This window comes from Monodelphis domestica, chromosome 1 (assembly GCF_027887165.1).
Source record: "Monodelphis domestica isolate mMonDom1 chromosome 1, mMonDom1.pri, whole genome shotgun sequence".
In the NCBI taxonomy this organism is placed as follows: domain Eukaryota; kingdom Metazoa; phylum Chordata; class Mammalia; order Didelphimorphia; family Didelphidae; genus Monodelphis; species Monodelphis domestica.
In genome coordinates this window covers 204,906,012-205,027,907 of record NC_077227.1, presented here as the reverse complement: position 1 = coordinate 205,027,907, position 121,896 = coordinate 204,906,012, and the positions used below count along the sequence as shown (strand labels likewise).

Sequence of the window (121,896 nt, the reverse complement as noted above, 5' to 3'; positions counted from 1 at the left end):
CATGGCATTCTTTTCTTCATTGCATATTTTTGTCTGTTCTTCTAGTAGGTCAATTGTGGTTTTTAATTTGCTTATTTCCTCATTTGATATTTGTGTCTCTTTTTCCATTTGACCATTTTTGCTTTTTAGGCTGTTTTTTCTTTTTAAATTACTTTCATTTATTTTCCCCATTTTATCTCCATTTTTCTTCTAACTGCCTTATTTAACTTTTGAACTCCCTTTTTTTTTTTAGTTCTTCCAGAGCTTGTGACCAATTTCTTTTTTTTGTTGTTGTTGTTGAAAGTTTGCATGTGTTTGCCTATTTCTCATTGCTCCTGTTGCTTCTGTTTTTGTTCTTTTTCTCCATAGAAATTTTTGAGGGTCAAGAGTTTTTTTTTTTTTTTTACTGCTGTTTGTTCATTTTCTCACTTGAGGACTAGAGATCTGCAAGTTGCTGGCCATTCCTATTAGCTTTTGGTTCCAAGGGTTTTGCCCTGGAGATATCTTCCCCTCTGCTGCTTCAGAGGCCCAAGCGGGCCCAGTGCTATGGAGCTCTGAACCTCACTTCCAGGACCTGGGATTTCCAGGTGCTCTTTTGTTGGTGTAGCCTGTATCCCAGGATCCCAAGGTTGCCCAAGTCCTAGTTTTGTGTCTGGTACAATAAGTGGTGGGGGGTGGTCAGCCTGCACTTTTCTTTGTGTAGTTTTGTGTCCAGTTGGTTCCCTCTTATATTGTGGAAATCCACTCTCTCTACCTACCTTTCATGATGTGTTCAGTGGGAGAGCTTCTTTGCCCATCCTCCTTTTACTCCTTTCCTTTTGAGGTACCTTTTAAAGATTGGTTTGGAAGGATATTCAGAGAAGTTTGAGGATTTTGCTGCTACTATGCCACCAGCTTGGCTCTGCCTCCCACAATAAACATTTTTAAACATCACAAATGTCAGGATTTGTTTTTCAAGATTATGTAGTTATGATTAGGGAGTTTGCTTTTCACTTTTTAAAAAATGCTTAATTTGAGAGGGGTAGTGGGAGGATCAGGTTAATTTAAAGACCTTATTATTTGGGAGTAGCTGGGTGATTCATTGGGTTGAGAGCCAGGGATAGAGACCCTAAGTTCAAATCTGGCCTCAGACACTTCCCAGCTGTGTGACTCTGGGCAAATCACTTGACCCCCATCACCTAGCCCCTACCACTCTTCTGCCTTGGGACTAATATATGGTATTGATTTTAAGACAAAAGGTAAGGGTTTAAAAAAACCTTATTATTTGAAAAATAAAGATAATAAACCATTTTTTAAAAAAGTATTATGTCTCGTGCAAATAGAGGCATTTGGAAGATCTCACTATAAATAGGGAGAATGCCTTTTCTTTGGACTTTTGGGAAGGAATGTTCCCTAATGCTGGCAGACCTCTTGGTGTTCACATTTTCTTAGTTTACAATATTAAACACAATAAAATTCTGATATGACATTAGAATTTGGGTATTTCACAGAAGTTCATTGTTTTGGGTTTTCACCTGAAGAAATAGGACTTTAATGGAATTTAAATGGAGTTGGGTCAGTTTAACTTGGAAAAGGTAAAAGGCATTGTTGCTTAGTCATTTCAATTGACTCTTTATACCCATTTAGGGTTTTCTTGGTAAAGATACTGGAGTAGTTTGTCATTTCCTTCTCTACCTCATTTTATGGATGTGTTAAGGTAACAGGATTGAATAACTTACCCAGGGTCCCTCAGCTGCTAAGTGTCTGAGGCCAGATTTGATCTCATGAAGTGAATCTTCCCGTCTCCAGGCCTGGCACTCTATTTACTACATCACCTAGCTGCCCCCCAAAGCTTTACTAGTTGCCTTCCAATCGACTAGTACCTGTCAATTCTGTCAATATGAATGGTTATAATGAAAATGATGAATAATTTCCCATTTCCCCAAAGGCCTGTCAACATGGAAATCTAGAAATCCCCAGTTTAACCCCAGGTTTTGACCTTGTCACAGGAGAGTTTTCCCCATGAGGGAAGGTCCCACTTCACCAGACAATAGGCATCCACTTCAGGTGGGAGGTAGACCCCATCAAGTAGCTCTTTTGTCTCCAGAAGCCTTTCCCAGTATATCACACCCTCCTTTTGAGGATTGAACTGGGGACCTTCGGCATGTGAGACTGATGAACTACCTACTGTGCCAAAGCTGAAGTGGGACCTTCCCTCAGGAGGAAACTCTCCTGTGACAAGGTCAAAACCTGGGGTTTCTACCCTCAAACTAAATAAACTGGAGATTTCTAGATTTCCATATTGACAGGCCCAAGGAAGAAAGAATTAGATGACAGTGAGAGATTTTAGTTAAATATAAATCACAGAATCAGTTCAACTAGTATTCAATTAGCATTTAATTAGCATCCATTCTGTGCCAAGCACTGTTCTAAGCACTGGAGATACTAGGAAAGACAGAAGACAGTCCCTGAGTTCACCAATGGAGAAACAAGATATATACAGGATAGACTGGAGATAATCAACAGAGGGATGACATTAAGGATTAAAGGGCATCTGGAAAGGCTTCTTGCAGAAGATGGAACTTCAGCTGTGACTTGCAGAAAACTAGGAAACTGAAAGCAGAGATGAGTAGGGAGAGAATTCTAGACATAACGGACAGTCAGTGAAAAGCCCTAGCAAAATAGTATAGTGGAAAGGACATTTTATTGGGAAATGATAAATTTGGAGTCTAGTCCTCCTCTTGTCATTTAATAGTTATCTGATTTGGGGCAAGAGTCTCTCCTGGCCTTAGTTACTTCATCTATAAAATGGGAATAATAATACTATTCACCTGCTTGAAGGCTGAGGACTGGACCATATGATCTTACAAAAAGAAAATTTTGGACCAGAAAACCCATTGAATATAGAGAGTGACTACACACTTGTGTGCAACTTGTGTTCATCAAGAATTGGCTGTGTATATGTAAATATATGTGCACACATATTTTTATATATAGATACACATATTTTACACAAAATATGTGTGTATATAATGTAATAAAGTAGGAATATATAGACTATATTTAAACTATGTATAGCTATTAGTTAAAATGTGTTGTATATTATATATATATAACATGTGTATTTAATATATATAAAATATGTGTACAATCATTACTTAAAATATATGTGTGTGTGTGTGTGTGTGTAGTCGTTAGTATATATGAGGAATTTTGGAAGTAGGTCCTGGAAAGGAGAAGTTAACTGATTTGTGCTATCCCTGAGATTGTGAAACTCAAGAGAGCCTACATACCTGGAGTGGTTTGTAACCTGCTACGCAAAAAAAAAAAAATGCTTTCAGACGCTGACTCGTCCGGAAGCAAATGCCATCAGGCCAGAAGAGAGAGTGACCTGGCAAAGCGCTCAGTCCCACAGCCACTCCCAAAGCGGGATGCCCCGCTCCCTCATTAATAATTCATTAGGAAGCTCCTCTCCATAGGCTGATGATTTGGAAGACACCCAACCAGGAAGGACCCCACAGGGAACCTCCTGAATAGTGAAGGTGAATAGTGACGTAGTTCAGGATGATTGGACCGGGCCTTGGGGGGCGGGACCCGAATTTGGGGCGGTGGCAGTGCGCTGGCGCCCCGTGGCTCATTCGCTCTTCCCGCAGGCCGGTTCAGTGTTACGCTGCTCTTTGCGGCGGAGTTGGGGTCCAGAGCGTAGCCGGGGCGGGGCTGAGATTGAGTCGGGCGGACAGCTGCAGGATGTTCAGCTGGATGGGGCGGCAAGCAGGCGGACGGGATCGGCCCGGCGGGGCGGATGCGGTGCAGACGGTGACGGGCGGCCTGCGCTCGCTCTACCTGCGCAAGGTGCTGCCACTGGAGGAGGCATACCGCTTCCACGAATTCCACTCACCGGCTCTGGAAGACGCTGACTTCGACAACAAGCCCATGGTGCTGCTGGTGGGCCAGTACAGCACGGGCAAGACCACCTTCATCCGGTAACTGACCTCTGCCCCACCGTGCTCCCACCCCAACCCCCTCCAGTCTCTTCGCCTCTTGACATCCGTGTGTCTCCAAAGGACCGCCCTCTCCCCCCCATCCCCTCCACGCTGCGTGTCCTGCTAATTCCTGAAATTAGTATTACTGATCATTTCTCGGGTCCTGCCTTAGCCCCACCTTCTTGAGGATCTCTCTCCCTCATCCTCTACTGTTTTCTCCTTTTCTAGGAGTTTCTTAATCTTTTTTTGGGTATGTCTGAATCCCTTCGGCAGGCTAGTGGAACCTATAGAACCTTTCGGAGAATAATTCATTAAATAAAATGCAGATTACAAAAGGAGTTCAATTATGTTGAAGTACTATTACTTATCTGTCTCTATCTACACATAAACAGTTTCATGGACCTTACTTAAACCCCCTGCCCTATCTGAACTGTTTTCCCGTACTGTCTATCTACACTCAGGACTTCCTCTTTTCCCCTTTCCCTTACATGCTCTCGGTCAATTAGTATTCCCTGCCCAGAACCGGTTACAAGTTTAATGCCAGCATCCTCCACCGGAGCACTTCTATCTTATGGTGCAGCTGGGAATCATCCCCAAGTCCCATCACCTGTTTGCTGCTCACCAGGCCAGCAAAAAATGCCCTGGTAGCTGCTGTCTTCTGTTCCTAGCCTGTCATTAGCCCTATTCCCAGGACCCTTTATGTTGGGTTGGCAGAAAGGTTGCCTCTAGCTGGCCATACTGTCCTGAAAGAGTCCAATAGAAGGGATGGGCCAGCACAGAAATAGTTCCATGATTCAGTGGGAAAGAGAGGAAGGACTTAAGGTATTAGGGTTAGTTGGTATGTTAATATAAAAGAGGGAGGAGGAAGGACAGTGGGCTAGAGGTTCTTGACCAATATGGATTTAGGACTGGAAGGAACTTCAGAGATGATATAATCTAATCCCCTTATTTTACAGAGGGAGAAACTGAGGTCTAGAGGCTAAACTACTTATCCAAATAGTAGTTGGGCCGAATTTGATCCCAGGTCTTCTGACTTGTATTACTGACAACTCATATTACCCCTACCACCACATTCTGTAATAACAGCAATTTAGCTCCCTTAAGTTCATCTCCTCTTTACAACTACAATGAATAATAATAACAATAGTTCACATTTCACATAGAGCTTTAAGGCCTACAAAATGTTGTATGTACATTATCCCATTTAAGAATCTTCACAAGTTGTGACTTGTCTATGGTCACAGCTAGTATGGGTCAGAAGTAGATCTGAGGCTCAAACTCTATGCCGAACTCTATTCACTAAGCCACACTCCCTTTCAAGATATATACAAGACATGTTATTATTTCCATTTTATGGTTGTGGAAACTGAGTCCTGGAGAGGAAAATGATTTATCTAAGGTCATCTAGCTAGTTAAGAGTCAGAGGTGGGATTCAAATCCAGGACTTCTAAACCACAAGTCTAGGGCTCTGTCCAGTCACTGTTTCCACTCACTTATTATTTCAGGAAAGATTTGGAGATTAGTACAAGTTAATAAGAGTAGTCATGCCAGCTTTGCTCCCTGTTGTGTTAAATGGCAATACTACTAGTTTCCATTTCCCTACATGGGAAGTTTCCTCTTCATCCTTGACAACTGAAAACATTGATAATGCTTACACTGTTATTAAAAACAAGCAATTACTTAGGCCCTATGATTCAAATCAATAACTTCCTCTAAAGAAACATGAGCTCTTTCCAACTTTTCATATGAAGTCATTTCCCCTAAAATCGTGTTTGATTTTGGAGGCAATTATTTTATTGTAAAAAAATGCCTCAGAAAAACTTCGTTCTGTTGAAAAAGATTTGTTCTTTTACTCCCTCAGGCTTTGTCTTGAAACAGTTACTGAACACTTATACTCTGGCCCCAGTTTTTCTGAAAGCATAAATGAAACCACTTCAAAAATGATACAAACTCTCCAGGGGTTTGAGAAAGTTGTATCCATATTTGGCTACATGTCATCTCTATTAGATGATGACCTCTTTTTCTCTGCCCCAGTAGCCTAAATAGTTCCTCCAGATGCAATAAGGTGTCATTGTTACTATAGCACATTTGTGTCCCAAATGCAAGAATGTGTATTTATATGTTTCAGGATAGTCATATGCATTCTTATTGTTCAGTCATGTTCAACTCTTCATGACCCCATTTGGGATTTTCTTGGCAAAGATACTGGAATGGTTTGCCTTTTCCTTTTCTGACTCATTTTACAGATGGGGAAATTGAGACCAGTAGGGATAAGTGACTTGCCCAGGGTCACACAACTAGTAAGTGTCTGACGTCAGATTTTAAGGCATGAAGAGAGTCTTCCTGACTACAGGCACAGATTATGTACTGTGCCACCTAGCTACTGCTCCCAGAGACATACATACATAAACACAATATTTTTTATTTTTTTTGGCTGGACCAGTGTAGTGTAGGAGGTGGGGCAGTGAGGGGTGGACAGTAGCTACCAATGCAAGTCAGCACCTTTATAGGCTTATAGACTAAAAGGTTAGTTGACTTGTCCAGGGTGATACAGCCAGGGTCAGACAAGATTTGAATCCACGTCTTCTTGACATGAAGGCTAGTGTCTCTCCATCTATAAACAGGGGTAAGTATACTTGAGCTACCTACCTCACAGGGTTGTTGTAATGAAAGTGCTTCCTAAATCACAGCTATGTTCATGTATTTATGCCTGTGGCATAAACAAGATGTGTTAATGAAATTAGAATTCAAAATGTGTATTCTGAGAAACACACTGATAAACTAAAGGGAGTCCAGAGGAGATCAACCAAGTTGGTGAAAGTCCTGAAGATCAGCATGTCATGCATGCTTTGAGGCAGCCTTTGAGTTGGAATCCTGTCTCAGGCATTTACTAGCTGTGTGTTCTGGACAAATCATTTAACCTCTCTTGTCTCAGTTTCATCATCTCTAAAATGGGGATAGTAATAGTGTCAACCTTCCACAGGTGGTGTGAGGATAAAACTAGAAAATCTTTGTAAAGTGTTATGCAAACCTTAGCGTGTTATACAAATAAGATATCATTATTATTATTAGTTACAGAAATCAGTTGAAAGAACTAGGGATATTTAGCCTGGAGAGAGCAAGATTGTACAGAAGGCAGGGAAGGGAAAGCAGAGGGGAGCTCAGCTGGGGAAACGTGGTAGTTATCTTTAACTATTTGAAGAACTGCTATGTGGGAAGAGGGCTCAGCCCTGTTCTGCTTGGCCTCAGCGGATAGGACTAAAAGCATTGTGTAGAAGTTGCAGAGAAACTGATTTTTGCTCCATGTAAGGAAAAACTTTCCAACAACTGGCACTCTCCCAAAATAAAATGGGCTTCTTCCAGAGGTAACCAGGGCCTCCTCATTAGAGGTCTTCAAGTTGGATAATCCCCTGAAGGGGGCGCTAGAGAAGTGATTTTTGTTCAGCTACAAGTTGAATTTGATGGCCCCTGATGATCCTTTCAACTCTGAAATCCTCTAGAAAGATTATTTCTGGATAGTAACTTTGTCTCATTGAGCTTTGTAGGAGGACATGAATGAGCAGTGTAAATGATTTGGGTTTTTTTGGCAGTGGTTGGAGGGGGTATTTTTATTATTTACTTATTTTTAAACCCTTACCTTCCATCTTAGAATCAATACTGCGTATTGGTTCTAAGACAAAAGGGCTCAAAGGCAATGGGGGTTAAGTGACTTATCCAAGGTCACACAGCTGGGAAGTGTCTAAGGCCAGATTTGAACCCAGGACTTCCTGTCTCTGGGTCTGACTCTCAATCCACTGAGTCACCCAGCTGTGGATGGGGGGGGGTGTTTTAAAATAAAATTTTAAAATTACATATTCTATCCTCTACCGGATATCTCAGCCTGAAAGGTTGCAAATAGATTTTATTTTTGAGAACTTAATTATGCTGATCTTTTAAATTCACAAGTAATAAAACCATGTAAGTGACAGGCCCAGAGGTGGGTGATGAGAATTTCATGACATCTACAGATAAAAAGCACAATGTAAGTACACAGTATTATAATTATAGTACCCCAGATATTACATCTGTCACGTTCAGAGGAGCTGGTGTTGCTATACCAGTTCTCTTTTGTCATTATGACTTGTATTCTCCTTAATCATTTATTAAACACTAACTTTTGAAGCTTTACAAGCTTGCAACTGACACACTGAATTAATTCTTAGCTACAATCCAAGGAAGAATAAGAAATGAACTTTAAAAGCCCTAAAAAGTGATGAATAAATTTCAGCAAAATGCAGTTGGTTTTTAGCTTTCTAAAACGTTGATGTGTTATCATTTTTGGAGATCCCCTTCCTACTTTTGTCTTTGTCATTTGGAGGGGAAGAACTTTCATTAACAGAATTTATCAAAGAAATATATTTATTAAAAAGAAATGAATTCAGAGGGCAGCTGGGTAGCTCAGTGGATGGAGAGCGAGGCCTATAGATGGGAGGTCCTGGGTTCAAATCTGGCCTCACACACTTCTTACTTGTGTGATCCTGGGGAAGTCACTTAACCCTTACCACTCTTGTGCCTTGGAACCAATACACAGTATTGATTCTAAGACAGAAGGTAAGGGTTATGTTTAAAAAAAGAAGAATAAGAAGTGAATTCAGAGAAGACACCTGAGAGGTGAATGGAAATGATGATTAATTATAATGATTACAAAAATTTTTAAGGTTTCCAAAGTATTTTGTATGTTTGATCTTATTTGACCCCGGGACTGAAGTCAATAACTACAATACCTTTTGGTGTGACTTTGGATAATTCAAGGTAGTCAGTGAAACTGTTTATGACAATGAGGGGCTACCAAAGAAAAATTAAGATAGAATAATCACTCATTTGAAGTTTACAGAAGTATAAATATTTTTCTTCCAGTTTATTTCTACCATCATCTTTCTGCTAATTATCTATCCTAGTTTTAGTTTGTTTCATATACATTTGTTTGCATTTGTATGTTTTTGTCTCCCCCTCTTAAATTGTAAGCTCGTTGAGGGTGGCTGGGGCTCTTTTTTACCTCTTTTTTAAAAACTCTTTTTGTGTCCCCAGAGCTTAGTGTAATGCCTGGCACATAGTAGGTGCTTAATAAATGTTTGCTAATTAATTGGGATTGTGAAGTTGCCACCCACTTTGTACAAGAATGGCAAATATTGAACTAAGTCTCCTGACTCCCAATCCTATCTTCTTTCCATTAGAATCTAAGACAGTCTATGTGTTAATATCTTATTAGGTAAGAGTGTTTGCCATTATTTTACTGGGCAGGTGATATAGTGGTTATAGAGTGCTGAGCCTGGAGTCAGGAAGACTGGAGTCCAAATTTGGCCTCACATACCTACCAGATGGGCAAATCACTTAACCTCTGTCTTCCTCAGTTTCCTTAACTGTGAAATCAGATGCTAATAGGAGCACCTACTTTTCAGAGTAGTTGTAAGGATCGAATGAGATAATTTTTTTAAAGTGCTTAGCTCACTGCCGGGTACATAGTAGGTACTCAATAAAGGCTTGTTTCCAACCCCTTCCCTAAACAACTTTGTTATTAGGCAAGATAAGCCTAAGCAGTTGGAGCAGTAAATAGGAACAAGATAGCTCAGAAGTCGGGGCAGCAAACAGCATGGAGGAAAAGTTGTGTTAGGATAGGGAAGCTCTGAGTTTGGTTTGAAAATAGAAAGGAATTAGACGGAAAGGAGGCTTTGGAGAAAAGGCAAAATGAATGAGAGCTCATTAGGGTCTGAAGTGTGATCACTGTATTCAGAATCAGGAGATTGGGTTTTCATTCTCATTTGGTCATTCAACTACATAACCATGGCATTTCACCTATCCTCTCTGGGCCTTAGTTTCCTCATCTGTAAAATGAAGAGGTTAGACTTAAAATCTCAGCTCTTTAAGCAACTCTCTAAGACTGAAGTTATAAAGGGAAATCTTTTATTAGTATAAGGCATTTCCTCACTTGGGAATTCCCTACACCAAAGAAATCCCAAGTCTGGACACTATCCCAGTTTTACAGATGGGAAAAATGAAGTTTTACTATCAGAGTCACAAGACAAAAGAAGAAAATGAGAAATGTTGGAGGGTCTGTGGGAAATCAAAGATTCTACTGCACTTTTTTTTTTTAAACCCTCTCTTAGTATCAATTCTAACACAGAAGAACAGCAAGGGTTAGCAATGGGAATTAGTGACTTGCCCAGGGTCACACAGCTAGGAAGTATCTGAGGCCCCTTCTGGTGCACTCTTGGTGGAACTGTGAATTGATTTCTTCTGGAAAGCAATTTGTAACTATGTCCAGAAAGTTACCAAATGGTACATACCCTTTGACCAAGCTATTCCACTACTACTAGGCCTGTACCCTAAAGAAATCAAAGAAAGAATAAGAGGATCTACAGGTACAAAAATTATGTGACTCTTTTAGTGGTAGCCCCAAACTAGAAACCGAGAGGCTGCCCTATTGTGGAATGGCATATGAGAATAATGGATATTATGATGCCACGAGGAATGATGGAATAGACTGTTTAGGAGGAAACTAGGAAGCCTGTTACAGAAGGAAATGAGCAGGACTGAGAGAACAATTTATATGATGACAACAATATTATAAAGAAAAACAACTCTGAAAAGCTTTAGAACTCTGAGCAATGCAATGATAAGCAGTGACCAAAAAATGAAGATGAAACATGCCACGTATCTCCTGCCAGAAGTGAGGAACTTTTAATGCACAAAGAAGCACGTCTTTTCAGACTGGTGTTTTCTGACCACTTGTCCAAAGTACTTTCCTTTTCTGGAGATTTTTTTCTTTTTCTTTTTTTCTTTAAAGGATTCTTAAATGTTTTGCTTTGCTATAAATAGTAATGAAAGATATCAAATGTAGAAAGCAAGTAGCATGGACTTTTACTTATCCCAGAAAATGTATAAATTCTTCTCAGAAAGGGATAGACTTGGGGGGCAGCTAGGTGGCTCAATACTGGAAATGGGAGGTCTCGGATTCAGACACTTCCTGACTGTGTGATCCTGGGCAAGTCATTTAACCCCAATTGCCTAGCCTGTATGACTCTTCTGCCTTAGAATGGACCTTTAGTATTGATTTTATGACAGAAGGTAAGGGTTTAAAAAGGAGGAGGGGATGGACTTTAACGTTCCTTCCTTAGTTTTGTCTGATAGATACTGCTAACAGTGTTATAGCAACATTTTGTATCAGGTTCCCCATTTGCACAACTGCAGAATAGGACCCATGCATGTGTGTGTGTGTGTGTGCGTGAGTGAGTGAGAGAGAGAGAGTGTGTGTGTGTATGTGTGTGCGTGTGATATTTCATTTTTTTTCTGGAGTTTTAAACAGGAATTGACCTCAAGGTTTATTCAAGCTGGCATTATTTGTGGCAATATCTCACCTGACTTAACTAAAAGGAAAAAGAAAAAATGTATAGCTCAAGCTTCTCAGGGCAACACAAAAACTATTTAAGTGCCAATGACTGACATGACTGCTCTTTTCATTGATTTAAGGAAGACCGCAATTTTCCAAGTGGGTGTGGTAAATTAAACTGAGATTATTTTCATTACCTCTGACCATATTTAAAGGGAAATAGACTTGTTGACAAATGGCATGGTTTTTCCAATAAAGCAAAGTAAAAAGAAGCCTTTCTAGAATGAAAGAACCATAGTTCCAGAACAGGAAAGAAACTTTTCATGTCTTTTTTTTTAGTTTAGAATGATCCTAAGAAGGTAGCAGAGTAGATAGAGAGCCAGGCTTGAAGTTAGGAGAACCTGGGTTCAAATCTAGCCTTATATACTTCCTGGCTATGTGACCCTGGGCAAGTCACTAAACCCCAATTGTCTAGTACTTCTGCTCTTTTGTCTTAGAATTAATACTAGGACAGAAGGTAAGGATTTTTAAAAAAAGTTATTCCTCATCTAGTATCTCTAGATTGTGGTCACTTAGGTTAGGCTTGTAATTCTACAAGCTTGGCACACTGAACTGGAAACTAGGAACCTATTTCTCTGTTCTTAACTTAGAAGCCAAGTTCTTTTGTGCTGATAGCTGGACTTCAGGTCATTGCTAGAAGTGACAGCTGCCTCTGAGAATGCAGGAGAACTACAGTTCATCTAGAAATCAAGAAGGAGCAGAAACTTCCATTCCACAGCTTATTTATTAAGTAGATTGGTGTGTTTGCAGATCATTAAAGTAAGTTACTCAACTTTTCTCCAACCATGGGTTTCTTCAAACCTTTGCTGGGGCAGACCAAGTCATAGAGACCCCTTGTAGGCCTCTGAGACAGAAAAAAACAATTTGTCTTTTCTCTATAGCTAAGTGGTTGGCAAGTCTTTGTACTTCTTGTTTTAGAAAGTCCTTTAGTTTTTGTGAGTTAAGATTATTTGCTTGTTTCTCTGAGAGGCTAGGCTGATTTATAAGACAAAAATATCAGCAAACAAAACCCTTGTAAAGTTGTTAAAGATAGCTTTCTGCTACTCTGAAAAGGGTGTGTTTTCTGAGATCTCTTTACTGGACTATAACAAGGTAAATGAAAAAGGCAGCCTGGCTGTAGTGGATGGCAGTCTGGCCTTGGAATCAGGAGCCTGGAGTTTGAATTCCCACCAAGAGAGACACTTCCTAGATGTATAATCACCAGCAAGTTGACCCCTCTGAACCAAGTGATCACTACTCCTTGTCTAGAAGGACATAAGCTTGCATTAGATATTTCAAAGGGTTAATGTAAGGAAAGCAATTCTGGACTTTAAAGGGCCACATGTGAGTTTTTATTAACATTAAGATGAAAGTATTTGCTACTATGTAAAACTGAAAAATGAAGGATAGGCAGTAACTTCAAAAGTTAACTAGTGGGAGAGAAATAAAGGTGAGTGGTTAAAGGGGAAATAAAAAAAGGCTTAAATTACTCATGATGAGTAGGATAGGAGATGAGCTTGAAACCCAAGTATCCCATGAATTCCTCCTGAATGGCAGTCAGGAGAGCCTCTTGTGTTGAATCATTGGTGATTCGAAGAGCTACAACAGCTTTACAACCCCACTAGCTTCATACCCATTGTTACCACTTTGGTCAGGTATGTGGAGGCCATGCAAGATGTCTGGAGATGCCAGCAGAGTTGGCCATTGAAATTCTTTTATGAAGAGTTGTATGAAAATATTAAATAGATCCTCAAATGAGAACATTTGTTGTCTGCCCAAATGTTCAAAGAAGAAGGAGAGCATTCTGTGTTAAAGACACACTCTCCTACCAACATTTGGTGGCCCTAAGTGGGGCAGATAACCGTTAGAGTTGGGGCCACGGTCCAGCGCTATTTGAAGGGGCCACGGTCCAGCGCTATTTGAAGGCAGTCACGCACAGACAGGAAGACTTTTTCAAGGCCAAGACACTTTTTGGTTCCCTAAATTGTTTTGGGACTGTTGTCTGACTTTTTAAGCAATTGCTGTATGCAAAAACCAAGTTATTTGATCAGCAAATGTCTCCCCTTCTTTGTCCCTCCCCCAGCGTGATTTAGGAAATCTTGATTGTTCAGCTGATGTTTTTCCACTCTATCAAGTTCATTCCAGTAATATTCTCAGTACCAGCAAAAGCTTGCCATTATAGTCATTTTAAACTGTATTAAACACACATCCCAAAACCCTCACTACCTGGCCCAGGGTTCTAGCATTTCGGTTCTTCTCAATTCTAGTGAGACTTGCAAAGTTTGGAATTGGTGTAGATTAAACTTATTTGCGTGTCCAGATTTAGTGTAGGATTTCAAACTTTAGGACTGCAATGACTTTTAAAAAACAGTTTGATTTTATACCTTTTGATTTGTTTGGGTTTTTTTATACCACAGACATGTCCCATTACCCTTCCCATCCTGAGGAGCCATCCGTTGACATAAAGAAAATACAGTGAAGTAAGACCAGGTGACTCAGAGTTTATGAAATGACTTTTCTTTAATAGGATTAATATGTCACTTTAACATCTCATGATCACATAACTCTTACTGGCTCCCTGTGTTTGTTTTTTAAACCCTCATCTTCTGCCTTAGAACTGATACTAAAGAACAGGTAAGAGTTAGGCACTTAGGATAATGTGACTTGCCCAGGATCACACAACTAGAAAGTATCTGAGACCAAATTTGAACTCAGGACCTCTTGTCTCCAGACCTGGCTCTCTATCCACTTAGCCACCTATGCTGCCCGTGTGAATTACTTTAAAACAATAAATCTATTCAATAAAGAAGATCCAGAACTTACAGAATCTTAGCTGTACCTGTTAACTTTATGTACCCAAAAGTTGTAATGCCTATTTTTAAAGTTCTGTAATTCTTATCTTTCACTCTCCTGTACTAACACCCTCCCCATTCCCCAATTAATCCAAATTAGTGAAATTTTTTAAAATTTAAATTAAGTTAGTGATTCAGAAGACTATTTGATAATTCAGTGGAGCCCCTAGCCTGGTTAAGAACATTCCATTTATGCCTGGCTCTCTCAGCTAGGAATTCATAGACTTTCAGACACGGAAGGGGCTTCAGAAGTCATCTAGTCCAACCTGAACAAGAATTCCTCCCTCCCCCACCCTATCCAACAAACAGGGCACACTTGGCTGATGTCCATCCAACTTCCTCCATGGTGGCGGGTCAAGTTTATCTGGTCTTACTTGGGTTAGATATGAAAGCATTTCTAACTTCAGCGATTATCTGACATGAGAATGGGTGACTGAGTGAAGTTGTGTAATTTCCTTCCTTGGAAATCTTTTAATAAAATCAGCACTCTTCTCCCTGGCATGATGAAAGCACAAACCCAGTGTAAATCTGCCTGGAGCTTGTTGGGGAGTCCTTTTAGCTGTATCTGACTCTTTGTGACCCCATTTGGGGTTTTTGGGGGCAGAGATCCTAGAGTGGTTTGGCTTTCCTTCTCCAGCTCATTTTACAGATGAGGAAACTGAGACAAGCAGGGTGAAGTAACTTGCCTAGGGTCACACAGCTATTAAGTGAGGTCAGTTTTGAACTCAGGAGGAATAGTCTTCCTGACTTCAGGCTCCACATTCCACCCACTGTGCTGCTCAGTTGCCTGTACTGCATGACTTTCTAAGATCATTTCTTTTCTTTTTTTAAATTAAAGAAAGTTTTTAAATTTAATTTTGTTTTTTTAAGATCCTTTCTAAATAACCAGGTGATCCTGGCTCACTCTCCTCTGAGTCACAGTCCTGTCCTCTTCCAGATGTGCCTAGATATATGGAGAGTCTCTCAGCCTTTAGACTGAACTGTAACTGGGGCTTTGTGGAGGCCACTTTATCCCACAGGCAATACATTCCAAGATGTTTTCACTTTTTCCTTCCCATCTGGATTGCTATGTTTATTTGAGGGAAGTGGGAAATAAAGTGGGTCAGAAAAGAAGAGGGGGTAAAGCCAGTCTTCAAAGTTTTTCTTTCCTACTTCACCCTGAAGCCTGCCTGTTTGTATATGTGTGTGTATAACTATGGATATCCATATCCACACAGAAGGGGCAAATAGGTAGCCATGGTGTATAGAGTGCTAGGCCTGGAGTCAGGAAAAGGCATCTTCCTGAGTTCAAGTCTGACCTTAGTCACTAGCTATATGAACTTGGGAAAGTCACTTACCCCTGCTTGCCTCAGTTTCCTTATCTGTAAACAGAGCTGGAGAAGGAAATAGCAAACCACTCTAGGTTCTCTGCCAAGAAAACATGAAATGGGGTCAGGAAGAGTCAGGTATGAATGAAACAACTGAACAGCACCAGCATTCCTATATGCAGGGTATGTCCCCAAAGTCTTAGTGCAGTTGTAAGTAGCTAAAGCACTAAGACTTTTGGAACACAGTGTACTCGGGGGGGGGGGGGGGGAAGATCACAGGAATGAGTACATCTTTTTTTTTTCTTGATCCTTTTTAGTTTTACATTCTATTAATTTCCAAATATATCCATTCTTGCCTCTTTTCCCCCTCCCCAGTGAAATTTTCCTTGTAAGAAAGATTTTAAAAAAGGAAAAAAATGAATTCAGCAAAATAATCCAACATGTCAGTGGCAAATGATAATCAGTCTGTGCAATAGTCCACAAGAATGATGTAATGGTGGGATAGAGGGGTCCTTCCCAATACTAGGAACAGGAAGCCAGCTGCTGGAGGGGCTGGTTAAAGTGTAGCACTTCCTCTTTCTCCTCAGAGCTTAATGGAGTCTGGACCTGACCCAGAGTGAGTCAAACCCCTCCCAACTTTCTTCTATATGACTTTAAAATCTTCCCTCCTATTACAAACTTCAGAGACAGTCTTGGTACTATTTGGCTAATTTATTTCTATAGCAAAGAGATAAAAAGGGAAAAAGGTAGGACAGAGGGATTGGGTAGACCCTATCCCTATATTTTCTATATCTGTATTTGATGGGAGATCAAAATGTCCTTTCAAGAATGAAATGATGGTATAAGATGATCTTCAGAACAAAGCAGTAACACTTCTTCAGCACAAGCCAGGTAGGAAAAGTATATGGAAACCTAACTGTGCTCCCTAGCTCTGGAGAGAGTCTCTGGTGAGAGTCAGAAGAGAAGTAAGAGTGCCCAGACCTCCTTCTGGCCAACAGTTTTCTCCTTTTTAATGTTCTTTGGAATTCCATGGAGTTCTCTTCCCCTGCTGGCTCATGACTGTTCCGTCTGCTTCTCTTGGGTTCATTTTCATTACCTTTCATATTTTCTCTGCTTTTTGACCATTTCTCTGGACTACAATGAGTAGGCCTTAGCATGCTAGCCATTCAGTGATCAGGGCACAAGAATGGATTACAGAGACCAAATGTATTTGCTGTAGCAAAACAATTTCCCCCTCAAGTTTCACCCTTTTCTTCTTTTCTCTCAGTTGACCAAGGCCCTTCCTATGTTTCTTATTCTCTCACTGTATTGCCTTTCACCATTCTCAGTAGGAACCTAGCAGGCTTACTTTTTGGCCAAAAGTTGGGTTTTCTTGGCAAAGAATTGGAGTGGTTTGCCATTTCCTTGTCCAGATCATTTGACAGATGAGGAAACCAAGGCAAATAAGACTAAATGACTTGCCCAGGGTCACACAATCCATGTTATGTCTGAGGCAGGACTTGAATCTATTTCTTCTTGACTCTGAGGTCGACTTTCTGTCCTTTATATGCTGCTACCTCTCTGACAACTGTAAAGCAGTATGTTAATGTGAGTTATTATTCTTGTATATAGTGGTCTGTGACATCTGGTCTGAACCTTTCCCCAATCCTTCCTGCTTAATTTTTGATGGAAATGTCCTTTGCTGCTACCACTGCCTCCTGGGATACTACAGCAAATTAAGACATATTTAAGTGGGGCAGAGAATGAACAAGATTAGGAAACCTTGCTGTAATTCATTGTCAGTGAAAAGAAAACAGTACATCTCCCAGAGTGAATTCCACTTTGTGTTCATGCCAGATGTGCTGATAGAAATGCCTGCTAACATGGCACATTATTCCTAGAAAAGGACCTGCTCTCAGAAGCAATTCTACCAAGAAGTTTGACCATTCTTTCCCAGATGCTGGAATATAAGCTTTAAAATTTTGATTCTTCAATAGAAAGATAGTGAATATTAAACATTTTTCTTTTTTGGAAAATTGTTTCTGGATTTTCTTCTTTGTAGCATGGTCAGAATTGTAAGTAGGATGGGGTGAATCGGTTCTTCCCCAAGAGCATCAACACTGATGGTGCACTTCCTTAGTTCTCCAGTGATTCTACCACAGGGTCCTCCCCTATAACTATTCCCACTGCCTTTTAGCCATCTCCCTCCTTCCATTCTCCTTCTCTCCACACCCCCCCCCCAGGATACCTGGTCCACCTAACCACGGCAGACTACCCCCTCTGCCTGCCCCATTTCTCAAAATGAATTTGCTTCATGTACTGGAATCCCACATGCTAGGATGCTGTTTGGCTCTTGCTTTGTGCCCACATTCATCATTTTTCTTCCTTTTCCTTTTCTTAATTAGGTACTTACTGGAACAAGATTTTCCGGGTATGAGGATTGGTCCAGAGCCCACAACAGATTCTTTTATTGCTGTGATGTATGGAGAAACTGAGGGCAGCACCCCTGGAAATGCTTTAGTTGTGGATCCCAAAAAACCATTTCGAAAACTTAGTCGCTTTGGAAATGCATTCCTGAACCGGTAAGAAACACTTCATCTTTTGTCTTGTTATGTTTGTCTTAAGGAAGAGTCTTTTCTTCTGAATCACAGCCAACTACGTGTAAAATGCTAGTTAGGCTTTTTCAGAAGAGCAAAGGATATTGGATTTGAGAAACCAGGATTAACATTAACAGATGTTCATATAATAAATAAATGAACTTTTAGTTGACTTCACATTTAATATGAGCCCACAATTAGAACCAGCTACCACCCCCTCCCGGCAAAACAAAACTAAATACTCTGATGAAATATTAGGCTCCATTAATAAGAGAATTACTAGAAGTGCAGTGTCCATATGCCAGAAGCTAATATTGCTGTGATGTTCTATATTGGTCAGACCACATTTGGAATATCATATTCTATTATGGCAGTTACCTTTTTAAAAAAACAGTGATGTGTGTGAGAAAGTTAGAAATTTATATTGCAAATACTTGGAGCCACTTAGAATGTTTAACCTGGCCAAGAGAGATCCTAAACAGGAATATGACAGTGGTCTTTGGTCTTAAATACTTGAAGAACTGACTGTTACATGGACAAGGGATTAGATTTAGATCAGGTGGCTACAGAGAATGGAATTTCTCTGTGGAAGTTAGCACAAGGCAGACTTAAGCTCACTATAAGAAAAAAGTTTCTAATTAGAGCTATACTAATAGGAGAATGTGCCATTTTGCTGACAAATGAGCCCTTAGTCACTTATAGTGCTGTCCATTCTCAGAAGGGTGCTGGAGAATGCATCCTCACATTGGGTAGGAGGTTGTACTTCATCTAAAGGTTTGTGAGATCTCGATTATCTCTGGGTTGATTTATTCATTACCTGGCTTTTTGCCACATTACTTCCTTCTCTCTTATATGCCTTCCTCCTCCAATTCATAGCTCTTTTAAACCACTTTTGTTTAAAATATAAAATAATTTCAAAACACAAAAAAGAAATTTTGCTACTCACTCACAACCTTTGGGATAGATGTAAGGAATTATTGGCTAAAAAGAGTTTTGGATTTTCTGAGGATTTAATATATTTGTGTTACTAGCTGTGCTAAATTAAACCATAAGGAAGCCACAAACTCAGAAATAATAAATTATGTCACATTATAGAAAATGACCTGCAGAACATTGTGTTCAGTAAAAAAAAAAAAATCAGTCTGGTGAAGGTTGAGCTTTGGAAGTTGGAGGCCTTGGATAAGTAAGTGTTCATAAATTAAATTAGCAGTAGCCATGGGGCAAATGCTTTGGGCAATAGGCATTCCCTCCTCCCTTCCACATCTCTAGAGTTTTATGGGTCATTCATTATATCCCCAGGACTGGGAGGTAGTCAGAAGTTCCTCTCCCAGATGATTGCCAGTACCTATTTCATTCCAGAGGCAAAGGCTGTCTACTATGGTGATGATGGTCTGAAAGTGACCTGATTTCATTGCCTTATCTATATCCCCCATCTTCTTCCAGAATTCATCATAATACAGTGGGATTTCATATTGAATGAATGAATGAAAAAGCATTTAGAAAGCACTTACTTTGTGCCAAGCACTGTGCTAAGTGATGGAAATACAAACAGAAAAATCAATATAGTCTACTCTCTTGGGGCTCATGCTCTGGGGGAGACAACACTTTATTTAAGTTCAGCTACAGAGCAGATGGCAAGGCCCAAAGTTCTTTAGATTGTATCATGAGGTTAAATGGCAATGCTGGGAATCTGATGGTCACAGAGGAAGGGCAGATGGCAAGGCATGGTAATTCTCTCTCTTCTAGGAAGGAATACAATTGGTAACTCATTCTTATCCAGGAGGGCAGCTAGGTGGCACAATGGGTAAAGCACTAGGCTTTGAATCAGTAAGACTCATAGCCATGAGTTCAAATTCAGTCTCAGACATTTAGTAACTGTGTGACCCAGGGCAAGTCGCTTAATTCTCTAGTACCTTTCTGAAAACTCCAGTTGGGGTCATGATGAGTGAGAAATGACTGAAAATGAGTGAATAAAAACAGTAGCAAATCTCATCCACGCTATATATTAATTGTACATTGACCTAATAGGGTACTGATTATATTAGAACTGGATATTGATTTTGCATTTTCTTGTTGGTCAACTTTCAATTTTAATCCAGAAGTCATTTCTTTCTTTCTTTTTTTTTTAATCCTTACCTTCTGTTTTAGAATCAATACTAAGTTCCAAAGCAGAAAAGTGGAAAGTCCTAGGCAATTACATTTAAGTAACTTGCCCAGGGTCACATATCTAGGAAGTATCTGAGGCCACATTTGAACCTAGGACCTCCTGTCTCCAAGATGGTGGTGGCTATGTCAGAGGAGAGAAGGGGGATGTCGTGAAGGCAAGCCCTTGGCAACAGATTGGATATGGAGGGTGGAGGAAGAGTGAAGAATCAAAGTTATGAAGCTGGGTCACCAGGAAACTGGTGGTGTCCTTGACAGTAACATGGAAGTTTGGAAGGTGGGGAACATTTTGGAGAAAGAGAATGAATTTGGTTTTAGATCCATTGTCTAAATATCTCAAGGATAATTCAAATGATCCAATAAGCTATTAGAAAAGGTAGACCTCCAGGTTCAGTCCAGAGGTTAGAACTGGATAAGTAGATATGAGAATCATCTGTAAAGAGATGATAATTAATTCATGACATTTGATGATATTACTGAATTAAACAATATGGAGGGATCAGAGAAAAATGACCCAGAGTCCTGTATGGGACCTATGGTTTATGGTTATGATCTGGATCTAGCAAAGGTAGGAGAGGATGGGGTCCTATAAACCTAAAGAAAAGAGAATATCCAGGAAGAAAGGGTGATCAGCAATGTTAAAAGCTTCAGAGAAGTCAAGGATGAGAACTGGGAGGAAATAAAAAAGGCCATTAGATCTGGCCATTAAGAGATGGTTAATAACATTTCAGAGAATAGTTTCAGTTGGATGATGAGGTCAGAAGCCAGACTTTAAAGAGTAAGAACTGGAGGCAGCTAGGTGGCTTAGTGGACTGGAGAACAGAGGTTTGGGGTTCAAATCTAGCCTCAGACTAGCTGTGAGGCCCTGGAAAAAACACTTGATCCCCATTGTCTAGCCCTTACCATTCTTCTGGCAAACAAAACACAATATTGATTCTAAGAAAGAAAGAGTTTATTTTTTTAAAAAATAGTTGAGAGTGAGAAGAAAGGAAGTGGAGGCATCTATTCTAGATGACCTCAAGGGATTTAGTCATAAAAGGGAAAGAAGGAAATAAACATTTATTAAAATCCTACTATGTGCCAGGTACTGGGCTAAGTGCTTTAAAAATATTATCTCATTTGATCCTCACAACCACCCTGGGAATTTCTTTTATTTTTCTCCATTTTACAATATTGAGAAAACTGAGGCAGACAGGTTAAATTACTTATCTAGGATCATACATCTAGTGTCTAAGGAGGCCAGATTTGAACTTGAGTTTCCTGACTCCAGGCCCATTATACTGCACCTCTTGCTGCCCTAGACAGATATGAAATGAGATAATAGGTGATGGGCATGATAGATCAAGTGAAGACTTTTTAAAAATTATTTTATTTTTTTTTACATATCAATACAATCTTAATAATTATTTTCTGACATTTTGCCATCCATGTTCATTCCCTTCCTCCCACTCCTATCTTTCCCCCCTCTTCAAGATGGTAGGTAATATGATATGTTGTAAAAGAAGACACATGACTTACAGTAGAGAAAAATTTATGGAGGAAATAAAGTGAAGAATGATAGGCTTGAATCTGCATTCAGATTCCCTCAGTTCCTTCTATAGCAGTGGATGGCCTTTTTGATCATGAGTCCCTTGGAGTTGTCCTGGATCCTTGCATTGCAGATAATAGTTAAGACCTTCCTAGTTGATCATCATACTTTTTTTTGCCATTACTGTGTACAGTGTTCTTCTGGGTCTGCTCACTTCACTTGGCATCACTTCATGTAAGTCTTTACAAGTTTTTTTGTGATTATCCTGCTTGTCATTTCTTGTGGCACAGTACAACCCCTTGAGTGAAGATTTTTAAAAAAGATATTTTATCTTACTAATTACATGTAATAACAATTTTCCACATAGGTTTTCTGAAGTTATATGATCCAAATTGTCCCCCTTCCTTCCTTCCTTCCTTCCTTCTTTCCCTCCTCCTTCCCAGAGATGATAAGCAATTTGATCTGTAGTATACTGTAAAAGATATTTCCATATTGTTCATTGTTGTGAGAAAATACTCATAGAAACCCCCCCCCAAAAAAAACCCAAATAAACTGAAGTGTACAATTGTATGCTTTGATCTGCATTTGACTCTTTTTTTTTTTTAAACCCTTACCTTCCGTCTTGCAGTCAATACTGCATATTGGCTCCAAGGCAGAAGAGTGGTAAGGGCTAGGTAATGGGCTAGGCAAGTGACTTGTCCAGGGTCACACAGCTGTGAAGTGTTTGAGGCCAGATTTGAACCTAGGACCTCCCATCTCTAGGCCTGGCTCTCAATCCACTGAGCTACCCAGCTGCCCCCCCACCCACCCACCCACCCCCATCTGACTCTTAACAGTTCTTTTCTCTCTCTTCTTTTTGGAGGTAGAGAACATTCTTTATCATAAGTTCCTCAGAATTGTCCTCAATCATTATATAGCTGAGAAGAGCTAAGTCTATTACAGTTGATTCTCTCACAGCATTGCTGTTAATTGTGTATGATGTTCTGGTTCTGCTTATTTCACTCTGCATCAAGTGAAGATTTTTAAAAACAACTTATCCACTTAAATAATACTCAGCTAATTTTATAATCACTCTTACGCATGCATTTAAAGTACAAATGCTTCAAAATATTTGTTCTTTTAAATAGGTAAGTAGTTCTTCTGCAGTCTTGCTGCTACAATTAATTTGCCTAACAAATTATTTTTAATTGATAAAGTAAAAGTAAATGAGCCAACTTTCTAACAGCTTCCAGGCTAAGGTCAAATTAATTAGATCTTTCTTACCATATTTGTTACTTGGTTAGCTTTCTTTTGCAGGACTAAGAGGGAGGGAGGGAGGGAATTGTTTATGGTGAAGCTTTTTGGTTTGTTGCATTCATTTTCCTAGAAATGATTTGCTTGAAAATTAGTTTCTATTTCCTAAAAACACACTAATGCCATTTGAGTTGGTGAAGGAAAATGGGTAGGGCCGTATTTGGCAGTTTCAGTTCAGAATTTAAAATTTGTAAATATAGTGGAGAGATAGAAGGAACTTTAGAATACATCTAGTCCAACTCCACCCCTTTTTACATAAGGAGGAAATGAAAAGTATCACTGTATAAAAGGGGAAGTTAAGCATTCTTGTAACAAACCATTCCAGCTAATAGTTTTCCATTTCCTAAGACTTTTACAGTGTCAGAACTCTTCACAATAACCAAATCCCAGCTAAGCCAGCCATAAAATCTTTATCGGTGATTTTTTTTACAGTGCTTACAGTTAATGATATCAAATAAGACAAGACAAATTTAATTTTTTCTCATCAAATTGATTTCATTTCAGATTGAACATTAGTGCAAATAACATCATGAGAAAGATGCTGTTATTTGCTGTCCACTTCACAAAGTTTTTATTGTGAAGGTCAAGTGAGATGAAGATATGAAACAATTGTGCAAACTGCTATAATTAAAATGTATAATGAGTCTGAGCAGCCAGTGGAAGAAGGAGAAAATAAAACAAAAACAGGGTCTACAGGTGGTTTTGTTATATTTGGTTGTTTTTGAGAGAGGAAAGAAAAGGGGTAGAGAAAAAAAAAACAGAAATTAAGAAAAGAGCAGGAGGAACCTCCTCATTTACATAATAAAGAAGAATGTGCTAACAGTGGGAAGGAGTGGAAGGAACGCAAATCTGATGAACCCAGTCTTATCTGAACCTGAAAAAAAGTGGGTTGAATGCACCCATAGAAATTCCTTAAACTCAAAAAGGAAATGGGCCCGGTAGAGGAGGAAGGAGCTAAAGAGGAAGGGGAGAGTCAGAGAGGGAATAGTCACAAGCAAAATGTTAGTTTCAGAGTATGGAAGAAAGTATGAGAATCAAAAATCTGGTTCAGGACTTGGTCATGAGAGGCTGATGGAAGAGAAAGATTACTGGTATTGATCAAATTCTTTCTTTTGCCTTTTTCTGTTCTTTGCAAATACCATGGTAGGGGAAAAAGATATAGAGAAGATACAATAGAGGGTAATTAACAAGCACACCAACAATCATAACTGTAAATGGCAGAAACTTATTCACAAAATGAAAATGAAAAGCAGAATCCAACAAGAATTGTTTTTAAAAAAAAAACACTTGACCCAAAGATTCATATAGTACCCAGCAAAACTGACTCTATTCTTACAAGGGAAAGTATGGTCATTCAACAAAATAGAAGAATTCCAAGAATTTGCAAAGAAAAGGCCAGACCTGAACAGAAAATTTGATGCCCAAACACAGAACTCAAGAGAATCATCAAAAGGTAATTAAAAAAGAGGGGAAAAGAAAAACAAAACAAAACAAAACAAAAACCCAACTTCTGTAAAGAGACTCTAAGTTAAAATGATATGTATCCCTATAAGAAAAGAGGTCATTGGTAACTTTTAAAAATTGCTATTATCACCTGGGCAGCTAGAAGAATTACACTTAGAGGGAACAGTGACAAACCGTATAGGATGAAATGCCAAGACACAAATATGTATATGTGTGTGTGTATATATATAAACAATCTTTAGGGGAAAATTTATATCTCTAAATATTTTCTAGGACAAGTAGGTAACACATGGGGACAGAGTGTCAGACCCAGAGTCAGGAAAATCTGAGTTCAAATTCAACCTCAGAAACTTACGAGCTCTGTGACCCTGGGAAAGCACTTACCCCTGTTTATCTCAGTTTCTTCGTCTGTAAAATGAGCTGGAAAAGGAAATGCAAAGCACTTCTGTGTATTTGCCAAATCCCCCAAAGGGTGTGGTCACAGGATCAGACATGTCTGAAAAATAACTAAAAAAATAACAAACAACTAAACAAACAAACAAAAAATGACAAAATATTTTCATCAACCAAAAAAGAGAATGAACAGATCAGTGAATTGGGTATACAGCTAAAGAAAACTAGAATAGCAACAGATTTTTAAAAACCCTATTAAACACAAAAATAAGAATTTTGAAAATTAATAAAGCCTGAGGTGATAAATATAAGTAGAACCTTTTTTAAACCAGTAAATTAAGCTGTTAGCCAATTTGATACAAAAGAAAGAAAATCAAATTTAACATAAAAAAATGAAAAAGAATTTGTAGCAAATATAGAGGAAATAAAGGAAATAATGAGAAAGTGTTTTGCCCAATCATATACCAACAAAATTAATAGCCTAAATAAAATGGATTTATAGTTATACAAATATTAAATGCATAGACTAATAGAATGAAGTATTTAAATAACCCAAACTCAGAAAAAGAAATTGAACAAGTCATGAGGCAATTCCCAAAGGGGAGGAGAAAAAAATAAAGCTCAGGACCAGATGGCCTTAAAAGTGGATTCTCTCAGGCATTCAGAGTACAATTCCAATTGTCATGAATTGTTTGCAAAAATAGAAAAACATGAGAACCTACAAAATTCCTATTAAACAAATATGTACAGATATGTAAATGAAGCATAAAGTAGAGAAGTATTATATTCTATATAATATATAGCAGAAGTATTATATATTATACACAATTATATATTGTGATTTATATCTAGAATGGATAGATTTATATCTAGAATGCAAGGTTGGTTTTATATTGGGAAAAATAAAAGCATGATAGATTTTGCTAACAATAACCAATGCAGGAAAGGCTTTTGACAAAATACAATACTCATTTATATTTAAAACATTAAAAAGCTTGCTAATAAATGGGCCATTTGTTAATGTGGAAAATAGTATATCTAAAACCAAGGACTCAAGTTATTTTTAGTGTAGAAATGCTTGAGGTTTTCCCTGAAAGATCAAGAGCAGAGCAAGAAAGTTCACTTTTACCATTGTTATTTGATATATTTCTAGAAATGCTAGCTATAGCAATAAGATATAAAAGAAAAAGAAATTGAGAGAATGAATAAAGGCAAAGAATAAACAAGAATTATCACTTTTTTGTAGATGACATAATGGTTTACTAAGAGAATGACACTTAGTCAAAAATTAATTGAAACAATAACTTCAGTAAAGTAACAGGCTATAAAAGAAACCCACAAAAATCATGATTTCACAAGATTAATGATGAAGCATTCTTCCTGCCCCTTGGCAGAGAGGCAATGACCTAGAGACCTAGAGTGGTGGTATCGAACTCAAATAGAAATGGAGTTTTCTAATCTGTACAAAAGGGGCCCTGAAAGCCATATAGACTTAGCTTTTAAATGAAATATCTATTATACTTATTTTATTAAATATTTCCCAGTTGCATTTTAATTGGTTCAATAGCACTGGGAAGTGTTGGGGGTGGCATGAGGTCTGTGGAAAGTATATTTGATGCCTCTAGTCCATTAGAGGTTCAGAGAATTTTCATATACAACCAATGTATGATTTGTTTTGCTTAACAGTTTTTATTTGTTACAAGGGAGTGCTTTACAGAGGGCAGGAGGACAGAGTTATGGATAAAGGTAATGAAAGTAAATGCAAAGTATAATGAGAGAAAAAAAGAGGGTCAATGAAAGATTTTAAAAATATTTAAAATTCCACTAAAAAGATTTTTTAAAAATTTAAAAAGAAATTTCAGAAAAGAACAAACAGGCTACAATATTGGATCTGTGATGTGTGTATATATGTGTTTGAGAGAAAGAAAATAGAAATTCATATTGTCTTTTTTATAAGCCTCTTTTTCTCTTTGTGTAAGGAAATTTTTACTCCTTGATACATAGCAAATTCATAAAAATAAATTTTGGAATAAATATAAATCAGATTTAGTTTGACAGACATTTGTTAAATACTTCTTATATCCAAGACATATGATAAAATATTATTTACAGTGGTGTTTCAAGAGGAATCATAGCTTATGATAGGGTACTGGATTTTGAGTTGGGAAGGCTTGAGTCCAAATTCTACCACTGACATTAGGTGTCATGTCTTGGATAAGTCATATAAAGTCCTTGAGAAATTGAACTAGTTGCCTTTTATGTTTATATATCCAGCATCTAACACATAGTAGATGCTTAATAAATGCTTGCTAATTTATTGGTATTTATATTCTTTTATTTTTTTAAATCATTTATTTCACTTACGTGTAGAAACAATTTTTGAGAATTGTTTTCTGCCATTTTAGGATTCAGATTTTCTCCCTCTCTCCTTTCCATCCCCTCCCTGAGGTGGTAAACAATTTGATATAGTGCTTTCATGCACTACATATTTCCTTATTGTTATGTCATGATAGGAGACATATCATACATACAATAAAAAACTCAAAGAAAATAAAGTGGAAGATGGCATGCTTTGATCTGTAATCAGACTCAACAGTTCCTTCTTTGGCTATGGGTAGCATTTTCCATCATGAGTCCTTTGTGGGTTATCTTGGAAAGTCGCTTTTTTGATAATGGTTTGTCCTTCACAGTTGAATATCATATTATAGTTCTGTTCCTATATATATTGTTCTCCTGGTTCTGTTCTCTTTTTGCATCAGTTCATAGAAGTCTTTCCAGATTTTTCTGAACTCATCCTGTTTCTAATGGCATGATAGTATTCCATTACATACCTTATACCACTTCTTGTTCATTCATTCCTCAAGTGATGGCCAACCTTTCTCAATTTCCAATTCTTTGCCACTACAAAAACATATTTTGGTACAGGTAGGTCCTCTTCTCTTATCTCTGATTTCTTTAAGCTACATACCCATCAGTGTTATTGCTGGGTTAAAGGGATTACATAGTTTTAGGGCCCTTTGAGTGTGGGGTGTGGTTCCATATTGCTCTCCAGTATGATTGTATCAGTTCACAATTCCACCAACAGTGTATTCATTTTCCAATTTTCTCATGTCCTCTCCAGTATTTATCATTTTCCTTTTTGGTCATATTAACCAATCTGATAAGTATAAGGTAGTATTTCAGAGTTGGTTTAATTTGCATTTTTCTAATTGAGTGATTTAAAAAATATGATTATAGATAGTTTTATATATTCTTTTAGCAAGATCATTATCAAAGAACATAAACAAAGCTGCATTCTCTCAGAGGTAAATTTGTGTACCTAACTATAGCATCTATGTGGGGAACATGTTTTAGTCAGGTCAAAAACACAATAAAACCTCCTCTTTAGACTTTTCTGGTATCTCAAAGAAAATGCTGTACACAAGTAGGACAGTGTGCATTGAGAGAAATTAACCAAGTAACTAGAATACTATTTTAGTCACAATATTCCCTCATCTTCTCAACTTTCCTTTGTTAATAAATGGTCATTACTGTTGCTTCTCACTTCAGGCAACAGGCAGTCATCCCAAGGGACAGATTATTACCTCTCCCATATCGTCATTACTGTAGCTTGGGTATTATCCCAGGAGAAATCTATGAGATTGCTCACAGATAAGAATGGTTCTTAATTAGTCTTGAAAGAAAGTGCCAAGTATTCAGCAAACAATAGCAAAATTACATACACACATATACACACAATGTTCTTCAGACCTACTTCCAAAGGAAACAGGGCAGATCTTTACCATGCATTCTGAGAAAGAAGCACAGGGTTTGGTGGAATTCTGTACTTCATCAACAAAGGAAATTTAATAGCTTCAGAAAAGAATCATGATAATCATTGAAACCTCACCATAACATCCTGTACGTGCTTTATTATAGAACTCACATAAGGCAAGTCTGTCTTGGATTCCATCCATGGGCATTACATATAGAAATCTGAAAGGATTTCATTAGAAGATGCTTTGCTCTAGTTCCACAGCCTGGATGATGAGGACAGTTAGTGAGATCTGACATTTAGTCAATATGTAACTTTAAGGCATGGTAACATGATAGCTTTTTTCTTTTGTGGTTTTATCTTCATTACATTATTGAACATTTTCTGTCCCTTGCTTCTTACTCTCCTCATCTTCTGTTGACTGCGATAATTTAGGACTTTATCACTTATTTTTAAGATATATAGACATATTTTTTTTGAGATGGGAAAAGACAATTTAACAGGATATATTTTTCTCTCAAGTTTCATTCCCCAGTTGTGAACTCTTTGAACCTCCACATCTGTAGAAATTTTTATAAAGCACTAAGTGACATACTAAGCACCATATTTTCCTACATTATTCTTTTATTTCCATTTTTAGGGTTGTGTTTCTGAAGTAAATTTAAAATATAAAAAATAATTTAAGACAAAACTGACAGTAACAATTAAAATAGTTTAATAATACATAGAAAAAGTTTTAGCGTTTGGTGTTGGCCTACTTGTAGTAAGGCCAGTTTAAAACAAAAAATAGACATCAAATAATTTATTTTTTAAAGGCACAGAATAAATGTTTATTCATTTAAAATATATATCCCTATAAATTACACATACTTGATTATATATTCTTTTCTTCAGTTGTATCTTACACTGAATTTTTATTTTATTTTTTCTCAATTACATGTAAAACATTTTTTATTTTTTAAAATATTTTCCCAAATACAATTTTCAACACGTTTTCTGAAATTATCTAAAACCATCAACAAGTCACATCTCTAATTTAGAAACCTTCCCAATAAGATGTGGAATGAAACACACATGCCCATTATCAATACTATTATTTAATATTATATTAGAAAAGCTAGTTTTAGCAATAAGAAAAGAAAAAGAAATTGAAGGAATTAAAGTAGGCAATAAGGAAAATTAACTATTACTCTTTGCAGATCATATAATAGAGTACTTAGAGAATTTTCTCTTGTCTGGAATGATCTCCCTAGGGCTAGATACTAGGTATGAAAAAGTTTAAGACTTGATATCTGACAGCCCAGCAATTCTTTCTTTCTTTTTTTTAACCCTTCTCTTTCATCTTAGAATCAGAAAGAAATACAATATCCATTATATGTATAAAGTCATATAATACATATTTCCATATTAGCCATGATGTGAAAATAAAAAGCAAGAAACATAAAATGGAAAAAAGTATGCTTAAATCTGTCCTCAGAGTGTATCAGAGCTTTCTCTGGAGGTGGATAGCATTTTTCAACATGAGTCCTTTGAAATTGTCTTGGGTCATTACATAGATAAAAGTAGCTGAGTCTTTAATATTTGATTAAACTATGTGCAATGATCTCCTAGCTCTGCTCACTTTACTTTGCATCAGTTCATATAAATCTTCCAAGATTTTCCTGAAACCAACCTGTGCATCCTTTCTTATGGTACAATAGTATTCTATCAAAAGCATATACCACAACTTGTTCAACCATTCTTCAGTTGATAAGCATTCTTTCAATTCCCAATTCTTTACTACCAAAAAAGAACTGCTATAAATATGTGTTTTACATATAAGACCGTTAACCTTTTCTTTCATCTCTTTAAGGGACAGACTTTATTGCTTGGTCAAAGAGTATGCACAGTTTTATAGACCTCTGGGTATAGTTCCAAATTGATCTCCAGAATGGTTGGAACAGTTCACTACTAGAATAGTGCGTTAATGTCCCTATTTTTCTGCATCTCCTCCAGTATTTATCATTCTCCTTTTCTGTCACAATAGCCAATATGATAGGTATGCAGTGGTATCTTAGAGTTGTCTTATCTTGCAATTTCTTATCCATTAGTGATTTAGAGCATTTTTTTCATAACTTTGATTTCTTCTTCTGTAAATTGCCTGTTTATATCATCTGACCATTTATGAGTTGGGGAATGGCTCTTATTTTTATAATTTTGGCTCAGTTTCATATATATTCAAGAAATAAGACCTTAAACTTATTGTAAATTTGTTCCCTCTAGTTTCCTGCTTTCAGCTGTACTGATTTTGTTTGTGTGGAAACATCTTTTATGTAATCATAATTATCCATTTTACTCCCCATAATCCTCTTCATTTCCTTTGGTCATAAACTATTACTTTATCTTCATGTCTGACAAGTTAAAATTTCCATGCTCCACTAATTTGCTTTTGATATTACCCTTTACGTCTAAATCATGTACCCCTTTTGACCTTATTTTGGTATCTGGTGTGTCTTCCAAATAGCTTTCCAATTTTCTCAGTAGTTTTTGTCAAATACTGATTTCTTGCCCCCAGAGCTTGGACCTTTGGGTTTATTGAACACTAGATTTTTATGATCATTTAATACTATGTATTGTGTACCTAATCTATTCCATTAATCCATTGTTCTATTTCTTAACTAGTATCTGATTGCTTTGATGAATTACCAATTTTTAATATAATTTGAAATCTGGTATTGCTAGCTCACCTTCCTTAACATTTTCCCTCTTGATTCCTTTGATATTCTTGATGTTTTGTTCTTCCAGATGAGTTTATTATTTTTACTGGCATATAATTGGTCAAACAAATTCCCAAATTAACCAATGTTTTTTTTTCTACTTTCCCCCTCATGTCAGTTCCTAGATATATTTATTAGTTTAATTAATTTAATTTTTTTTAATTTTCAATTTTATTAATTTCTTCTTCAGTTTTCAGGATTTCGTTTTGGTGTTTAATTGGGGATTTTTAATTTGTTCTTTGTCTTTTGTGTGACTGATTCATTGATCTGCTCTTTCTTTTATTGATGTATGCATTTAGAGATATATATTTTTCTCTAAGAGCATCTCTAAGATGCTCTAGCTACATCCCACAAATTTTGATATGTCATCTCATTTTTGTCACTATCTTTAATGAAATCATTGATCATTTTGATGATTTGTTCTCCAAAGCACTCATTCTTCAGGATTGGTTTACTTAGTTTCCAATTCATTTTTAGTCTATGCTTCCAAGGCACATCATTGCATGTAAATTTTATTGTATCATGGTCTAAGTGTACATTTAATATTTCTGCTTTTCTGGATGTGTTTCTGAGATTCTTAATGTCCAGTTTATGATCAGTTTTTGTGAAGATGTTGGAGAGTGATTTTCAATAGGAAATTATTTAGTCAATCTTTTTGTTGAAACAATAATGTTTGACTAAAGCCATTGTCTGATGTGGGAATAAAACTGGTTGGGGCCTTCTAATTTGAAACAAAAGGATAAGGTTAGGCATACATATATAGAAAGAAATCTTTATCACATAGCCACTATGATACTCACCATGGTTCTTCAAGATAGGATTGTCTAACTTGGCATATCCCAGTGTTCTACAAAGCTAAAATTTTTTTATTATCCCCTCTAAAATGTTAAATGTGAAATCACACACACACATATGAGTTCCCATTATATGCAATCATTTTTCAGTATGAAAATAAGCTATTTTGTCTCTATTTTATGACAATAGTTCCTCAACTGACTTTTATCCTAGGGGTATAACTCTACACTCAGACACTCTAAATAATTTTTGAGTTCTGATGATCATATTTCAAGCCCAACTGTGTTCTGTGGCCAAAATATTTTGGGAAATATAGATTGAATTGTTTAAATTATCTAAGTTCTGTCAGTGTACACAATGACTACCATAGTGTAAAGGAAAACACAAACTCTGATTAATTGTAATGACTAATCTTGATTAGAGGAACAGATGATGAAACACATTTCCTTCCTCTTGCTGGAAAGGTAAGAGGTACAAATGTTTATATATATATATATATATATATATATATATATATATATATATATATCGGTCTTTGTATTGTTTGACTTTACTGAATTGTTTTTTCTTGTTACAAATGTAGCTCAGGCATGGCATGACATGTGTCATCTGAACTCCCTAACCTGGACTCTCACACACCCAACATAAACTAATGTTGGCATGTCAGAGGTTCCCAGGGAGGGATATGCTATGCTGATTTTGCTTAGTTCTCAAGATCCTGATGTGGGTGTGTATGACTTTCTACTACTTGCCACTTTAGCTCCTGAGCCCCCATTGGTATGTTCTCCATTTATATATAGTCACAATGATGTCATTGGTTCTTAGACGTGAAATATGAAGTGATAAGTTAAAAGCCGTAAGAATTATAGCAATTACTCAATAGAAGGCAAATATAGGAATAATCTTAACACTCAATGGAAAGCAAAAGCAAGACTATCACATCTTATTCATAAGCCAGAGTCACACACCCTTCCACCAGTACATCTGTAGTGTTTTGGGTAAGAGGAAGTATATTTATATATATATATCTATCACTGAAATCCATGAGTAGGGAAACCCATGTGCTGAATGAAACTCATAACTCTAGACTGTAATGATGTCTTTAGGGAACAACCTGCGCCTATGTCACCCATAAAACCACTTCACTTCTGGTCCACAAAGATCTACTACTGAGCAAAGCCATCCCTCATCTATTCTCTGGTTGTTAAAACAGTGTGAAACTCTTTTAGCACATAGCCTCCTGTAGCAGGTTCCTGCAGAAGTGTTGTGTTCTTTTAGTAAAATATGTTAGTATTACACTATTTTGGTGAAATGCAGTTTCCTTAATCCTGGAATCCAGCTAATTCAGCTCTGTTTATTATGAATTATGAAGTTTTTCCCTTTCTCAAACTAGAGGGGTAATATGGGCATCATGAGCATCCCTGAGAAGTTTTTCCCTTTCTGGCAGTACATGGCGTTAAAGGGCAAAAACCAACCAGCTCTTCTCTTTTCTTCCCACTAGCTTCTAACAGCTCTATTGCTTTCTAATTCAGTAGCTCCTTGTATCCTCCGCAAAGTCTGCCTACTGGGCTGTGCTCACTTCTAGTAGAATTCTGTATTCTGCAATCAAGTTTCTCTCCTTCCCTCCTGTGTCTCCAGCTTGTTATGATTCTTCTTACTTTCAGCTTCTCATCTTGTATCTGCTGTATCTTCATGTGGTCATCACTTCTAACGTCTCAAATCAGGTCATACTTGTGCTTAGTGACTTGTCTGTGAAATATAACCTCCTCCCATAGTCCCCCAACAGCTCTATTCTTCAAAAACTCTGAAAACAGTTGTATACAAAGAAACTCATTGCCCACAATTCCCTGTAACTGTCCCGCCTCAATCAGTGTTCCTAACCTCTGAGCTGTTTTCAAATAAATCCTTTCTGTGCATTTAGTGAAAAGGCTGCTTTCTTTTTTACATGAGTTTTATTTTACTTTTAAAATAAATTATATATTTTTATATTTATTTTATTTAAATATTTATGTAACTTAAATTTTACTCTGAAAATAAATTAATAAGCGTTTCTTTTCTCTCCTCCTAGTCCTCCATTCACTGAAAAAAAGAAAGTAAAACAAAAACCTTGTAACAAATATATAACAAATATGCATAGTTAAGCAAAACAAAATTCTTTCTTGTCTATGTCCAAAAATATATGTCATTCTGTATCTTGAATCCAATAATACAATTCATTATCAGTTTTTTGGACTCCTAGCTGGTTGTTGCACTGATCGGAGCTTTTTAAGTCTTTCAAAGTTGATTGTTTTTATAATATTGTTATTATATAATTTGTTCTCGTGGTTCTATTTACTTCACTCTTCATCAATTCATAGAAGTCTTCCCAGGTTTTTCTGAAATTGTTCCTTTCATTTCCTTTGGAGCAATTCTATTATGTCCCTGGACTCAGGAAACAAGGTCAACCAAAGAAAAGATTCAAGGATCAGCTAAAGTCAAACTTGAAGTTGGCTGGCACTACACCAAAGCACCTAGAACTCGCTGCCTCTGACAGAAGCAGCTGGCGAACCCACATTCACCATGCCGCCACCACCTTTGAAGATGAGCGACGTCGACATCTCGCCACTGCGCGTGAACGCCGACACCAGGCCACAACTGCACCTCCCGTAACAACTGGAGTCCCATGCCCCATGTGCCACAAACTGTGCGCCTCAGCCTTTGGACTCCAAAGCCACATGAGGGTACATCAATAGATAATAATGCACAAAGACAATTGTCATTCTCGGTCACCGAGAGACTACCACTATTACTACCATATACCATAATTCATCCATATATTATCCAGCTTATGGGCATTTCCATGGTTTCCAATTCTTTGCTATAACAAGGTTTTTTTAAAACATATCAGTCTTTTTCTTCTTTATTTAGTATCTTTGGAGTATAGTAGTGGGATTATGATATTGCTGAATCAAAGAGTGTATATGTACACTTTAGTAACTTTTAGGGTATAGTTACAACTTGTTTTGCATAATGACTGAAACAATTCATAGCTGTCCTGGCAAGCAATGTTTTTATTTGCATATTTTCCCACAGCTCCTCCAGCATTTGTCATTTTCTTTTTTTTAAATCATCTTTGCCAATCAGAAATCTATATGACATATAGAATCTCAGAGTTGTTTTAACTTGTTTTTCTCTAATTATTAGTGAATTTGGGGCATTTTTAAAATATGGCTTTGATAGCTTAGATTTCTTCATGATTTACCTAATCATATTCTTTGATCATTTATCAATTCTTAGAAATTTTAATCAATTCCTCAGATATTTCAGAAATGAGATTTTTATTAGAGAAACTTGTTGCAAAGATTTCTTACCATCTAACTTTCCCTTCTGATTTTAACTGATTTGGTTTTGTTTGTGGGGAAGAGTCAAATTTTATAGAGTCAAAATTGTTCATTTTTTTCTTCTGTGACTCTGTTCTTTTATATTAAACTCTTCCTCTTTATAAATCTTGTAGAAATTTCTTCCTTGCTCCTCACATTTATTATGTAAACTTTCATCTCTCAGTTATGTATATTTATTAGGATCGTGGTCTAAGGTGTGAGATGTTGGTCTAAATCTAATTTCTGCCAATCTGCTAATTTTGAAAGGTATTTTGTCAAACAGTGCATTTTTACCCCAGCACCTGGGGTTTATCAAACACTAAGCAACTAAGTTTGTTTGCTTTTACATATTGGACAAATTTATTCCACTTATTTCCCTCTTTTTTAATCAGTACCAAATCATTTGGATGACTTTTATTCTGTAGTACAGTTTGAGATCTGATACTACTAGGCAAGAGTTGGTTCTCAGAACAGTCTGTGTCTCTCCTCAAGCGCTTTTAGCTGAGGGGCTGTTTCTTTTCCAGCTGATTTTATCAGTGCTCCACACACAACTGTCCTTTCTTTTCTTTCAACAACCAGAAATGTCCACAGAACACAGGGGCAGCAGGACCTTCCACACAAAGAAGAATTCAAAATGGAGAAGGGAGGCACATGGAAAAATGATTGTGATACAAAAACAACAACAAAAAAAAGATATCAGTAAAACTGAAAAATAAAATATAGTTGTGTTAAATATGGTTAATTTGCTTTATGCTCTGTGTTTGCCCTTACTCCTCCCCTTCTGTTTTTCCTGATCATGTCCTTTGCCTGTGTAACTTGTCATGTTGCGTCACCCTGGGATTAGTTCCAGTCCTATAACTTTGTTCAGTGGGAATTAAATGTAGTCTCCAATTCTACATTTTTTAATCCCACCCAGAACCTTGCAGAAGTTCTAGAAAATTTGAGATTATTATGAATGGACACAAGCATTATGCCTCTGAAGAAAGTCATCAATGCCCCTGTGACGTTAACTCTTACAAAATAGTTTCCATTTTGTGTTACTTTTCCAGCAAGGGGGAAGCATTTTGGAGGAGGGTAGGATTCTGTTAGAGATTGACTGGATTACTCTTGATTTATTATTGACTGCCAACCTCCCATTCCCTCAGGTACATTCCAGCATTTGTTTCTCCCCCAAATCTAGGGAATAAATCACCCAAGGAATAAATAAAGTTGTGGTGGTCTGTTGTTTAGTTTTGTCTGACTCTTTGTGACCTCATTTGGAATTTTCTGGGCAAAGATACAGGAATGGTTTGCCATTTCTATCTCCAGCTCATTTGACAGATAGGAAACTGAGACAAAAAAAGGTTCAATGACTTTCCCAAGGTCACACAACTAATAAGTGTCTGAGGCCAGAGTTGAACTCATGAAGATGAGTCTTCTTGATTCTAGGCCCACCTTTATTCCTCCCCCAAATTTAAAAGAGAAATCATCTAAGCAATTAATTAAGGCGTGCTACAGTATTGTACATTTAACAAGTTGATTAAGAAAGAATTGGACAACTAGGTGGCATGGTAGAGTGCTGCTCCTAGAATCAAAAAGACTCTTGGTTTCAACCCTATTGTCAGACACAAGCTGTGTGGCCCTGGGCAAGTCACTTCATTCTATTTGCCTCAGTACCTCATCTGTCAGATGAGCTGGAGAAGGAAATGGCAAACCACTCCAGTATCTGCCAAGAAAACACCAAATGGCATCACAAAGAGTCACTGAGCAACAACAACAAATGTTTATTTTGTCTTTATTCAGTACTAATGTTTATTAAACAGACTTTTTTAAAAGTAGAAATTAGCAAATTTCTTAATTGGATTCAACTTCTTGTTTTAACTTTGTTGGTTTTCAAAACCTGTAATCTGCATTCTAGTGGAAATGGAATTAAATTTGCTTTTAAGAGATTTGTGTCATATTCTCCAAACTATCTACCACTTAACTGCTTCCTGCTTGAATTTCTCCAGCTGGAGAAATAGATATGGTCTTTCTAAGAGGCAGCATGGTGTGATGGAAAGTATACTGCATTTAGGCTCATTGTGACTTACTGCTTGTGCTGTACATGTCACATCACCTTTCCAGGCCCCAATTTCCTCACCGGTAAATTGATGCCATTGGACTAAATGATTTCTTTTCTTTTTTTCAATTAATTAATTAATTTAGAATATTTTTCCATGGTTACATGATTCATGTTCTCTCCCTCCCCTCTTCCCTCCCCCCTCCAGAGCTGACAAGCAATTCCACTGGGTTTTACAAATATCATTTGGACTAAATGCTTTCTAAAGTGTACTCTGGGTTGTAAATGGGACCTCATAATCCTTTCCTTTATAACCTCCTAGAAATGATTATAAGAAAAATGAAAGAATAGATGTAACTCTCTTTGAGATTCATATGTGAAAGCTATTTTTTGCTCACATTTGTATCTCATGTCCCAAGCCGCCTATTCATTCCTGCATAAATTACATTATGCAGTGGCTTTGCTTAGCTGTACATATCCTGGTAGTTTGAAGCAGTCGTTCCTCATCTCACATTCTGGGTATATTTACCTTCTGAGTAATGGCCACTAATTCCATTGAGTGGAAAAAAACTGAGTTTTAAGCAAGATTTTGAGAGTTCTGCCCACTGGCATATATATCAGCTATTTGAAATCCAAAGAAAAGCAAGGTCATTACAGACTCTCTGCATTTTTATACACATTGTGCTTTCTGTAGAATAAACAGGGACTGAAGCCAAAAGTTTAGGATAACCAGAAAGAGCTCTAATCAGGATTTTCCTGAGAGTGAAGTCATTTTTCTAACCCTTCCCTTTCTGTTCTAATACTCTGAGGGTGGGGAGGTCTTGTGGTTTTGTTGGTGGCAAGAACTCCCCTTCCATCTGTATACATTAGGTCATAGTTTTAGAGAGTTGCCAAGAACACGGAGAGTTTGTGACTTGCTTAGAGTCTCACAGCTAGTTTGTTAGAGGTAAGACTTGAACTCTAGTCATCCAGGGACTCAAGCCACTAGACTATACTGTCTCTCACATATTACTAATGACATCGTATTAGCAGTGTTCAATCATGTCTGCCTCTTCGTGACCACAGCATGCCAATACTTCCCATGAGGCTTTCTTGACAAAGACACTGGAGTGATTTGCTACTTTCTTTTTCAGGGGATTAAGGCAAACAGGGTTAAGTGACTTGCCCATGGTCTCAAAACTACTAAGTGCCTGAGACCGAATTTGAACTCAGGTCTCCCTGATTCCAGGTCCAGCGCTATATCCACTGAGCCATCCAGCTGCCTCTTTATATTAGCATTCCATCACTTTAATTTAAAGTTATGGTTATGTTTTGCATATGTGACCCCTTTCTGTGTATACATCTCGATCTCAAAAACTGAAATTTATCCTTTCTATGGTTCTTGCTAGAATGACAGGTCTTAGTGAGAGCAGCTAAGAGATCATGTACTTCAGCTTCTTCTCAAAAAAACCTAGCAGCCCAAATATGTACAGATGCAGAAAGTGACTTACCCAGCCTCAGAGCTAGCAAATGTTAGAGTTGGAACTCATTAATCATGAGACTGTTTAGGGTTCTCAACATAGTATGATTACCATTGAATTTTCCTCTTCACTTCTGGGAATTTTTGTCAATGCAGATTCATTTGTACTGCCATGCTGTAGTATATTTTGTTCTCTTGATTCTTCTTTCTTCACTCGCTATCACTTCATACAAGTCACCCTCTATTTCTCTGAATTGCTCATATTCATCATTTCTTGTGACTCAGTAGTATTCCATTCCATTTGTATGCCACAATTGGTCTAGCCAATCAATAGGGGCCCGTTTAATTTCCAGATTTTTGCTACCACAAAATGCTTCTTGAATATTTTGTTATATATAGAACTGTGTTTTGTCATTGATCTTCTTATTTATGGAATTCTCCATTAGTGAAGTTGACAGTTTAGTGCCTTTTATCTAATAAATCAAACTGTTTCTTAGGAAATATGGATTAATTTGTGGATTCACCAATTAGTGTGCCCATCTTCCACAGTCCCACCAATATTGACATTTTTTTAAAAATCACCTTTGGAAATTTTGTCTTACCCTTTTATTTTATAGATGTGGAAACTGTGGCCCAAAGTAACTAAGTGACTTACCTAAGGTCACACAACCAAGTAGGTGGTACCACTCAGACATTATTTTAATTCCAATGTTGATACATTTCCCCTTTAGGTTCATGTGTTCCCAGTTGCCTAACCAAGTTCTGAAGAGCATAAGCATCATTGACAGCCCTGGAATTCTATCTGGAGAGAAGCAACGTATCAGCAGAGGTGAACTGTCTTATTATTGCAATTTCTCAATTGTTCTTTACTACATTATTTATTGAGTATAATTTTTATGTATTTCTCTCTTACTTTATAAAAGGAAGACTGGGAGCAACTAGGTGGCTCAGTGGATAGAGAGCCAGACCTGGGTTCAAATTTGACCTCAGATACTTCCTAGCTGTGTGACCCTGGGAAAGTCACTTAACCCTAATTGCCTAGTCCTTAACCCTCTTCTGCCTTGGAACCAATACTTAGTATTGATTATAAGACAGAAGGTAAGGACTGTTTGGTTGGTTTTCTAAAACAAGATAATGGCAGTAGAGTATAAGCACTTCCTAAATTTTTTCTGCTGTTCAGTTTCATCCATCCATCCATATAGTCACACCCAAGTAACACCTGCAAAGTGTAGAAGGAACCTCAAGATGAAAGAACCCCAAGAAACTAACAGGGAAGGCGCAGTCTAGCAATAAGGAACAGATTCAGTGGTGTCAGTGACCTCTAGAGTTCCATTCAGTACTGCACTTACAACCAGCTCCTACTTCAAATAGACTTTATGGCCTCAAAGTATGTGGTCACTTGCTTGGTTTTTGTTCTAATTGCTTACTAGATCTAAATAGGAGACTTACAGAACCTAGTAAAAAGCAGGTTAGTGTCAGAGCAAGAAAGCTTCCTTCACTTTCTTCACAGGCAAAAATATCACTCAAGGAATTGCTACATCGCAGGGAAACAAAGGATCCACTGCATTTTTTTACTTCCGAGTTCCAAATTGTAACCTGACCAGGGCTGTGAGCTTTTCTTACTGGAGGATCTTACCAATGGAGCTCAGTGGTGTTTCTGAATTGGATTTTGCCCAGTTCTACCTATGAGATAATAAATTATATGATCCTTGGAGACCCCTGGAATTCTTTGAATGATGAAGTGCCATATAGTTCCAGGGGGAAAAAAGGCATAATTCTCAGGTCGTGAGAAGTCTAAATACAGAAATTCCCTTTTGGTAGCATCAAAGAAGCCAGAGGAAAACTTCTCAATTATGTAAAGCAGCCTATAGGAAATAATTGAGAAAAAGACCAGGATATGAGGAAGAGGAATATGGGTCAGTCCCTTCTATTTTAAGGAAATGGAATCTCCAAAAATGTATTTGCTATTTGCTTTTAAAGAAGCAGAATTGAGATGTAGCTGCCTCAGTCATAGCAACTCTCAAACGTTTTGGTCTTGGGATCCATTTGCACTCTAAAATTTTTGAGTTCCACCTAAAATCTTGGGTTTATTTATGTTGTATAGAGATATATACATTGATATTCATGTATATTATATATGACATTTAAAGTATTAGAAATTAAAACATTTTAGCTTTGTTAGGATAATAGTTTTAACCTTATGGACTCTCTGAAAGGGTCTTGGGGATGCCCAAGGTCCCTAGGAACACTTTGAGATCCACTGGCCTAAATAAAAATATAACCCACAGGTAGCATTATTGGGAATCCAGGCCAGACTGCTACTGGTCCAGTTCTGAACTCCATAACTCTACTATTAAATAGATTAATGGTTCCTTGAAAATAGGAACATATTTATGTTTTCCTTGGCAAAGTCATTTGACACTTTGATTTTTCAATGGATCTGTGTTCTTCATCAATAGGGCCACCTCTTCCATCTAACACTTGGAGGTCTTGGGCAGATCTCAATCCACATCATGCATCAGTGTGGCAGAGTTTTGTTTTTTAACTTAGAGCTCTTTGATGTATATACCACAATCCATTCATGCTTTCTCATCTTTCTCAGTTCTAATCCTTGCTCCATAAAAATCTCCAAAGAAGATCTACCCAATGGGATGGAGGTTTTCCTCTAAAGCAGGGCTCCTTATCTGAGGGTACAGGAACTTGATTTGCTTTTTATTTTTTAATATTTTTCAATATAGTTTACTGTCTTTCAATATTATTGGTTTCAATATAATTGGTTTCCATTGTAACACAATATATTTTATTTTATACATGTAAACATATTATTCTGTGGAGGAGCTTTACCAGACTGCAAAAGATTCATGATACAAAAAAAGGTTAAAAAAAAAAACCCAAAACCTGCACTAGGCAGCCCAGTGGCTAGAGCACTGGACTAGGGAGTCCTGAGTTCAGATCCAGTCTCAGACACTTATTGTGTGACTCTGGCCAATTGCTTAACCTCTGTCTGTTTCCTCATATATAAAATGAGGGTGATAATAGTGGCTATCTCCCATGATTATTGTGAGGATCAAATGAAATAATTTTATAAAGTGATTACCTGGCACATACTAGGCAATTACTTAATAAGTGGGACAAACAAATAAGTTTGTTCCCTTCCCTTTGGGGCTTTTACTATTTTGTAACTATTAGTGCAGCACTTGGACTGCCTTCCCCTCCTTCATGCTCTTTACCTAACCAGCCTCCCTCCTTTTCCAGTCATACAAGTCTTTGAGAATATCCTTCCATCACATACTATGCTGCCATCTACTACTTTTAGGAATCTTTCCATTGTCCTTATGGTTGACTTGTCTTTTTGATCCTTCAGAGATCAAAGGGTTCCCAGCTTTCCTAACACAGCTGGTAGAGTACTGGTGTTAAAAAAAAGTCTTGTTTTGGGTTAAGGATTCACTTGGGACAAATAAAGGTACTGTGCAGTCTAGCCCTAATCTTTCCTACTATTTAATTCTGGGCTCGAGCACTTGATCTTCTTGATTTGAATAAGATACTTTAGATGGTCCCATAAACAGGTTCAAAAGAGATCAAGGCAATTCTCAAATAGTTTTTTAAATAACTGAGATCTATTTTTTTCTTTAACCTTCAAAAGAGAAAAAAACAAGTCTTCAAATAGCCCAGAAGCAGTACGATATAGTAGGGACTGAGCTGGCCTTGGAGCCAGGAAGACCAGAGTTAAGTCTCCCTTCTTACACGTACTGACTCGGTGACCCTGGATGCTTCCCAACAACTCTCTACATCAACAATTTATTTCTTCTTAGTGCAGTTTTGTAACCATGGGCTCACACAGTCATTTGCATGGGACTATCCTCATTGACTGAGATTGATTCCTTGGTGCCCTGGCCAGCACGAGGGGTGGGTTGGTGAGAACTTGAGTTTCTGAGGCAATAATTTACAGAGAAAATGATGACTTGCATTGGGAAAGAGAGTTTTCTCACCTGAGAACTTCCCTTACATGAATGAATCCACAGGTCCGATCTTTATGCATATCAAATAAATTAATTATTATTCAGGTGTGCCCAACTCTTCATGACCCTGTGGACCATACTGTTCATGGAGTTTTCTTGGCAGAGAATTTACTATTTCCTTATCTGGTAGATAAAGGCAAACAGAAGTCAAGTGACTTGCCCAGGGTCACATAGCTAATAAATGTCTCAGAATAGATTTGAACTTGGGTCTTCCTGCTTCCAGAGTCAGTATTCTACCCACTGAGCCACCTCTTAAGGCAAAGAGGGTTAAGTGATTTGCCCAAGGACAGATAGCTAGTAAGTGTCTGAGACCAGACTTGAACTGAGGTCTTCCTGACTCCAGGACCAGCACTCTCTCCATTGAGCCATCCAGATAGTGATATACTATTTTTAATCCTCTCTAACAATAGTAATAACTTGAAGTTATATATCACATTCTAGGTACAGAGAGCTTTATAGATACATTATATTGTTTGAGCTTTTCAACAACTCTGTGAGATAGATAGTATAAACATTATTATTCCCATTTTATAGATAAGGAAAGTTGGACGCCATTATATTCTAATCTCACAGAACAAGGAAGAAAAGGGCATAAACAGCAGATTTAGAGATACATTATAAGCAGAGATTCTGCCCAAGGAGTGAGTGATGTTTACCAGCAGGGCTTTCTATGATGACTAAGGTAGATAATGGAATTACCTTGCTGAAAGGTCTTGAAAAACAAGATATATTCTTATCTGCTGTGGTTTAGATATGATTTTTATTACAGTCCAGAAATTATGCCCTAGGAATGTGGAGTGAATTTCCCCAAATTCACTAAGAGTCAGGTGAGAGAACTCATTCCCAGCTCCAGACAAAATGTCTGACACAGAGTAGGTGCGAAATAAATGTTTCTAGACTGACTGCCATGGCACATATATTAAAGTGAAAACAATTCAGAAGTTCAACATGACCCCTGAGCAAGGATGTCATACAAATTCATGGAGCACACTATCTATTAGTGAAGTGATCAGAACCAGGAGAACAACTTCTATATAACAACAATATCCTGAAAGCAAAGATTTAACAACTCTGATGAGTGAAATAACTGACCAGGATTCTAGAGGACTCATGATGAAACCTACTGTTTACCTCCTGGTAGAAGAGTGATGGATTCACAGCAGAGTTAAAACATACAGGGATGTACATACACAAATGTAGCTGTACGTTTATACACGTGTGTATGTACGCATGCATGTACTTAGATTTGACCAATGCAAGAATTTATTTTGCTTAATTACATCTATGTGATTTTTAAAAAATCAGTTAATAACCAGAATCCAGAGCCCTCAGTGCCAGTACATTTTCCCTTCGACTTCAAAAAGGCAATTAACTGTCTAAGACAATCAAAACAGCTATGATACAAACCATAAGAAGAACTGACAGGATAAGGGAGGTGGAAGGGGAGAGGGAAAGTACAAATGAAATCCATGCAAAATAAGCATCCCTTTCAGTTGGCATTTCAGAAATGCTGCCTTGGCTTTTCAGCTGGTCTCACTCCCACAGAACACATGGCAGTTTTTGGAGATCAGTTCTCTGAATAACCATTCTTCCTAATGTGAGCCCCTCTGTGGTTTCCGCGTTGGAAGGAAACAATGTGTTTACTTGAGTTATGAAATCAATGGACTGGAAAAGATTTTTTTCAAAACTATCGAGGCTGTACATCAACCTCCAGGAGCTATCCCAGTATAGATAATTTTGTCAGTTCTTTGCTGAGTTCTTTTTATTTTTTTATTTTTTTAGACATTATTTTTTTTTATTTGGTCAATTTCAAACATTATTCCTTGGTTACAAAAATCATTTTCTATTCCTTCCTCCCCTCTCCCCACCCCTCTCATAGCCAATGCGCAATTCTACTGGGTATTGCATGTGCCCTTGATCAGAACCTATTTCCATATTGTTGGTATTTGCACTAGGATGTTCATTTAGAGTCTACATCCCCAATCATATCCCCTCAACCCATGTCATTAAGCAGTTGTTTTTCTTCGGTGTTTTTACTCCCACAGTTTTTCCTCTGAATGTGGATAGTGTTTTTTTCTCATAGATTCCTCCAAGTTGTTCAGGAACACTGCATTGCCACTAATGGAGAAGTCCATTACATTCTATTGTACCAAAGTGTATCAGTCTCTGTGTACAATGTTCTCCTGGTTCTGCTCCTCTCACTCTGCATCAATTCCTGGAAGTTGTTCCAGTTCCCATGGAATTCTTCCACTCTATTATTCCTTTGGGCACGATAGTATTCCATCACCAACATATACCACAATTTGTTCAGCCATTCCCCAATTGAAGGGCATCCCCTCATTTTCCAATTTTTGGCCACCACAAAGAGCGCAGCTATGAATATTCTTGTACATGTCTTTTTCCTTATTATCTCTTTGGGGTACAAACCCAGCAGTGCTATGGCTGGATCAAAGGGCAGACAGTCTTTTATCGCCCTTTGGGCATAGTTCCAAATTGCCCTCCAGAATGGTTGGCATAATTCACAACTCTACCAGCAATTAATTAATGTCCCAACTTTGCCATATCCCCTCCAGCATTCATTACTTTCCTTTGCTGTCATGTTAGCCAATCTGCTAGGTGTGAGGTGATACCTCAGAGTTGTTTTGATTTGCATTGCTGAGTTCTTTTTAAACACAAATTTATCAAGCTGCCAATGGTGAGGGCATAGTATATGTTTTCAATTTTGTTTCAGTTTAGTCTACAGTATGATTTCTTTTTAGCTAAATCCAGTTTCTTGCTATCCGTAATCCCCTTGGCCAACACTAGTTTTCTCTGTTTTATTGCTTCTCTTTCTTAACTTTTTTTTAAGTAGTCAGTGGTTGTGTGTATGTATCTGCATCTTGTGGTGGTTGGTTGGCTTGGTTTTTTACATATAGATTCTTTATAATATTCTTTAAAGCAAAAAAGAAAAAAAGAGGCCCAATTTTTTTCAGTATGCTTTGAAATGCAGTTATTCCAAAGACATTTTGTAATACCCTTACTCACATCCTGAGCCTCTGCTTTATAGCATGGTGCAAATTGGTAGGGCAGATAAAGCTTTTGTGCTTTAGAAGTAAATGGCACCAGAGGTTGTAGCAATAACCCCATTACATTCCAATATTGCTTGGTGGAAGAAAGGAAAAGAATGCAGTGCCCAATTTCATCACTCTCAAATAGATTATACCAAAATATAAGCATTTTCCAGCACACACACACACACCCCTATGATACTTTGTCTTTTTCATATTAAGCTAGGAATTCAGGTCAAAATAAATTGAGACTAGCTAGAAGCTTTGAGTTCATAAGCAAAAATTTTCAGAGAAGTCATCTCTCTTTGACTTTAATTGCAGTATAAGCAAATCTCCATCCCTCTGTAATGCCAATGTCACTTCAGCAGGATTTATTCTTGGGGAGACAAAAAAAGGCAGCTGGGAGGTGTGGGGGGGGAATTTTTCCTCTCCTGTCCACCTTGCTCTTCATTACTTTTGCCTCTTCCCTTGTGACTTACTGGAATGGTAGAGATCTAAGGAGAATGGGGAATATATTTTAAATTTTTAAAAATTTTAGTTTATAATATGATTTCTTTTTAATTAAATCGTGTCTTTTGGCTAACCACGGGCCCCATGACCTATACTAATTTTCTCTTTTTTGTTGCTTTTCTTACTTACTATTTCAAGTAGCCAATGGTTGTGTGACTGCCCTAATATCTTTATTGTGGAGGGGGGTTGTCTAAGAAGTTAGTAGGCAGGCCAAGTATTTTATATTTTTGTATCTATTCATGGGCTCTGATGACTTCTTTAATAAGCATTTTCTGAGGTGGGATGAAATAAAAGCTGATTCATATGGCTCACTGAGACCTTTAGACACAGACCATCCCTAAGTTTTCTTCTGGAGTTTTCCCCTGGAGACAAAGACTCCAAGAGAAATAATGATCCTTTTGGGGGTGTGGAGGAAAAGGTAGGAAAATCAGGCTCACAGCATCACACCTGATCGGTTTAAACCCCAATTCTTCACAGAGCAGGGGCCACAGGCGACATTGGCTTCTTTCAAAGCTCAGCAGAACAACCAAATCAAAATTTTTCTAATCAATTTCTAATTTTTCCCTATTATTATTACTTTCCCATCCCATGCCAAAAATTTACATGCATTTACTTTATATTTACTTAGATGTTTTCTCCCAAATAGAATGTAAGCTTTTTTTTTTAACCCTTACCTTCCATCTTAGAATCAGTGCTATGTATTGGCTTCAAGGCAGAAAAGCAATAAGATAAGCAATGGGGGTTAAGTGACTTGCCGAGGATCAAGTGTCTGAGTCAAATTTGAACCCAGGACCTCCCGTCTCTAGACTTGGTTCTCACCCCACTGAAACACCCAGCTGCCCCCAACTTCCTCTGTTTGATATGAGAAAAACTCTAGAATAATGAGGAGAAATCCTCTCACCTTCCTGAGACTATGTGCCCAGGAAAGGTCCTTAAATCCATGAACTATTTCCTCATAGAGTATCTAAATAGACTTTAAGTTCTTGAGAGTAGAGACTCCTTTTCATCTTTTAGCACTTAATAATATATATATATATATATATATATATATATAGTTATTTATTGATTTAAGGCAATAGTGCCTAAAAAGACCAGGCATTTGAGTCCTAGTAGTTATAGGTAGGAGTCACATCCTTTCCTTAGTAGTAGTAGTAGTCTCACGGTAACCGAGGATGACAATTGTCTTTGTGTGTAAACTTCATAATAAAGTGTCTAACAATCTGGTCATCCAGGATATGCTTCTTTCTTTCATTTATTCTTTTATTAATCTTTCATTTATATTATCTTTTATATTCATTCTTATTATTCCTTCTTGGAGGTGGTCTCAAAACTGAAAAAAATCAGTCTCCCACTCCATGACAAACTTATGGGGTCAGGACGCAAAGGAACCAGAGGTGTTGAGAAAACTGTTAATCAGTGTCTTAAATTTCAAAGCTATAGATGATGGTTGAAGGCAGTGGTGTGTCAAACTCAGAAATGAAGACCACTGATCTGGATAGAAAGATATCTGTGGCTCTCTTATTGATGTAGTTTTTTTAATGTAGTGTTATCTATATCTTGTTGTATTTTTATGTATTCTCTTAAATATTTCCCAATTACATTTTAATCTGGTTCAGGTCAAAATTGGGAATGTTGTAGGACACATGTTTGAAATCTCTGGTGAAAGAGAAAACTTTGAGAAATGAAACACTCACAAATTGTGTGGTGATGAGAGATCCCCAGGCACAATATTCCAGAGGTTTTAACTTTGTGACTTACTCTTTTGTAGAAGAGGTAGATGCAGCAGTTTGTGTGCTTAGCTGTAAAAGGCTGGTGAATGGGTAGTGGAACCAAAGAGAAATATTTTTGAAGAGGATTCTACAAAATCTAGGGCATACTGACCATAAAGATTTTTGTTGGTATTAAAGAAGATACAGAGAAATGTCCTTTAAAAAACTGCTTTGAAAGGTAAGGCAAGATAGAGCCAAAGAAGTTATGGAAGATTGGCAGATTAGAAATGGGAAGATTTGCTTTTATGCCTTTTAATGGCTAGGATATAGTTGACAGAATTATTGTTCAGAAATATACTTGGAAGAACTGTGAAGCAGAGAAGGCTTTTTCAAAGCAAGAAGTACAGGCTACGGCTCAGAAAAAGGTCTTAGAAGTGGCTTAAGCAACTTGGTTCATGGTTCATGGAGGAAACTTTAAAGGTAGAGAAGACACTTTGGACATGGTGGCAGCAGAGGCAATTATGGAGACAGAGATGGTGGCTATAATGGATTCAATGGTGGCCATTAAGGAGACAGTCTTGCCTGTGGTAATAGAGATTGGTCATAGTGGTAGTAGTGGTAGACCAGGAATCAGAAACTAAGGTGGTGGTTGTAGGAGTGGATCATGGAGGAGGGATAATATGTTTGCAGCAAAGGAGCAAATTTTGGTGGTGGCAACTATGGTGGCAATGGGAATGATAATGATTTTTGAAATTATAATGGGCAGCATCAATCAGATTATGAACCCATGAAAAAAGGAAGTTTTGATGGAGTGAGCTCAGGGGTTCTTATGATGGTGGTTATGGTAACCAACATTTCTAAAAACAATTATCAGAAGAGGATTGGGCTCTTAGTAGATCAGAGTGTGGAGTTGTCAAGAAATCTGTAGGAGGGGGACACCTAGGTGCCTCAGTGAGTTAAGAGTCAGGCTTGGAGATGTGAGGTTCTGGGTTCAGATATAGCCCCAGACAGCCTAACAGTGTGACCATGGGCAAGTCACTTAACCTGAATAGTCTAGGCCTTACACTCTTCTGCCTTGGACCCAATACACAGTATTGATTCTAAATTGGAAAGTCAGGGCTTAAAAAAGAATCTCCAGATTACTTTGAGACAATTATGCATCCAAACAACATTATACAATCAAATACATTAGAGAAACTAAAAATCAGCCACAAAAGGAACAAAAATCATAATGAGAAAAGTTACTGCAGCTTAAACAAAAATCTTTCTTGTTCAGTATTGTCATAGCTAAAAGCACCCGTTGACTAATGCAATATAGTGCCAATGTGGTGTATATTTGGTAGATCTTAGATCTGTTGTTTTCCTTTTCACAACATGAACTAGATTGCTGTTAACTGGGGTAATGGTACCAGGAATTTTAAAATTCAAGAATTTTTACCTTTTCTCTCAAAATAAACAATTCATTTCCTCCTGGTAAATATAAAGTCTCTTTCCTCCTGTTCCAGGTAGAGATTGGAAACAACTAAGCAGCAGCATCTTTATAATAACTGGGGAAAGAAAACAAAGATGGTTATGTTTTCTCAGTCATCTTTCTTTTCCAGCCTAAATAACTATGTGATACAGGGAAAGGCTTAATGTTCCTATTTGATAATTTTAGTATTGCTATATTTGTTACAATATATGGCATTTTTAATGCCTCTTAACATTCTTCTTCCATGAGCCAAATCTTAGAATTAGTATCAAACAATTTGCAATGTGCCATCTTAAGTACTAATTAAAAATCTTTCTTAGGCTCTTTCTAGCCTCTGACTATTTAATTGAGTTCAGCAGTGACTATGGCTATAAGGACAAAAATAAAACAGATTCTGGAGCTTACATTTCATGGGGGAAACATGTACATAAAATATACACATAAATACAATGTAATTTCTGGGGAGCCTGTATAACTTTTATGGATACTGAAGTAGGTACAAATAAATAAAGTATATTTGTTTAAGAAATTTCCAGGAATAACCAAGGCATTGTCTTTAGGAGTTCTGTAAACCAAAAAAGACCCAGGTGATTGGTGTGGGAATATTTTAATTTGCTCCTTCATTTGGATGCCTGTGATTCTTTCTTCCCATCAGACAGCCTTCAACTCAAGAGTTTCCTTACTTTCTTTATGATTATCAGCAGGTCCTCAGGAAAAGAAGAAAAAAGTACACAACTACATTTTTTTGTTTAATTATTCATCTCTGACTTCACTGGCTATTTCAATCCCCTTTGCCATATTCCATAAATAAAAGACCATTTTTGTATTTTAATTTCTATCAAAACAAGAGGGATATGACTATCCAAATATACAACAATAGCTAAAAGTTACTGTTTACAAAGTATTTTCTACACAGCAGTTGTTAGGTAAGCAATGAATAAATGATCTGCCCCTTGTCAGAAAACTAGCCATCTGAGCCAAGATAGTAGCCCAGGTCTTCTGACTTCCACTATTCCAATCAGCCTCACCAAGAAATATTTATGATATCAGTCATTTTGTCCATTCTATAGAACTTGATTTCACTCTTATGATGAATATATTTCAATGAAAGGGGTCTGTGAATAAGATTAGGAACTCTAAGTTCTCTCAGTCTCTCTTCATCTCTGTCTCTGTCTCTGTCTCTCTGTCTCTCTCTCATCATCTCTCTCTGAAAATTTTTGAGGAAGTGGTGGATGAGTTGAATCAACTGGTGGGTCATTGGTTCAATGAGGTTATCCTACAGGTTTGTATCTCTAAATAGGAATGTGAGAGAGAATACGCCAGTATCTGATCAGCCTTATTTTCTCCTGGTTAATTTAGTTTGATAATGATTGCTGTATGCCATTAGTGTTACTTATAAAACCCTTTTCTGCCATAATGCAGAATCTCTGAGGGCTTCTTTTTTTTTTCCAATATGTCATAAGATCATAGATTTAGAGCAAGAAGAGTCCATCTAGCCCCACTTTACACAAGAAGAAAGGTCATATAGGTAGTAAGAGGAAGGAACAAAATTCAAACATGGGTCTTTAGACTCCAAGCCCAGCACTCTTTCTCTTGTACCACAGTCCTCAGTAAGTATCCCCAGCTTTCCTTAGATAACTGCCCTATGCTATCTTCTCTGTGGCTCTAATTATAATGCTAGTGTTTGCATCTTTGTTGAGGAGCTTCTGAAAAATGAAGATGGTCTCTTCAGAACCCAAGAAGACATGAGGCAGCTAGTTAGCACAGTGGATAGAGTACCCAGCCTAGAATCAGGAGGACTTGAGCTCAAATCTGGCCTCAGGCACCTCCTAACTGTGTGACCCTGGGCAAGTCACTCAACCCCCATTGCCTAGCCCTTACCATTCTTCTGCCCTAGAACCAATACACAGTGTTGATTCTAACATGGAAAGTAAGGGTTTAAAAAAAAAAGTCCCAATCTACAGTTGGGCTAAGGCCATTCAGGCTTCCATGCTAAGTCCAACCTAAAAACCCTTCCAGGAATGGAGAGCCAGCAAGTTACCTAAGGAAGGGAGAACTGGACCAGGCTGGAAAAACTCAATAGGCCAAAGCTTCCCTGCTTATCAGAACTGAGATCAGTCCTGGCTGGAGCTGCTACATTTCCAGCCTGGGTGAGATGGGGAGACCCTGTCTCAAAAAAAAAAAATAATGCGATACCACTGTGCTGCCCTCATACAGGAAATCCTGGTTTCCTTTTGTTCCGGAAAGATTGCTGACAAACAATTCATGTCGCCTCTCCAGCTGGTACCAGAGGAAATTCTAAATCACAGAAGTTGCCATTCCTGTTCTTAATGTGATCTCTTTACTTCGACTCAAAGTGACAAATATAAGCTACCTGCTGGCCATTTTAAGTATCATTTAACATTTTAAATGGGTGACTTTTCATGGCACCAGACTTTCCCTAAAATGAAAGAAGTAATAATGCCCAGCAGCTAACGCTAGACTCAGAGTCAGGAAAAGCTTGATTCAGATCTCCCCCTCTGGCTCTTGTGAATTCTGTGACCCTGGCCAGCTCCCTTAACCTCTCTGAAATGGAGGTGAGAACTCCTTGAGCATTTACCTTACAGGGGTGTCATGAGGCTCCTAGGCCATAATGTAAAACAATTTGACTTTGTCAATGTCAGTTATTTTTGTTTTTATTAACTTGAAAAAGAAACAAAACACACACCCTTACCTTTTGCCTTAGTAACAACCCTGAGACAGAAAGGCAAAGGCTGAGCAAACAGAGTTAAATGACTTCCCCCAGTTCACACAGATAGGCCAAATCTGAGGCCAAATTTTAACCCATATCTTCCATCTCTGGGCCCAGGGCTCTAATCCATTGTGCCACTTAGTTGCCCCCTCCCCTTTAAAACCCAAAACTTTAAAAAATGGGACCGTTTGAGGGGAGTGGCATAGTGGATGAAGGCTCTGACTTGGAATCAAAATTGAGTTTGAATCTTGTCTTACTTACTACCTACTTACCAGCTGGGTGATCCTGAATTTCCTCATCTGTAAAATGGGGATAAACTCCTAATAGGGTTGAGGTGAAGGTCAAATCAAATGAGGTCATATATATATACCAATGCTTTTATAAAGCTTTCTGCAAACATCGAAACACTCCACATGTCTGCTGTTGTCATGATTATGGGTGTTATGATTATTACCATTTCAGAGGAGTTTGTTATCCAATTCAGAAACCATCTATCCAGTGTCTGTTCTGGAGGGCTTTTTGCTAGTTATTGACAAAAAATGAAACAGTCCCTGACCTCAAGGAATTGTTAGCATTTTTTGCGTTCCTGCTGTGAACCCAGCACATTCTAAGATACTCAGATGCTGCTATCAGTAGGGGAAAGAGATCGATTTTTTGTCTTTATGAAGCTTCTATTCTAGAGCAGACTGGCAAACCCATCATCCAGATCAGTACAGTGAACTGAGCAATCAGCCAGATGCACTTAACACAGCAATTGTTCTTTTTTTTTTTTTTAACTAAAACCCTTACCTTCCATCTTGGAGTCAATACTGTGTATTGGCTCCAAGGCAGAAGAGTGGTAAGGGCTAGGCAATGGGGGTCAAGTGACTTGCCCAGGGTCACACAACTGGGAAGTGTCTGAGGCCACATTTGAACCCAGGACCTCCCGTCTCTAGGCCTGACTCTCAATCCACTGAGCTACCTACCCAGCTGCCCCCAGAAATGGTTCTTTTATGTCAGCCTCAGAGACTGAACTGTTCCATGTAAGTAAATCTTCCAAGTAACTGATGCTTCTCCCTCAAAGCATTAAAATGTCTTGTGTAAGGGGCAGTTGGGTAGCTCAGTGGACTGAGAGCCAGGCGTAGAGATGAGACATCCTGGGTTCAAATGTGGCCTCAGATACTTCCTAGCTTTATGACCCTCGGCAAGTCTCTTAACCCCCATTGCCTAGTCCTAACTGCTCTTCTGCCTTGGAACCAACACACAGTATTGATTCTAAGACGAAAAGTATAGGTTTAAATAAAATTTTAAAAATGTCTTGTGTGCAAAGGCAGAACTGGGGTGAGAGCCCAGGTACTTTGCTTCAGGGAATTGAATTTAAGGAGCTGCTGAAATAGGCCTTCTGCCCTCTAGAAACAACAGATTTTCACATCTAATTAATGGGATTAATTTGTGGAAATAGAAAATTTCTATTTTCTTGGACCAAAGGCTGGTCCATGCCTCCCTCTTCTTTATGATAGTCATTTTTGTTGTGAACATTGCTAAAATGCATCTCACACTTTTCTGCTTTTGTAAGCAAGGAATTCTGTCAATAATTTAACTCTTTGGAAATAACTAAGGGTTGCCATGAACCATAATGCAATTTTCTGTTTTAAGGCTTTCTGTTCTCTCTCAAGAAACAAGTCTCAACTAGGGTGGTGGCTCTGGAAATTTCTAAGATGGGATTGATTCCACCCATGAGGTAGGATGAAGAAGGGAAGTAGTGATATGGGGAAAGAGGCAATGATGATGTGTCTGTTTGAAGCATGGATGACTAAGCGAGCAGTGGTGCCATTAACAGAAATAGGAAAGTCATAAAGAAAAACAGGTTTTTGGAGAAAGATGACAATCCAGTTCAAACTTCAGGTTAACTTTGAATTGCCCTCAGGTTGTCCAGGGTGGAGACATCTAGTAAGTAGTTTGGAATGTAGATTTAGGTTATTGAAGAACAATCAGAGTGCAAGATGTAAACTTGAGAGTTCTCCTCATAGAAAGCTAATGACAGAAACTTGGGGGGAAACTCTCTCTGTCTGTCTCTGTCTCTGTCTCTCTGTCTCTGTCTCTCTGTCTCTGTCTCTGTCTCTGTCTCTGTCTCTCTCTCTCTCTCTCTCTCTGTCTCTGTCTCTCTGTCTCTCTCTCTCTCTCTCCATATACACACACAAAATAGGAAGAAGAAAAAACATTGTCAGAGAAGGTGTAGTCACAGAGGTGGGAGGACAGTAAGCCAACAGAAGCCAAGGAAAAGTGTATTAACAAAGAGATAGGCGATAATATCAGATTCTGAAAAGAGACCAAGGAAAATATGGCCTGAGAAGAAAGAGGTCATTAAGTGTAGGAGTCATTAGCTTTATAAAATAATGGTTTCAATTAAGGTTGAGGAGATAGAAATCAGAGAGATTTCAGTAGAAGTTAAGAGTGGTCATGAAGCAGTGAGTATTGACTACTGTTTCAAGAGATTTGGAAGTGTAAGGGGGATAAGAGATAGTAATTACAGTAATATAAGGGGATAGAGATGTCAAAGGAAAGTTTTTCTAAGATAAAGGGAGATTTAAGCATGTCTTAGGAAAAGGGAAAGGAACTAAAAAAAATGGGAGAGATTGAAGATGAAAAATGGAAGATGATGATTGATGGGGCATGGTTCTAGAAAAGTTTAAAGTCTCAAGGATACAGTTAGAGAAGTTAACTTTGCCAAAAAGGAAAGTTGCCTCTTCCTTTGAAACAGAATAGAATAAAGGCAGATATTTTGAAGTATTAAGGAAGAAAATGAGAACTCACTGTTGGATGATTTTAAAGATCATCCTTTTTAAAAAATTTATTTTTATTTTTAAATATTTTTCCATGTTTACATGATTCAGTCTCTTTCCCTCTCCTCTTCCCTCCTCCCTTCCCAGAGCCAACATAAAGATCATTCTATGGAGAAAAATTTCCCAAACCTTCAATAACCCACTCAAAAATATAATGACTTCACTGCCAATAGTGGGAAATTCTCCCTGTTATTTAACATCAATTTATCTTGCTGCTTTCAGCAAAGACAATCTCCTCAAAAATGTTAGTGTGCATAGATGGTAGACACTAGACTATTGAGGTGAATGTATTAAAATGAAAATGTGGGGTTCAAAACACAATGCTAGTATATCCCAAGTTCTAAAAATCCGTTACTTTCCATTTGGTAGTCTGATGATTCTGGACAACACACTTGTCAATAAACTGAGGACAAATGAGTGGAAGTGAAGAAGAAGAAATTGGGTTGAACCTGAGATAGTGTTTGAGATTGAAGACAGCCTAGAACAAAGAAAATATTAGTGGGAGGTGGGGGTTGTGATAAAAGGTTCAGAAAGACACTAAGTTGGAATTCAAGAGGCTTCAAAGGAGGGTACTTGCAACTTGAAGCTGAGGGAAAATAGTAGGAAGTGAAGTGAGTTTGGCCCACCATGATATAGTGGAAAGAAAGAAGATAATCCCTATGATGACAGACCAGATGAAGGAACTGAAATCCATAGAGGCTAAGTAACGTAAGGTCACATTTAGTAAGTTGCAAAGCCAGGATTTGAACCATGATCCTCTGATCCAATTCTAAGCCCTTTCTGGTATGAATCTAATTCCTTAGCTGCAAAAGAGTTGCTAATCTACATTAGTAAAAGGACTTTCCTTACCAGCAATTCCCTGCGTGATTAAATATTATGTGAAATGTTAAGATTTCCCTTAGGAAAGGCAAACTGTCATTTTAGGAGATGTCTGCTATTTTCCATGAATAAAAATTAAGTGCTTACCATGTGCCAGACACTGTGCTAAGCTTTGTGGATACAAAGATAGGCCAAAACATGATCTTAACTCACAAGGAGCTCAAATTCTAATGGAGGAGACAATATTCAAATAACTAAGTACATATGATACATAAAGATAAATGGAAGGCCATATCAGAAGGCTGTAGCAGTTGGTGGGAGGGTTGGGGATGAGGACAAAAAGGAGGAGAAGAGATCAAGGAAGGACTCCTTTCAGGAAGTATATATTAATAGGTATTGCAATAGATTTGAATTGAATTTTGAAGGAAGCCATAGTGGCCATTAGGCAGGGGTCCAGAAGAAGAGCATCCCAAGCATAAGGAACAGCTGGTTAAAAGATACAAAAAAAGGAGTTAGAGGGCAGCCAGGTGGCTCAGTGGATAGAATACCAAGCCTGGAGTTCCATGGCCTCAGATACTTGTGAGGTATATGACCCTGGGCAAGTCACTTAACCCATTTGCCTCAGTTTCCTCATGTGTAAAATGAGCTGGAGGAGGTAATGGCAAACCTCTCCAGTATCTTTGCCAAGAAAACCCTTAAATGGGGTCATGAAGCATCAGACACAACTAAACAACAAAAATAGCACTACTTTGTTTAGAAAAATCACTTCGGTAGATGAAAGGAGAATGGATTAGAGCGGGGAAAGACTTGACAGTGAGACCAACCAGAAGGCTATTTTAATAGTTCAGGCATGAGATGAGGATGGCGGATAAGGGTAGCTGTGTGAAAGGAGAGAGAAGGGGACTTACACAAGAGATGGGAAGGGGAAAATGTCAAGTCTTGGTGACAGATTGAATATGTGGTGTGAGTGTGAGAGAGGAATTCAGGATGATACTGAGGATTTGAGACTGGGTGACTGGGAAGATAGTGGTGTCCTTGATAATAATAGCCAAGTTTGGAAGAGGGGGGAAGATAATGAGTTCTATATTAGCTATGTCAAGTTTGATAGGATCTCCTACAGGACATCTAGTTCAAAATATCTAAGAGACAATTGGTGATGTTTGACTGAAACTCAGGAGAGATAATATCAATCTGGTAATCATCTGCAGAGAAATGATCATTGAACCTCTTGGAACTGATGAGATCAGCAAGTGAGTCAGAGGACCAGGTTTGCCATTTAACTACTTGTATGGCCTTCGGCATATATCTCCTCACCTCTGGGTCTGGATTTCTCACTCTGTAAAATAAATGAAGTGGGGCTAGCCTTCTACCTTAAAATCCATGACCCTGGGATTCCAAAGACCAAGGAGAAACCTTCTGACTGAAGGTGATTGTGAAACAGGAGAAGCAGATTGTTTTTGTTTTTGTTTTTTAATTTTATAGTATTTTATTTGATCATTTCCATGCATTATTCATTAAAGACAAAGATCATTTTCTTTTCCTCCCTCCCACCCCCCGTAGCCGACGCATGATTCCACTGGGTATCACATGTGTTCTTGATTCGAACCCATTGCCATGTTGTTAATATTTGCATTAGAGTGTTCGTTTAGAGTCTCTCCTCTGTCATGTCCCCTCAGCCACTGTGGTCAGGCAGTTGCTTTTCCTTGGTGTTTCTACTCCCTCAGTTTGTCCTCTGCTTATGGATAGTGTTTTTTCTCCTAGATCCCTGCATATTGTTCAGGGACATTATACTGCCACTAATGGAGAAGTCCATTACGTTCGATTATACCACAGTGTGTTTGTCTCTGTGTACAATGTTCTCCTGGTTAGCAGATTGGTTTTGAAAGCTGAGCCAAGTCAACTAAGTAACATAAGATCTATGATCATCTGTAGACGATTTGTAGCCTGAGATTTTCTCACATTGTATCAAAAATTTCAAACTGTCTTCAGTGGATAGAGTGAGGAAGGAGATGTGCATAGGTCCATGCCATGAATTCCAAGGTGAAGTGTTAAGAGAAATTTCTTCCCCTTTCCTTTTACCTTTTAATGTATATTTTAGGAGTATCTTTTTTTTACATCACTTTTGTTTATCATTATAACACCTCCTCCTCCCTGAAAGCTGTTGTAACAATTTTTCAAAAGAGGGGGGAAAAGACATTAGCAAAACTAACCAATATTTTAGCCAAGTTCTATGTTACATTTAGTGTTCCACACTCATAATCCCTCAGCATGGCAAAGAGCGGATTAGACCTCCTTTTCTTAATGTCATGTAGTGGAAAGATATTTCAAACCACCTAGTTTCAAAAGTCTGCTGGTTGGAAACTGCCATAAAGAGACCCATTCTATAATGCAAAACACATCATATAACCAATACCTGAGTGAAGATCCCTTCTACACAATTAGTCATGCTGCTTTTATTTGTCAAGGTCCTAGGTTTGACTCCTGCCTCTGCTACTTATGACTGATATGCCCTTGGACTAGGCATTAACTTCCATAGACCTCTGTTTCCTCATCTGTAAAATTAGATCTTAGAAATTCCTTCTAGCCTTAGGTCTGTCGTTCTAGGACTTCTGGACAAAGAGGAACAAATCCATGACCTCTGAAGGCAACTTATTCCACTTTGGAATGGATCTTCTTGTTGGAAAGTGTTTCTTTACACCTAGCCAGAATGTTTCACTTCTCTATTTTTCCTGGATTTAGTTTCATCTTTTTTCCATTACTCAATGTAAACGAAAATAGCTCTGGGTATGTGAGAGAGAGAGAGAGACAGAGAGGCAGAGGCACAGAGATAGAGACAGACAGAGGGAAAGAGAAAGGGAATCGTTGAGAAAGAGAAAACAGGTGAAAGAGAGGGGAGGAAGAGAGAGGACTGTAAATATAAATAATTTAGTTTGAGCTGTCATCCAAAATAATCTTTAAATGTGTATATCATATCTAATTACTCATACCTATATGATTTTAAGGTTTACAGTGTTTTTATATTTGCAAAATACATTTCCATGAGGCCAATATTAGTCTGCATTTTGCTGATGGAGAAATTGAGGCTCTGAGAGGTTAATAGAAGTGCCTTGAAACCAGAGATTGTTTACTTCTTTTTCTTTTCCAACCTTACCTTCTGTCTTAGAATCAATACTAAGTGTTGGTTCCAAGTCAGAGAAGCATTAAGGGGGAGGGGGGGAGGTAGTTGGATGACTCAGTGGATGGAGAGCCATGCTCATAGATGAGAAGTCCTGGGTTCAAATCTGGATTCAGATGCTTGTTAACTGTGTGATCCTGGGCAAGTCACTTAACCCCCATTGCCTAGCCCTTACCACTCTTCTGCCTTGGAGCCAATACACAGTATTTATTCTAAGACAGAAGGTAAGGGTTAAAAAAAAAAAGTAAAGAAAAGAAAAGTATTAAGGGCTAAGCAATTGGGGTTAAGTGGCTTGCTCAGGGTCACACAGTTAGGAAGTATCTAAGGCCAGATTTGAATGCAGGACTTCCCATCTCCAGGCATGGTGCTCTTTCCATTGTGATACCTAGCCACCCCCATTCTTTATTTTTGTATTTACTATAATGCTTATTGATTGTGACTCACTGTGTAAGGGCATAGGGTAGGATTCAAACCTAGATCTCCTGACTCCTGAATACAGCATGTTTTCTTAGCTACACCAAGTTGTTTAAAAGGAACAGTAGGGTGGGACGGTAAGGAAGTTAGAAATTACACAGAAAATGAGACCCCTCATTTATCTCAGTCTTAGTTTAATGTTTTTTGTTTTTTGTTTTTTTTACTTTTGGAACTCAGTGACCTGAAAACATTGTCTTTCTGCCCTTCTGAACCAACCATAAGACGACAAGATGCATTGTTGTTTTCCAGGAGTTTCAAGCAGTCATTGCTTGGCCATGTAGCACTCGGGTGGAGTCTGTAAAGTGGTTGGCAATTTGCCTTGAAAAAATTAAGAAATAATGTTTGCCAAACTGACTCCATCTGATTAATAGACAGATCACATGTAAAATTCTTGTCCATGCTTCTTAAAGTCCCTTGAGAGAGGTGGGGAATAGACATTGTTCCCATTTACATCACAGATTCTTGACTTTGGTTACTGGCCTCATGTAAAATGTAAGACCCAAAACAACTAATAATGTCTTTCAGTACAAAATTCACTGGAATTTTGTAAAAAAAATTTTAACTGGGATAACTAATATTCTCCTAAGATATGAATGATTTATTCTCCTCTCCCCAATCCCTCACACACACACATCAAACCCACTTATCCAGTTTGGCCAAGAATCTCTACATTTGGCTTTAAAAGATGTTCTTGTTGTTCAGTCATTTCAGGCTTGTACAACTTTTCATGGCTCCATTCAGTGTTTTTATTTTTGTGTTTGGTTGTTTTTTGGTGGTTTTTTTTTTTTGTGAAGACACTGGAGTAGTTTGCCATTTTCTTCTCTAGTTCATTTTTACAGTTGAGGAAAATGAGGTAAACAGGATTAAGTGACTGGCCTAGGGTTGCACAACTACTAAATTGTATTGGTTCCAAAGCAAGAGGTTATAAGGGCTAGGCAATCGGGGTTAAGTGACTTATCCAGAGTCATACAGTTAAGAAGTGTCTGAGGACAAATTTGAACCTAAGACCTCCCATCTCTAGGCCTGGCTCTCAATCCACTGAGCTACCTAGCTAGCTCATGAGGTCAGATTTAAATTCAGGCCTTCCTGACTCCAGACCCAGTGCTCTATCCACAGTGCCACCTAGCTGTCCAACTGTTAATGTATAGGATGGAGGGAAGGTATAATGTTGGGGGAGGGGGAATAAAGCATATTCAATTAATTTCAACAGCATTTGTAGGAATTTATAGAATTTGTAGAAATTGTAGCTCTGGAAGAGAACTTAGAGCTCATCAAGTCCTACTTCCTTATCTTACAGATGAAAAAACTGAGGCCCAAAACAGTCCAGTGACTTGTTTAGGGTCATACAGGTAGTAAGCAGTAGGGTGGGACGGTAAGGAAATTAGAAATTATATAGAAAATGAGCCCCCTGGTTTATTCAAAGCAGCAGACACGGGTTTTGAACCCATCCAATTCACCATTCTTTTACACCAGCTACATACTAGGTACTATGCTTGGTGCTGAGAAAGCTAAGACCAAAAAACAGATTAGTCCTTATCTTCAATATCTTACCTTCTCCTAGAGCTGTGTTGGCAAAGGCATGGCACACATGTCCTGGCATGTGGGAGGGGGCTGCTCTAATCCTCCTCTCCACAGCACTGAGGACAATGTTCACATGCCCCATTCCTCTGTCCAGCAGCCCAGTGCAAGCATTTTCCCCCTTTAATCCTCTGTCCAGCAGCCCAATGCAAGCATTTTCTCCCTTTAATGCCTGGGGTAATGGAGGGGCTCATAGGCAGCTTGAAGGTGCAATTTGAGCACATGATCTCTAAAAGGTTCGCCAACACTGTACTAGAGGAATTGTACATAGTGACACAGTCCCCTATGTGTACCCAGTATACCCAGGGAAATAAATTCAAAATCCCTGGAATGGAAATTCAGGATGAGAAACATCAACAGTGGGAAGTTAGGAAAGAATATCCCACTAGCAGAGCTTCAAGGCATAACAAAGAAAACCTGCTAATTGTTTAATAACTTCTTTATCATTGCCATTAATAAATTGTCAGTATTTTAAAGCCCTTTGAGCTGAAATGTTCTTTATGGTGACAGATAAGCACTATAAATAATCAGTGCCTATACCATTCGATTTAGTTACTTAAGGACACTAAGCCAAATTAGGTTCACTGAGAATTTGGCCTGTCAAGATAGGAGTTCAAGACCTTTTACCAGTGATTGTTCTAGAGGCATTCTAGGGCTGTGTAGTCAAAAGGACAGTGGATTTGGAATCAGGTTGAAAACTTTATTTTGAATCCTCACTCTGACATTTGCAAGTAAGGCTTTGGGTCAAGCTTCTTGACTGTGCTAAGTCTTAATTTCTTCATCTATAAAATGGGTCTGGGGGCAGCTGGGTAGCTCAGTGGATTGAAGGCCAGGCCTAGAGATGGGAGGTCCTGGGTTCCAATCTGGACTCAGATACTTCCCAGCTGTGTGACCCTGGGCAAGTCACTTAACCCTCATTGCCTAGCCCTTGCCTTACCAAATACACAGTATTGATTCCAAGACAGAAGGTAAGAGTTTAAAACTTAAAAAAAAAAAAGTTCTGATTACATTGTCATTCTACCTTGCTGAGTGGTTATAAAGAAAATGATTTATAAACCTTAAACACTATAGAAATGGTCAGGAAAGGACCTTAAAGAACTTTCTGCCCATTACTTTTTTTTTTATTTCAATAATGAGAAATGAAATAGTATTGAACCTATCTTATTATTCAAACTATCCCGTTTATCAGGCCAGGTCATATGACCAGAGGTCCTAGAGAGCCAGTCCTGAGTTTGGAAGATGGTTTAGTTTTGAAGCCTGCCTTTGGACACATTGACTTCCCCTGCCCAAGTCACTTGACCTCAAAGTGACAAATTCCCTAATATTAGAAATCTCAGAGTAACTATCTATGTGAATTCCTTACCAGGAATTGCCTATGCCAGAATCACAATGAAATTACAGGTCCAGACCAAAACCAACAGAAAAGTTAGAATGTTTTGGTGACTGAAGCATAAAGTAAAACTCTATCTAGAAAAGTAAAATATAATGATATCTGCTGCTAGTTTCATTTATATTCCCATGTCCTCTTGAAGCTGAAGGAGACTTCAAGAGGTCATTACATTCCTCTATCTGCCAGAACGTTATTTTTATAACATCCCCATGAGTTAGGGAGGGACAGGTTATGATGATAGACTTGTTTATTTTATGAGGAAATAAACGCAGAAAACAAAATTATAGTGCTTTGGATCAAATCCCAAAGAGATGACAGGATACAGAAGATAAGTACAATTTGGACACCACCTTTCCCAGGGACAGATTTTTATGCATTCCACAGGAGATACCTTCAGGCTTGGTAAAATATAGCAGGATGCTTTAAAAGCAGGAATATCGTTGTAGCCAATACTGAAATTTACCAGAGGAACAATGATTGCTATTTGAAAACTTTCGATTCATCATGTTCTTTATTAACTGACTACTTATGTGTCAAATAGAGTTCTAGGCATGGTGAAGACAGAAAAAATTTCTGCCCTCAATGAGCTTACATTCTACTGGGAGGAAACAACATGAACACAGAAAAAAGTGCAAAAAAAAAATATGTTCCAAGTAATTTTAAATTGAGGGAGTAGAGGTAAAGAAAGGAGTCCTAAGAGCTTGGGGTTCTGGGGCAGGGAGAATCAGGAAAGTTGAGCTGAGCCTCGACAGGAGCTATGAATTCGAAGAGGGAAAGAACATCACAGTCGTGTAGGACAACCTGTGTGAGAGCATGCTGAGGCCACCTGACCTTCTTTCTTTACATACAGAGTAACAAAATAAAAACTTTAGCATAAATATGAAAATATATACATCTCTGTTCCAAACTATCCCTTTCTTGAAAGTTGGTTCCAATCAGGGGTGTACTGGAGCCAGCTCTTAATTATCAAATTTCCATTGTGAGCATTTACACCTCAGAAATGCTACTGACTTCCTCTTTTACTGATAATCTAGACTTAAGAAAGTAATGGAGAAAATGTCAATATGCAGATGAAACCTAAAAGTGCATCCTATGTATATTTTTCTCTCCCAGAGAGCTGGTTAGTAAACATTTACTGGCACCCCCTTGGTTATACCCTTTCTCATTTGGCTTCCATTTGGAATCCCAGAACTAGCTAGACCTAATATCTGAGTCCTATACTTCTGTAAGGATTCAGACAAGGATCACAGGTTTGGGAAAGCCTTAAAAATCATCTAATCCAGTGATGGTGAACCTTTTAGAGACTGAGTGCCCAAACTGCAACCGTCATGCCGCATGTGAGCCCCCTGCCTTACCCCAAACAGGGGAGGAAGGAAACACTCCCATTAGGCTGCTGGGCAGAGGTGGGTCATGAGAGAAATGTCCTCAGGCGCACTTGGAGACAGGGAAGGGAGCAACCCCCTCTGGCACACATGCCTTAGGTTCACCAACATGGATCTAGTCTAACCTATACCTGAACAGCAATCACTTTTGCAATATCTTTCTTGCTACTCAATTAAGGAGATTAAATCACCAGATCTCCAAGCTCCCTTTCCAATTTCAATCTATAGTCACCCAGCCTCAGTTTAAAGATTTCCAGGTGTTGAGGATTTGCCTCTTGTGGAATATCCTATTCCCCTTTTGGATCAAGTAACAGATCCCCAGTAGAATGTAAACCCCTTGAGGGCAAGAACTATAATTTTTTTAAATCTTCATATGTCTTGGACCTCACATTGTATCTTTCATGTAGTAAGTACTGATAAATGTTTGTTGAGCTAACTAAATTGTACTATAGAAATGGAAGTTCTTTATCCTTTTGATTGTGATGCTTCTCAGCATCCCAGTTGTCTTTTTTTCTGGACATGTACCAGGTTGTCAGTGTTTTTCATAAATATCTAGTTTTTCTCCCTCATATTGAACCTAAATCTTCCTGTATCTCCTCTCTGTTGTTCCCAGTTTGTCCTTAGGGGACAGATAAATAGTACAATTCCAATTCTGCACAGGATAACCATTCTAATACTTATGTATCTCTGGGGTTTAGCACAGTGACTGGTATATTTGTGGTTTTTCAGTCATTTTTCAGTTGTGTCCAACTCTTTGTCCCTATTTGGGGTTTTCTTAGCAAAGATACTGGGGTGGTTTGCCTTCTTTATGTCCTTCTTTATGTCATTTTACAAATGAGGAAACTGAGGCAAACAGGTTTAAAGGTCTTTCCCTGGGTCACATAGCTAGTAAGTGTCAGAGGTTGGATTTGAACTCAAGAAAGTGAGTCTTCCTGACTTGAAGTCCCAGCACTATCTACTGAGCAACCTAGCTGACTGGCACAAAGTAGACACTTATATGTTTGTTTTTTATACCCTTATCTTCTAAAACAGAAGACTGGCAAGGGCTAGGCAATCAGGGTTAAGTGACTTGCCTAGGATCACATAGCTAGAAGGTATCTTGAGGTCAGATTTTAACCCAGATCCTCCCAACCCCAGGTCTGGAGCTCTAGCCACTGCACTAGCTAGTTGCTCCTTAAATGCTTATTGATTGATTGTCTTGAGAACAACTCTCATGTACCCCCTTAGATCTTTCTTCTTTAAGCTAAACAATTCCAGTTCTTTCCATTATTATCAGAAAGCATATAGCAAAATAAAGTATACTATAGAAATAGACATTCTTCTTTATCCTTATGATTGTGAGGCTTCTCGGTATCCTGGTTGTCTTTTTCTGGACACACTCCAGGTTGCCAGTGTTTTTTATAAAATGTGCCTAGAAGCAAACACAGAACTCTAGAAATGGTTTGCCCAGAATAGGGTACATTAGGATTATCACCTCCCTCATTTTGAACATCACAGTTCTATTAATAATGCCTAAGGTTACATTAGCTTCTTTAGCTGGCATGTCACACTGTTGACTCACATGAGCATGTAGTTCTCTAAAATCCTTATCTCTTTTTCAAATTCAATCCCACATTTATTAAGTACCTGCTATATACAGAGTTCATAAAGCCTAGATGTACCTTCTGCCATTTTGTATTTGTATAGTTGAGTTTTTTAACTCGAGCACAGAACTTTGTGGTTGCTCCTTTAATTTTCATCGTAGAGTTCTATCTACTATTTCTTGGACTGTTAAGAGTTGATTCTATCATTCAAGTAGAAGCTGTCTTTCCTCGACTCATGTCATCTGAAATGTTGTGATTTCTACTTTCATCCTAGTAGCATGAACAAGATCAAGGTCAGATCCCTGGGACATACCACCAGGTTGACACTGAACCATCAATTAATTGTCAGTCATCTGGTAATTCAGGTCCAATCATTCAAGAACTAAATCATAGGATCATAGCTTATAGAGCTGGAAGGTACTCTAGAAGTCATCTAGTTCAACCCCTTTATTTTATAGATGAGCAAAATGAGCCTCAGAGGCATGAAGTAATTTGCCCAAAGTTACACGGGTAGTAAGTGGCAGAACCGTAATTGGAATTCAGGTCCTCTGGAAGTGCAGCTCTCTTTACTATACCAAATTGAATACACCTAACTGTCAATACCTCCTTGGCTTGTCTGCAATAGTGCCATAAGATACTTTCTTTTCTTTTTTTTTTAAATCCTTACCTTCCATCTTAGAATTGAACTAAGTATTGGTTCCAAGGCAGAAGAGCAGTAAGAGCTAGGCAATGGGGGGTTAAATCACTTGCCCAGGTTCACATAGCTAGATTTGAACCCAGATCTTCCTGACACCAGACCTGGCTCTCTATCCACTGAGCCACCTAGCTGCCCTGAATGAGATTTTTTTTTTTTAATTTTTAAATTTTTTCAAGAACTCAGATCCCCCTCAAAGTACTTTTTTTTTTTTAACTTATTGTAGACAACACTGAAGTGACCATATTTTGAAACTTCCAGCCTTTCTCCTCCATGTCTTAAATCCCTGGCTTTTTTTAAGATTCAGCTCAGGTACCACTTTCTCCTTCCATCACAACCCCTTTACCCACCCAGCCCACCCCCTGCCCAGCTGCTCGTACCTCTGCTCTAAAATTTCCTTTTCTGTACTTGTGACTTGTCTAGCATGCACTGATGTGTAAATGTTGCCTCTCAATGAATTGTTAGCTCCTTTGGGGTAGGGACTCTTCCTGGTTTTCTTTGTATCCCAGTGCTTTGCAGAGTTCCTGGAATTTAGTAAGTGCTTAATAAATGTTGGTTGGTTGTTGAGTAATGATAATAGTAATCTCCACATACATACATACATACATATGTAAAGAACTGTGTGTATAATACATAAATATCTTTTATATCCATACTCACACATATATACACACCATATACCACACACATATATATGTATATACACATACCCCTTTACTTCTATAAATTCATCGATCTGATCCTCACAACCACTTGGCTATAAAGCTAGAAGTACTATTATTAGCTTCATTTTCTAGACAAGGAACCTGAGGCTCACCAAAGTTTAGTAACTTGCTCAGGATCATAGGACTAGCAAGCATCTGAGGCCAATACTCTCTATTATATCAGGCATGAAGATTCTGTCCATGGTAAAGGGGAGAGTGAGAAAGGAGGGAGAGAGGAATATAAGAGGGGAAGAGGAAAATCTGTTCTGCTTGATCTCAAAGGTAAATAATTTGCAATTACTAACTTTTGGATGACTGGATAGGAGACTCAGGTCTGGAGAAGGCTGACAGGTGTGGCTAGGTTCCTCAGGTAGTGCCTTGAAAAAGGGAGAATGTCTTTTTTTTTTTTAAACCCTTACCTTCCACCTTGGAATCAATCCGATACTGGTTCCAAAGCAGAAGAGTGGTAAGGGCTAGGCAATGGGGGGTCAAGTGACTTGCCCAGTGTCACACAGCTGGGAAGTGTCTGAGGCCAGATTAGAACCCAGGACCTCCCATCTCTAAGCCTGGCTCTCAATCCACTGAGCCACCCAACTGCCCCTAAGAATGTCTTTAAAGCTGTTCAGAGTAATGCTATCCGGTTTCTTGAGAGGTGACTCTTAATGGAGATGAATGCAGAGATCCCTGCATAAGAGAGTTAGTAAACCCAGACTCCCTTTAGCTGATATGGAGAATTATTGGCTATACTATTGGATATGTAGTGAAAAAAAAAAAACATTAATCCAATGGCCTAAAACTAAACTCTAGCCTCCTTTCAGGGAGGCCCACTTTTTCCTTTGCTGATTTTAAATATAAACAGATTTCAGCTCCCTTTTCAGTGCAGACGCTACTTTGATCTTGTAATAGAGATTTTAGGCAACTTCAGTGCTAACTTGTTTATCTTGCAAGCTTCAATAACAAAAGCAATTAGACACCCCTTTTCCTAAGAACTCAAACCTCTTAAAATATATCTCAGCCTTCTAATTTGAGGATTTCAGAGAACAAGCATTAGATAAAATAAAGCCTCTAAAAATGTGGAAACCCCCTGTCCTAGAGCCGTGCCTGAGCCTGGTTATCTTACAGAATCACCAGAAGGGAGCTGTCTGGCCAGTATATTCCCGAACAAGAACCCCCCCCCCCCCCCCCCACACACACACACAATATACCAAATAAGTTGTCAAGAAGTCTTTGTTGAAAGGCCTCCTATGAGAGAAACTCATTAGCTCCCTTGGCATCTTGGGGATTCTTAGTAGCTGTTCCCCCAACCAAGATGGAGAAGCTCATTGTGGATTCTCTTTATCTTTATCTCTGCCCTTAGTCTCTGAGAGCATGACAAGTTATAAAAAGGCAAATTTAGGCTTAATGTAAAGAAAATTTTGTGAATAATTAGTGCTATTGATAGCTGGCCCTGGGGAGGTGACGGTGGGGTAGGTAGTAAGTCAGACTTCATTGGAAGTCTTCAGGAAAAGACTGGATGAGCATTTGGTTGGTATGTTATATAGTAAGGATTCCATATATGTTGCTTTTCAATATGTGGTGTTCAGCTATAGGCTGTACACTATAGTTCTTCCAATTCTGTGATTCTGTGAATCATGAAGCATCTCAGAAGGAATTTTAGAGATTATTCGGGTCCCTCCCAGATGCCCAGAAAACTAAAATGGGTTACTCTAAGTAACATAGCTAACTTGAACTCACTATTCCACACCTGTCATTCAGCAGTTTCCCCAGCTTTTACCATTGTGGACCAACTCCTCCTGGCTACTCTGTCCAGCAAATCCAACTACACAGAAGTCAATTTCGATAAATAATTTACAAAGTTAAGAAGAACCCATTTGCCCATGCTGCTCTTCTCCTCTATTCTCTCTCTTTTTCTTTGTCTCCTCTCTTCTGGCTTTCTTGTGGTTTTCTGCTGTTGAGGGGTGTTTGTGTGTCTGCTTTCCCTTGCCCCTTGCCTACCCCAGAAACCTTCTTCTTTCACCTTTCTAGGCAGGAGATTATCAGCCACCTGGCCATACTTGGTGTGGAAGGGCAGCGAAACCTTGCTCAGTTCTTAAGAAATGTCTTCAATTCCCATTGACTGCCCTCCAAACATTTTTGTAAAATATTTAAAGGGATAGAGAACTAGTTATCTAGAAGTAAACAAAAGGGGAAAAAAAGCAACCTTTGCTGCCATTTTTGCTTCAGGTTCTAGATTTAAATCATATACCATATATAACTCTTTTCTCTAATCCTGGCTCCTAACAGCAGAAGATTCATGATGTTGGTCTCTAGGGAGACCAGATAAAAAAGTACATAGACCCACATAATTCTGATATAGTGTAAAATATTTATTTGAGGTTTTCCTTAAGCCCCCAAATCTCAAAAACCTCCTGATTGAGGAATAACATTGAGGTAAAAGCATCAGGACTAGTGGTCTTTAGCAGCTTCTTCTCTGCTTTACACTCCTCCCTATTTAAATCAGTCTGAGTTTTCCAAACCCTTTCCCCCTCTCTGATTCAGGGTGATTAGGGCAAAGGAGTTAATAGTTAAAATCTATTGGACACCAAATATGAAAAGTTAAAATCGATTCTGGGGCAAAACTCAGTTAACCTCACCAGAGACAAATGTCAGTCCTTGCTCTCCCTGAGGCTGCTGTTATCTTCTGCCTCTGCTATTACTATCTCTGCTAAGCTATCATTCTCCCAGCTTTCTGGCCAATCTAGGGCTCACCAAAGATAGACTTAAGCTTATTACTTAAACTAAGACTGAAGTCATTAAATCACGTGAAATATTTCTCAGAATGGAAGAGAATGGAGTGATGGTTTGGAGGGGGGCACTAAGGAGTGGTTCTGGCTCATGTGTCTATTGATCCCGAAGTCTATTGTTAAACCAGCATCCTATTTTAAACAAATGGGTTTGGAAACTTGGCGCTGGGAAGACATTTAAACAGAACTTTTCTGTTGTGCTTTGTTTTTGTAAATTAGTTTGATGAAGTCCTTTTGACAGAATAGTCCATCTTAAATTAAGCTTTGCTTCCGTAGGGTCTCCACCCTGTATTTACCTGTGCCAAGTAACAGCTGATCTAAATCCAGATCCCATTTCCCGATAGTGTCTTTCTCTCCCAGGTCCAAGATTTAAGTCTACAATATAGGAGATTATGGCAGGAAGCATGGGCTGGGTGGACGAGCCCCTTCCTTCCTGCCTCCACCCTCTGTTCCCAGAGTATTTGTGGGCTGAAATCTAAACTCCTAAGTAGAATATCCTTTCCTTCCCTGGGCCCCAGGATATGGTGTTTGTGTCTTGGTACAAAGTTTCTAAGCCTCAAAAACACAGGCGGTTGCTGTATGGAATTTACAAATAACTTAAGTGCAATAAATTAGTGACTTTTATCCTTATTTTAACCCCAAACTGATCAAAGTTTGATTTATATTCTTTGCAGAACAGAAATCCCCCCCTAATTTATTTAAAAATTGTGCAAAAGTTTCACTGACATTAAATAGTGAGCACCACAGCCTAGGTTTTTTTTTTCTTTTAATTACCACATGGATTTTTCCCACCTCTCATCCTATTTGCCACTGGACCCCCCATAAGAAAATTGCCTGGCATTGGCCCCTGGCTTAGCTCTCACTGAACCAATTTCTACAACCTCTGAGCACTAAGGGTTCATTTCCAAGCCCTTATGAAGGACGTACAGCCACTGAGGTCAGAACATAGGACACTTAGCAAAGTTTCTGCTCGTAAGATTAAGATTGCTGTGGTTGTGAAGGAAGGAGGGAACTTACTTCAAATAAATATGACTGTCCCTATTTATCCAAGTACATGAATGCATTTCTTCTTCCAGGCCTTTTGATCCATTTGTGGAGATGCACTTCTTAAAATAGGTTTAGTAAGACTTAGTTTTGTAGAACTATGTCACCTTGACAGAACCCAAGAACCCATGTGGTACTCAACAAAAATTAATTTGTTGTTATTATATTATATATATATTAATTGTATTTTAATTAATATTTTAACTAAGAAGAGGGTACAGCAACATGAACTTTGTGTTTCAAAAATGTCATTGTCAGTTCTTTGGACTACAAAACCTCTTCCCACATATAGAAAGTGTTTTTATTGTTATTTTGTTAATTAGACATGTCCAATTCTTCATGATTCTGTTGGGGGTTTTATCGGCAGAGGTATTTACAGATGACGAAACTGAGGCAAACAAGGTTTAAGTATCTTACCCAGAGTCACATAACTGTAAGTGTCTGAAGCTGGATTTCAACTTTTCCTTTCTCCAGGCCCAGCACTGTCTATTTATCATGGTACCTAGTCCCAACAATCTAGTACCAACAACAATTAGTTGTTGGTTAGTAATTTTTCAGTCACATCCAGTTTTTGAGGACTCCATTTTGGGGTTTTCTTGGCAAAGACACTGGAGTACTTTGCCATTTCCTTCTCCAGCTCATTTTATGGATGAAGAAATTGAGGCAGACATAATCAAGTGACTTGCCCAGGGTCACATAACTATTAGTGTCTGAGGCTGGATTTGAACTCATGAAGATGAGTCTTGCTGATTCCAAGATGAGTGCTCTATCCACTGCACCACCTCACTGCCTCATATAAATGTTAGCTTTTGACTTATAATTAGTCTACATTCCTTTGCATTGGCCATTCCCCATGCCTGGAATGCATTCCCTCCTTTCTTCCTCACAGACTCTTCTTCCTTAAAGATGCAGCTCAAGCATCATCTTTTGTATGGAGTCTAGGTTGCTGGGACTAGAACATATCTGGCAGTACTGATAATAGGTGCTTAATAAATAGGTATTGTTTGTGTTTATTGACTTCAATAAACTAGGGAGTGCCTAACCTTAGACTTTTAGGATTGGGTCTCTTAAAAAACACCTAGTTTAACTTCCTCTTTTTACAAAGGAGGAGACTGATTTTGGAAGAAGGACCTGGTTTTCAAATGGCAATGTTTTTTACAGTACTGTCTGTCTTTTTGATGAGCTATTATCTGAGCATTTGTGTCTGACTTTCCCCTCACACCAATGAGGTCAAGGTTTTGAGCCTCGTAGATATTTATCTCTGCTCTCTGCTAGGGTCACAAAGAGTACTGTAGCCTAACCAGCCCTTCCGAATTCTGAATTACTTCAGGTTTCAAACTCTAGCTTCCAGGAGATATGTAACTATTTTCTCTGATTGTGCCTTAATTTTCACCAGGAGAATCAGGTAAAAGAAAACCAGCTATGAAAATCTGTCCCAAATATTGGAAATAGAATTCCAGTATGCATGCCCGGGTGGTGTCATCTCAGTGAGCAAACAACAGCATATTCATTCATTATCTAAGGATAAAACAGCCCAGGAGCTAGTACTATCTGGTGCAAAAATAGGTCTTAACTGATAGTAATTCTTGCTTTTAACTTGGGAGATAGCTTGTTCTAGGCTACTGAATTTGAAATTAGGAATTCAAATCTCCATTTAGAGTCCTGATATACCACAGCATGGCCCCCTCCTTTAACTGTTTGGGTTTTTCCTAATTCTAAGTTGGGAGCAGTTAACTATGAAAATAAAGTTGGCCCTTGGGTTAAAAGCCCCCATAAGTTCCAGGCAAACTAAGGAAAGTTATGGAAAAAAGGAGAAAATGTATGGCTGGGACTAATTTGGGGTCTAATTTGTTTTCTGTTGGGTGATGAGTATCATCTGTAAAATTATGGGATGAGACTAGGTGAGACTTGAAGGCTCCTTCCAACTCAAATATTCTATGATTCAAGTGCTAATGAGGCATGAAAGAAATGGATCATAGTTTCCCTTTTCTTTGTATTTCATATACATTGAATTCTTATAAGAATTGGTGTGTCAAGAATTTAAGTGCCTGCTATGTGCTAAGCCCCGAGGATACAAAGTCAAAAAAAAAAGAAAAAAGAAAAAGTCCCTACCATTAAGAAGCTTACACTCTGTTGGGAGTGGCAAGGGGAAGACATGGAGAACATGTCCACATATATGTACATATAAAATATTAAGATTAATAAAGGTATTAAATACAACTTTGAGGTAGGAGGAGGCATGATAGTTCAGGGCTGTTTACTTGGCCTAATGATTATGGGAATATTAAAAATAGGCAGAAAGAGACTAAGAGTTTATAGGAAGACACAGGGAGAAATTGGGGTATACAGGTAGGGCAAATTCAGGTTGAGATTTATAAAGGTGATACTTTAAAAATAATTTGGAAGGCCAAGGACATTACAGTTATTGATCCCAGCATAGCACAGATAAGAATCTCTTGGCTCATAACTCCAATTCTTTTTGCCTTGTTTTCTGTTTGGTGTCATTTCCTTCTCTCATGGCTGCCAGTTCACATCCTACCATTTTGTCATTTGGCTCCAAACGTGTGCTAATGAACCTCTCAACGAACCATGACATCTATAGTGCTGAGAACATTTGACTCATGAGCTGTCATTTGGCAAAAACTTCCATTTCTTAAAAATCACTTTTAAAAGCCCTAGATTAATCTCATTTCTTCTTATATAATATTGCCCAGATTATCCAGCAAGAATCTGGCTGCTTAGCAGGCCCATTCTAGGTCATCTCACTTTTGAATAGTTCTGAAACAGCAGAAGATATTGCTTCCTTCCTTAAGACAACACTCATCCTTTCCTCTTGTCAGAGGTTCAAGTGAGAAAATATTTGCAAAAGAAAACTCAGACATTCCACTGGGTTTATAGTTTTATTTTGGGATTGGGTTTTATATGAGTATTCTTTTACAATGATCAATATAGAAGTATATTTTGCATGATAATACATGTGTTACCGAGATCAAATTGCTTACCATCTCTGAGAAAGGGAAGGGAACAGTGTGAGGGAGGCAATTTAGATCTTATAATTTTGGAAGATATGTGTTGAAAATTATTACTATTACTATTGGGAAAATAAAATATCTTTAAATAAAAAATTTAAATTAAAAAAAGAATGTGCTTCTTCAGGACTCTATACTGACATCTTTTTCTTTGCATTTCTTTCTTTTTTCCTTTCTTTCTTTTTTTAGGTTATGACTTCTGCCAGGTCCTACAGTGGTTTGCTGAGCGTGTTGACAGAATCATCCTTCTCTTCGATGCTCACAAGCTTGATATCTCTGATGAATTCTCAGAAGCCATCAAAGCCTTCCGGGGTCAGGATGACAAGATCCGTGTTGTGTTGAACAAGGCTGACCAAGTGGACACGCAGCAACTTATGAGAGTCTATGGTGCACTCATGTGGTCTTTGGGGAAGGTGATCAATACTCCAGAAGTCCTTCGAGTCTATATTGGCTCCTTCTGGGCCCAGCCCCTTCAGAATACCGACAACCGAAGGCTCTTTGAAGTGGAAGCCCAAGATCTTTTCAGAGATATCCAAAGTCTTCCTCAGAAAGCAGCTGTGCGCAAACTCAATGACCTCATCAAGAGAGCAAGGCTGGCCAAGGTAACTCAAAAGATAGTCTTTGGAAGTAGCCTTTCCTCCTCTTAATTAGTTTCCTTTTTCCTTCTCTAAAACAACAGGACTTTCTCCTACAGGGAAGATGAGAAATTAGAACATGGAGATTAGAACAACAAAATTCTAATGGCAACTTGAGGAGAACAGAAAGATAATTATGCTAAAATGAGTCCCTCTGGATAGTCGCTATGGCTGTGCTAACATAGAAGGAATACTGGGACGGTCACCATTTAATCATGATCAAAGATACTGTGCAGATTTAGGGGGAAATAATCAAACAGACAGTGATCCCTGTTGGAAATCATTACCTCTTATAGACTTAGGACTATTGTAGGCATTCTTGACATGGTTAATTCAAGGTTTTCCCACTGAGTGTGAGATTTAAAATAATTGAGGTCTTAAACTGTAGTGAGTTAAAATGGTGGAAGATATAAATTGTGATAGATATAAGGGAGGGTGAGTAATGTGACATGGAAATGTCTTTAAGCCAAGTTTGCTGTTAAAAGGGACTAAGTGGTAAGACGGTAGAGTAAAAAGGCAAGGAATTTCAGAAATTTATTGAGAGAATTCTTTAGACTCCCGTGTGGTCAGCCACAATGTGACATGGAAATCACTTTAAAAGACTGATATATATTAATTTAAGGTCGCCAAGGAATTCAGCTATGTAATTCCTAAATGAAAACTCAAGTCAGCAGTCAACCTTTTATGGAGTTTAATTACAAACAGGAGGAAGAAAGTTATTGAGAGAGAGAGACAGAGAGAGAGAGAGAGAGAGAGACAGAGAGACAGAGAGACAGAGAGACAGAGAGACAGAGAGACATAGAGAGAGAGAGAGAGAGAGAGAGAGAGAGAGAGACAGAGAGACAGAGAGAGAGAGAGAGAGAGAGAGAGAGAAAGGGGAGAGAAGGGAATAGGGCTTAAATACCCCCTCTGTTTAGGCTGGGCCAAAAGGCCCAAGCCCTTAGATAGCTGAGGCAAAGAAAAGAGATCAGTCCCTATCACTCACGTGACCAAAATGGAGAAACAGTCTCAGGGGCCTCCACCTCCAGCTTCCTTCAGAGCAAGCTTCTCAGAGCACCACCTCTCAGAGCAAAACCTCTCCAACCTCCTTCAGTCCTCAGACCCCCCTATCTTTAAGCAAACCATCTAAGTTCTCTCCCCTCAGTTCTCACATCTACCAATCACTGTCCATGTCTTCCCTGTGCCAATGGTGGCTCTAGCTTAACCCAGGACCACCCAGAGGTCTGCCCCTTTGCACATATCTGTTGAAGGTCATATTCTCAAATAATTAAATTTTGATCTATGCTGCAGCCCTTCCTAAATCCTGTTAGGACTGAGTAGGGTGAAGATTGTATCAATTCTAAAATCAATCATGACTCAAAGAACTTCCTGTTCTATGCTTAAGCATAGGTCAAAGCCCTTTCCATTGTTTAGCAAAAGGTTTCTGTCCTAAAGTAATCTTAAGTAGGGAGGAGAAAGACCCTCTCATGCCAAGGGGGTTCACATTCCAATAGACTATCAGTAGGAAATTTTTCAAGTATCAAATTTCACAATGGTGAAATTTCCAACATTTATAAGTCTAAGAAATTTTAAGGTTTACAATAAATTTGACCGCAAAAAATATGTTTCACTACAGTGTCTTGGTTTTTAAGTCAAATATAAGGTGGTCGCCAGGGAAATATTCCCAATTATTCAAATACCCAAGTCAACTGGGTTTTATAGAGATTTTTAATTAATAATATAATGAGGAATTAGAGAAAGAGAGAAAGAGTAGAAAAGGAATAATTATGAAGGACCTCAAGCCAATATGGCCTAGACCTGAGTCTTAAGAGAGAGATCTGTCAGTCAGTCTTTTAACACTCACCACAAGGTCTGCCTAAACAAGGATTCTAGTGACACCAGGCCAGCTCCATCTCAGCTGACTTCACCAGAGAGCTCCAGCGAGACCTCCTTAGAGATTGTCCTCCAAGAGCTTCCCTTCTCCAGAGCCTCTCTCAAGAGATTCTTCCCAAGCGATCCTCATCAGAGATCCTCCAAAAGGATTTCTCCCAAAAGGATATATCTGCTTTTTCTTATATAGGGGGTTTTCTCCCATGTCACCTCCCCTAAGTCCCTACATCTACCAATCACTGTAGATGCTTTCCAAAGGACTGCCCATCTAAATTCCTGCTAAGTCGACCAATCTCCTCAGTAAGTCTGAACTAGAGAAAACACAGCTGAGTCAACTAATCTCATGAAGAGAAAACTTGCCCAACCCTTTTAGGTACCTAGCATCCCATTGTATCAATTCTAAAAACAGGCCTGGCTCAAAGAACTCCTTGCCTTATTATAAGCATGGGTCCAAGTACTTTCATTGTTTAGCAAGGAGTTTTCTCTCCTAAAGCAGTCTTAAGTACGGGTAGAGTAGGGGTCCTCCCATAGCAAGGAGTTTTCTCCCCTAAAGCAGTCTTAAGTATGGTTGGAGTAGAGGTCCTCCTATTTCTGATCCTGGTGAGTTCTCACATCAAAATGGGGAATGTTTCTCAGTAGGGAATTTGTTCCAATTAAGAATTCCCTGATGGGGAAATTTTTAACATTCACAAGTCTGAGAGATTTCAAGATTTACATGAGGCCACCTAAGAAAAATAAGTTCATTAAAGTTATTTTGTAGGGGGTAAAGAATATGACCTTTGCAAGAGGAAAAATATGGGAAAAGCATATTTTAGGCAAAGTTTTAGAGTTGGAATGGCCATAGAGATCTGGCCAACTCCTTTATTTGACAGATACAGCTCATACACGTTTCATGACTTGTTCTTGTCAAGCATTTTTTTCTCTCTAGAATCAAAACTTTCAAGCTGGAAGGGACTTTAAAAATCATCTAATCTCATCATTTTACAAATGAGGAAACAGGGGTTAAGAACCTTGCCAAAGATCACACAGCTTAGTTCAATGACAGTACTGTGACCAGAACCCAGATATCCTGCCTGACTCTTGGTCCACTGTTCTTCCCAGTTTTCCTGGCACTCCAGATACTAAGTGATGGAAACAGTGGAGCTAACCTTTTCATCCTCCAGACCCAGATCAGTATTTTTGTTAGTAAGAGAATGCTATTGCCTGTCCCATATTGTCTTCTTAAGACACTTGAGCCAGTTTCCGCTCCTTTACCCACTTCATACCCGGAATCTTCTCCTGACCTCAGATGCCCAGGCAATCAGTATTCTTTATCTGGATATCACCCTCTTTTGGGGTCCAAGCCCCCTCTCCTCAACTCCTCAGGAATACCACTACCTTTTTTTTTAAGTTATATTTTATTTGATCATTTCCAAGCATTATTCATTAAAGACATAGATCATTTTCTTTTCCTCCCCCCTACCCCCCCCCAACCCCCCATAGCCGACGCGCAAATCCACTGGGCATTACATGTTTTCTTGATTTGAACCCATTGCCATGTTGATAATATTTGCATTAGAGTGTTCATTTAGAGTCTCTCCTCTGTCATGTCCCCTCAACCGCTGTATTCAGGCAGTTGCTTTTCCTCGGTGTTTCCACTCCCATAGTTTATCCTTTGCTTATGAATGGTGTTTTTTTCTCCTAGATCCCTGCAAATTGTTCAGGGACATTACACCGCCACTAATGGAGAAGTCCATTACCTTTGATTATACCACAGTGTATTAGTCTCTGTGTACAATGTTCTCCTGGTTCTGCTCCTCTCGCTCTGCATCACTTCCTGGAGGTTGTTCCAGTCTCCATGGAATTCCTCCACTTTGTTATTCCTTTTAGCACAATAGTATTCCATCACCAACATATACCACAATTTGTTCAGCCATTCCCCAATTGATGGGCATCCCCTCGTTTTCCAATTTTTGGCCACCACAAAGAGCGCAGCTATGAATATTTTTGTACAAGTCTTTGTGTCCATTATCTCTTTGGGGTACAGACCCAGCAGTGCTATGGCTGGATCAAAGGGTAGATATTCTTTTGTCGCCCTTTGGGCATAGTTCCAAATTGCCCTCCAGAATGGTTGGATCAGTTCACAACTCCACCAGCAATGAATTAATGTCCCTACTTTGCCACATCCCCTCCAGCATTCATTACTTTCCTTTGCTGTTATGTTAGCCAATCTGCTAGGTGTGAGGTGATACCTCAGAGTTGTTTTAATTTGCATCTCTCTGATTATAAGAGATTTAGAACACTTCTTCATGTGCTTATTAATAGTTTTGATTTCTTTATCTGAGAACTGCCTATCCATGTCCCTTGCCCATTTATCAATTGGAGAATGGCTTGATTTTTTGTACAATTGATTTAGCTCTTTATAAATATGAGTAATTAAACTTTTGTCAGAGGTTTCTATGAAGATTTTTTCCCAATTTGTTGTTTCCCTTCTGATTTTAGTTACATTGATTTTGTTTGTACAAAAGCTTTTTAGTTTGATGTAGTCAAAATTATTTATTTTACATTTTGTGATTCTTTCTATGTCTTGCTTGGTTTTAAAGCCTTTCCCCTCCCAAAGGTCTGACATGTATACTATTCTGTGTTTACCCAATTTACTTATGGTTTCCTTCTTTATGTTTAAGTCACTCACCCATTTTGAATTTATCTTGGTGTAGGGTGTGAGGTGTTGATCTATTCCTAGTCTCTCCCACACTATCTTCCAATTTTCCCAGCAGTTTTTATCGAATAGTGTATTTTTGTCCCAAAAGCTGGGATCTTTGGGTTTATTGTATACTGTCTTGCTGAGGTCTCTTTCCCCCAGTCTATTCCACTGATCTTCCTTTCTGTTTCTTAGCCAGTACCAAATTGTTTTGATGACTGCTGCTTTGTAATATAGTTTAATGTCAGGGACTGCAAGGCCCCCATCATATGTGTTTTTTTTTTCATTATTTCCCTGGATATCCTTGATCTTTTGTTCTTCCAAATGAACTTTGTTATGGTTTTTTCTAAATCAGTGAAGAAGTATTTTGGGAGTTCAATGGATATGGCACTAAATAGATAAATAAGTTTGGGTAGGATGGTCATTTTTATTATATTGGCTCGTCCTATCCATGAGCAGTTAATGTTTTTCCAATAACTCAAGTTTAGTTTTAGTTGTGTGGAGAGTGTTTTGTAGTTGTGTTCATATAGTTCCTGTGTTTGTCTCGGGAGGTAGAAGGAATACCACTACCTTTTACAAACTCCTCAATTTCTATTTCTAGCCTAGGCTGACTTTGTATTAACGCCAACAGGCTTTTGCAGCCAGCCACATGTTTCTCTTGGCAATAAAAATAACTCTCTTGTCTCCTCTGCTCCATCTATCCATTTATCAGCTTCTGCCTAAAATACATGCATTCCCCCAGTATCTTTCAGTTAATGTACAACTACTGAGTAATTGGGTGAATCCACTCCTTGTTACTACTCTTTCCTCGTTAACAAATGCTTCTCATTCCAGAGCAAGTTGTTTTCCTTCCAAATCTATGAATGCTGTTGGAGAAAAGCTGCTTCCCTTCTAGTGAATTCTGTCCATTCTCTGAGTTCTCTGTAGGCATTGACTTCTCTTTGCCAACCAATTCATCTAGGTTGTAGCCCACCAACCTGCAGGGTACCATGACAATCCTGCTTTTATAGATTGGCCTATTGGAGCAGGGAAATCATGTCTTATTATTAAGTAATCATGCTAGGAGTCAGCTTAGTATAATGAAGAGAGCCCTGGAAAAGGTTTCAGAAAACCCAGGATCCAGTACTGATTTTGCCACTAATCAGCTATGTAATATAATGACAACAAAAATGATAATTACTAGTAATAGCTGGCATTTATATAGCCCTTTAAGATTTACGAACCACTGTAAAAAATATTATCTATTTTTTGTCACACCAACTTTGGGAAGTAAGAACTATTGTTATCCTCATTTTACAGTTGAGGAAACTGGGGCAGGCAGAGATTATGCTACTTTCCTAAGGTCAGAACTTCTTGACTCCAGGTCTGGCACTGGACCTGTAAAATCACTTTTCCTCCATTTGCTGAGTCTATTTGTCTTTTATGTGAGTGTAATAACTGCTTATTCACTGGGAAAGCTGTAAAGTACCATTTAAGTGTAAGTAAGGTTCTGGTGACCATAGGATGATAAGATTTGGAGCTGGTAAAGGGTATATTTTACTTTGTAACTTTTTAAGAATCAAGGATTTTAGTTGTATTCAATCTTACAAATAGAGAACAGAGCTAGAAAATAGATAAACTCAGCAAACACATGGCTAACACCTGCCTACTTCATATTAAAAAAATTTCCTGGGTGCCAGGGAGGCAAAGACTAACATTAAACTACTTTAAGAAGCTTCCCCTTTCTGGCAAAAATCAGTGTTGTACCTAGAAAAGTGAGAAGCTAAGTCATTGAAGAGCTCATTGGATTATATAATACTATACCTAGAAAAGGCAGGAGAGAGAATCTAGTCAAACTCCATCATTTTACAAATAAAGAAACTGAGGCCCAACAAGGTTAAATAACTTACCCAAGGTCAGGTAGGTAAAAAGTGGCAGAAACAAGATTCCAACCCAGGTTCCCCTTACTCCAAGTCCAGGACTCTTTTACTTGTACCATGCTGTTCCCCAGGTTCCAAGTGACTATAAATTTTAGCACCATCCCTGAGATGTTACAGCCTCTGTATAAGCTGATACAAAACTTGGTGGGAAAAATTTAACTAAGGGGCCAATCTCTGCTGCAGAATGTTGTGGGTGCTAGCTCTCTAAATACAGAAAACTCTTGTATTGCTAGAGGGAAGAGCAGCCTTCCTGAAAAAGACCAAGACATTTATAGGAGGAAAATTTATATTTCTTTTCCTTAAGGATGGATACTGGTATGTTTTGTTTTATAAAGTAAAGCATTTGCACCACAAATCAAGAGGGACAATTGATACCATACTGACTAGGGACAGGAGGGACGAAAATGTAGGGGAAGAAGAGGATTAGACATAGAGAGGTTCGTAAAAAGGTTCTTTTCTTTGTATTGAAGTATGTAAGAAGCGAGAGTCTGAATTCTACAGCCTTTTGACTATGACAGAATATCATAGGTTTAAAGTTGGAAGGTCAGCTTCATCCACTATAGCTCTCTCATTTTACAGATGAGGAACCTGATGCCTAGGGCACTTAAGTAGCACAGTGGATGGAGTACTGAGCCTGGAGTCAAGAAGATCTAAATTCAAATTTGGTCTTAGACATTTTGTAGCTGTGTGACTTTGGGCAAGTCTCTTAACTCTGTTAATTCAGTTTCCTCATCTTTAAAATGAGTTGGAGAAGTAAATGACAAACCACCCTAGTATCTTTGCCAAGAAAATCTCAAATGTGGCCCCAAAGAGCCAGAAATGATGACAACAACAACAACAAGACTGAAACCCAGAGAGGTAGGGGGTTTGTCCAGGTTCATCCAAGCATTAAGTGTCAGGCTGGGATTTTCAGTTCAAGTCTTTGGACACCCAATCCAGTGTGCATTCCACCTCACCACACTGGTTCGTTTTGTACATATATTACCTGCAATGTGATATTCTAGTTGGGGAAGCTTTCCTTTGTTTATGAACCATCTGAACTATCCCTTTTAGATTATTTATGTTTTACAGAAGCTTCCCCTCTTTTTTTTTATAGTAGATTAATCTTTATGTCCCTCTTGATTCAATTTCTCTTGTTCCCATGTACACTTTGAAAAATTAAACAAGAAGTCTTTTCCAAACATTTACATATACATGCACTATGGATAAAATCTCTGAGATAGCACTCTAATTATTTCCTTGCTTTTCATATTAAACATTTTGTTGTTATTCAGTCATGTCCAAATCTTCCTGACTCCATAGAACATAGCTATATCTCTGGGATTTTCTTCTGGAGTGATTTGCCATTTTCTTCTCCAGTGGATCTTTTTGTCAGGAAATCAGAGGGTAAGTGACTTGCCCTGGGTCACACAGCTAGGAAGAGTCTATGGCTAAATTTGAGCTCAGGTCTTCTTAACTCTTTCCCCTGAGCTAGTTAGCTGCCTCATACTGATTGTGCATTCCATATATTCCATAAAATTATTTGTTCCTTCAGAATACAAACTGTTTCAATAAAATATCATTAAAGAAGTGGGGAAAGAAAGCACAGAGGATAATTTTCAAGGACTCAGAGTTCCTGGATGTGAACTGAAATAATAGAGGACACAGCTGTTCATCATGGCGATAGGTCAGTAACTGAAATGAACAGTCTCACAATCAGTAAGAATTCACAACACATCCAGAAATAAATCACAGTCATTCTAATTCACATTTCTTCATGTTTCATAAGTCATTTGTATCACAGAAACCTAATGAGTCTTCTTTAGAAATACATCCAGGAAAAGAGTGGCGTTATGAGGAATTAAAGAGCTTGCCCAAGATGCTGGCTAGTTAAATGTCCGAGCAGGATTCCAGTCCATGGCCAGAGCATTCTCAACTGCTCCAAGCATCTTGTCTGCCGCCTTGACATTCATGATTGTTAGTTTTACTTTTGTAAAGATGTAATTTAAAGTCATTCAGGAAAAGGATAAAAGAAATGTTTGACAATTGTGTTTTTACACATCCTAATATTAAAATAAAACCATGGAAATTTAGAGATAGCTTTCTGATATTAATGAATGCAATTTTACCAATATATATACATACATATTATACTTATCTCTGTGATGTTGACATCTTTCCCAAAAACTCTGTTTTGGGGGGTAGCTAAGTGACTCAGTGGATAGAAAACCAGGCCCAGAGATGGGAGATCCTGGGCTCAAATGTGATCTCAGATACTTTCTAGCTATATGACCCTGAGCAAGTCCCTTAACCCCAGTTACCTAGCCCTTGCTACTCTTATACCTTGAAATCGATACTTATCAATTCTAAGACAGAAAGTAAAGGTTTTTAAAAAAAATATGTTTCAAACTAAAGGAAAACCCCTTTGTAGTGTCTGGGAACCCTAAAAGAATCATAGTTACGGATTTTTAGAACTGAAAGGATCAGCTAGTCCTCTCATTCAGTTCATCAGCCAATCCACTCATTTTACAGATGAAAAAACTGGGGCTTAAAGAGGTAGAGTGATTTGCCCAAGACCACATAGCTAATAAGGAGCAAAGTCAGGACTCGAACTCAGCTTCCCTTCCTCAAAACCTGGTGCTTTCCCCATTATACCATTCCCCATTTTGCATTCCCAATTAGCTCTGACTCTGACTTGAAAAGCACTCATTTATTTCTGCAACCCATGCACAAATGAGACAGGTCACTTAAAGGTGACAATTTTATCCATTGATGACTAGTTTTATTCTTCTAAAGATATAGTTTAAAGTTGTTTGAATAAAAGAGGTTATTGGAGAAATGAATGTGTGTGTACATATAATAAATTCTTAGTCATTTTTTCTTGAATTCTACTCATCAAAATCCAGCAAAATCCAGGAACTTACTAATTAGTCATGAATAATATTTTGGCAGGGAAATCAGGCACAAGCTGCAGAGAGTGAGCCATTTCATTGTCTGACCCCTGTACCTTTTAAAGTTTTTTTTAACACCTTTCAATAGAATAGGAAAGGTTCCAGCCCAGTTGTTTATGGATTTATGCACAGTGAGAATGAGTCAACATGGGAGGAAGGAAAAGCAGAAAAGAAATAGGAAAAAGAAGGGTTAGTTATTTTAGAAGTTTTCTAGAATTAGTCTTCAAGGTCTTTCCATTCCATTTCCATTCCAAGGAGTATAAACCTGGCATTCAGCCAGATCCATTCAGTTGTGGTAGTCACTCCTTGGTTTTAAGTTAGACAATTGGGGGAACTGCCTGAACCTTTCACACAAGGGTTCATGCTATTCTTCTAGCTGTAATGTCTATTTCTTCATGAGATTTTTTAAAACTGGGGCAATATACTGATGAAAATATACATGTACGTGTGTGTGAATGCCTGTATGTGTATATCAATGTACATGAAAACTAGCATTTTCCCAAAGAGGGTCTTCCTCATATAAATGTATAATGAATGTATTTAGAGAAAGGACTAGTAGGGAGAAGCTGCTGGTAGGAAAACTGAGGACCATTCATCTGCGGTTGTAGGAGAACCACCTAGCAAGTATGAGAATGAGAGCTGGAAGGCATCTCTGACACAGGACTAAACCTTCATTTGGGTTGGTTTCCTGTATCTTGCTCTGGCTTCTCTGTCTTAAGGAATGTCCTGTGTATTTATTTCTGAGTCAAGTTTTGTCGGTTTGATGCCCACAAAAGGCAAGCAGCTCAGGAATCCCAGCACTGAGAGGGAAGTCTGCCAATGCCAAGATAAATGCCCTTACACGAAAGGTACAGCTAAATTGCTGCCTTCCCCAAGCTTCCTAATGAAGCCATTCCCTTTTCCCTAAGGATGTGCCTGTTTCTGAGGTCAAAGCCTCATACACAATGGTGATAACACTTCAAGAGATATTTCAAGGTCAACCCTTGATTAAGTCTTAAGAGACCAAAATATGCCAGATTTTTCTCACTGAAACCCCCTCCCCATGGGACCTGATATTCTCCTTATTATTGGCAATACCCTGAATTCCTTTCCCAATTTCTAGGAATGCATTCATCTATATAAAAAAGGTATTTTTGAAGTCAGTGCCATATGTTTGTGACTTGTCCATTTTCAGTCCAACTCTTGGTCTTCCATTTTGAGTATCTGGGCCCCCCCTTCTCTCCCTCTCTTTCTCCCCCTCTTCCTCCCTCCCTCTCTCTCTATCTCTCTCCCTCCCCCATCTCTTCCCCCCTCTCTCTTTCTCTCACTTTCACTCTCTCACTCATACTCTCTGTCTCTCTCCCTCCCATCTCTCTCTCTCTGTCTGTCTGTCCCTCCCCCACCCTTCTCTCTCTCCCTCTCCCTCTCCCTCTCCCTCTCTCTGCCCTCCTCCCCAGGGCCTGCCATAATTTCTAGGACTATCGTAGGCATCGGGTAAATGGTTGCTATTTGATTGACTTCCTCTTCTTGATATTTGCCATTTGGCTGTGATGGTGCCTAATACACTGAACCTGGAAAGGTGTTCAAGTAATTCCAGGAGATTTTGTTCCTTTTGTGGTAGGTTTGTTGAAAGAGATGTTCAACAGCTAACATTTATAGAATGCCATGAGTTTTCCAAAGCATTTAACATTATCTCATTTGATCCTCACAACAGACCTGTGAAATGGATGCTATCATTAGCCACATTTTGCAGATAGGGAAACTGAAGTTTAAATGACATGTTTAAGGTCCTGCTGCTAAAACTTCCAGAGACGGGATTCTAACCTGGGTTTTCTTGATTCACCGGCACTATGCCTTGCAATCCCTCTGGGGGCTTTTGGAAATATAATAGCTGAAATGAAGTTTTAGAATCATCTAGTGATGGGGTTCAACTTTAAAAATGATTTCTATTGGCATTACAAGCCTATGAGTTAGGCAGCTTTCCTGATGATTATCACTGAAGACTGCAATGCCCGATTGTAGCATTGCCTTTCTGATCAGGAGATCACAATAGCTGATATGCATTCGGGGTTTTTTTGATAGTTTTATTGCTTGTTGATTACTTTAAAATTCCCAGGTATCTTCCTCCCCTCCTCCCTCTCTCCCCTCATCATAACAGAGAAGGCATCTTTTGACCAAAATAAAGTGTGTGTGTGTGTGTGTGTGTGTGTGTGTGTGTGTGTGTGTGTGTGTGTGTAATATCTTTCATGTTTCTGTTTATCTATTCTTTCTCTGGAGGTAGACATTCACAAGTTATTCTTCAAACATTAATTCTGAGACTGTACATAATGTTCTCTTGGTTCTTGTTTTGTTTTTTATAATTCTATGTAGATCTTCCCCTGTTTTTTGATCTATTTGTTTTGAAATTAACCTGTTCATCATTTCTTACAGTGCAGTAGGATTCCACACAATCACATGCCACTTCTTCAGCCATTCTTACTTATTCTTTATATCATCTCTGTGCATTGGCATTTCTTTTTACAAAGGGGGAAGTGAAGGTAGGAAGACGTTAAATGACTGAGGGGTCACTGACAGTCAAAACTAGACCCAGAACTTGATCATTCCCAAGATATTGTTCCAGTGGTCATAATTTGTTTAGGGTTCCAAACTTTCACTCGATTCACTAGGAATTTGGTGTCTTAACCCACAGAATGAATCGGTCCCTTATGATGAGGTAGCATTCCATTTAAACATCACTTCAGCCTCCACTACTTTCTCTGTGGCCTTAAGCAAATTTATTTCTCCAGAGCCTGGCATATAGAAAGTGTTTAATAAATGCTTATTCTCTCTATTAATAGATTTTTCCTTCTGGGCCTCAGTTTCCTCATATGTAAAAATGTAGCAATTAGGCTAAATGGTCTCCAAGGTTCTTTCTAGATTTAAATGTCTATGATTCTATCAACACTAATTTTTTTAAACCCTTACTTTCTGACTTATTAACAATCCTAAAACAGAAGGGTAAGGGCTAGACAAATAGGATTAAGTGACTAATCCAGGGTACACAACTAGAAAGGGTCTGAGGTCGTATTTGAACCCAGGACCCTCCCAACCTCATGTCTGGCACTCTTCCACTAGGCTACCTAGGTATTCTCAACACTATTTATCTTTTCACTTTAATGGTAGGGACCACATCTGAGCCACCCTGTGGCAATAACTAGAATTTGCAGGAAGAGAAATAGAGGGATTACTTCATGAATCACCCACAAGTTTACAATCTAATCTATAAACCAATGAAATTTGGACAAGAAGGAAATAGTGGCAGCACTTCAAAGGAAGTTACAGAAATATACTCAGTAATGGGTATCTTGACCATTCCACTGGGTAACATATGTGGCACACATTCTTCTTCCTTCCCTTGTATCATCTTCACCAAATTATATCCACTGTCCATGGCACAGAACTTTCAAGTTATATCACTAACCCTTTATTGATGCCTAGAAATCATTGAAAGCCCATCCCTCCAAATAAGCAGATCCTAAACCTGATTTTGGAATATTAGAGGGTGTCTTCAGTAGCTCAAGCTTAGAAATCCCTCCCAGAAAAAAATGTTAGAAGAAATTTACATTAATTTATTTTCATTTTTCATATCCATAAATGGGGCAAATAGGTGACACAATGGATAGAACTCCAGGCCTGGGATCAGGAAGGCATGAGTTCAAATCTATCCTCAGATACTTCCTAGGTGTGTGACCTTGGGTAAGTCACTTAACCCCAATTGCTTACCCCTTGCCACTCTTCTGTCATAAAACTGATCCTAAGACAGAAGGTAAGGATTTTAAGTTTAAAAAATGATAATACGGAGGAAGCTGGGTAGGTCAGTGGATTGAGAATCAGGCCTAGAGATGGGAGGTCCTAGGTTCAAATCTGGTCTCAGCCACTTCCTAGCTGTGTGACCCTGGGCAAGTCACTTAACCCTCATTGCCTAGCCCTTACCACTCTTCTGCCTTGGAGCCAATACACAGTATTGACTCCCAAGATGGAAGGTAAGGGTTTAAAAAAAATGATAAGACAACATTTTTAGGAAAGAGGGAATATCACCAAATCAAGCAATCACATATAGGGACAAATACCAGGTTCAAAATGACTACTTAAAATACCCTCAATATTCATCAATTCCTGTGTTATAGATATAACCCTCTAATTGAAACATCTGAAAAATCGATCAGTTAACATTTGCTAAGCATAGGCAATGTGCCAGCACTGAATTATTATAGATTTGGTGGGATTTAGAGATCACCTAATCCAACCCTTTCATTTTATAGATGAGAAGACTGAGGCACAGAAAAGTTAAATGACTTGTCCAAGGTTACACAGAAACTTACTCGTTTTAGGATTGGGACTTGAACCCAGGTCTTTCATCTAATAATCTAGAGTCTCTTGGACTTAATCAGCTTTATAAGACTTAATTTTTGGTGAAATTTGATGCCTTCATTTTCCCTTCATCCTAATTCAAGATTAAGATTTTCTCCCTTTAATCCTCACTATACTATGCAGCTTTCAATGTACTAGATTCTCAGCTTTAAAAGTACTTAATAATATTTAATGATTCATCTTTAGCATCTTCAACTGTCTTTCAGCAGTTTTTAATTTTTTGTTTTTTTATTCAAAGATATTTATTTTCCCAATTACATTTAACAATAATTTTCAACATACATTTTTCAAAATTATAAGATCCAAATTGTTTCCTTCCCTCCCCTCTCTCAGAGATGGTAAGCAGTTTGTTTTGAGTTATACATGTATTATCATCGGCAGTTTTTTAAACAATAATTTAGCCAGAAGCAAGTACTACCAAAAGCACAATTCATTTACAAGTATACTTAATGCCACAAGGATTTAAAAATAATTTTAATTTCCCCCCAATTACATGTAAAAACTTTTTAATGTTCACATTTATAAAAGTTTTGAGTTGCAAATACTCTCCCTTCCTCCCTCCCTCCCTCCTAGAAACACATATTCTTAAGGTAGAAAAACAGGAAGGATAAACAGTAGTTGTCAAGTATTAGCAAGTTTTAATTTTTTTATTTGGTTTTCCATTGTTGTTGCTATATGTTGAGGCATGTCAAGTGGTTAAAATAACATTCACTAGGCTGTGTAAGGGTGAATGGGATGAAGCCAACATTCAATGAATCAAAAGTTTTCCATGTGAAAAAATAAAACCAAAAAACAACCCACAATGCCTCTTTTGGTTGTTTTTCTGTTCCTCTGCTTTTGTATGTCTAGAATCCCTACCCTTGAGAATCACAGCTTTTATAGCTTTCAATTTTATTTAGCTATTTAATGTCTCAAGAAAGTGCATGAATCCTACATACTGGCCATGACCAGTGAGGATCCCAGTGGATATATCTGTTAACTTCATTAATTTCCACTGTACCAGCGAGATTATAGTCTGAGTCCATTTTTTCTTTCATAGGGCTTCTTCGAAGCCCTTGTCCTTGGCTTTTCCTATAATCACTTCCCTGGTTTTCATCCTGTCTTCCTTTATTCACTTGACTTGTATATAGAGTATATTACTTCTTCCAGAGTTTAAGGTGCTAGCTATTCAAACAGCTTTGACTTGAATATACCCTAACAATGAAAATTTATAGAAAAGCAGAAGGATCAGGATGGGTGCTTGCCAACTCTTCCACAATGTCAGCAGACATAACTATCTAATTATAGTGCAAAGAAAACAACACGACTACTTTGCTGCGTGTATAAACTACCTACAGTAGAGAGATAATTACATGGAAGGTCTTGTGACTCATTTTGTACAGCTTGGCCATCCCAGTAGGACTTGGGGCAGTAACCTGTGGTTGACTATTATTTCAGCTTCTAATGTAGGGAAAGCTTTTTGTTGCTTAGTGACTATAAGAATGAATCTGGAAAAAAGATCTTTTGTGTCCAGGAGCTAAACATTCACCCCATAATTCAGGTTCAGAAATGTTTTCTCATTTCTTAATTCAATGACTTCCCTGTATTCTGCTCCCAGGATTTCCCCTAAACCCTCCTCTGCACACCTCCAGTATGCCCTTTGGTACTGTGTTTTGGGTGGCATAGAGCTCACACCTGCTATTTTAGATGTTTTTGTCCCCAGAGCAAACATTAGGATGAATATCCATATCTCCAAAAATGCTCAAAAACCTTCAACAGATTTATATGGCCACCTGAAGAAAGTTTGAACTTCTTGCCTGTTTTTCAAGCCCATCCACGATCTAGTTACAGCTTACATTTCCAGCTTTTCACTTGTCTGTAGATTGCAGATAAACTGGACTACTGCCTGTTACCTGAATATGTCAAGAGTACTTTCCGCTGTGTGCCTTTGCCTTTGTTCTTTCTTCCATCTTGAAATGCCCTCCCTGAACTAGAGTCAAGATGACTGCAAGGTTGCAAACCCAGAAGGATGGCAATTCCCCCTCCAAAATCACCTTTGATTTGTTTATGTGCATACACAATGTACCTAGCCTGAAGAATATCAGTTTCTTGGAGGCAGAAAAAGCATGATTGCTTAGCAGAATCCCTGGTGCATAGTGAGCCTTTATGCTTGTGGATTGAGTAATAGAAACAGTATTGAAGTGATATAGAGAGCCAATCAGGAAAGAGCAAAAGCATATATATGTACCAGTGAGATTGGATAACAATCTATAGTGGACCTATAACTTCTCCCAGGGGCAGTAAGCAATATGTGAGAAGGAATAGAGAAAGTTGGTATTTCAAATAATAACCCCCTTTGGACAAGTTTCAGGGCGAATGGACCTTGGGCAGCTAGGTGGCAGAGTGGATAGAGTGCTGGGTTTGGAATCAGGAAGCTTCATCCTCATGAGTTCAAATCTGGCTTCAGACACTGCTTAGCTGTGTGACCCTGGGCAAGTCATTTAACCTTGTTTGCCTCAGTTTCCTCATCTGTAAAATGAGATGGGGAAGAAATGGCAAACTACAGTAGTAATTTTTATAAGAAAACCCCAACATGGGGTGCTGAAAAGTTGGACGCAAAGGGAAAAGACTAAACTGTGGGCCTGTTTTATGCTAAATAAATATTCTAATCGGTAGGACAATGGTTTACTTCCTCATCTTTGCTGTGAATGAATGAATGACAAAGTATTTAAGTGCTTACTATGTGTAATGCTAGGAAGAAAAATAAAAGCCAAAGCTGACCCTGCTATATCTGAGCCCATATGCTCATAAAGGAGGCAACCCAGACAGGAGGCTTCTGCAGCAAAGGCCCCATGGTTCTTAGGCTGAAACAGCAAAGTAGAGGATAATACATCTTCTTTAATGTTTCTACTACTAAATCCACATTATTTGACATTTGACAGTGCCAAGGACTTCATGGCAAGAGCTTTCTATTTTGAGTCTTTAATAGCTGTGGCTGCTGAGCTGCCTGGTACTAGAGTACCTACTGAGAGAGGGCACAAAAGGGGAAGGTGTGATGGAGCTGCTTCTTCAACAGGAAGTAATTCAGCCTTTGGGTTTAGAAAAGGATGAGCCTCCAAAGGGCAAGGGATTCAAGATGTAAGGAATATAAAGGTTTGTGGAGGAAGCAATTTGGGGATTGGGGGAGATTTTAAAAAATTATATAATTCTGTATGTCACTTTCATACTGTCTTGCTTGTCTTTGCTTCTTTCTTTTCTCTTCTGTACATTTTTTTAAATGTTACAATAGCCCTCATCTGGTTTGGGCATGGCTATTGCCAACCTTCCTCCTCTTCAATGAAAAAACCAAGAGAAAGGGGGGAAAAGCCCTTGGAACAAGCAAAATCAAGCAAAACAAATCCACCCAGGGTCCATGTCCAAATATCTATGCCCTTGTACTTTGTAACCATTAACCCTAGCAAGAGAGTCGGAGAACGTGCCTCCTCATGATTCCTCTGGTTGACCATTGTGTTAACTAGTTCTTAAGCCTTTTTTCCCCCTTTACGTTATTCCTGCCTTTATAGAAATTATTTTCCCAGTTCTACTCACTTCCCTCTGAATCAATTCATGCTTCCTCAGTATTCTCTGAAATCATGTCTTCATTTCTCATATACAATAATATTTTGTTACATAATATGAATTGAAGAACAGCATAAAGGCAAACTAGCTAAAGAGCCTGGATTCTAAAGGGAAGAAAGTGAGTCCAGAACCAGGAGAGGAGGCAAAGGGTGGGAGCAGGGGAGGGCTTTGAAGCCCTTACCTTCCATCTTAGAATTAATACTCGGTATTGGTTCTAAGGCAGAAGAATGGTAAGGGCTAGGCAATGGGGGTTAAGTGACTTGCCCAGGGTCACACAGCTAGGAAGTGTCTAAGGCCAGATTAGAACTCAGAACCTCCCATCTCTGGGTCTGACTCTCAATACACTGAACCACCCAGATGCCCCTGGGAACAAGCATTTATTAAGTACCTACACTGCCAAGTATTTTACAAATATTATCTCATTTGACAAATAACCACAAAAAAATACAACTCTACTTTCAAATAAAAGATGACAGAAAAGTAGAATATCCTGGAGCATCACTTTCATAATGACCTGGGGGGGGAGGATAACAGGGCTCTTTGAGATTGTTTACTTGGCAAAATGGTGTTCTACTAAGGCTGTCAGTAAGAAACCTCTTCCTCCAGACAAGTTTTGGGGTGACTTGCCTTAGGCCAAATTTTATAATATAGATTAATAATGCAGCATACTCCCTAAAAACTATGCTGCCCAGAGAGGACAGGAAAGGGCTAAATGTTACAGGACTTCTTCCCCAGCCTAATTCTCCTGAGATTTTGTTTCACTCTGAACACCTACAAGACTGAAGGGTAAAGGAAGGCCAAAAAGTCAACCAGTGGGATCCTGGAGCAGAAAGAGACTTTGTTGGGAGGCAGTCCACTCTTTTTTTTTTTTTGGTAACTTTTTTATTGACAAACAAATATACAACTTGGAATGGATTTGAGGTAAATTGAGTCATAAGCAGATTAAAAAGTAAGTGGCTAAAGAAAGTTTAAAAAGCAAGTATAAACAGAAGAAAATGTTTTCTAGTAGAGGACTGGCAGTGGAAAAAAAATAGTGTACAAGTACCTAGATGGTACATTTATTTTTTTAGTAGTACAACTTTAAGTACATATTGTTGACTGTCCCTAGGCCCAGAAGAATTATAATTCCACACTCCAACAACAGCATGCTGACAGCTCCTAAAGAAACAACTTCTTTTTTTTAAAAAAAAGTATAAACCAGATGTTCCCTCATTAGACTGATTCCATCTAAATTTAGATGTGTAGAAGGGCTTAGATATATCCAGTCAGCCACATGCAAAATGGTTCAAATCTGGCCTCATATACTTCCTAGCTGTGTGATCCTAGGCAAATTACCTAACCTTAATTGCCTAGCTCTTCCCACTCATCTATATTCTATATTCTAAGATGGAAGGTAAGGTGTTTTGTTTTGTTTTGTTTTTAAGAAAGTTTATAGACTATTGTCTTCTCCATTTGATTATGAGCTCCTTGAAGTCAGGGACTATCTTTTGCCTCTTTCTGTATTCCTGGCATTTAGCATGATACCTGACATAGAGCAGGAACTTAATAAATGCTGTTGATTGATTGGTTGACTGGAATCTTTCAGTGAAGAGACAGGGCTGGGAAATGGAGATACATCTGCCCATATTTTCTTCTCCTCCTCAATCCCTTTGTCTCATTCAAAGTCCAGGATCTTCAGCTCTTTCCATGTTACTTCACCATCCCCCCTCACTCTTGGCCCCTTGAAACTCTAATGAAAATAAATGTGAAGAAATTGCTTCTATGTGTAACTGGGAATAAAAAATGGAATTATAAAAGAAAAAAGAAAGACATATAATGAAGTTCCTAACAGCTGTTGTTTCAAATCAAAAGTTAGACCCTCTCCTTGAATAAAGTGAATGATTGAATTTTAGCAGGACTAAATAGTCAGCAGGTAATTCAGTTTAAGAATCTTAAGGCTGATCTTATTTGAGGGGTGGGATAAAAGAAAGGGCAGAGAATTGTCATTGAAAAACAATTTTTAAGTAGACCTTTTCCTGGAAGACAGAGGTCCAGGATACGTAGCACTGGTAATCTGAGACTGTGGTGATTTCTAGAAAGCAGAGAAATGTATTGAGAAGGGAGAGTGCTGACCCTTGGAGGCAAGACCTAGGTTTAAGCCCTGCCTCTGGAACATGCTGGACATGTGAACGAGAGCCTATCACTTATCTTCTCACAGTGCTCCAGGGAAATTTCTTAGCATATCTCTGCTAGGACTGTGGGTTGCAGATGATTTTTCCCATCTGCTTTGATGGTGACAGTCCTTTACATCAATAAAAATCACAGTTCTGCTCTTACTGCCCCCCCCCCCCCAAAGAATCATAATGTATAATCTATCTTGTGGAAAAGAGGCAGTGAAAGAGAATCTTAAGCTCAGTCCAACTCTTAATTTCCTTCTTTCCATTTCAGGTACATGCTTACATCATCAGCCACCTGAAGAAGGAGATGCCAGCAGTCTTTGGAAAGGAGAATAAGAAGAGAGAACTTATCAGTCGATTACCAGAAATCTATCTCCAACTACAGCGAGAGTACCAGATCTCAGCGGGTGATTTCCCTGAGGTCAAATTGATGCAGGTATAGTAGGGGCACAGGGGGCTAATTCTGAGAGCAGTAGAAATAATGTGGGCTCTGTCTGGTGCCTTTCTGTGTGCTGCATGTAAGATCCATGTAGCTTAGGTTCAAGGAAAGTGATTGATTAAGCACCCCATGTATCCTTCCAAAATAAAGTAAAAATTTGCCAATTCTTTAAACTATCTACTAGATTCTTAAAATCAACCTTCCTTCCCTTTAGGCATTGTAGAAGCAATAAGAGTAAATGAGCTTAGGGGCAGCTAGATGGTTCAGTGGATTGAGAGACACAAAAAATCCTACATTCAAATCTAGGCTAGCCGTGTGACCCTGGGCAAGTCACTTACCCCCACTGCTTAGCTCTTACCTCTGTTCTGCCTTGGACCCAGTATTGATTCTAAGATAGAAGTTAAGTGTTTTTAAAAAAAAAAAAGCAAATGAATTTCTGAATTACCACTCTGTGATTATCCGCTGAGCTATGAGAAAAGACAGGTGGCAAGAAACTTAGGATGGGGAATGCTAACCACCCCCAGAGAAAGAAATGTTGGAGCCAGATGCAGATCAAAACATTCTATCTTTCCCATTAGTTTATTTATGGCTTCGTTTTGTGTGAGTGTGCTTTTACAATAAATAATGACCTGTATGGAGGCATTTTGCATATTAATAAAAATTTAAACTGTTAAAAAAAAAGAAAAGAAAAGCAAGGCAGGTGGGTAGCCCTCTTGGGCTCTGTCCAAGGACCTTGTCTTCACTTGGAACTGGTGTGCCTTGCTGGTCTTCCGGGGCAGGGAGGAAGGGGGAGCTCTGCCTCTACAGCTGTTCGGGTAAAATTGTTTGCTCTTGAATTCTAGTAATTAGCTTCCAAACCTCCAGCTCTGAGGAGCTGAATCATAGCATAGAGCCGTGTACCAGACTGCATGACTCACCCACTGCGGGTGACTTCTGGCTTCTTCGATTCTTAGAGGCTAGATGACAAAGAGCCCAGCAGGTCATGCAGCCCGACCCTTCTGCCAGTGGGAGTCGCACTGGTGCCCACCTCTCTGGGAACAGGAAGTACATTCGAGCACAGTGCAAAAGGCAAACAATAGCCCGGCTTTCCAGAACACTGGATTAAGTGTGAGCTTCACAATTACCTCATGAGTTAGATGGGATAAAAATGTCATCCTAGTTTTTCAGGAGGGGAAATGGAGTTTAGTAACTTGCTAAACCAAGGCCATCACAGCTAATAAGTCGCAGAGCTGAGACTTAGAGCAGCTCTTCTGATTGCAGGGCTCTCACAACTCCAACTTGAGTTCGAGTCCTACCTCAGATAGTTGTTAGCTCTTTGACCCTTGGCAAGTCATTTAACCTGTCTGGGTTTCAGCCATAGGATCATAAATCTAGAGCTAGAAGAACCTTATAAACTATCTAGTCATATCACCTTTGACATCACATTGAGATGATTGATGCTAGGGAATGGGGATTATTCTTGGTCTAGCTACTTATTGACCCATTGTTATCAAATAAAGAATGAATTGATTGAGAAAAACAACAACAAAAAGAAACCATCTAATCTAGCCCTTGAATCTTACAGATGAGGAAGGTGAGACCCAAGGGGGTTGTGACTTGCCCAAGGTCACAGAAAAGCAGTAAGCATCAAAGGTGGGATTTGAACTCAAGCCCTCTGACCCTAAAGCCATGTTCTTATCTTTGAAGTGAAGGTGCTAGACCCAGTGGCCTCTGAGGTCCCTTCCAGCCCTAAATCTATGATCCTCTGACCTTCCATTTCTATGGCACTTTAGGGTTCACAAAATCTTTTCCTCACAACAAGTGCCACTGTTCTCATTTTTCAGATGAAGAATTTGAGGCTTAATTACAGGAATACTTTAGGTTGGCTAAGCACCTTCCCTATGCTCACAGAGTGGATAAGTGTCAGAGCCCTGATGGATTCAAAACACTAATAATGTGACAAAATTTTGATAGGGAGTAAAGAATGAGAAGATACTCAGTGTAGAAGAAGCATCTTAACAAAACCAGCATAAAACTGTGGAACAAAAGACCATGGCAGGTGGTAGCACAGCAGATAGAGTTCTGGGTCTGGAGTTAGGAGGTCCTGGGTTCAAATCTAGCCTCAGACACTTCTAGCTGTGTGACCTGGGGCAAATCACTTAACTCCAACTGCCAAGTCTTTACCACTCTTCTGCCTTAGAACCAATATCTAGTATCTATTCTAAGACAGAAGGTGATGGTTATTGGGGGGGAGAGGGCAGTTAAGTAAAACCAAGGGGCAAAACAACTGTATCTCACAGTGTATATAACATTCTATACCCAATGTCCTCCACATGCCCCACCATCATCATACACCTACCAAGAGGAATGAAGTTTATTCTCTGTGCTACAGTGTCAAGTTATGTTGTTGCTGTTACTCTGACTCAGCCCTTTGATGCTTATTTCTTTTATGACACTGTAGTCATCCTATATTCTTTTCTCTGATCTTGCCTGACTTAACTCTGCATCAGACTGTACCAAAATCTTCTATTCCTCATTTCCTACGGCACCAGGATATTCCATTTATATTCACATACTGCAGTTTATTCAGTCATCCTCCCACTGCTAGGCACCTGCTTTGTTCCTAACGGTTTTTTGCCACTGCAAAAAAAAAAAAAGTGTTGCTATGGATTTTGGGGAATCTACAGGTGTTTCTTTCTTGTCCTTTATGCCCCAGCCTGCCATCTTTGTGATGTATGTACACATCATCCCTGTGTCCCTACAACCCTGACTTTGTTGTTGTTCAGTCATTTTCAGTCACTGAAACTCTTTGTGACCACATTGGGGTTTTCTTGGTAAAGATACTGGAGTGGCTTAGTGTTTTCTTCTCCAGCTTATTTTACAGATGAGGAAACTGAGGTAAACAGAGTTAAGTGACTTGCTCAGGGTCACACAGCCAGTAAGTATCTGAGGTTGAATTTGAACTCAGGAAGTTGAACTGAAACCACAGTGTGGTTATTGTTATTTTAAAATATTTTTTTCAAATTACATGTAAAAACCATTTTCAACATTTGCCTTTCAAAATTTTGAGTTCCTGATTCTTTCCTCTCTCCTTCCCCTCCCTTAGTACCTTGCATTTCTTCCCTTGGTGATTTGAAACATTTTCTTAGAGTTGTTGATAGCTCACGTTTCTTCTTATTAGAGCTGGGGGACAAAGTTTTGTTTACTAAAATTGGACTGGCTATGAAGAACCTTGGCAGAGTTCTGGTGTTCCCAGGGCAGGAGCTGAGGAACTGCCGGAGAGAAGGAACAGAAAAGAGGCTGACGTGTCCTAGAAGAGAGGAGGGAGCAGAGTGCCTTGAGGAAGTCTGGCAGGGAGGAGAATCTGTATCCCATGCTCCTGTGCTCCCTATAATGATCATTTTCATGTGAATGAGACCTTACAGTGAGGATATTTTTATGTGCATCAAACATAGGATCCTACATTTGTAACCGAAGGGAAATGGAGAGATCCTTGAGTCCAACTCCCTCATTTTACGTATGAAGAAACTGGGGTATAAAAAAGGCTTAGAGACTTGCTCAGGGTTACACAGCCAGTAAGTGAAAGCAATAGATTTGGTAACCTTTTTAGATTTGTCTTTTGGTTCAGACGTCTCTCTCCTCTATAGCAAGAAATGACCAACATCAGCTGGTCAACAGTAGTTTCCAGACAAGCTTAGGAGAGAGAAATGATAGCCAGAATTTGACCATTTGTTGCTGTTTGTTCAAACATTTTTATTGATAGCTTTTGTTTTTTGTGATCTTCATTTCCATGTATATCCCTGCCCTCCTCTTCTACCTGCTAAGTCATCCATTCTCTGTGTGTATGTGTGTGTGTGTGTGTGTGTGTGTGTGTGTGTTCAAGGGGGAAAAGTAGTTTATCAAAAAAAAAGCCCTAAAGCTGACAGTATTTGCTCTCCTTCTGAAAGAAGGGAGGAGATGCATTTCTCTGAGATGTAAGATTTAAATCAGTATCAATAACTCCAAGTATTAATTTTATAAAGTTTATTAATAATCACTTGAAGTAGAAGGAATAAAAAAGAAATAGAAGAAAAAACTAATTAGCAAGCAAAACTAAGACCATGTGAGTATATTCTCTTGCCTGGCTCAAAGCCAGCTTCCACAATCACAATTAGGGGAAGAGAGAAGGCAGAGAGGGCAGGCTGTAATGTGAGAAGGAAGATGGGAAGCTGGGAAATAGAGTTTGGGGGAGCAAAATTCTAATTATACAATCCCCCCTATGATTCCATTGGGAAATGAGTATGTAGAAATCTCCCAGATTTACATGCCTAATTTCTCCCGATGAATCAGTACACATAACCAATTTATATCTCCAAAGATCTTTTAACTAGAGGTACATATAATATTTTACTTTCTAAGGGAAAATTACAGTAATTTGGGGGTAAGAGGGAAATAAAAGAGAGAACAAAACTAATGATTGCTAGGCGCAATAACAAAAAGTCAATTGGGGCATTCCCCTTTGGCATGAGTGTACATTCAAAATAAATGTGTTCAACCCCCCACAGTTCAAATTCACCACATCCCAAAGTTCACTCTGGATCTTTTGGTGCAGTGTGTGGTTTCTGCAGGTATCTCCATGGTGCCTTCTCCAAACAGTTCACTTTCTGGATTCAGGGAGGTAGCAAGTTTCTTATCCTAAATTACTCTCAAACAAACTTAAACTTTGCAAAATTCTAATTATACAGAGGCCAGGTTTGGACATTTTATAATTGGACAGAGTTGAAGATGTTGTCAAAGGCTCAGAGACTCTGTCCTCAAAGGGACTTTAGAGGTTAGCTAGACCAATCTCCATCATTTTACAGATGAGGAAAGTTAGGAACAGAGACATCAGCTGACTTCTCCAAAGCCAATAACTGCCAGAGCACCAATTTCCCTCTCAGTGCAAGGCTCTTGTTCTCACTCCAGTGGTTCAGCTCTAACAAATTGCCTAATTAGCAAGGTGCAGAGGGGACTCTGTTTTTCAGACCTAGCCTAGTTTTACTGCACATATGTGTCAGTCCTGCACAATGCAGGAAAGTAGCTGACTAATAGGCTAGGTGATACCCTGAGCCCATCACTGGAAACTTGGCCTTGAGCCAATCTTTGAACTTTGGACAGCAAGGTGATGCCCACGTTCCAGCAGCAGAGGGCAGCAGCACTCCAGCTTTTGATGTAGATGTTAAAGACTGGGTTTGAAAGGCTCTGCTTCTCTCTTGCCCTGCCCCCACCCCCACTTCCCACTGACCTCCCCCGAAGAGTGAAAAATCCACCTTCCACCATCTCTTCACAGAAGCACATTTCTGGAGGATTCTGGGTGTGGAAAATCGCATAAATTGCCAGACCCAGAAAATTACAACTAGCGTCAGTGTGTCAGTTAGTTTTGCTTAAATGCTTTCCCCCGTATTCTTCTTTTATTCTTTGTTACAAGGGGTGGATAACGGGAGGGACAAGGATATATTTGGAAATGAAAGTGGCATTACAAAAAGTAATTTTTCCAAAATGTTGCTTTAATGAGGTATTGTGTAGGATTTAGGATTTCAGACCTGAAAAGAACTTTAGAAATCTAGTCCAGTCCCACATCCTGATTTTATAGATGGGGAAACTGAGGCTCAAAGAGCCTTGAGAATATTGATAATTCACAGACTCTCTTCTTTCACCAAGGTCATGGCAAGATCATGATCCCATCTTCCCCAGAGACACTAAGAGTCATGGTTACAAAGAGCTCATTCCTCTAGATTAGGAAATGGCAGATGACAAAGTTCAAGGGATAAGTGGATCAAATTGAAGAAAAAATTGACTCTTATTTCTTAGGGAGATCACTTTTCTAAAACACAAGTATCCTATCCCATATCATTCCCTTACTCAGTAAGTTTCACTGGCTCCCTGTTACCTCAAGCATCAATGACAAACTCTTCCTTTGCTATTTAAAGTCCTTTGCAACCTGGTTCCACCTGCCTTTCTAGCCTCATTAATTTTGTTCACACATTCTCCAGTCCCCTTGAAAAGGTCTTATTGTTTTTCCTCACAGGTGACACCACATCTCTTCACTCCATGTCTTTGCATAGTCCTGCCTGATATCACCTAAGCCCCTTACAATCCCTGGCTTCGTTTTCTTTCTTTCTTTTTTTTTTAAACCCTTACCTTCTGGCTTAGTATGAGTTCTAAGACAAAAGAGCAGGTCATCAGGGCTAATAAGGTCAGCAGGGTTAAGTGACTCACCCAGGGTCACATAGCCAGGAATTGTCTGAGATCAGATTTGAATCCAAGACCTCCCATCTCCAGACCTAGCTTTCAATTTACTGTGCTAGCTAGCTGGCTGCCCTCAGGCATCGTTTTCTACATGAAATCCTTTTTTCCTTCCAATTACTTATAGAAACAGTGTTGACAGTTGTTTTCTGACATGATTTCCACATTCCCTGTGCTATGGCAAAGAGACATGTATCACACATACAATAAAAAAGCTCACAAAGGAAATAAAGCTAAAAATGGTGTGCTTTTCCCACGGAGTCCTCCTTAATTTTTGGGACAAGTAATGCCTCTCCTGCAAATGGCTACAGATTGACTTCAAATATGTGTGCCTGGGTGCGTGTGTGTTGTTTTCCTACAATAGGGATGGCAGATGTTTGAGGATGGAGAAAGTTTCTTTTTGGTCATTGCATGCATTGCATGATTGATGCTTGCTTGCTTGTTGGGTCATAGGATCATAGAAGTGGACAGATCCTATCCACCCCCTCATTTTATGGGTGAAGAAAGTACGACCTAAGGAATCTGACCAAAGTCACACAAGCATATTGTTGTTGTTCAGACTATTCATGACCCCATTGGGATTTTCTTGGCAAAGATACAGGAGTGGTTTGCCATTGCCTTCTCCAACTTGTTTGACAGGTGAGGAAACTAAGGCAAACAGGGTTGAGTGACTTGCCCAAGGCCATACAGTATGTGTCAGAGGCCAGATTAGAACTCAGGAAGCTGAGTCTTCCCTGACTCCAAGCCCAGTGCTGTATCCACTGTGCAACTTCCTCTACACAAGCACATAGAAGTAGGATTTGGACCCAACCCTTTTGTTTTCAGGACTAGGACTCCTCCCAGTACACCAGATCAAGTCCTTTCTCTGCACTGAGTCTCATGGCATTGAATATGACAAGTTAGCAGATTAGTCTAACAAGCTCTCTAGTGGATATTCAATCACTTCAATCTATCACTGGGCATTTATTAAGCACCTACTATGTGCTAGGCACTATACCAGGTGCTGGGGATATAAGTATAAAAAATAAAACGTGCCATACTTGCAAGGAGCTTACATTCTAATGATAGAAACAAGGACATATAATAATACGCAGGATAAATGTAAAATAGTTAAATACAAGGTGATTTGGGTGGGAGGTGGGCACTAGCAAGATCAAGAAAGGTGTCTTGTGGATGGTGTGCTTTGAGGTGCATCTTGAAGGAAGAGGGATCCTGTGAGGAAGGAAGGAAGGAAGGAATTCCAGGCATGAGGATCAGCCAGACAAAGGTGTGGAGATGGACAATGAGGCATCATACGTGAGAAACAGCGACAATACTGCAATGTCCAGGGAGTCTTAAAAGATAGGTTTATGAAAGGCTTTAAAAGCTAGACAGAAAAGTTTGGATTGTATCCAAGAGGCCACAGAGAGCCACTTGAGGTATTCGAGAAGGGAAATGTCATAGTTAGAGTTGCACTAAAGGAAAATCACATTGGCAGCAGTGTGTAGGATGGACTGGAGTGGGAAGAAACTTGAAGCAGAGAGAGCAATTAGGAAGCTATTACAGTAATAATCTCCATCAGTGGGCATGGGGACCTGAACTAAGGTGGTAGCTATGTGAGTGGAGAGAATGGCTCAGATTTGAAAGATTTTTATGGAGCTTGAAAGATTTGCAAATTAATTATAGGTGGTGGGAGATATTGTATGGAGTCCAGAATAATGCTGAGGTTCCAAAAGGATTATGCTAGGCAATAGGGTGTCTGGGGGAAAGAGTAGATGGGAGGAATGGAAAGAGAATGAGTTTGGTTGTGTAGATGTCAAATTTGAGCTCTTTGGGGACATTTAATTTGAGATATTCAGAAGGCGGTTGATGTAAGCAAGGCAAGAGTAAGGGAGACACAGAGACTAGAAGGACAGGGCTGTGAGTCCTCGTGCAAATCATCATTCGAAAGGATTTCCTTTGGAGTCAGGGTAGGGGCTGTGGTGGTCCTGTGTATGAGGACCCAGACGTGATGAGGCAGGCAGTAGGGATTCATTTCCTGCCTGCTCTCCAGCATGTGAACTGTAGAAACTTCCTGCCTCCTGACTGCAAATAGCTGACCATTTCCCCGCTGCCAGCTGTCCACATATTTGTCCTCACCATATGCCTTCCCCTCGAGCCTGGTTGGCCTGGACTCCCACCTGTCTGTCTGCTCCCTCTTATGAAGGGATTCTTTTGTTTCATTTGAGCATCCCTGCAAGAAAGGTTTGGGGTGCAGTTTCTAAGGAGAGTGGGTAGGTGTGCGTGTCTGCCCCAGAGGAATCTTGTTGATCACCAAAATCCTGGCATTTTTGTGTAGGCTTTTCTTCTCCAACTCCTCCTTCTCCTCAGTTTGCTTCTTGATTAATGAAATGTCACAGCAAGCTTATTTGTCTTTTTCAAGTCGGCTTGACCATCCAGCATCCCTAGCAGAAGGAACCTATAGTTTCAGTGCTTTAGAAGTGGGACAGAATAAATGGTCCTCAGCAAAATGTAATCCTTTATGTAGGAGTCTTCAGAAGCTTTCAAGGAGGTTTGTTGTCTGATCACGACCAGCATGGAGAGGCCAAGCTTCTCTCTACACCAGCCCACTCAAATGACTAAGTCCTATTCCTTCCTGTGAGATTTCCCTCACAAGTCAGAACTAGGTCTTTTGTCTTAACCTGCTACTTAAATTTATTTATTTTCAACCTCTTACCATCTTTCTTAGACTCGATAGTATCAGTTCTAAGATGGAAGAGGTAGGCAAGTGGGGTTAAGTGACTTGCATAGGGTCACACAGCTAGGAAATGTCTGAGTCCCAATTTGAACCCAGGACTTCCCAACTCCAGGCCTGTCTCTATCCACCGAACCACCTCGTTCTCTCTACAACTTAAATTGATAGGCTTTATAAACTCTGACCCAATTTCTTTTTTTTAATTTAAATGAAATATAATCAATTTAATTTTAAATAAAAATTGCACTAATTGGTTAATTTTATTGATTGATTTTTTAAAATAAAATTTAATCCTTTCATATAATTTTCTTCCATTTTCTACTTTTACTTTGTCTGACTCCCCTGGAACAACAGCTGATTCAACAGATATGATGCTCAGCGGCTGAAGTATTTTAATAGCCCTGCCTCTGCCATAAATACCTTTTTGATGTAGTACCAGGGCTTCTAACTAGTCCCTTTGTGTGATTGTTAGTTTATAGCCCCTTTCAGATTATAAAGCTCAGTCTAACATTGAGGCTGAGATTGTTGGCTCACATCATGAAAGGAAGCATTGATGTCTAATTGTAAAAGCATCTGAGATTTTTCCTCCCCCCTTTGCAGTGGAAGAAGGGCAATGGGTGTCAAATATTCAGTTAATGTGTTGGCTATTTTTGCTTCACTGATTTTCTCCCCTTGTTTATTCTTTTTAAATCCTTACCTTCCATCTTAGATTTGAACCCAAGACCTCTAGTCTCTAGACTTGATTCTCAATATATTGAGCCACCTAGCTACTCCCATAGTTTTTTTCTTTGTCACAAGGAATAACTTGCTGAGTCTGAGAGTGATACATTTGGAAAGGTGATGGAAAAACAAAATAGATTAAAAATGTTAAGTAAGTTATAAGGCATCTAAAATTGCTGTGTGTTTTTTTAACTAAGGGAAGAGAACTGTGTAGACAACTATTTTCTCTTAAAATAATTTTACCCAAAATAAAGTTGAATAACCTAACTACAGTGACCCTTTTACAGTGTGGTATAGCAGTCTACCTGGACTGATGGTAGAGAAACCTGATTTCTTTTTTTTTAATTATTTAAATTATTTTTTTAGCCCTTACCTTCCATCTTGGAGTCAATACTATGTATTGGTTCCAAGGCAGAAGAGTGGTAAGGGCTAGGCAATGGGGGTCAAGTGACTTGCCCAGAGTCACACAGCTGGGAAGTGTCTGAGGCCAGATTTGAACCTAAGACTTCCCATCTCTAGGCCTGGCTCTCAATCCACTGAGCTACCCAGCTGCCCCTGAGAAACCTGATTTCTAATCCTAGTTCTGCTACAGATTTGGTAATCGATCTTAGGACAGTTCTTGATTTCAGACTTTGATTTCTTCATCCATGATATGGGGATAGTAATACTTCCTTTTCCTCCCTCCCAGGGTTGTTATGATGTCCAAGTGGGAGAATAATGTGAAAATGCTTCAAAGAATATATATAATGGGGTACCTAGGTGAATCAGTGGATAGAGAGGCAGACCTGGAGATGGGAAGTCCTGGGTTCAAATGTGCTCTTTGTTTGAAAATCATTCATGTGGGTAAGAAGGGCTGACTTGGGGTTCCCACCATATAAAAAGCTCTAGAAAAACATGCATTCATCCAGGTTTAAGTATTTAAAGCTTGCTTTCAAAGAAAAATCATTTTTCTGGGTCTCCCAGTGAAAAGAAAAGCAATTACAGGTATCCCTTACACATCTTGACTTTCCCCATCATGGTTTTGATCTGTATTGAGGATCAGTATAACAAATTAAGTGGGAATTTGGGGGATTTTTTGTGGATCCACAGACAACAGGCAAAAGTCAGCAGAGAGCATAGGAAAGCATTTAGAAAACTCAGAAATGCATAAATTTTATGAATTTGCTTCATTTAAAATTTTTTCATATTTGTATTTTTAAAATATTTTATATAATATTTTTACTTACCATTAACAAACCTATAGCCTAAGACCAAATTTTATAATAAAGTCTATAAATTCCTCATAAAAGGAAAAAGGAAAAAATTCAGACTTCTTTTCTGGTACAAAGGGAGGACCAAATAATTTTACTCAGACTTTCCAGATCATGAGGGTACTGTACCCCCTAATCCTTGAGATGTGGAAGTGATACTTGTATGTTATCCAACTTTGGGAGAATATCTAAACGTCTCTGTAATTTGTCCTTTGACAGGAGCAGTTGGAAAACTATGACTTCACTAAATTTCACTCCCTGAAGCCAAAATTGATTGAAGCTGTGGACAACATGCTGACGAACAAGATCTCCTCCTTAATGAACCTCATCAGCCAAGAAGAACTCAACATGCCCACACAGATGGTTCATGGTGGGGCCTTTGATGGGACCACTGAGGGGCCCTTCAACCAAGGCTACGGAGAAGGGGCCAAGGAAGGAGCCGATGAGGAGGAATGGGTCGTAGCCAAGGACAAGCCAGCCTATGATGAGCTCTTCTATACCCTGTCACCTGTCAATGGCAAGATATCTGGTGTCAATGCCAAGAAGGAAATGGTGACCTCCAAGTTGCCCAACAGTGTCTTGGGCAAGATCTGGAAACTCGCAGACTGCGACAATGATGGCATGTTGGACGAGGAAGAATTTGCATTGGCCAAACATCTCATCAAAATTAAACTAGATGGTTATGAATTGCCCAACATTTTACCCCCTCACCTTGTACCCCCCTCCCATCGGAAATCTCTGTCAAATCTAGATTAAGCGACAAGAAGTAAAATGAGGCCGTAGGGTAGAGTAGAAAGATCTTTGGCTTGGGAATCTGGAGATCTGGGATCTAGTCCTTAATTCACCACTCACTGTGTGACTGAGCAAGTCAATTCATTTTGCTGGACCTCAGTTTCCTCATCTTTAAAATAAGGAGAGTGAACTAAATGACCTTTTCCATTTTCTTCCAAATCTGGAATTCAAAGGGTTCCATTCTAGGTCAGGAGTTAGAAAAGGGATATGGGAGAAAGAATGAGAAGGGAGTGCAATTGTCCAATGGGATCCTTAGAAGCCTAGTAAAACCATGAATCGAAATTGGATTTTTTGGTAAATTCACTTTCTACTTGAACCACCAAAATCACCATCTGCAGCAGATCTTCCGCACCTGCTCAGTTCTGTTTAGCATCAGTAAACAACTGCTAGAGCTGCTTTTACTGTTCAGAGGTCACACACAGAGAGAGGAATTGTCTTATTTATTTGTCTTCTGCCATCTTTAGGAAGAGACCAGTGATTGGCTCCACAACTGCGAAGCTACTTCTTGAACCCTCAAAACCTAGACTTGAAAATGAAAGGATTTTTTTATTCTTTGTACTCATATCCCTACTCCAGACTCGAGCACTCATCTCACCCTTGCCTAGGTGCACGCAGTCCAAAACAGCCCCTAAGGTTGATTGAGACCATTTCTCCCTCTCCACTAAGCCTCTGTTCAGTTAGAAAACGAAAGGGAACGTTTCTCTAACCAAAAGCAAGTATCCTAGCCTGGGAAGTAACCAACAGCCAGTTGGTTACTTCCATGTGGAGTACTTGCAGGATCAATTTCAGTTTAAAATGTATGTGCCACCATTTTGTGTCACTCTTGAGGCCTCATGATGACCATTTCCTTGTTCACAAGTCCAGGCCTATGTAGCAGTCTCTTTTCTTTAGATGACCATCAGTGGAAGAAGTTTTTCTCCATAAGAATAGAATTTTATAATGACTTGTTCCCACTTCATAAGCTGGTGTCAAAAGCCAACTACTGTTTTCCAAAATTCAGCAATTTTTATTAATTCCAGCCAAAAAAGAGGTGATGATGAAATAAAGCCTTGTTATAGAAACAGTTCACTAATCACTTCCTTGTACATAACCCCTTAATTCAGATGGGATTTGTTTTTACATTTGCATTTAACCCCAAATCAACTAAACCCCCCCCCCCCCCTTAATGTTCTGTGTAGCCTTGTTCTCTCTGGGTCTTTTGTTCAAACTCTCATGTCAAGGCTGTCGTCTGACATGGGGCACAGCATGGGGAAATCACCAGTCTGGTTTTTTTTAATTAGATGAAGACAGCAAAGGCTGAAGTCTATCTAGCCAAAGCCCCCACTGTCATAACCCCATGGCTCTTCCAGAAAAGCCAGTTGGCCATCTGTTTGTCCTTTTCTCTGTCGTCTGAGGAACCAAGGCAAGAAATATTCAATTCAGAGGCATCACTGTTTCTCTTTGGAAAAGTTTTTCTTTGGGTTTGAACCCCCCACACTCCCTAGCTTAACTTTCAATGGAATTAAATGTCTAACCATTTCCACTAATGAACTTCTAAAAGATAATTTAGGTCAGCATTTATAATCCTAGTACTAAAATCAGAGCAAAAAGTATTTCTCCTCCACTTCTGTGTGAGCATTAGCCCAGGTCTTGGGTCATAGCAGTGTTGTACTTAAGAATAAAATGGGACAGGGAGGGAGGGGCATTAAATGGTTCAAAAGCTTATCCTAAAGTGGCTGGATTCTCTATTTAGATTTATTTTTATTTTCTACCTATTCAATTATATATATTATAAACACTTGACTTTTTTCACATTCTTGAATATATATAAACATGCATATATAAACTTTATACACAGAGATTGTGTGTGTGTGTGTGTGTGAGCTCATGTGTGCTTTTGTGTAAAAATGGCACAGCATAGTGAACTTCACACTGGACATGGGATCAGAGGGAATGTGGTTGGAATCCTAGGACTTCTGAAAAGAGCTAACGTGTGATGTTAGACTCATCGTTTCTTCACCAAACCTCGGTTTCTTCATCTGTGAAGGACAGAAGTGGAATTATTTTTTTCTCAAGGCCTTTTATAGCCTTCTATCCTACATATTTTATTTATGGGGAAATAATTTCATTTGTGGTTTATCACAAGGCTGAACATTTTTCATTGTATAGAAGAAGAATAATTTCATTTTCTGGATCATTGATAGTTAAGTGGTAGCGCAGTGCAAGATATAAATGGGGAAAAAAGCATTTATTAAACATTTACAAGAGCAGCAAGGTGGTATAAAGATTAAAAAATTTAAGGTTGGACTAAATATATGAGTGGTCACCAAAATTAATATATCTCAAGTCAAAGTGACTTTTATAGCAGTTTATTTATAAAATAGAGGGAAAGAGCGAAAGTAGAGAAATTAAAAAGAGGGCAGATTAAGAAATCTAGCTTAATGAGCTAGACTTTTTGCTCTGGCCCTGGCTTTACTCCAGCAGGGCTCCAGAAGCCAAAGCCAGAGGGTCTAGGGCTAAATTAAGCAAGGGCTCCAGCCACTTGGCCTCCTCCTCCAAGATGGGGGAAGGGGCCTCTTGGAACACTAGTCCCTCCAGGAGTCAGGAAAAGAGTCAGCCTTTTCACTCACCCATGTGGTCCTCCTAAAGGAAGATCTAAGAGCAGTCCAAGATCCCAAGCTGGAACTCCTCCAAGGCCAAGTTCAGAGGAGAAAGAGCTGGTCACAGGAAGTTGTAACTACTTTTAAAGACCCTTCTTTGCATCACTTCCTGTGCCTTCCTTCTACTTTATGTGGACCAATCACAGTTTTAGAATTTTCTTAGGACTGCCTAGAGGACAGTCAGTCATTTCTGAGTTGTCACCCAGTCTAGCATGTGGCTTGTGGACCTCTCCTCACTTAAGGAAATGTGGGGGCATCTAAGCTTCTGGTGATTAAATCTAAAAGTGGTCAGGGGAGAGTTAATCCCATCTTCACAGTGGATAGAGTACCAGGTCTAGAGTCATCTTCATGAATTCAAATCTGGCCTCAGATACTGGCTGTGTGACCCTGGACAAGTCATTTAACCCTGTTTGCCTTAGTTTCTTCATCTGTAAAATGAGTTAGAGAAGGAAATGACAAACTGTTCTAGTATCTTTGTCAGAAAAACCTCACATAGAATTATTCAGAGTCAGATACACCTAAAAATGACTGAATGTGTACCAAGTACTGTGCGCAGTTCTAGGGACAAAATACAAATTTAAGAAAGTTTTTCAGGGTTTTTGTTTGTTTTTATCCTTTCCTTGTATCCCCAGCACTTAGCACAGTGTAGAGTACATAGTAGGACTTTATGGGTAGTTGACTGACTGACTTAAGAAGGCTTCTCTAATGGGAAAGACAACACATCTAAGAGAATGGTGGCCAGAGAAAAGAATTAGAGTCTGAGAGTCACAAAGACAAGTGAGCCTTTGCCACAAGGCACTGGACTAACAAGCCCTTTTCCAGAAGTTCTCCAAATAAGAGATGGAAGGGGGTGGGGAGGAAGATGTGGGTGCAAGTATGAATGTGGATGAGCACAGAGGTCAACTGCTCCATGTTGGCTGGAATGAAGATGAGGCTCTGTGGGACCCAGGATTCCATTCGTGAATGCAGTATCTGCCACAAGGTAGAAGGAAATGGATCATACATGTCTGTGTGCCTTTTGGGGCACATTCTGCATTGCCCTTACCAACAACAAACAAACTCGTGTTTCCATTTTTCCAGTTGACTAAGATAAGGAAATTGTTCTTCAGAGGTTGATAAAAATGAAGAACAAAACATTTTTAGGGGGATAGTAGGGGAATTCATTTCTCATCTTAGCACCAGGGAGCCACTGGTGATATCCAGTCCAGAGTTCCTTGTAGCTGATTCCAAAAGGCCATATAGATAGATTCCTTATCCTACTGTAAGGTTGTTGGAGCATAGCTTTGTTCCAGTTACTCAGGTTCCAGTTGAAGTATAAATTGGAGAGTTAAATAAATGGACCTGTCTCCCAGCACCTATAAATCTTGAAGAACTGTCACATAGAAGAAGGATTAGACTTATTCTGTTTGGTCCCCAAGGGCTGAACAAGAAACTGTTGGTAGAAGCTGCCAAAAGACAAGCTTACTATCAGGAAAGACATTCTAAAAATTGGAACCATCCAGAAGCGGAACGGACTGCCTGGAGTGGTGATAGGTTCTCCCTCATTGGAAGCCTACAAACAGAGGCTGGATTGCCACTTATCCAGTATGTTTATGTAATAGGGATTCCTTTCAGGTATGGTTGAATTAGCTTCCAGGTTCTTTGATTCTTTCTCAGTGCCTCTTCCTTGGTTTCACCTTCTGTTTTCTCCAAGTCCACAGCTGCCAATGACACTCAAGGATGTGGAGCTTTTGGAGCATGGTAGAGACTGGTGCATAAAGAGGGATTCCTGATGAGAACCTGAAACCTCTACCTACCTGAGTCCAATGCCTACCTTAATTGCTTAATGGAAATCTGTTCGTCTGTTCATCTTTTGTTTCCCTTTGCACTGAAGTTTTTAAGATTCTGAACTTAGAACTCTTCCCCCAAAAGAAAAAGTTCTATCAACGTAGAACACAAAAATAGGACTCCACATGAAACTGTGACTCTCCATTTCATGCTAATTATCATTTAAAGTATATAATAAATTCTCTATTTTCAAAACTGCCCTGCTTGTCTGTACTTTTAATGGAAATAGTTAAATCTCCAAGTCTTTATTCAGAAAGAGTTTCTAGGAAATAAATGGCATAGAATTCTACTGGAGTTTAGAAAAATTGTAAACTCCTCCAAAGTAAAAACCGTAGAGTTGTAATCCCATCTTTGTGTAATGCCCTATCTAGTTACTCCAGAAATAGGATATTAGATTCAAAATTTTCAATTGCCTCAATTTCACTCAATTTCATGCAGAGAGCATTGGGGACAAGGGCTGCTTCTGCCTTAATCTCCAGCAAGGCCGTTTGCAGCTGAGTACCTTGTGTCAATGGACAGACAGTTGCATGGTGCAGCTTGGAATCAGAAACTCCTCTTTATGAGTTCAAATTGGGCCTCAGACACTTACTAGCTGTATGACCCTGGGCTAGTCACTTAATCCCATTTAGAGAAGGACATGGCAAACCACTCTGGTATCTTTACCAAGGAAAACCCCAAAGTAGAGTCATGAAGAGTTGGAATCAACTGAATCACCCTACCACCTTGCATCAAGGCTACTCAGCTCCTTTTCCTTTCACGCATGTCTCATGAAGTAATCCTTTCTAGATTAGATTAGACCTAAATTAAAATCCTGCTATCTTTGCAATTACCTGTGCAACCCTGGCCAAGTTTTTTATCCTTTTTTTCTCTTCCATTTGTCATTTTCTAGATTAGATTAGACCTTAGTTCAAATCCTTTTATCTATGTAATTACTTGTGTAACCTTGGCCAAATTTTTAATTTTTATTTTCCTTTCATTTGTCATACATTTTTATTTTTAATATTAGCAATTTGATCTTTATATTAGCCACTTTTCTATTTTTAAAAAGTTCCTATTGTTTTCTTTTTTGAAAACTTAATTCTTCTTCTTAATTTGGAGTCCCAAACTCTCTCCTTCCTTTCATCTCCTCCCCTATCCAATAAGAAAGCTAGAACTATGATATGCATTATACATGTGAAGTCATGCAAAATATTTCCATATCAAACATTGAAATAAGAAAAAGAAAGTGAAAAGCAATATGTGTCTTGTATAACCCTGATCGAATTGCTTGCCAGCCTTGGCAAGGGAGAGGGAAGAAGGGAAGGAGACAATTTGGATCATATAATTTTGGAAAGCATGGAAATTTGTTATTAAAAATTAAAAGAAAAACAATGTTTCCATCTGCATTCAGACTCCATTCATTCTCTCTTGAGATAGATAGCATTTTTCATCATGAGTCCTTTGGGATTGTCCTAGATCATTGTATTGATCAGAGTAGCTAAGTCTTTCACAGTCGATCATCCTTAAATTGGCTGTTACTGTGCACAATGTTGTCCTGCTTCTACTCACCTCACTTTGCCTCAGTTTGTCTAAGTCTTCCCAGCTTTCTCTGAAACCCTCCTGCTTGTCATTTCTTACAGTGCAATAGTATTCCTCGGCCAAGTTTCTTAGCCTGTCTAGGCTACAGTTTCCTCATCTGTAAAATGAAGAAATTGGCCTCAAATTTTTCTAACGTTGCTCCCAGCTCTACATCCATGATCCTTTCTTGGCAGAACTTAAAATCTGACCAGGAAGAGCTGAGCTCTATTACCCGCTATGAATTCTAGAGACCACAATAGGTTATCCAACTTTCATTTCTTCTGGTTTTGTAAACCAAAAGGTCAGGGAAACAAGGGACATGGCAAAAGTAAAACAGCTTCTTCTTTCTGATCCTCAAAATTTGGTCTCCCTTCCCTTCTCCCCTCAGCAAGACCACAAATATTTCATGGGGAGGTACCTATGCTAGAGTATCCTTTTTCACATCTGGATCACATCTGTGCTCAGGTGGCCTTTCCTCAGAACATCAATTGCACCTGAAGAAGTAACACAAGTGCTAGTTTCCTTTTCTAATGTATGTCCATAGCAAATCTCTCTGAAAACCATCAGGGAGTGCTCTATGTGAATCTCCTGTTGGGGTAGGCATGTGTGGTGCTCTGACTCCCAGCCCACAATATGCCACTCTGACCTTTGCCCCCTTACCCTTCTTCACTCTGCCCATGGCCATTGGCAGCACATGTTTACCAAATGACAAGAGAAAAGGCATTTTTGCTTTGTTCCCTCTATTATATGTGGGTGAGATAACCATACTCTTTGTGTCCCAGAGATAATACTTAGTCTATTTTCTCTAATAAACATGAACATAACCTCAGAACATAACCTGGGGACATTTGTGAATCTTAAAAACTACTCAGACTGTACTTTAGAAGATTTTATTTAGCTATTCCCTTATTGTAACAATGGAGATACTTGGTCTAATCTAATCAGGAATGTATTGGGAACTTTTAAAATTACTCCACCCTACTCAGACAATGCCTTAGGGGAAGATAAAGTTGTAAACTCCTGATTGAACAATGAAGGTACTTAACTCATACCTTATAGTGAAGCTAGAACCTTAAGCTAGGTCTATTTTTAGATCTAATACAAAAAAAAGGAGCTCAGTACCTATAAAGGTTAAATTAATCACAAAAAGGTCAAGTAACTCACAAAAGGCAAGCTTAACAAAGAGGTAAGAAGTACTCAGAAGATATAATCTAACCAGAGAAGGTGAGAACTAAAGAGTGGTGAGAACTAAGAATGGGCAGTCCTGGAAAAAAGTGTCTACTGTGATTAGTAGGCGTGAAAATTTAGGGGAGGTGACATAAGAGAAAATTTCTTTAAAAGGAGGGGTAAAAAGTCAGTTGAGGGAATTCACTTCAGAGTGGAATTGGATTCTGAACTCAGTTCAGGAGACTGACTTCAGTGGAGGACTGGAACCCAGCTTGGAGACGGTCTGTGGTGAGTGAAAAGACTGACTCCCTTACCCTTAGGCTCAAGGAGGCCACTTTGGCCAAGGCCTTTAACTACTGCCTGGCTCAGCCTGAGCCAAGCAGTTTAAATTAACTCTCTCTCTCTTTTTCCTTAATTCCTTCTCTCTATATTAATTAAAATCTCCATAATTACCAGCTCACTTGGGTACTTTATTATTTGGGAATTTTCCCTGGCAACCAATGATTTAGATTTAAGTCAAAACACTAAAATTATCCTTACACATTTATATTAACTGATGCTATAAGAATATATTCTATGGTTCTATTTTTGTGAATCATTGTCTGGAAGTGGAGTGGGATCATTTTAATTGCTGATAAGTAAACTTAAAAAAAAAGTAGACTTTTTCTCTAATTTCAATTTTGATTAATTTTATGGTGGTAAACCCCAAATGGTTCAGGGGCCAAGACTGACAGTATAGTTCATGGGAATCCTGGGAAAGGAAAGGGATTGTGATGAGGTGGAAAGAGTCCAGGATTGGGAATCAGAGGTCCCAGGTTCAAATCTATGCTCTGCCACTTTCCAAGTATGATCTTGGGCAAGTCATCTTCAATGTCCTGTAAAATGAGAACCTGTATTTGAGTGGGGGTGAGGGGTATATAATATATAGAAATAAAATATTGCTGTTATCCATTCTATTTAGGAATTTAAATGGTAATAGCTAGTGTTTATGGTTTATAATCTTCCAACTATTATCTCATTTTACCCTCACAACAACTCTGGGAGTTAGGTGTTATTATTATCTCCATTTTACAGATGAGGAAACTGAGGTAGATAGATGATCAAATGACTTGCCCAGCATCACATCACTATCAAATGCCTGCCTCCAGAAGTGAACTCGAATTTTCCTGATTCCACATCCAGAGCTCCATCCACTGGGTCACTTGGCTGCCTAAATTAACCAGTCTTTCCTGTAACACTGGGCAATACCACATACAGCATTCCTGTAGCCTCTAACAAGGCACAAAGGCCTGCCATAGTTTGGGGTTAGAAGATGATTTTTCCAGAGGCAAAGCAAAGGACTGAGTCCTGGAAGTCTGAGGCTAGCCCCAGATGAGCAAGCCCTCCAGTCAGCTAGATGTCCTGATTTGTTAACTAGGCACAGATTTAGATTGCTAGGCACCAATTGGGTTTAGCCAGGTGGTTCTTCACCTGTGGTCTATGAACTTATTTTGGGTTAGGGGAGTGGTTTAATAACTATTTCAATATAAGTGGTTTCCTTTGTATATTTATGTATTTTCCTTTGGGTAAGTAAAAACATTCTGAAGAAGGTGTCTGCCAGGCTGTCAAAGAACCCTACAAAGAACCCCAGGGACCCAGGGGTCCTAGCCTATCATGGCATGTGTCTTCACCCAGTAAGAGCATTCTTCTGGCCCATGGATCTCATGTGCCACCAGGAGCCACCATCTTCCTAACTTCAGGAGATGTGCTCCTTGATCATCACATCCCAGAGATGAATAGGGGGGTGGGTGAACAAATGTGAGACTTCTAAACATGGCTGTTGCCATTCTCCTAAATCACCGAGAGCAGGTACCTCTGGTTGGGAAGAGGTTCTTCTGGGTGGGCTTGCATCCGAGAGTCCATTACTGGTGGAGGGAATAGTCAGTCATTCACTCAGTAAACATTTATGAAATGCCTGTTAAGCGCAAAACACTCAACTAAGCAACAGAGATACAAAAACAGAGGACAAAAGTCCTCATCCTCAAGCAGTTTATAGTCGAATGATGGAGAGGAATAGGATTCATATGCAAGAATGAGAGCAGTTGGGGTACCTAGGTTGCCCTGTGGATCTGGGATCAGGAAGACTCCTCTTTTTTTAAAAAATGCCCATATTATTCATTTTTGTAAGTGAATAATCTTGTAAAACCAAATCCCCCAAACACAAACCCAAATAAACAAGCAAAAAATCACATGCTTTTATCTGTATTCTGACTCCAACAGTTCTTTTTCTGGAGGTGGAGAGCATTCTTTGTCCTAAGTCCCTGAGAATTGTCCTGGATCATTGTATTGTTATAGAGTAACTAAGTCTTTAACAGCTGATCATTCCACAATATTGCTATTACTGTGTACAGTGTTCTCCTGGTTCTGCTTATTTCACTCTGCATCAGTTCATGAAGGTCTTTCCAGCTCTTTCAGAAGTCATCCTGTTCATCACTCCTTATAGCACAATAGTAGTCCATCTCTATCATTTGCCACAATTTAAGACCCTTCTTCATGAGTTCAAATCTGAATCAACATTTTCTTTTCTGGCTCATTTTACAGATGAGGAAACTGAAGCAAAACAGGGTAAAGTGACTTACCCAGGGTCACACAGCTAGTGAGTGCCTAAGGTCAGATATGAGCTCAGGCTTCCTGACTCAGTGCCCAAAGCTCTATCCCCTGTCACCTTCCCTCAGATAACATGTTAATTAAGCCCTTATTATGTGCCAGGCATGGTGCTAATAAATGTCTGTTGAATAACCATTGAATGAGTGAGAGTCTATGGGAATGCAAAGATTTAGGAAAGGGCCAAAGTTCAGGGTACAGCACAGACCATGAGAAGGGAACAAATGTGAAATATGATAGGAAGGGTTAATTGGATTCAGATTCGACTTTGTATTTGATCCTATAGGTAAGCTGGAAACAACAGGGGCAGATCTGGACAGTAAGATTATTTTAGCAGTTTTGTGATGGATGATTTAGAAAACAAAACCATTGTTGGAGGGGTGGAGGGAGCAGCAGAGAGACCAGGTGGGAGGTTGTTACAACAGTCTTGGCGAAGGATGATTGAGGGCCTGAGCTAGATGGCTATGTGAGAAAAGAGAAAGGAACAGATAGGGGCAGCTAGGTGGCTCAGGGGACAGAGCCAGATCTAGAGATGGAAGGTCCTGGGTTCAAATGTGACTTTGGACACTTCTTGTCTGTGTGAACCTGGGCAAGTCACTTAACCTCCATTGCCTAGCCTTTACAGCTCTTCTGCCTTGGAACAAAAAGGTTTAAAATAATAAAAGAAAAGAAAGAAAATTTTAAAAAGAAAGGAAGGAACTGGTGTGAGAGAGGTTAATAGAATCAGAATGGCCTTAGCAACTGACTGGGATGCTGGGGATGAGGAAATCGGAAGTCAAAGATGACTCAGTATTTTTGAGCCTGGTGTGAGTAAAAAGATGGTAGGGCCATCCATAGAAATAGGGAAGTTGAGAGAAGGGGCAGCTTTGGAAGGGATAAGATTTTGAGGCTGGGAAAGGAGGAAGGAAATTATGCACCAGGCAGTGTGCTAAATTCTTTGCAAACATGATCTCATCTGCTCCTCACAACAGTCTTGGAAGGGAGATGCTATTATTATCTCCAACGTATGAGATGAGAAAACTGAGGCAGGCAGAAGATAAGTGACTTGCCCAAAATCTCCCAGCTAGTGAATGTCAGATTTGAACTCAGATCTTCCCGACTCTAGGCACTGAGCTGTATCAACTCCAACTCCTAGATGCTTCTAGTGGAGGCTTACAATGAGTAGCAGAGTTTGAGGTGCCAAGTGGCACATTTTAATTAGGTAACATGAGATTTTGTAAACTTGTCTGCATGTTAGTATGGAAGGAAGACTGACTCCATGGTCAGAAGAAAAACCTGGGATCAAATCCTGTTTCCCACACTCACTACCAGTATGACTTTGGACAAATCATTTGCCTTTCCTGAGCCTCAGTTTCCTCATCTGAAAAATGAGGGGGTTGGATTAGTTAGCCTTGAAGGTCCCTTCTAGTTCTCCCTCTATGACTCTGATATTTAAAATGACAGTTGTAGAAGTGACATTGGGTGACAAGAAGTCCATCACTGCCTCACCCTGGCTCTTTGAGTAAGAAGGAAGCATGGCAGAAGGGCTGGTTAGTGCTGGCCTTGGAGAGGGTTGGGTCAAGGGATAGGATGTGTCCAAAAGAAAACTAGTTTTTAGTTAATAAGAGGAAGAAGAAGGGATGTAGGATCAAGAGGTCAAGGATGAACAATAGAGTAGGATAAAAGAGAACATTCCACCGGGCAGAGGGAATGAAAGGAGCGGGAGGATGGGGGCAAGCAGGATACTGATGAGCAGGTCCAAGGAAAGAATTTTCACTTAGGCAGTAGGAAGTTCTGAAAGACAGAGATTAAAGGAGCCAGAGATTTGCTAAAGCCATAGGGCAGGGGAGTGCCAAAAGAAACAACACAGTAGATTGGTTCTTCCTAGCTGTGTGACCCTGGGCAGTCATTTAAACGCAACCTCAGTTTCCTCTTCTGTAAAATGGAGATAATAATAACACTAGTTAGTAAGTGTATGAAGCAGAATTCAAATCAGTCTCCCTGCAATGACTGGCTGATCTGTCTGCCAAAGGTGCAATAGATAGGGTCAGATTAACACTAAATGATTATTAGGGTCCTTCCAAAATCTGAAAGTCTATAAATCTGTGATTTCTAGTTTGGGGTCTTCTAGTCCTCTCTCCCTCTGCCCCTCCCTCCCCCCCTCTCCATATATAACTGTATATACATATATATATATGTATATATATATATATATATATATATAATATATAGAGAGGGCAGCAGAGAGTAACTGACAAGCCTCAAATCCATTGGTGAGTTTGGGGGATGGGTGGATGAGAACAGTTTGCCCAGATGGCCATGAAGGTTGCCAAACAGATGCTATGGAGTGCTCAGAGCTTGGCCAGATAGAAAATGCCAGTGTGATCCACTGTATTCCAGACCATTCTAACTTTTGTCTTGCCAATGGTCTTCTAGAAAAGAGAGTGCAGTTGACAACTTAGTGAAACTCTGCTTCACTTAAATCCTATTGAAAAATAAGTCAAGGCATCACCCTGTGATGTCATTCATTGGTCCTCTTCAAATATGAAGGACAGGAGGCATCTAAGTGTCTTAGTGAATTGAGAGCTATGCCTAAAGACAGGAGTTCCTGAATTCAAATCTGATCTGATCCTCTTCTCACCTATATGACCCTAGGCAAGTCACTTAATTTCCATCTCCTAGCCCTTACTGCTCTTGTGCCTTGGAACTAATATCCAATATTGATTCTAAGATGGAAGGTAAAGGGAGAAAGAAAGGGAGAAAGGAAGAAAGGGAGAAAGGGAGAAAGAGAGAAAGAGAGAGAGAGAGAGAGAGAGAGAGAGAGAGAGAGAGAGAGAGAGAGAGAGAGAGAGAGAGAGAGAAAGGAAGGAAGGAAGGAAGGAAGGAAGGAAGGAAGGAAGGAAGGAAGGAAGGAAGGAAGGAAGGAAGGAAGGAAGGAAGGAAGGAAGGAAGGAAGGAAGGAAGGAAGATTCTAAGATGGAAGGTAAAGAAAGAAGGAAGGAAGAAAGGAAGGAAGGAACAAACCACAATATATATTTTATTATAATCATAATAACAACCCTAACAAATATAAGCAAGTAAAATAAAATCTGCCAGCTCTCTTTTGATGCTTTGAGACATTTGTGGGCACTGCTTTGGCTCATAACCCCTCCAAGCCTTTTTGTTTCCATAATCCCAATACCTAGTAAGATGCAAGCAGGCACAGGATAGGAGCTGAATAAATACTTTTGATAGACTTTGTCAAGTCTTATTCCATGTAATTCTAGTCCATGTCTCTTCATCAAAATGGATGAATGAAAGGAAGATCTTTCTAAAAATCAAATGTGTTGGTATGGTAACCCATACATTTTGATAAAAGAAAAATATGTTAAAATCATTACATCGTACACAGTAACTGCAATATTGTTCGATAATCATCTGTGATAGTCTTAACTATTCTCAGTTATACTATGACCAAGGACAATAATGAGGGACTTAGGACAAAGAATGCTTATCCACCTCCAGAGAAAGAATTATTGGTGTCAGAAGCAGATCAAAGCATGTGATTTTTCACTTTAGTTTACTTGTATTTTTATTTTGGGGGTTGAGTTTTCTATGATTATTTTCTTACAAAAATGATCAATGTGGAAATATGTTTTGCATGATAACACATGTATAACCCAGACCAAATTGCCTGCCAGCACTGGGAGGGAGGGAGACAATTTAGATCTTATAATTTCAAAAAACATATGTTGAAAATTGTTATTATGTGTAATTAGGAAAATAAAATATTAAAAAACTATACCAATAACAGCATGTTTACTCTGTTCCCACTTCTGGTCTCTTTTCCATCTATGTACTTAGAAAGTTTTGTTCTCATCATTTCCCTGTAGGCAGTGTGTAGGTTGTTTAACATCTGCATTCTGGGCTCTGCTTCACTTTATATCAGTTTTTGATATTTCTCTATATTCTTCCTGGGTCATTTTTTGGGAAGAGCAATTAGATTCCATCTTAATCAACACTCCAAAATTTATTCAGTCATTCTTCAACCCTTGGACATTTATAAAGGCTGATTCCTCTTTGGTCACAATTACAAATACAACAGCAATGAATACTTTTGTAAAAATAAGTTATTCTTCCCCCTTTTTAACTAGAGCTCAGAGCAGGATGGTATAGTGGTTAGAAGGCTGGGTTTGGCTTCAGAAAATCCTAGGTACAAATCATCTTCCTTTATGAGCCTCAAGCCATTCCCTAGAACTGACCTACCAAGTCACAGACTTCTGAGGTTGCATTGTGCATCAATGGAGGGGATTCTCACATCTGAAGTTGGTGAAGAAATGTGTGATTGAAGGGAGTTCCCACTCCAGATGCTTCTTCTGCTGATGAACCTTCACCTACCTCTTTTGTAATATCCAGGGATCTAAGTCCTGGTCTCTTGTGCTTTGATGCTTTTGGTCAGGGCTGCCTGGTAGTCTCACTCACTCTCAAAATGAGAGAAGTGGGCTAGATGATTTCTAAGACCCTTTCTAGCTCTCAGTCCCTACAGCCTGTGATCCTGGAAGATGCAATGCTGGCTGACAGTGTCGGTTATATTTCGGTAGCCTCTCCTTCTCCTCGGGGTGAGTCTCTTGGCTCAGAATCAATCCCCCTTCAGTTATCTGCCCCCTGGAGCAAGGTAAGGAGATGGCTAATTTCCTCCCAGCATTTTCATGCCACCCTCTTCTACCACCAGCAGTGGGGTGGGCAGGTGGGGGAACAATGCCTCCTATGTCCTGCCCTTTTGCCAGTCTGGCCCAAGGGGAGGGACATAGTCTGGCTTCAGGCCTGGGCTCTCAACTCTGGTGATCCTTCTCTGCCCAGCTGCTCCTCCAGTCTGCCGAAAGATACTAAACATCTCAGACCAGCCTTCTCCCTTCTCCTGCCCAAGCCATCACAAGGTGAGGACCTGTTCTGCTACCCCCACCCCCAAGCCCTCATCCTAACACAAACCAGGCACCCATATTCAATCGTTGTGGCCATAGGGTGGGCATCAGGCTGCGAAAGTGCTGACGCCACAGAGATCCTGTGTTGGGCTAAGGGAAACCCCCTGAATGAGTGTGGGACAAAAGGGGTCTCCAGGACCTTCTAGGGCTGGGGTCCCCATAGTAGATAAAAATGATTAAGCCCCATTCCAGTTCTTAATGTCACACACTCCTCTCTATCCCATCCCTTTCCCAGGCCTTGGTATCCTCATCTGTAAAATAAGATGGTTGGGCTAGATGAAAAGATTTTTAACCTTTTTTTGCATGGATCACGGACCCCTCTTCAGTGTCAGTAAAGCTTATGGATCTCTTCTCAGAATCATGTTTTTAAATGCACAAAATCAAATGCATCAGATTATAGAAGAAACCCATTAGATTGAAATAGTTATCAGAATATTAAAGATTCAGAGTTCAGAACCAATAGACTTGATGATCTCTGAGGCCCCTTCCCATCCTAATTCTATGATTTATTTATTCTATGATCATTTTCTACAGTTTACAAGGATTCTTTTCAGGGAGAGGATCTCAAAGCTTTGAGGAAATGAAAGTGATCTTATTCTTATTTTTTAAAACCATTAAAGAGGATGGGGACCCCTGTCCTAAGAACCTGCCTGCTCCACCATCCCTAGCACCTAAGAGGGGGAGGGTTCCCTCCAGTCCCACTTAGCAAGAGCAGGAAGACAGTGACCTTGCCCAAGGTCACCA

General features: G+C 39.0%; 2 protein-coding genes and 1 non-coding gene across 3 annotated transcripts in view; all 3 read left to right on the top strand.

Annotated features, from left to right (window-relative positions):
* Positions 1 to 3,545: 3,545 nt before the first annotated feature.
* EHD4 (EH domain containing 4) lies at positions 3,546 to 111,044 on the top strand. Its single transcript, XM_001362197.3, has 6 exons — positions 3,546 to 3,941; positions 17,890 to 18,066; positions 39,815 to 39,912; positions 74,237 to 74,649; positions 94,494 to 94,658; positions 105,807 to 111,044. Exons 1-6 carry the CDS (start codon positions 3,706 to 3,708, stop codon positions 106,341 to 106,343), a joined length of 1,626 nt encoding a protein of 541 aa, XP_001362234.1. The 5' UTR covers positions 3,546 to 3,705; the 3' UTR covers positions 106,344 to 111,044.
* On the top strand, positions 44,001 to 44,102 carry LOC130456706 (U6 spliceosomal RNA). The gene has a single exon (XR_008915752.1). It is a non-coding gene; the product is annotated as a U6 spliceosomal RNA (small nuclear RNA).
* A 7,306-nt stretch (positions 111,045 to 118,350) lies between the features above and the next one.
* Positions 118,351 to 121,896, top strand: part of SPTBN5 (spectrin beta, non-erythrocytic 5) — a 111,174-nt gene continuing 107,628 nt past the window's right edge. The window contains exon 1 of the mRNA XM_056815991.1: positions 118,351 to 118,367. The gene's annotated coding sequence lies outside the window, so the exon portion shown is untranslated. The remainder of the gene's footprint in view (positions 118,368 to 121,896) is intronic.

What these genes read in the sequence shown, in the direction of transcription:
- EHD4 (XM_001362197.3), top strand. Translation starts at nt 3,706, where the DNA reads ATGTTCAGCTGGATGGGGCGGCAAGCAGGCGGACGGGATCGGCCCGGC. An exon ending in AGAGAGCAAGGCTGGCCAAG is followed by an intron (nt 74,650 to 94,493) that starts GTAACTCAAAAG and finishes TTTCCATTTCAG; the next exon opens with GTACATGCTTACATCATCAG. An exon ending in CTGAGGTCAAATTGATGCAG is followed by an intron (nt 94,659 to 105,806) that starts GTATAGTAGGGG and finishes GTCCTTTGACAG; the next exon opens with GAGCAGTTGGAAAACTATGA.